This window comes from Cotesia glomerata, linkage group LG4, assembly GCF_020080835.1.
Source record: "Cotesia glomerata isolate CgM1 linkage group LG4, MPM_Cglom_v2.3, whole genome shotgun sequence".
NCBI classification, from domain to species: domain Eukaryota; kingdom Metazoa; phylum Arthropoda; class Insecta; order Hymenoptera; family Braconidae; genus Cotesia; species Cotesia glomerata.
The window spans coordinates 26,155,605-26,295,677 of NC_058161.1; the positions used below are offsets into that span (position 1 = coordinate 26,155,605).

The following is a 140,073-nucleotide window of genomic DNA, read 5'->3' on the forward strand; positions in this document are numbered from 1 at the left end:
TATGGCTTTGTCGCCATCAACGGTAACTTTGTATGGGATTTTGGACGCTACCGAGATTGTTCAAATCGGTCAAACTATTTAAAAGTTATAAGAAGTAAGAGGGTTACAAACATTTGCACACACACATATATATAAACAGCGACATCCTCGTAGGGATAGTCAGAACTGCGTCTTAGGAGTTCAAAACATATAGAGATCTGATGAACACTTTATTTTCAAAAGCCGGATTGAAACTAATAATATCCCAATTTTTCGAAAATCATTGATTTTTATAGAGGGAAGTTAAAAATAGAACATGAATAGACAACATAAAATAAAAATAATTAAAATAGTTGATGAATTTTTTGCTCATAAACTATTTCAACTATTTTAACTGAATAACAACACTTAACATCTGCTAAAACTGAAACAACAAACATATGCAATAAAATAAATAATAATCGATTAAACTCTAAAAATTGTTGATAATTGATATTTATTTAATTAATTATATATATTTATTTATTAATTGAAAAAAGTTACAATTTTAGTTAGTTTTACTCACAATTTCTTGTGAGTAAATAAAATAATTAATTCAACGAAATCTTGGAATAATTTTTATCTTTTTTTCTACGTTTCTGAATTGAGAAATACATTCTGCTAATTTTTAAGATTGAATGATTAGTAGTTAAATATTCACTAATCTAATCATAATTAAATTACTATTAAATTTTCTTGGGTTATCTTCAGAATAATTGATAATATACTGTCAGATTTACTCAACAGTCAGTAGAATGAGTAATGTCAGCAACAATCCAAAATGTAGCTTTTAGTTGATCGGATCTATTAATTACTGTTCGCACCAACAGTTGACATTAGCAAAGCTTCCGCAGTGGCCTCCTTTGTACCCACGTCGTTTGCACTCTGCGTTGCAGTTGGAAGTGTAATTAACTGCCCCCCAAACACAGCTTCCAATGAGCTTATCTGCTTGGACTGCATTTTGCGGCGAAGAAACTATCACCATGAATGACAAGCAGATTAATAGCAAAACTGTTTGGTAATTTTTAGCCATTTTAAAAAGAAACTATGTGTTTTTCTTTTCCTTGAGAATTGTTATTATAATTAATGCGTCAAAACACAAGCTTTAACTGATACTTGTGCTGTTGCTCCCGATATTTATACTCAAAGAGACAATGGCTTACAATAATAATCTCTTTGTTTTATTGTTGAGAATATTATAATAATACCGAGTAAATAAGGAAAGTTTGTATATCTGTAAGATAAATAAATCTTATCAAATCTTTAAATAAATTTATAACATTGTTTTTTATTTGCCAATTTTTCGTAGAAACCAGAGAGAGGAGGGGATTAGGTACAACTAGGTCTCTAAGAAGAGCCGAAGCTATATTAAAACTCTAATATGTTGAATATTTTATCCTCTTTTCGATCAAATCTACGTATGTCATACAATAATAATAATTATTAATACATTTTCTAAACTAATTAGATTTTAAGGAAAGAAATTTTAGAATCTTTGTTCTTCTGTAAATTATTGAAATTAAAAATACCGTGTAATTATAAGTAAAAATTCATTAATGGCTATGCATTGACATAAGTGTCAAAAAAAAAGTTAATCATAAAGTAATTTTTAATCTTTAATCAATGAAAAATTTGTCAACAAAGCATTAACAAAACCATATTAAATCTTGGTCACATATAATTTTAGCCTGGAAAAAACAATGAGTATAGAAGAGCTTAACAGCCGAGACCAGTGATTGCAGTTTCAATCGGCTTAGCGAAACGAATGGAAATTTTGAAAAAACGTTTTTAGAGATAATAGATAATTTAATAAACTATTTCACCACAAAGCATTTTTTTCAAAAATTTCATTCGTTTCGTGAAACCAATCGAAACTGCAATTGCTCTGCTGTTGGAAGTGCGACAGAGATAGTTCCGTTGAGCTCCGTGAGAGCAAAGCGAGAAAAAGATGGTCTCGCCTGTTAAGCTATTTGAAATTCAAATACACTAAATTTTGTATCATGTAATTGAATTATGAACGAACTTCCTAAGTTAAAATTTGTTTAACAAAACGGATGATGAATTTTTATTATAGAAAAATGATGTATGTATAATAACTACCATGACATCATGTTATAAGAAAAATAATTTTTATTGCTCCAAATAGTCTATAGGCGTAGCATTATCTTTTAGTATAATTCTGATGTCTATGAAAGATATGTTTTATCTAGCGTTTTTCAATTCACTGAATTAAAAAATCACTATAATTTTTATGAAAATCTGGACATTCAATTATTAAAATGCATTTGCTTAGAAAACTGCTCTTTTGTAATCTCTCAAGGTTGCTAAAAATTACTGAAATTAACTAACGATAAGCTGGTAAATATATTTTAAGCTTCTCGTTAAGAAAATTGAAAATTCTCAAAATTCTGGAAGTTATTGGTTTTACCGGTAAAACGGGGCCCATTTTTTTAAAATCGAATTTTCATGATATCGACGTTTTAAGGTCCTAGGAAGCTTCCTTGACGATTGGAATCGATTCGACCTGATATATTTTGAAAAATTCCTAAAAAACAAAAAAAAAAATTTGTCGAAATCATGTTTTTTTTTAAAATAACTTTTGAGCTGCTATAACAATCGTCTTCATAACCTGATCCGTTCTTAACCTTAAAAAATTACGTTGAATGCTGTTTGGCAGATCAGAATCGGTTCATCCGTTAGTAAGATATCGTAGTTGACAGATTAAAAAAAAAATGTTTTTTTCGACTTTTCAACCCTAGACTGGTCAACAAACGCGACCTAACGACTTTGATCAAGTGATGAGGGATTTGCCGCAATGCTTTTGGAGCGTACAGTGTTGTTAATGAGTCATACACGTTTGACAGGCAGAGACTAGAAGTGATTTCGGCAACGCTGCGGATAAAAAACTACTTACGACACTGGTCAAGCGATGCGGAAAGCCCCGCGAATTGCCAAAAATTTTTTTAAGAAATTTTTTTTCAGCAATTTAACGTTTTCGAAAATGTTTGAAAAAATTATTAATATATTTTAAAATGTTCAAGGAACAAAGTCAAATTTTTTTGAATAATTTTAGTAAATATTGAAGGTGTAATAAAAAAATTATAATTTTATGTAACTTCAACATTTTTTTTCGGATCGTTTAGTGAATAAGAAATAATCGTTTTTCGCTTAAAAAACTGCATCAATTGCTGCAAGCAATTTTAATTGTTAAAAATTCCAAAAAAGTATTTTTTTTTACACACGGAAAAAAATTAACTGTTGCTGCAACAGGAAAAAATCCTGTTACAGCAACAGGATTTTCCTGTAGCTGCAACAGGAGGCAGCCATGTTGTAGCAACAGGATAAAGTCCTGTTGCAGCAACAGGATTACTACTGTTATTACGACTTAATAGTAAAATATGGTTGGGTCATTCCATGTCAAATTGACCTACAGTTGGAATTGACCCTTTTTGATTTGGATAAATTTTGATCAGAAATTTTCTTTTATCATATAACGAACTTCTGCCAGACGAAAGAAAATTACAAAATTTTATTCAAAAGATATGCAAATTCAAAATTTCGCTATTTTTTCAGTTTTTTAATTTTGTTTTTGGAATATCTCGAACGTTATTATAGATACGGGAATGGCCTTATAAGTTTCAATAAAAAATGTTTGTTTTGTTACTGGCGAATGATAATTAACAAAATTTAAAAAATATAATTAAATTTAGACTTCCTACAACCTGTAGATATAAATTTTTTTATAGCAAGAATATCTATTTATTAGTTCGTTATTAACAATAATTAACTTTAAGTATTTATTTTATTTGCGTTAGTGTCCCAATAAATTTGAATTCGTAAATTTTATTTCGAAAAAATAAGAATAGCTTACTTTTTGGCGCTGCTAATTTTATTGTTTTTTTTTTTTTTTTTTGCATAAAATATATTCAATAATTTTTTGTATGGAACCTTAACAGATTATGAAATCGTAAGGTATCCTGTATGGAGTACCAACTACGATATTATAATCTATAAGCTTTTATTAAAAAATTTACACTTTGTTTTTGGTGTATGATAATTAACAAAGTTTTAAAAATATTACTATATTGAGGCTTTCCTATAAAAAATTCAAAGATACTTCCTAGAAGAATTATTACACATTTATGAATTATATTAATCAATAATCTATTATCAACATCACGTTTTATTTTCGTGTAATGTCTTACTTGTAATATCTTATGTGGAATATCTTATTCCTATTGTAAAAAACTACCGTCATCAAAGATTAATTTCTTTAATGATTAATTTTGAATGTTTTTGTATACTAATACAAAGTAACAAACACACTGTGTAAAATCATAAATTACATATGTCTAACACATTATGATAAGGAACAGAAGTATTAGACTGTAAGTTAATAAGCTAATTTAGAGCAGTTTATACTTGTGAAATGCATACATAAATATTGCAAACGTATATTTTTCAGATATATTTGAGTATTATTTAAAGACTAACAAACAGTTGATTGGATCGAATTTGTTGTCAGAGAGAGACACGTACGAAGACCACATCAGAGCGAAAATTTCAAATTTACTCCGACCACCGAAAACATCTAAGCCAAAAGGTAAGAAAATAATGCTTTTCATTTATAGAAAACTATTGGAATCTGAATATTAATCGGTATTTAGAAACAGAATACATATATTTAATTTGATCTTGTCTTTATCAACTGATAAACTAGTTCCTAAAGTACCACCGAAGCCTAAGGAATCTAGTAGCATTAGCTATGAAAGCTCTGTTGTCTCCGAGGACGAGAAGAATACAGAAGAAGAGACGCAAAAAGAAGATGCAGCAAAAGAAAGTAGTGTAGAGTAAAATTAAAGTTTATTTTGTACTTTCGTTTGTTTTTTCCTATTAAAAACCCACAGCTAAACTTGTGAATGGCCTAATAAGCACTATTAAAATAAAAATAAAATTTAATATGGATCATCCATTTCTTATATAGCTCTGAAATCCTTTTAATAGTTATTTGCAAATAAAAATATATGAAATTATCTGTATTAATGCATGGAATATTCCTGTAAAGGCCCACAGCTACAGTTGGGTATATCCAAATATATAACATTAAACCTGGAATAAAAATTTAGTATGGATAGTCCATTCGATCTCATAAAGTTTTAAGGTAAGGTAAAAGCCCCAATAGATGATCATGTACCAGTATATGATCACTCCATGTATTTGTATACCTATATTTATGAATATAGATATACAAATACATGGAGTGATCATATACTGGTACGTGATCATCTATTGGGGCTTTTACCTTACTTCTAATTGTTATTTACAGATAAAAATACTTTAAAATATTCTTATTTTTAAATCGGATATTCCTATAAAGGCCTACAGCTACATCCAAATATATCCAGATACATAACATTGGACATGAAATAAAAGTCCAATCTAAATAATCCATTTGACATCACATAGTTATAAGACAGTCTTAATTGTATTTTACAGATGACAAGACATAAAAGTGATTGTAATATAATACTGGTTTTTCATATAGAGGCCCACAACTACACCTAGGTATATCCAGTCGTATAACGATAGACTTGGCATAAAAATCCACTCGGGATAGTCCGATTGATATAAACAGACGTAAGATACTCTTAAAGTTAATTTACCGATAAAAACATATTAAACTAAAGTTATCATACAACTGGACACTCCACCAGAAAACACTTTGTATCATTATGCTATGTTATTGGATTTTCTAATAAAACCCACTTGCTCTAGTACAGCTTGGTAAATCCAGATAGAAATTCTCAAAGCATACAAATTCCATTAAAATCCAGATAGAAATTCTCGAGACATATAAATTCCATTAAACTTTCCGTTTTTTTTCCTTTGAAAATTTGTATAGATATGTATATGGATTTGCAGCGACAAAAGCACATTAGACCCCAATACAGTTATTTTTTATAAGAATCTATAGGATTATTTCAACAGGGAAGGTATCAATAATTACTCTGTGGGCTAGGAGTGGACCGCGGGGTTTATACTCGGTTTACTTCTCCTCTGATGAATTGTTCATAATTATTTAATTCGTAATAATTTAATAATTATTTCATTGAAATTGATTTATATTCGTTAGTTGCCGTTGAGATTCCTCAAGGGGATTTATACCCGAGGACTGCTCAAAGACCTTGTGGTGTTAGTTGTCGTGAGAATTTATTTTATTAATTTACTCGATTAATTATAAATAATTCTGAACATCTGGAAAATCAGTTTAGTTGCAACTATTTTGTTTAATAAAATAAAACCGAGAAATAAATTCTTCGAGAAAGTTCCTTTGTCTTCTCACGAATAATTAGGCAAGACCGACGCTTGCCTGATCCGTGGATCAGAATTATATAAATTATCAGAATTATATAAATATTCGGAAATTATTAAGAACAATTGAACTATTATTAATTGATATTATTTATTACAAGAAAGTATTATTCATTTAACATCATATTATGATGTATGATGAGAACTAATGTTCCCTTTCAACTTCCACTAACGAGTACTAACTTCGCTGCATCTGCTCCTATTTATCGTTTAATGTATGCTTTTAACTTGTTTTATAAAATTGATAACAGCCTTGACATCCACACGATAAATGATGTTGGCTCTCTTGCAAAACTTTGTTCCTCAATTGGACACTGACTTAGTGCATCCTATCTAATTGTTAATTACTATCAAATAATATATGATCAATTTATCAGATAAAGCATAGACTTACTACTATTAATTTTATATTTAAGCTTTACTATAATAAAACAATTGTTATAAATGTAATAAATCATTTTTATTATAATAATTATTATCTTTATTATATCCATTATTATTAAGTGTGAAAGTAAAACTTGGTTTATTGAATGAACTAATAAAGTAAAAAAAGTAAGTAAATTAAAAAAAATAATTTTAATACTGATAGTTATATTAAAAATAACAGGTACCTAACAATTGCAAATATTTTACAAAATAAAACATACAATCATTTAAAAAATGTACAAAAACAAAAGGTTTATAAAATTGATTCAAGCTTTTGTTCTAATGAAAATGATTTAAATATTGGGAGAAAATTATTATAAACTATTATAATTATTTCCAGCTTGCATTTTTCCGGATCAAAATTTTTGGCGAAAAAACAGCGAAAGGATGCATTTGTAAAATGGCATCTGCACTGATGACCAAAAATGTTGAAAAAAATTACTCTGGTACTGGGAAAAGAATAAAAGGCGTGGGAAAACTTAATTTTAGCGCAACAGAAACATTTAAGTGTATGGAAGGTATGAAAATGATTTTTATATAATTGTGTTTTTTAATGTATCGAATTATTTATTTATTTTTTTATTGCAGATGTAGTAAAAGAGAAACTTGGTAACTGTAAAGATTGCAAAAATTTTGCTGGAAAAGTTGGCCGGTAGTTATCAGGGCAAGGAGATCGAGAACAGGGTCGAAAACAAAGATCCTTATCTTTATAATCTATTTAATGTAATAATCCTTATCTTTATAATCTATTTAATATAATAATATTACAATAACATTATTATTAAAATAATTAATATTAATATAATTATAATTAATATAAAATTAATATTAAAATTAACATTAAAATTATTAATACATAATAATCCTTATAAAAATAATGAAGCAATAATAATAATAATTTCAAAGTGAAATATAAAGTGTAAGTGATTAATTATAATAATAACTGTTATTACAGCAATCAGCGATTGAAGGACAAACGATTCAAATCATAATTGGCGCAGAACAGCTTGAAATTAGTAGACCGATAGTAGAAAAAATATTTGGCGCATTACTGTTTGCCGTTAATGGGCCGATAGTTCAAATGATGTCTGGCCCATTGCTGGTTGCCATCAATGGCCCAATAGTTTAATGCCATTAATGGACTGTGGTTATCATGCCAACTGTAAGCCGTTTATTGGCCATAGAAAATTGCCATTACTGTGCCATTAATCGACATTCTTGGCCCAGCAATGGCCCAGTCTAGGGCCGATTTCCAAACTTTGTATGGGAAGGGCTTTACCAAACTTAGATTCTTCATGTTATTTCAACCGATTTGGCATGGTAGATTTTGAGAAATCTCAGAGAAAAATTGTTCACGAAAATTTATTTTTGTAATAACTTGTAAACAGATGTAACGATCAATTTAATAATTTAATCAGCTCTTAAACTCGAAAAATGACGTCGATTGCTGCAAGCCGCATGGAAATCGGTTCAAATAAATTGGAAATTTCTTTTAGTGCTAAAAAAAAAACTACGTCAAACGCCACCAACCTTGTAAAAATCGGTCAATTCGTTCATAAGTTATTCAATTTTTAAGAATTCCAAAAAAATGTTTCTTTAACTTTAGGCAATAAATAATCTTTTTGTACTAGAGAATCTACGTCCACTGCTACAAGTTCCATCAAAAATTATTGATTCGATACATTAAATACTCACAAGTAATTTAAAAGTAATTACTAATTACTATTAAATAAATGGGTATCGATAATTGGTACAATATTACGTTTTTAATTGGATCAGTTAATTTTGTCAAGCTGTCAGCAATTGGTGTGTCTGAATTTATTACTTCATCAGTTGTAGTAGGCAGTGCCGTCACAAAATTCATATTCTACCAAAATTATGAAAATTTTTTTATCGGATGATACCGACATCAACAGCTTATCTTCAAAATTTCAGGTCGATTTACCACACTGTTTCTAAGTAATTAATTTTTGAAATTATAATTTACCATATAATATTGATGTATTTATCTGTCGATAAAAAAATGTTCATTATTTTTATAAATTATCATGAATCTTGTGGGCATTAATTAATTTTTAGAATAAGAGGAAAAAACAGAAAATTTAATAGTAATTGAATAATAAAAAAATATTCATATAGAAATTTTTTTAATCTATAAGTGAATTTTTTTCAATTAATAATTTTTAATTAATTATTAATTTTTTTAATTCTGAAAAATAATTGTATGTAAGCTGGATTCCCAGATTCAGTCAAAAATTGAAATTCAAATTTTGCGCGCGAATTTTAAACCTTATTACCACGCCATCTGCTTTGTAAAATCCAACTGCGCCACCTATCAAATTTGAATACTTGTTATTTGTTTTCCTTTTAAGACTTAACCTATAACTGATTGTTTACCAAATTTAATAATTAAACATAATAAATAATAGAATAAATTTGAAATGGAAAAAAATACGTCGAAATCGCGAAAATGTAATTTAAAACAGCGTAAAGCAAGTGAAAGATTAGCGCGTGATTTGAACATTAAATCTTGTGAAAACCCGACAGAATACATCGCGATTTGCAACGCGGGCCTTGTTACCGAATTGAAATATGAATCCCTAGAGCTTGTCATTAATAAAATATCGACAAATAATTCGAATTACAAAATAGTAATGCCACGAGGTAAATCGTACTGTTTTATAAAATTCGAGGATTCGAGTGCCGCGAAAAATTTTTACGACAAATTAAACGGCGAATTCGAAGAAAATTTAAAGACAACTTTGTATTTAATTTTCTGCGAATCTATCCCTGATGATAATGAACTGGTTGGCGACCAGCTTCCTGGAGGCTTGAGATTAATCGAGGAATTCATTAGTCGAGAGCAAGAAGATCGATTGCTGCAATTGGTTGACTGGGACGAACACGAGCTTAATTCGGAACTAAAACATCGCAAGGTCAAACATTTTGGGTACGAGTTTTGCTACAAGACCAATCGGGTTGATCCGAACTCGCCGATAGAACCGATACCGGCGGATTTGGAATTTTTGTATGGATTGTTTGAGGAACATAGCTGCGGAAGATATAAGTATGATCAAATTACGATCAATAGGTATTTACCCGGACAAGGTAATTTTTTGTTTTAATTATTTCACTTCTTTTTGTATTATTCATTACAACTAATTATTTTTTTTTTCATTTTTCAGGTAAAATTGTCTGACATTTAAGCCTCGAAAAATATTACTTCATGATAGTAAAATTACTAGACATTTGACAACTTTTACGATTTGAATTTTTGAAATTAAAAAGGAAAAGGTGTTATTTTAATGAAAATGAAATTAGCAGATATCTGACAATTTTAAAAATTTTTTTTATTGGTAAAATTATTTGTAAAAAATTAAAATAATTTCACATCTCAAAGATTTAAAAAACTAAAAATGCAATTTATTAAAGATATTTTTTAGGCATGATTTAATTAATAAAAAAAAAAAAATAAAAAAATTGTCAAACGATTTCTGGTTTCAATATCAATTATTTTATGATACTGAAATTAACAAATTCTATAATAACTAATTATGAAAAAATTTCAATGAAAAAATTCCACGTCCAAAATTTAAAAAAAAAATTATAAGTGCAATTTTTTTTAAATATTTTTTTTTTACCATAATTGATTTGTTATAAAAATTTAGTTAGTTAGTATCATGTTTTTTTCTATGACACTGATCTTAACTGATACTTGATCATTTTTTGATTTTTTTAACAAATATCAAATTTTACAAAATTAAAAAAAAAACTATAAATGCAAATTTTTTAAATGATTTTGATGTAAAATCAAAAAATTATTCAAATATCATGATACTGAAATCAGATATTTACAAATTTTTAGAATATTTTATTTATAACAAATCAATTATGGTAAAAAACTAATCAATTATGGTGAAAACATTGTTTTTAAAAAACATTTTTAAAAATTTGTACTCATAATTTTTCTTTCATTTTTAGACGTGGAATTTTTTTATTAAAATTTTTTCATAATAATTTTGTTGTTATAGAAATCCAAAAAATTGATACATGTCTGTTAATTTCAATATCATTATTTTCTTACTACCTAGCAGTTTATTAATTTCTTGACCACAAGATAAGTCATTGCTGATGTAAAAAAAGACACCTGATTATTTTTTGGGTGAATTTAAAAAATATTTTCATGCTATTAAAAATTTGCATTATCAGTTTTTTAAGTTTTTGTCTACGGAATTTTTGTTTTTGATTTTTTCTTGTTATACTCCACTTGTTTTAATAACAACAAATTTACTTTGATCAAAATTATAATTTATAATTATTAAATAAATCGGTAAAAATCTTAGAAATTAATAACTTTATAATCAAAGAACTGCAAAATTAAAAAAAAAAAAACATGTTTATCAAAATAAAATAATTTAATTTTTGAGGTTTTGTGGAATGAACATTTTTTAATTTGAGTAATATAGTTGTTGGTACTCATTTAAAAATCATGTAAAATAGTTATTTCATCTCAAATAATTATTTTCACTCCGTTTATTATAATAATAATTATTATTTTTATTTATTTTTTTTTTTTGTGTCACAAGAATATTTTACAAGTCAGATATGCGTAAATATAATAACAATCTTTGTTATTATTGTATTTTGTTTTTCATAATTTGCTACATAAAAAGTATTTTTCAATGATAACTTGTTAAAAAGTTTCTAATTTCTGTTATTCCAAATTTTTTTTAGGTATTCCGCCGCATATTGATACTCACAGTCCATTCGAAGACACGATTCTATCCCTATCATGTGGAAGTGCCTGTGTGATGGATTTCAAACATGAAGACAAAAAAATACAAGTCCACTTACCAGCACGTTCATTATTAATTATGTCTGGAGAATCACGTTACGCTTGGACCCACGGAGTTTGTCCGAGACACCACGACGTTTTTGAACAAAAGCAAGGTGATAAAGTAACGACAACGACTCTTGAACGCGGGACACGAATTTCTTTTACGTTTAGAAAAATTCGCACCGGAGACTGCTCGTGCAATTACAACGATTATTGTGATTCAAAGAAATCTAAAAGGGAGATTCACCAATCAAAAGCCCCCTTACTTGAGTCATCTTACGTTCATCAAGTATATATACATTTATGTTTATTATATTCGTTTAGTTGTAAGATTATAAAAATTTTATTATGATAAATTTATTTCTCAACAGGTATATGACGAAATTTCGAGTCATTTTGATGAAACGAGACATAAACAGTGGCCTAATGTTGCAAAATTTATTGACTCGATTGATCCTGGGAGTATTCTTCTAGATGTTGGCTGTGGCAATGGAAAATATTTAACTCCAAAAACTGGATTATTAAAAGTAATTCAATATTTTTATCATTAAGGATTTTTACTTTTATTTAATAAGGGTTTTTCATTTGAAAACTTATTTTTTTAATTTACATGCTTACAATTATTTCAACATTTTATAGTAAGCTGTTGATTTTGCATTTATCTGGTATCAAGTCACTAAAAATAGAATTTTAAATTATTATAAATCGAAAAGTAAAGATATTAAAAATTTTTTTCAACATATTCTACTGGTGGAACTCTTTGGCAGATTAGAGATAAAGATCGCTTTTCAAAAAATTGAATTTCATGGAGATTTTTAGACTTCAAAAGTTTTCAAATGGAAATTTTGACTTTTAATCAACAATTTTTATTTTATGATGCGTTTAAAAAGTAAATCAATTTGAAAAACATAAATTTAAATATTTTGAAAAAAAAAAAAAAAAAAAAAAACATCATTAATCAATTTTTCGATTTTTTATGACCGAAATTAGGCAGAGCTTCACTTTTACATTATTTATTTATTACCAACAAAATTAATAATTTCTCAAAAATAAAATATTTTCGTGAAAATTTTCAACTCAAACATTTTTTTACTAAAAGTTTCTCAAAAATTTTTCATTGACGATATTAATGAATTCGAATGATTTTATAAATAATTGTCAATTTAGATTTTTATTAATTTAAAAGTTAGTCTTAGAAATTTAATATTTAATATTAAAAATTTGTTCTGTCAATGGAACCTAATTTTTATGTTCAAAAGTTCGGACATTATAGCACGTATTTTTTTTTTTAAAGTTTTCACTTTAAAAATAATTAAATTAGACAATTTATAATTTTCAGAAAAATTCGTTTTTATTTTTATAAAATTACTCATTTTTTTAATTCAACTTCCATCAACTACTGATTTTTAGTAAAGCAAAATCCTCGTCTGTGAAAAAATATTCGTTTCTTTTAAAATTAATATCAACTCCATATTTTTTGTATTATTAAAAAAAAATTTTTAATCTATAAACTAAAATGTTATAGTTATAAGGGGAAGGGGTTATATCTAGTTGCGAGCCCAAAAATACGCGTTTTTTAATAAATTTTTTCTGAAAAAACTTTTTATCCCACAAATATATAAAAAACATGTACATAAAGTAAATTTCTTACATTTAAATACCCCGTTGTCCGTTTTAAAAATATTATGTTGGATTGTTCTTGTAGACAATCTTCTGGAGGTCCTCCACAAAGAGATGTCCGACGGTGAGCGAGATATCTCTGATTTGGATTATATGGAATGGAAAATTTCAAAAAATTTATTTAGTAAATAGACAATATAACAAATAATTTATATCACAAACATGAAAATTTTTTATACTATAAAATGATAGATATTTATGAGTTAATTAAGAAAATCATCACTCATAATAAAAATCAACCACAAAATAGCGCTATGAGCCCGCATTAAAAAATCCATTAATTATCATCTATATTTTTTTGATCCTAAAAGAGACTGAAATTAATCTAAAATTTTTTTCAGATTGGCTGTGATCGAAGTAACGGACTTTTAAACATCTGCAGATCAAAATCATACCAAGTATTTCAATCAGACTGTCTGAAATTACCATTCAGATCAAACTCCTGCGACGCCGCAATTAGCATCGCGGTGATCCATCATTTATCAACAGCTGAGCGTCGTCGTGACGCCTTTCTTGAACTGATTAGAATTCTCAGGCCTATTGGCAGGTGTTTAATTTACGTGTGGGCTAAGGAGCAGCGACGTAATAAGCAAGATTCAGCTTATCTTAAATTAAATCCTGGGAAAATAAAAGAACACAAAAATGTACAATTGTTCGAAGATCTGGAGCTACCGGTTCACGATAACAGGACTAATTTCAGTCATAACGATGTCATGGTTCCCTGGAAAACTAAAAGTGGTAATGAATTTTTAAGGTATTATCACGTTTTTGATGAAACTGAATTCCGTGGTTTGTGCCTGAGCTTACAAGAAGTTTCTGTTGTTGATATTTATTATGACCAAGGTAATTGGTGCTGTATTTTAGAAAAAAAATCTTCATTAGTCTTAAGTTGATAAATATTCTATTAGTTTTTTTTTTTTTTTTTTTTTTAAATAATTTTTGTACATGTATTTTTGATGCGAGTGATACAAAATAATTATATTTTATTTCTATGAAAACTTAATAGTTTATTTGATGAATTTAATATATGCCTGTGAAATCAATTTTTTAAATTGATTAAAGGTTCATTCTGGTTCCGGCGCTCGAAAAAAACGCCAATATTCATGATTTTTTACACAGAAACTATTATAGATATTAAGATAAAATTTATCCCGTTCATTATATACACTCTTGAATGGTATAAAAAATATCTAAATTTATTTTTTTTTTAATATTTATATGAATAAACAACGGGTGAACGGAACTCTTCCAAAAGTTGGTATGTCGTTGATGTACGTGATAACTTGATAACGGATTATCTAAAAGACAAAAACCAAAATTATATACATTCAATATATAAGTATTTATTGCACCAGCTACGAAGATTAATATTTATTAATAAATAACAAAATGGTAAACTTTAAAAAAAAAACAAAAACTTAAAAATGAGGGTTTTTTTTCAGTTTTTAGTCGTAAAAAAATAGTAAAAATGAAAATTCTGATTTGATTTTAGCTGATGCAATAGCTACGACTATGTAGAATATATGGTTCAAATTTAATTAAGATCCGGTCAGTAGTTTTGAAAATATCATGTACGTAAACCAGAAAAACTTAATTCTGAGATAAATGCGTTTAAAGCTTTTTTAATTAAAAAAAAAAATCTTACCTAAAGTCAATTAGCAATGCAGAGACTATACAAAATCCCCTCAACTTTTTTAAAAATTTGGTTTTCTTTCGTAAATTTTCATTGTAAAATAATATAGTGATAGTGGTCTGATCACTAAGTAATTTTCACACAATGCTTTTAGATGAATCCCGGAAAAAATAGACCGGAAAAAATTTTAAAGATATGAAAAATTCATATTATTTCATTAAAATTATTATAAAATAAAAACTATAAATTTATTTTATAATTATTATTTTTTTTATTTTTATTTTATAATAATTTTAATGTAATAATATGAATTTTTCATAACTTGAAAATTTTTTCCGATTACCCTTTTAGATATGTACTTTTGAAAAATATGAAAAGAAAAAAATTTTTTTTTGAAAGTTACAAGCCAGAATGACCCCTTAAGAATTCATAGTAAATAATACCATGCATAATTAGATGTAAATATTTTTATAGATTTATTTAATTAAACTGAAATTAACAAATCTGACAATTTTAAAAATTTTTTTAAAAAATTTCGTCCCAAAGAAAAATTCCGGTATCTCTTACTGATTTCAGGATCATATTTGTTATATATTGCATTTTACAATAATCTCTAACTTTTTATATAGTTATTTATTATGTATAGAAATATATTGAGATTTGTGGGTGTATATAAGTATATAAATATAAATTTATGTACATATGTACCTTTATATGATAATATAAATTTATATACAAACGTGAATGGTAACAGATAATCGATAAATATATTGCAAAATGATGTATGGCCATATAAACGTAAACATAAGCTTTGTTCAGAAAAATAACAAAAAATTATGATACTTGAATTAGCAGAAATGTATTAATTTTTAGAATTTTCGACACAATTGATTTATTGGAAAAAATTCTATAGGTGGATATCAACTATAACCATAAGTGCGATTTTTTAATAATATTTTTTTAGTAGTAATTAATTTTTAAACAAAATAAAATAGATGACAAGTACTTATTTCAGTATCAAAAAAAATTATCTATTGTTTTTTATAAATAATCATTTTTATATTGATTGAAATTTGCTAAAAATGTATAAATTACACGTAAAATTAACTTTTTTAAAAAATAATTTTTTTATTACCAATTTATGTCAATAAATTGATGAAAATAAAATTTTCATTGAGTTAACTGAAAATAAAATTAAAAACTAATTTTGAGGTTTTCGCTTGGAATATTAATAAGAATTTTTTTTTTCAAACTTGAACTGTTACCAATTTAATTTTGTATTATTTTCAACCGTATATGATATTCAGTTTTAGCACCGGGAACTGTGATTATATTTTTGTGCATAAAATCTAAAGATACGATAGTAAAGAGCAAAAAAAAATTTATTCAAAATAATGATCAATTTCTGATTCTGATTTTGTATTATTAGTTTACATAAAATATTAATTCTTTTGTAGATCGAACGAATGCAATTGTATTGATATACTGTTAATAATTTTTTTTTTATTAGTAATTTTTTAGAAATTATTTGTAATTTTCTGAATTAAAAAAAATTCTATTAAGATTTAAAATCTTAGTTGAAAAAAGATAGTCACTTTTTGAAAAATATTCCAGAAACTTCTACATTAGAGATATTTCTAGAAGATTTTAGAAATGTTAAATATAATTTTAGAATGCTTGAAGTTTTTGTCAACTTAAAAAAAATTTTGTAAAGCTGTGTGATTTTATCGCGTATGTAGATGTTAAGTAAAATAACTCATTTTACTGATAAGCTTCAGAATCTTCTTGAAGTAAAAAATCTATAACTAGTTTTCAAATTTGTAATGAAATTTTTAGAATTTATGAAACATTTATTTATGTTATAGAGATATGTTATAGAGAGCTATATAGAACTCTTTATTAGAGTTAAAAAATACACATTTTCTTTTAACTTGACAAAGTTTGTTTCAGAAAGAAAAATTTTCAAACTGTCTCAATTATCAATGTAAATAAAAATTTTTTATGTAATTGTATATACATATTTACTGCACATTCTGTACATGCACACACAAAACTTCAGTTCAAATGAAATATTTTTAAATCTTACTAAATTTATTAAAGATTTTTTAAAAATCTTACTCAACGCAATAAATTAATAATTTTTTAAAAAATGTTTTTTGACTTAGAAATTTTGCTCGGTAAATTTATTTCAATAAAAAAATTTACTCTTTTTTGGAAAAGTTTGTATTCTGTGGTTGAAAAAAATTTTTTTGATCCTAAAGTCAAAAATAAATAATAGTTTAAAAAATTTAAAAACACTTTAATAGAGAACCCAATTAAATAGTAGAAAATAATTTTCAATAAATTTAATTGTATTGTGATCAGTCCTTGACAAGTATGTAAAGTTTTAATTTAATCCCAAGTTTTTAAGTGAAATTTAAAAAATTCTAACCTTGACAAGTGTTAGTTCAAGATTCAGTCAAATAAAAAGTACTTGAAAAAATTTCAAATTTTCCGAGAGTCAAAGGATAATATAGTATCTAATTATCTATATAATAAAGAGAATAAGGAAAATAGTGTCTTCTGCGTATTTATATAATAAAATTAATTTTTTAAATTAAATTTAGTATCATTGATAAGGTTTTGACTTGAATTTTTGTTTTTCAATGTTTCGTATGCTTTTCAGCAACAATTAATTTACTATAAAAAGTTTTTGAATTAATTCTAAATAAATTCGAATTTCGCGATAAACAAAATTTGTTTTTTTATTAGTAAGGAAAATTTTGTGACGAGCATATTATTATTTTCAGAAAAATTTGTGCCTTTTTACGGTTTTATATATTTACCGGTGATAGTAAATTTTTCATGTCAACTTTTTGGAGCAGTTTTGAATAGTTTGTTGGTTCTATAAATTTGTTCCGTCACATTTGTCCATTAAATTATTTGTAATTGATCCCGTGATAGCATTATTATTTTTCAAATTTATTTCAAAAGTATCCAAACTGTGTAGTATGATTAGAAAAGTTCATTTATTTATTTATTTAATCATGTCAAAGCAGTTGCCAAGCATGTGAAAAAAAAAATTGTCCCAAGCGTGACACAATAAAGGACATTTTTTGGACAATTTTGGGACATCACATAAATAATCGTAAATTTTAAAATAGTGCATTTTAAGTTTTTTTATTTTAAGTTTTTTTTTTAAGACTCAAAATAAGATAAAAGCCCCAATAGATGCTTATGTACCAGTACATGATCACTCTATATATTTGTATATCTATATTCATAAATATAGATATACAAATACATGGAGTGATCATATACTGGTACATGAGCATCTATTGAGGCTTTTCCTTACTTCTAAAATAATTTAATAATCAACGCATTTTATTTTCAACAATTTAGTTAAAATTTTGTCCTTAAAATCCTATGTGGAACATTTTTCCAATAATTTGAGAACAAATTTTGGATAATTTTAGAACATTTATTGGACAATTTTGGAGCATTTATAGGACAATTTTACAATGTTTTGAAAACAAATTTGGAACATATTTTGAACAATTTTGGAACTCTTATAGGACATTTTTGAAACGATTTTTAAATAATTTATGAGCCGGTCCCTATGATTGCAGCTTTTCATTTCTCTTCTAAACAAAGATGTTTTTCGAAAAAAAAAACGCTCTGCTACGTAATAGATTTTTTAATTATCTATTTTATATCACAGCGTTTTTTTTCGAAATTCTCTATTGTTTAAGAGAAAAACATAAAACTGCAATTAGCTTTATCATCACGAGTGCACATAAGATTTTAAGGACAAAATTTTGACTAAATTGTTTAAAATAAAACGCGTTAATTTAAAAATTATCTTAGAAATATTTCAAAAATCTTAAAAAAAAAAATACTTCAAGTTCACGAAAAAGTTCTTTAAATGAACTATTTAAAAATTTCCGATTATTTATGTGATGTCCCTCATTGTGTCATTGTCATCTTTGGATGTCCACGGTTGGGACAATTTTTTTTCACACGGGAAGTCAAAGAATCATGAAGCCAAAGTTTTTTTATTCATAATCCGTAAATCTCGGCAGTCACATAATGACTGCAGGTTGCTAGTTATAGTCAAATAAATAAAATTCAATAAATTTTGTTCAATAATTACTTTATTTACTTTAATCATTTGTCCATAAAAAAAAAAAAACATCTTGTATTTAGTTATAATTATCTAATACAAAAAAAAACTATTTAAAAAAATAAAGGAAAGAAAAAAAAGAAGAAAATAATTATTAATATTGAAGTACACAAATTATCTAAAGTTGAAAGAAAGTGAGAACAAGATAATATACGATCAACACCTCAGTAATTATTAATCAATAATAACCATTAATCATTAAGTATTAATCATCACTATTTATTAATATTATCAATAATTTCTCTATTATAAAAAAAAAGAAAAATACATACTTATTACATTTAAAATCTCCTGCCAAATAATTACTATTTCTTCTTTATTATTAACGTTTATTTATTTTTTTTGTCAATGTAATTATTATCATTAGTAATTACTTTTACTATCAATATGTTAAAATACAAATTGTTCACACAAAAAATTTATTTATTATCAGTCACTCATTATTCCATTCGTTCGTTTATCAATTAAATTTAAATCTTCGAGTAGAACAATATTAAATTTAAGATTTAGAACAGGGCAGGAAGATCATATCGTGACGAAAAAGTAGAGACAAAAAAAAATAATAATAATAAGTAATAAATAAATAATTAATCAATTTTAATTGTTAAAAATTACTTTTTTAATGAAACTCCAGATAAAAGTAATTTTGTATTGTTTATAAATAGCCTTAACAATTAAAATATAAATTAATTATTTATAAATTCAATAATAAAATTAATAATAATTATTACATTTAACGGAGAGGACCATTGAAGAGGATGAGGTTCCTACGTAAGTACTCTCAGGTAATTGGTATGTACACGTTTTCTTCATTTTAAAATATGAAGTAAAAAATAAATTAAATTTAGGAATAAAAGGTGCTTCACTTATTAGGATAATAATATAAGATGCTCTCAATTCTCTCAACTTGACAAAAATTTTAAAGTTTGTTTTTTAATTTAAAAAGAGACTTGATTTTATTATTTCTTCGTTAATTATTCTTTAAGTTAATTGTTAATTAATTATTATTCTTATTCATTATTATTCAAATAAATCATCAATCCACACGCTATTCATCATCATCCTCGGCATCATCCTCTTCCATGTCCTCCTCACTCTCGTGCTTAATCATCGCATTTGCAGGTGCCCCCATCATAACATCAGGACCATCCTTCATTTTCTTTTTGTACGCAGTCATTTCCTTTAATGAAAATTTTTGAATAGTTCGACAGTTAACGCATACATCAAAAAATTACTTGATTTTTTTTCTGTTTTTTAATATATATTTTTTTTGTTTGTTACACACACGCTCATTATAATAATAATATTTAAATTTAACTCATGTATTTAATAATTATTGTTAATATTATTAACTATTTATTACTAATGCTTTAATTACTAGTTATAATCATTATTCTTAACTGTTTATTATTATTATTATTATTCAAATACTAAACTTAATTTGTTTAAAAAATTTTATGGTAAAAATATAAATACATATACTAATATATGATTTTTAAATTTATGATTAAACAATGTTGGTGGTATTTATTTCGTCAAGCAAATTTATATAAAAATTTTTCCATTCATTAGTATATGCAAATATAAGTATATATTTATTTATATAAAAAAAATTATTACGTGGAAAAAAATGAAGAAAAAATTAATCATACAAAAGATACAATGAAAAAAAAGCAATTTTTTGTAAAAATAAAAAAAAAATTACTTAAAAAATTTTCATTTTTATAATTATTTTTTCTTCTTTTCTTCCTTTCTTAATCAATATTTTCAATCCTACATATTAATAATTAATGTATGATTAAACTTGTTTTTTTTTCTTTTTTCAATCCTTTTTTTCGTTTGTAATTATTCAATGTCTCAAAGTATTGTTATTATTATTATTATTTTAATTATTAATCATTAATTATTATTATAATTATCCCCGATGAGAATAGCGCATTTTCATTCATTTTTCTCTACTTCTCAGTGACTTATTAATCGAAATTCTGATCATAAAATTTCTCCCGGTCCGTTTGCCATTTTCTTCTTGTATGCAGTCGATTCCTTTAATGAAAAGTTACATTTTTTTCTCAATTATCACAACTAAACTACGCGTTATTAGTTTTGATTTTTATTCTTTAGTTAATCAATTATTTTTTTTTATTTTTCAAGATTAATACGATCTTATTTATTTATAAAAAAAATATATATTAAATTTTTTTTTGAATTTAATTTTCTAATTAACAATTACGGGTGTAATTGTTAATTTTACGCAAGTTTTTTAAAAAAATAAAAAATAAATTGTTTAAATAAAAAATAAAAACGTAACGCTTATTGAAATTTTGTTGAAAATTTTTTTTATAAATAAACCAATAAAATAATAATTTAATCAATTTTTTAAGATAAATCTGATAATTAATTTTTTTAATAAACTTTCATTCATTTATATTTATAGGTTAACATTTTCCAAGCCGCCATTTTGATGCGATCATTTCAAGTTTTAATTTTCGATTAAAAAAAAAATTATCTTTAAATTTTTAATTTATCATACGAAAATGTGTAATAGTAAAAAAAATTACTTCATTAATATTTAGCTCTAATTAAAACAAAGTTTAAAAAATAAATTATCAGATTATCTTTGAAAACAAAATACAAATTATCAATTTCTATTAAAATAAATTTTGTTCTCGACAAAATAAAAATTGATAATTTTATCTAAATTGTTTTATAATTGTGACCAATTATAAATTTATCGATCAAAATAAATGTTAATTAAAAAAAAAATAATCAATTTTTATTGATGTAATTAAAAGTAATCAAAACAAAAAATATAAAAAATGCTTACCCTTTCGTATCGAGCTTTGTCTTTCTCGGCCATAGCTTCGTACTTAGATTTGGTTTCAGGATCTGCGTCAGACCACTTTTTACCCAATTCCTTAGCGATATCACCGACACCGTACTCTGGATTGCGCATTTTTACATTTCCACGTTCATCGTGACAGAACCAAAAGAATGCCGACCTAAAAAAATTTTCAAAGAAAAAAGAAATTAGTCATAAAAAAAAAAATAAATTAAATTAAATTAAAAAAAAAATACATACAATGATCTTTTAGGTGCGTTAGGATCTTTCAGGTGCTTGCGTTTCTTTCCTCTTCCCTTAATGTTTTCACCTTTGGGTGGTGTGTAGTTTTGCATTTCTGCGTCGTATCTCTTTTTGTCTTTCTCAGCCATTTCTTGGAAACGTTTCTTTTCTTTATCAGACATTATCTTTAAAATGAAACAATTAAATAAATTTAATTATAAATCCAATAAAGATTGAAGTGTTATTAAAATTTCGTGGAATAATTAATTACCTTCCACCTATCGGCGCATTTTTTCGAAAACTCTTGGAAAACAATAGTTTCTTCAGGATGTTTTTTCTTGTGCTCCTGACGGCATGTTTGAACAAAAAATGCGTAGGCAGTCATTCGCCCCCTGGGTTTAGAATCCGTTTTTCCACGCGGCATTTTAGTTATTTGCGCGTTATTTTGTTGTAAATTATTTTGACCTGGCAGCTGCTGTATTTGATGCTATTTTTATAAAACAAACAAAAAAAAAAAAGTAAATAATTAAATTCATATATACTTCATTTAAGAATATCAACTGTTAAATATGACGCTTTAATTTTTACTCGGTTTTAATTTCACGTTATTTGATATACTGAAATAAAAACCATTTGATAAAATGTTTTTTGCAGATAAATCAATTTTATAAACATTAATTCTTATTATTTTATTTAAATTAATAATTAAATCAGATTCATCAGTGAAATAAAAAAATAAATAAAATAATAATGAAAAAATCCATAAATGTATATTTTGTAAAATGTATTACGTAGCAGGGAGGGTAAATGGATAGAGGGGAGATAGCGAGTGAGAGAGAAGAAAACGACGCGAATTGCGCGCGGGCACGACCCGGCTTTAACCAGAATCAATAGCGACGAAGAAGAGAGAGAGAAAGAGCTAGTCGTTTTATAACGGAACAAAATTTTTAAAATAATCAATTTTTTTTTTACAAAAATAAAATCCTTAAAATTTTCAATTTTTTGAAAAAAATTAAAAGGATATTTTTTCTTCACATAAACGCCAGGGGATAAGAAAAACAAAAAAAAATTTTTTGGGTTTGGGTGAAAGTAAAAAATGTTAAAAAAAAAAATGTGTAGCTGACCCGAGAGAGAAACCGGTATCTGAGGCCTGGTAGCAGCGCTTGGCTTTAAGGTACAGTACGTACCTATACCTATACCTAAGCGAAGTACCTATGGAGTAAAAAAATACCACGAGACCACGGAACTGAGAGAGACAAAGCTAACCCAGCGAATTTAATTCCTTCCATAAAATAAAATTCGCTCCTAATAATATTTATAATTAATAAATAGTAATAATAATAATGATTTTTGTTTGTTACTTTTGTTGGATTGAAACATACCGCGGGAATTTGATTTGAAGATATATGCTGTCCTTGCATCTGTTGATGAACATTATTAGCGTCCATAACAGCACCACTGGAATACCACCATTGTACACTACCAGCTGGTGGATTTGTTTGTGTATTGGTATTACCAGTAGGAGTATTACCTTGATTATTACTATTATTAGTATTAGCACCACCAGCGGATGTATTGCTACCAGCACCACCAGTTTGTCCAGTCATACGATAATCGTATCCTCCTCTCATACAATTAGCACCACCACTAGAATTATTAGGATTACCACTAGCACCACCACTATTTGATGATGTTGTCGATACCGTACTGTTTGATTGTCCGCCAGTAGCTGGATTTTGGAAACTGGCAGCCATTGTTTTGTATGAAAACAAGTGCTGAGTTCCAGCAGCGGTGCTCCTTACGATATCCTGATGATGCTGATTCAACTGTTGTGCAGCAGCAGCGGCAGCCTGCTGGTTCATCAAGTGCTGGTGTAATGTCTGTTGCTGTACCACAGCGGCAGCCTGTTGTTGCAATTGTTGCTGCTGCTCGGCATTTATCCCTGGCCACCAATTATTTGCTCCACCACCAGCATTTCCAGTACCACCATTGTCCTCACGATTCCCAGGGCTCGACGTACCCCAGCCACCAGCCGCTCCCGCGGCGACGCGGTGATGTTCCGACATGTTCCGCGCCCGTTCCCCAAATGGTATATTATTATTTTATTATTATTTATACCTAAAAATTTTTATATTAATCAGTAAATACCGTTCGAACGAAATACAAACTATCAATTTAGTCTCGACATCACCCAACTTTTATTTATTTCTTCTTTTTTAATTTATTTTATTTATTATTTTCTTCTCTTTCAGCAGTTTTTAGTTAAAATGGCAACGGTGAAGATTTTACAACACATCCACACAAGCGCACCCTCACGGTTTTAAAAGGTATAAACACACGCCCGTATTTAACAAGCGTCGTCGTCGTGGTCGTCGTCGTCGTCGTCTTCGTAGCAGTCGTCTACTCGTCCAACGAGACGCTAATCATTAAATTCACGCACTAGAATAAAAATATAATAATAGTAATAGTAGCAACAACAACAATAATAACAATATTAATTAAAAAAAAAAAAAAAAAATAAAAAAAAATAATAATAATAAAAAGTCGAAACTAACCAATTTTTTTCACAGCACGTTTTTTTTCTTTTATTATTTCTTCTAAATAAAATTAATCTGTAGGCGGGAAATGTGACACGAAGATATCTATATGGACATATATATATATATGTATATATGTGTATAGATGTATATATATATATATAAATAATAAATGGTTAAAGAAGAATAATAATAACGAAAAAATGTAAAAGTACTACACACACTTTAGGATGCGGTCTACTCGACGCTACACGTTCAACGGCTCAACGCTCGTTCCGGCCATTCCATGGCCAGACGGGTGGCGGGTACAGAGAGGGGGTGGCTCGCCCCTTCTTTATTTCTCTCTCTCTCTTCCGTTACTCGTGAATTTTTTCACCTCACTCCAATAATTATGAGAAAATTTTAAATAAATAATTTCTAATATATAATATTGTAAATTTTCGGTGGACGAAAAGAAGAAAATTTTAAAAGAAAATGGAAGTTTTTAGACGGAGAAGAAGTGCGCGCGCATTCCATCTCTTTTCGACGCGCATACGCAGCATTTTGTTGGCCAATGGATGAAAAGAATCAGATGGATTTTAAATAAGAGGGAGAGAGTCGAGGTGAAGGGGAAGAGGAAGAAATAACCGAGGAGACTGCGTGCGCAGTTGCCACGTTGAGCTTTCACTTGGACGTTCACAAAGAAAATGTTCGATCGTAAATGCTGATCGTTGGATACGAGCCGTTACGATCATGGCGGGAATGCTCGACGTTTGGCAACCTCGCATTTTATGGGTAATTGTATATGCGTATATATATTAAATATATAAATGTGTGAGTTTGTGCATATATATATATATATATATATGTATATAAATGTAAAGATGAATTTTTTTTTAGTTTCTTTTTTTTCTTATAATTTACAGATTTTTATTTCAGAGTTTAGAATTGAGATTTTAAGAGTTTTCGGAGATTTTTCCGGAAAGACGCCGTGGAAAATCGAGGCTTTGTTACTACAAGGGGGAGAGGGGTTGAAGGACGGAAAGAGAAGGGACGATTACGATAAACTGCCGTCGTGTTAGTAATATACGCTGAAATGGAGGGGAAAAAAGAGAGAAAGAGAAGAAAACCGGGTCCGGGTCAATAAGACGCGAGAGAGGCAGAAAGCGGACATTCCCAGGGACGAACTAAATATTTTATTTTTTTCAATTTTATGAATTTTTTTTTCATGGAAATTTATAAAATTTGTAAAAAGAATTTTCACATTTTTAAAAAAATTTCAATTAAAAAAAATGATGAAATTTTTTTTTCCAATTTTTATTTGAAAAAAAATTTTATAAAATTTTTTATTTTATTTTGATTAAGAAAAAAAAATTTTCAATTTTCATTCTACAATAGTTTAATTTAAGAGAAATTTTGTAAAAAAATACTCATTTTTTTTGTTGGAAATTAAAAAAAAATCATAGAAATAATGTTAAATTATTTTCTATAAATTTTAATAAATAAAAATATATTTTGGTAGAAGCAACAAAAAAAAAAGTAACATGTGGCGTTAGTAATAATTTACAAGGGTGGACTTCATAAAACAAAATAAAGGAACAAAAAAGGGGTCGTTGACATATTGCAATTTATGTCTGTAGGTTGCAGCCGGCGTTTACACGAAACATCAACTTTAACTTAAACTTGACTTTATTACTACCCTCGCCCCTATGCTAGCTAATTACATGCAACAAAAATCCTCACCAAATAGTGAAAAAAATATAATGAAAATCCTAAGAAATAATTGCAACCTAAGCTCAGGTACTCCAAGGACAAAGCCTTGTCTACTTTCAATGGCCAACTATTTATTTCTCAGGTAGTTTTCTGGGAATTAGCTATTTGAAAAAAATTTCAAAAATTTACCTAAATCTAAAATTACCTAATAAATAATATTTTGTTTAAACAATTTCAAAAACCACAGACCGGATGTTATTGCACCTGCACTATCGTTTTTTTTGTTGTTGAAATATCTCAAATATAACTTTCCCACGGTGTTTTCGGTGATCGCGTGCTGACGCTATTTTTTGCCGCCAAAATTTTTTTTTTTAAATATATATAAAAAAAATTCATTAAATTTTTTTTTTAATCTGCAAATAAATTTCAAATTTTGGCGCGTGAAATAGCGTCGCCCGCCATTTCAATCCCCACCATTTTCACAACAACAATAATAATGACAATAATGACAACAAAAACAAAAATTAACAAAATAAAATATTTAAAATTACTGAATAATTAATTCTAAATACCTGCACACTTTCACTTTTAATTGAAGTTAATACTTGCAAAATTTTTTGTGAAAAAAAAAAAAACGTCTTAACGCGGGAGCTGAATCGTAATTCTGTCGTTCTCACTCTTTACTTCCCTGGCAACCTCTTGTCCTCCCTCCACAACACTAATATACCCAGTCGTATAGAAATATATCTATATACCTTTTATATATATCTGTATATTTATATATATATGTATGAATGTAATATATAAAATAAATACAAAGAGTTAAAAAAAACGCCCGATATTTCACATAAAAAATCTACGAAAAAAAAAAATTATTAGCTGCCGCACAAAAATATTTTTAGCGGGAAAAATGTTTTTTAACAGAAATTTAGTAACAGCTTGTAATGGCGTTTGGAAAAAAAAAAAAAAATTAAAATCATTTAAAAACGAAGTAAAAATTTAAAAACTCACGATTTTTATAAAAATTTTATCGAAAAAGTAATTGTCATAATTTTAAAGACCATAAGTAGGCTTACGGGTTGTAATAAAGGCTAAAGCATATAGCCAGCCCAAGCAGCCTTGATAGCTGTTGGAATACACGTAATGGAGTCTAATGGACGCTTGAGCTACATGACAATTTGCTTATAAATCATTATTTTTAAAAATATTGATGAGTAAAACGATGAAAAATCATTATTAGAAAATGAATAAAAATTTGTATTACCTTGACAATAATTATTAATTGTTATTGATAATAATGTTAAATATGACATTATTATGCGGCAGCCATTTTTTATTTTATCAAGTAGCTTTTAGTAATATTTAAGAGTAAGATAAAACAGTATTTTTATATTTTTAATTGTTTTTAGGATGATCACCAAGGAGTTACACCAAGTAGTTTATTACTTTGTATATAAATAAGTATTGTAGTATGGCGTTTTCATCTTTGGAGTAAGTATGTTGGATGAGGAGAGGACGATAAAAATAATAGTATAATTAATGATTGACATAATGGTGAGTAGGATTTAAAATATATTGTTCAATATTATTGATAAATGTATATAAATATAAATGCGGACTCACCTGCAGAAGACGGCAGAAGAAATATGATTTTATAAATACGGGTGGAATATCGTTACACTGGACTTGTAGTTTAGTGTAGTGTGTAAATGGTGTATAGGGATAATGTTTAAGTATTAGGCACCAAACACGCCACACTTATGTATGCGACAATATACAATATCATATTATATACATATATTGTATTGAGTTTTTTTTAGGGTACAGTTTCTGTTGTTGAACGTTCACAGAATCATTTTCATTGGCGTGTTTAAGATAAGCCGCAAAAAATAAACCAATCAACGAGCGACGTTACAGAGACTCTATATTTTATATTGTTCCGAATCTTTTGTGGGATAAAACTTTTTTTGGGAGAATTCACCGGCAGAGACATCTAGGATGGATGCTTCAGGGAAGACATTTTGTGAGTATGGCTTTCACTGGGAAGTTTTAAATTTTTGCAAAAATAATCTATATAATTAAGAGAATGAGGAAATTTTTGTCTCCGGCGTATTTATATGGTAAAATAAGTTTTTTAAATTAAATTTAGTATCATTGGGAAGGTATTAATCTGAATTTGTGTCTTTTCAATGATTCATATGCTTTTCAGCAACAGTTACTTTATTATAAGTTTTCGGAGTAGTCGTAAATAGATTTGAATTTTGCGATAAACGTAAATTATTCATTTATTTATTTTGTCTTGTACATGTGAATATGGTCATTTGTCAAAAACTAATCATAATTAAGAGACTAAGGGCCAGTTTTTCAATCCAAGATAAAATTTTATCCAGGATAAAATTATTATTGCCAGTATATTTATATATATATAGATATATTTTATCATTGGATAAAATTTTATCTTGGATTGAAAGACTGGCCCTAAGAAAAATTTTGTAACGGGTAGAGTTTTATCGTAATTTGGATTTGGTATTTTTTCAGCAATAGTGATTTGTAGTTTAAATAATTGAGAGAGTAAAGAAAAATTTGTGACGAACATATTATTATTTTTAAAGGAATTCTTACAATTAAATTTGGTATAATCAGAAAATCTTGACAAGAATTTTTGCTTTTTTATAGTTTTATATATTTTTCAGTGATTGTCAATTTTTTATATTAAGTTTTTGGAGCAGTTTTGAATAGTTTGTTGGTTCTATAAATTTGTTTCGTCACTTTTGTCCATTAAATTATTTGTAATTAATCTTGTGATAGCTTTATTATTTTTAAAATTTATTTCAAAAGTACCCTATTTACGTAATTCGAAATATCAAAAAATCATTAAGCTGAAGTTTTCTTATTCATAATCCGTAAATCTCAGTAGTCGCATTGTGACTGCAGATTGCTAGTTGTTTTTGTTTTGAGTTTTAGGAAAAAAGAGCGGAAGATATTTCAGATATTTAATGAAGAAATGTCAACTGGGATAAATTTAAGAGTCCTATTAAGAAATAAATCAGGACTAAAAAAATATCAGAAGAAATTGAATTTATGGTTTTTGTTCAATTTTTTCAGAGTAATTTTCTTTATCTTTTATATACTAATTTATTTGGTGAAAGAAATTATATAAATCTTCAGATGTCTGTTAATTTTAGTGTCATAAATATATTATGTCTATAATTTATTTTATTGAAAATGTTATTGTGAAAATTAGATATTAGGCCAATCATGTATGACTGAAATTTTGACTATTTTTTTGTATAAATATTATTTTATTTGATTGTCTTTTCCGCTAATTTATAAAAAAATTGATTTTAATTGATAGTTGATTTTTTTGCTTCCAAAATGTTACACGTGCCATATTTTACAGCATTTTTGAAGTTATACTTCTTTTGGCGCGTTAGGCAAAAATGATGAGGGTAAATTTTTACGAGGCGCGCGCACACCGTCACGAAAAACCGACACCCTGAAGTTAACTACTCAAAATTTTAGTTTTTTAAAAAAACGTTACCAACAAAATAAAAATAAGTGCATCTACGTATGTTTGCGTAAGAACTGGCTACTGTATTCACGATATTTCATATAAATATATATTTTTAACTTCCCGCTAAGAAAATTGAAAATTTTTATTAATAAGAAGTTATTGATTTCGGTCCAATTTTTAAAAGTCGAGTTTTCATCGGATGTCCACGTTTTAAGGTCCCAGAAAGCCATTCTGATTATTCCCACCGAGGTGTCCAGCCGTGTGTGTGTGTCAATAAATTTTTGTCGTACGGTTTCTCAAAAACGAATCAACCGATTGAGTTCTACGACACGTCATTCGAAAGGGTCTGTCAAAACGTAGATCTGATTAGATTTAAGAGTTAATTTATCACGCCATTCCGAAGAAATTAAAAAAAAAATTTGAATTTTTATGTTTTTTAAAAATAACTTTAAAGCGTACGAAAAAATCATAATGAAACCACATATACATTTTTTTGCTTAAAAACTGCGTCCAATGCTTTTTTTAAAATGAAAATCGAACGACGCATTTAAAAGTTATAGTTGTTTAGAAATTCACAAAATTTTTTTTTTTCGGTATTTTTTTAAGATATTTTCCAGTTTCTTCAACCGATCAATAAAAACTTGTACATTTTCTTTTTGTGCTTTAAAAACTGCACCGAATGCTTTTTTAAAAAACAAAATCGAACGACGCATTCAAAAGTTACAATTGTTTAATAAATACATTTGGAGCTCGAGGTGATCAAAATGTGAAAAACTGCGCTTTGAGCTTGAAAATCTCAAATATTAATCATAAAACACATTTTAAGGTGCTTGAAATGCAAACTTAGTAGGAAGTTCTAGGGTTGGCCTGCACGGTCAACCGATTTCCAGATTTTTTTGATTATGGAGAAATAATTTTTTTATGATATTTAAATAAACTTTATTTAACTAGACAATGCGTTATAATAAAACTTTCAATGTATTAAATACCTTTTTTTCTATTATTAGTATCGTTTTTTCTACAAATGTAGTATATAACGCGATAGATAAAATATTTAGAAAGATTTTTATCTTGTTACGTCAAAGAAGTATAACTTCTAACGCGCGTACATAAGTACACACACACTTTTTTTATTTTGAGTCAATTTCATTAGTTACAAAAATTTTTATTAGTTTATTTTTTTTGTGGAATTTTTTTATTCAATCTCTGAAATTATTTGAATTTTTATTTAATTTTTTAATTTCCCGAGAAAAAATTTATAATGTGTGAAAATTCCATAACATGTTTTAGAAAAAAAAAAATCATTGTTAAATTACATGGATAAATTGAAAATAATTATTTATTGAAGTTTAAATAGTTCATTTATAGTAATTTTATGAACTACTTACTGAAATGTAAATTTTTTCAATTGATACAATTTGTAAAAATCAATTTTTAAGAAATAATAAAAAATAAACCACAAAATTGTTATCACTTCTCGTTTGTAATAAAATCTTCAATCAAAATTTTTTTCGGTTGAATTTTTCAGATTTTTTTCTCTTTTACAAATAAATTTAAATTAATAAAAAAATGTTTTTAATTACCATTTGATTCAATTTAAAAAAACGCGCGCTTTTTAAATATAGCGAAGATGGCGCCAGGTTCCGACAAGTGAATAAAAAAATTAACTATAAGACGCAATTTAACAATAATTAATCACCCAACGTGATTAAAATAAAATTAGTTATTAATTAAAAATGTATATCGCACAGAGGAACGATAAAGAACAGAGATAAAGAAAGACAACAATAACAAACGACGTTAAGCCGCATCTACACGCGGTGTAAATGTAAGTTTAAAAATGAACCTTTAGAATAAGTACAAACAATTACAAGTACAACGACAGACATAGACAAGCATTCTTGATCATAATACATAGTTGTGTAATTGTATATTTCTTTGGCCATTAAAAATAATTTAATATTAAAAATCACTCGAGATTTATCACTGTATCCGCAGAAGTAAAATTTGTTGTCTAGTGAAAAAAGATTGAAAAATTTCAACTGTAAAAATAATTCACACGTGTCAAAAATATTTTAGATCGTTCGTTAAAATTTTTTAGTTTGTTAACTCAAATTTGTGACAGAAAAATAATAAACAATGAACTAGTTGTTGACTTATTTTTATTTTCGGAGTAATTAATTTATTAAATTTGTTATTTCTTAACTGAGGTGAACAATTGATGACAGGTTAGAAGATACTGAAAACGACTAGATTAAGTAATTATAAGTGTTAATAAAAATGAACGGATTCAGTACCGGTGAAGAGGATTCGCGTGGTGCATCCGACCAAATTTGTTGTCTTGTTGACGAAGGGGAGAGATGTTCCAGGCCTGCAGGCAATGCTTCTTACAGCAAGCGGATTCAAAAGACTGTTACTCAGAGACGTCTCAAATTAAATTTAGATCATATGGTAAGACCTTCATTCTCATATTTATTTATTTATTTAATGAATTTAGTTTTAGCGCTTAGTTTATGTTATTTAATTTGATTAATGCGTATTTTAATTTTTTTGAGAAAGAGCTCGAATTCTAAACAGTTAATATGTTGCAAATTTACTTGCAGTTTAGTCAAATTTTAGATGTAACGTGATGCGGACATTTGACATTTTGAAGAAATTTTTTTTTTTTTCATTATATATAGTTAAGTTTTGATAACTTTTTTTTTATTGAAAAGAACAGATACCTCATTATTTTTTTTAACTTTATTAAAAATAAAGATCAGTACTTAAAAATTAATTTTAGAATATTCCATTCATATTATTTAAAAATTTCCAGCCATGTATTTTTTTTTTTAATTTCCTTAGTACTAATTTCTTTATTAAAAAATCGTCAGAAGTCGTCAGTGTCATTAAAAAAATGAGAAAATTTTTTTATTTTCAAGAAGAAAGATATCAGAAAAAATTTACAAGAATAAAACTGGAAGTTATTCAACAGATTTTTGTTGTTTTCGGAAAAATTTTCAAGTTTTATTTTCTTCAATCAATTCTGAATATATTAATATGGAAAATTGCTTTTTAAATTGAACTGATTCAAAATTTTCAATTTTAAATCAGTACATTTTTCTGTGTATTTTCTTTTAACTCGCAAAAAAGACTTAATTTTCTCGATGTTTATTTTCTTTTTATTTTTATTTATGATATTAAAATCAGCAGATGTTTTAAAATTTTTTGATTTACTTTATTAACTAAATAAGAACTGAAAAAATAATTTTAAAAAATTTCACTTACAAATATAAATAATGCTGTGAAGCAGGAAAGAATAGGAGTTACGGTAATTATTACGTGAAGCGTTTCACATTCACGTAACAGGATATTGGTAGGAAAGGATTGAGAAAAGAATGTGGAGAGGATCATCTTAAGGTAGTTGTAGCGTGATAGGCATTTCAACAGAAAATTATGAAATTTTTTTTATTGAAAGATAAATATATTAATAATTCACTACCAAAATTTCAGATCAATTGACCGCACCGTTTTTGAGTAATTAATTTTCGAAATTGTATCTTTTACACGTAGAGGTATAGAGATGGTGTTAGTATGAAATCTTCCATACCACCTCGAGTGGGCCAAAGATTTCATACTAACTTTATCATCTCTATACCGCTACGTGTAAAAGATGCAATTTCAAAAATTAATTACTCAAAAACGGTGCGGTCAATTGATCTGAAATTTTGGTAGTGAATTATTAATATATTTATCTTTCAATAAAAAAAATTTCATAATTTTCTGTTGAAATGCCTATCACGCTACAACTACCTTAATGTGAGTTTATAGAATATGCGAGAAAAAATTATTAGATAGCTCGGACTGGGATTCGAACCCAGAACCTTCCGAAGACTTTTGTAAGTCTTTTGTAATGATTTTTTTAATAAGAAGAATCCTTAAATTGTAAAATTTCTGCTAATTTCAGTGTCATTTTTATTTGACTTTGAAAAGTCACTTGAGTAACGTTTTTTAATTTTATAATTTCGAATATATAAAATGATTTAAATAGTTTTTCAAAAATCTTGAAAGTTTTATTAAAATTATTACAGTAAATTTATTAATTTAATTTTAAAATGCTCATAAACATTCCAAATATTTTGAGCTTGATAAAAATTAAAAAAAAAAATAAATTTTAAGAGCAGAACGTAATTAAAAAAAATTTATTCTTTATTTTTAGAATTTATGAGTAAATAATTTTTGAGATAAATTATTTCTTTTTTTGTACTAGAAATTTATTTAACGTTTCACTAAAAAATTAATCTGAGTTAAAAAAAAAATAACATTTTATGCAAAATTTTCATTATAGACCGTTACTTATTTATAAATTTTTAATTTACAGGCAAGACATATTTACATATGTGATTTTCATAAACAAGTGATACTGTGCGCGAGATCAAAACAACAGCAACAGAGACGAAGAAAAGACTCAGAAGAAGATTCCGGTGAAACTGATAATGATGTACCAGATGTTGATTTATTCCAATTACAAGTTGGCACTTTGAGAAGATACAAAAGACACTACAAAGTACAGACAAAACCTGGGTTGAACAAAGCACAACTTGCTGATGTAATTTTTTATTTTATTTTATTAGTTAAAAAATTCATAAATTTTTGGCTCTATACTTAGCAATAAATAATAAATGTTTTCTGTTACAGACCCTCATGAAACATTTCAAAACAATTCCAGTATCTGAAAAAGAAGTATCAAGTATATTTATTTACACCGTAAAAACTAACGCCAATAAACTAGACCAAAAAAACGGTGTTAGTAGTGATACAACGTAACCATTAATTTATTATTTTACCGCAATAACTATTAAAATTAATTTCCCTTAGAAGTAAAAAATTGATAAGCAAATATACTTAATAAATACTATTCAATTAATTATAATTTATATACTTTTTAAATTGTTAACATATTCATTCACACAAACAAAGTAATAATAAAAATAAGTCAAAAATACTTTGAGATTTTTTTATTGAAAATTAATATTACAATTATTGTTACTATTATAGAATGTCTTCTTGTTCGCTGTCAGTTAATACTAGAACAGAAAAAAAATTTTTTTATTTAAAACTTGTTAAATAATTTGATTTGAAAGAATTATTATGACTTATATTAAATCCACAGTCTTAATTTTGATTTAAATAAATTTTATTATTCATCTTTTGTATTTACTGTACCAATATGATTGTAGTACTTTTGTATACACAATTGAATTATGAAAAAAAATGTCATTTTCTTTTGATCAAAAATTTAATGTCATCGAATTGGAAATTTATTAGAAAAAAATTTCGGATCAGAAAAATATCTATTGTTCATAATGAATTTTGTTTATTTTTTTTATTGATTATCAATAAGTTGAAGTATGATTTATAAAAAAAAAATTAAATTTTTAATAAACGAAAAAAAATGTAACATAAACTTCAGTCATTTCATTCTTAAATAATTAATTTAATAAAATTATATAATTAATATTTTCGATCAATAAATTATAGATTGGAAACATTTATACAAATAAAAATATAGTTAAATTTACATTAATTTTGTATAGAAGTTGAAAAATAAATATTGTTGATTTTTATCGAATTTCAAAAAAAATTTAATCATCTATATTTATCATTTTTTTTATTATTCAGTATATATTAAATTATTTTTAATATTTTTATACTGATTTTTAATCAAAATTATTATTAAATGTTATCACATTTTTTTTTCTTCCACGAAAATCGACTGTTCTAAAAAAATTGATAGGCTCATTACAAGTCTAAACAAAATACAGTGATTTGACTATAAATTTACAAAATAAATTATAATTAATAATATTTATATAAATAATTTACCTATTTCGCCAAGAACTTTATTAACCTTAGTAACTTTTAAAGTTTCTATATCATTGGCACTAGTACCATCATCATCTTCGTCGTCAGAAGAACTAACCCACGAATTTTTGATACCTTCACCAACACTTGTACTCTGAAACATTAAAAATTTTAATTAATCTTCTATATAATTAAGAAAATAAGGAAAATTTGTTCTCCGGCGTATTTATATGATAAAATGAGTTTTTCAAATTAAATTTAGTATCATTAGGAAGGTCTTGACCTGAATTTGTGCCTTTTCAATGTTTCATATGCTTTTCAGCAACAGTTAATTTATTATAAGTTTTCGGAGCATAAATTATTTGTCTTGTACATGTGAATGTGGTTATTTGTCAAAAACTAATTATAATTAAGAGACTAATAAAAATTTTGTAACAAGTACAGCTTTATCGTAAATTGGTTTTAGTATTTTTTCAGTGATAATCATTTATGATTTTAATAATTGAGAGTAAGAAAAAATTTGGGTAATTATTTACAAGTGGAGTCCATTATTTCAATCTTCATTTTTTTTGAATGAAATTTCAATTTGATTTTATTGATATATTTTTTGATTGAAAAATACATAAAAAATGAATTAAAAAAAAAAAAAAAAAAAAGTTGATTATCACAATTTTAACAAATTTTCAAAAAAATTTATAAATTTTTTAGAAAATTGTTATTCAATTTTTTTTTTAAATTGTTCGTTTTTTTATGTACTTTTCAAAAAAATATATATTAAAAACATCAAAAAAAGACAACATACAAATTTTATCAAAAAACATAAGCCAAAATTTTTCCTAACTTTTGAAGACAAAAAAAACTATCGGAATCTTTATTTTTTTCTTTCACGACATTTTTTATCATAAATGCGCCGTAAGAAAAAAGCAGAATAAAAAAAAATAAAAAAATGTTAATTTTTCACCTAGATATGGCTAAAAATAGGGTGGACCCCACTTGTAAATAATTACCAAACTTTGTAATGAGCATATTATTATTTTGAAAAGAATTTTTATAGTTAAATTTGGTATCATCAAAAAGGTCTTGATAAGAATTAGTGCCTTCTCACGGTTTTATATATTCATCAGCGATAGTAAATTTTATATGTTAAGTTTTTGGAGCAGTTTTGAATAGTTTGATAGTTCTATAAATTTGTTCCGTCACATTTGTCCATTAAATTATTTGTGATTGATCCCGTGATAGCATTATTATTTTCAAAATTTATTTTAAAAGTACCCTAGTTATGTATAGTGTAATTCGAAATATCAAAAAATCATTAAGCTAAAGTATTCTTATTCATAATCTGTAAATTTCAGTAATCGCATCGTGACTGCAGGTTGCTAATTCTGAATCAATAAAAAAAATTATAAATTACCATTTTAGTTATTAATTCAGCAGATCCCAAGCCAACTTTGCGCACTTCATCACCAGACTCGTCCATCTCCACATCATTATCTTCATCATCATCATCATTATTATCATTTTCTTCATCATTGCAATCCATTTTTAGATTATTTTTTTGGGCCTCTTCCTCTTTAATTCTAGTGTTCCATTGGGACAATTTAATAGGCATCTTCTCTCTGAACATACTTATTTTATCAATAGATATCGCATCCTTAAATCTGTTAATTTTGCAAGGTTCCTTTTTGTACCTAAAAAATTTATCAAGTTAGAGTTATGAGAAGTTTATAAATTATGGTTTATACTCACTAATTATATTTATTAAAAAAGATTTTAATACCTCGTTTGTACGTCGAGAGTAACAGCATCACGAATCTGTTTTATAACATTTATAGCGTGGTTAGCTGCTATAGATTTTACAGAAGCTGAAACGTCTGTTGAGATTTTAGACAAAGATGATTTATCAGCAAATGACAAATTTACAAATTCATGATACGCATTTAAACCCATCGTTAGTTGCGTGACGCCCAATCTTTCTTCGATGTATGTCGGGTCCATTATTGTTTTTCCACTGGAATTAAAATTTAATTAATTATTGTGTTAGACTCAAGTATTTTTACGAATTAAAATACTTTTATATTATGTAATTCTTTTCTAAAGTTGAGAAAATTTTATTGTCAAAAATTATTAAAAAAAAATTTTTTTCATTCATAAATTTGTCTTTCCATTTTTTGGAGTTGTGAATTATTTGAAATTTATAGAAGAACAGCAGATAAAATCTTTATAATTAAAAGAAAAAAATTTTTTTTTAACTTCTCGTTAAGAAAATCGAAGATTTTCAAAAATCGGTAAGTTATTGTTTTCACCTCGTTTTGCAGAAATCGATTTTTCATCAAATCTCGACGTTTGAAGGTCATAGGAAGCTTCCTTGACTACTCTCGCGAGGTTGTCACTGTGTGTGTGCGTGTGCGTGTGTGCGAAAGTATGTGAACCGCTTATAACTTTTGAACGGCTGATTCGATTTTATCGCGGTTGGTGCCATTTGAAAAGGGCTTGGCCAAACTTAGATTTTGAGTATAATTTGGACCGATTCGGATCAGTAGATTTTGAGAAATCTTAAAAAAACTAAGAAAAAAAATTTTTTCAAATGTGGTTTTTTTTTTTATATCTTTTAAACAGCTCCACCGATCGATTCCAAAAACTAATCAGCTCTAGACAATAAAAAACCACGTCGATCGCCACCAAGCTGGTCGAAATTGGTTAATTCGTTCGAGAGATATCGTAAACGGAAGAAAACCGAAAAAAGTGTTTTTTCAAAATTACTCCGAAATTTTTAGTTCGATCAATTAAAACCTGAAAATTCTTTATGAGGCTGGTAAAACTGCGTCGAATGCCGCCAACCGCGTGAAAATCGGTTGAACCATTCAAAAGTTATTGCGGTTTGAAAATTCCAAAAGTAGTGTTCTATAAAACTTCTATTAGACTTTTGAGCTCGAAGAGCTCAAATGCATAGAAATACTATCTCTTTGAGCTCAGCGAGCTCAAAATATCACATAAATTATATTTTGAGCTCAAAAATCTCAAAAACGTCATAAATACAATTTTAAGCGCCCAGGTATGGAATTAGCGGGAAGTTGCAGAGATGGTCTTTCGGGTGAACCGTTTTACTAATTTTTTTAATTTATTTTTCTGAACAAATTAAAAACAGAAACAAAAAATATAAATTGTGAGTATTTAATATCTTTCTTTGTTAATGTTGAATTACCAAATTTTTCAACTTCTTATTATGAGGATTCATTTGTGATAGCTGCTTTATTTCGAAGGCGGAATTTGCATCCAGATGTTAAAAATGCAAAAAAACTTAAAAGTCATTAAAAAAAAATTTTTTTGATTATCTTTTGTAATTTAATTTTAAATAAATTCGAAGAGCTTTCCTTTATTTTAAATGTATTGTAATTATTATATGTAAGTGATTAGACAATTGATTCTATAATTTATTTGCAATACCGAATTATAGCCATTATTTTAGTTAAATATAAATATATTGTTCAATATTTAAATTATTTATGTTCAACTTACTATTTTATATCGTCAAATTTTTTGATAAATTTTTTTTTGATAATGTATTATAAATTAGATCATACTTTTTATAATTAACGTACTTATAGTTTAAGTTTAAATTGCTTATTACCTTAAGACTAACTATATTTATAAGTTTTTTTTTTTTATTTTTTGCCTAGATTTTATCTTAGCGTTTTTTTTTTTAATGAATGGAGAAATAAATTTTTTAAAAATAAAGGGAAAGTTTAAATTCATTGCTTTTTAAATTTACTTTATAAGAAAAAGAGCAAGATTTTTTTTCTTAATTTCACAAAATTTTTTTAAATTAAGTTTCTAATAATATTTTAATAAATAAGAATTATAATTAAATCCGTAACATTTTTAGAATAATCAGTTATAATTTTATCGATTTCTACGTAGAATAATTTTTAAAAAATAAAAATTATTTTCACAGAACATTTAAGTGAGATGAATATTTTTCTATTATCTTAATTGTCAGGAATGATTTTTGAAAGTTAATTAAATTTATTATTTTTTCAACTATTGATAACTAGCAACCTTGCAGTCACTATGTGACGGTCATGACTTGTGAACTATGAAAAATTAAAATTTTGCTTTATTAAATAATGAATTTTGTTAAATTGCACTGTACTTTCTTAAATATTGACGTTTTTAAAGATATAAGCTCATCCTGATGTTACACTCATCAAGAGCTTTCATTTAAGTATCCACATGCGTTTTGATATATTTTCGATATATATATATATATATATATATATATATATATATATATATATATATATATATATATATATATATATATATATATATATATATACATATAATATATATAAAATATATAAAAAATTGATGTGGGTACTCAAATAAAAGGTCTCGATGAGTGTAACATTGGGATGAGCTTATATCTTTAAAAATGTCAATATTTCACAAGATGAAAGGTCATTCCTTAATTATGTATCTAGAGATAGAGCATTTTCGAATGCAGCCTAAATATTTATCATAATAAATTGACTATCAGTGAGAATAAAATGAAAACGTGGAAAGGCACATTATTAATATTATTATTAGTATGATTATAAATATTTTTGAGAATTATAAATAGGAGCTTACTTTTCAAATGTTGAAAATGAAACACAAACAGGTTGATGAAACAATGTCAAAGGCAATGGATCCTTCTCAGCAAATGAATGTATAATGACATCATCTCCAGTTGAAGTTACATCAGGACGATGAAAATGTGATAAAGCAGCCAAGGTTGCTATACTAGCGCAATCAACCAAGTTACCATCGTGATTGATTACATTTATGTCGACTCTGATATTCCATACCTGTAAATAGAAAATTAAATTAAAAATTAAAAAATTATAAAGCATAAACAACAATTCTGAATATATATAAGATTCATAGACTGTACAAGAATTTTAAATATGGATAAAAAATTTTAATTTTCAGAAAATCGTAATGAAAGTATTTTGAATTCTACAAACTGATGTGTAATAAATAGAAAAATAGTTATTCTGATAAATAAAAAAAAATTACTAAAATTTTATGATAATAGAATTAACAGTCCAACATTTTTTTTATTTCTTAGACATAGCTTACTTTAAAATATTTGGAAAAAAAAATTCCGGAGGTGGAAATTGCAATAAACGATCTATCAATGCAAATTTTTTTGTATATAAATTCTGAGCTCTTTATTAATTAATTAATAAAACTAACAAATTATCAGATGTCTGTTAATTTCAAAATCACTAAATATTTTTTATGCTTCTAAAAATGATTCAAAGTTTATATAAAACCTTTCGTGTACTGATACTTATTTGTTTTTATAATTAACTGAAAATAATTACTTTCTTATCTGCGACAATGCACAAAGATTCCATGTCAAGGCACCTAGAGTCCTTGAAACATCTTTCTAGTTGCCTCGTTAAAGCTACACCGACTTCAGACTGTCTTCCAGCTTCAAAGTGCGCTGCTGCCAGCGGATTTAACTCAACATTTATGTACAACAATCCTTCATTTGGACGAGATAACTTTGGCTGCTGAATATCACAGGATACATTTGCTATAACCCTGATGAAAATTGATAAATATAATTAATAAACATTTATGGAATTAAATTACAAATATAACGAACAATACTTGTGAGAATAGCAGAGAATTTTTAGTTGAAAAAAAAAAAAAATATAATACAAAAATTCCTGAAAATTGTCAAATGTCTAATTTTAGTAAAAAAAAAAAAAAAAAAGATTTTTAACAATATTTTTTAATTGATTTAATTTAAAAAAAAAAAAAAAAAAAAATTGTCTGTTAAATAAAAACCTTTATTACCTTGTTTGTCCTAACGAAGCTAAACACGATCCCCAGCTAGATCCAAAGTGTAATTTTAATTTTCTTGCTTCGTTTAATTTTCTGCCATCAAGTCTCTAGAAAAATTAAATTAATTATTATAACAAAATGTAATAGAAATAAAATAAAAATAATAGCGTTGAATTAAAACTTACGATATTTTCGTCTAAGGCAGTATTTATAAATTTTTTCTCGCATTTTGTGATTAATACTTCCTTCATTGTTTATAATTATCGTAAATAATTCTGGATGTATAAAATTATAGTTGTTATTTATTTTGCTGCATAAACATAACCTTTAAAAACCCACGAGGACCATAAATATGACGGTTGTTTTCATGTTAAGGTTTCTTGAGAGAAATGATTTTTTTTTTTTTTGGTCAGTCTAAAATATATCTAGATAAATATACGCTCAAAAACATTGATTTAAATTTTTTCGCTGTAAAATTGAGAATTTTCTAAAAAAATATAAATAATTGTAAAATTTTCAACTTTAAATGTAACAGACATAAAATTTTTTTAATTTTAGGTAAATAATATCCCAAGCGGCACAAATTTTTTTTTGTTAGTTTTATTAAATTTAAGTTGACAATTATAAATTTCTGACTTCTTGTTAAATAAAATCTCCCAAAAAGTCAACATTTTTTTTTGTAACGCTTGGGTAAACAAAATTAAAAAAAAAAAAATTCAACGATTTTGAAATGATTCTGCGAGACATTGAATATTTTTTAAAAATTTTGTAACAAATAAATTATAGTAATCAAAATTTAGGAAAAAAAATTTCACATGAATAAAAATGATAAAAAATTAGAAATGTAATTTTTTAAAAATAATCTATTGGAAAAAATTTATTTCTTAAATGAAATTCAAATCAAGTCAATTATCTGCTAATTTCAGTGCCATGCTTTTGAAAATATTAATTTTTTTTACAAGCAAATAAATTAATTTCTTAAAAATTAAATGAGCATGTAGAAAAAATTTTAATAAATGAAACTGAGTACAATTTTTTGAAAATTTTATTTTTTGTCATATAGTCAAATTGTCTGATAATTTAATTATCATAATTAGAAAATAAAAAGATTATGTAAAATTGATGCTTTAAAAAATTATTTTCTAAAATTTTAAAAATCAATTTTTAGATAATCTATGATCTATACTATAAATCTACGTAGACAATTGTAAATCAGCCTTTCATCTTAAGTACTAGAGGCTATTCCACATTTTCTATAAATTTCATCATTTTTACAACAGCAAAAATTAAATACCCATTCATAATCTTGACATAAAATAACAATATATTTTAATTCAATAAAATATCAAAGGTAATTACTTTAATTCATTATAATTGGTATCAATCAATATTAAATACTTTAAAATTAATTTTAAACTTTAGTATTTTAGGTTAGAGATAGCCTAAATTTATTTCCTTATTCAGTTCAATAAGTATTAAATAATAAATAATGTCTGATTTGTTTGGAAACACCAATTTTGATGAACCAAAAACTCCCAAGTCAGGTGTGGACAATGAATTAAATGAATTTATAATGATGGAGAAACAAAAGGCTCAGTTAACAGCTCAGGTGATTTTCAACTTTTATTTCGTTTTTCCAAATAATACATTAAAATTTAATTATCTTAATTTCAGCTAACAATTATATAAATCAAAGAATTTCATACTAATTAATTCAAAATATTTCTACGTTAACTTTTTGTTTTACAATTTTATCGTTAATGCGAAAATTATTTAATATTTATCTACTGCTAGGAATTATTCATAAATTTAATTTAAAAAAATTCAGTAGATTGAATAAAATTTTGAATAATTCAAAGATTAAAAGACATCTAAAAATTCTCATGATTTTTTTTCTTGAATGCAAATGTTTGTGAAAAAAAATTTTATTAAATTTTACATAGAAAAATATTAAAGAATTATCATATAATTTTTAAAAAACATTTATCAGTAATTAATTTTTTAAATACAACAAAAAATGTCTAACGATTTCAAAATTATTTAAAATTTCAGCTTAGAATTTAAAAAAATTGCAAAATAATTTTGATATATGTTCAAGTGCAATTTTCTAATACTCAGCTTAAAAATTTTTTTTCAAATCATTAAACAACATTTAAAGCATTTATTAAAAATTTTTTTTTAAAGCTGACAGTACAGTGCGCGTCATTGATTCATACCGGTTAAAAATTTTATGCCAAGGGAGAAAAATCAAAATTTCATCTGTAAATAAAGAAATCAATAAAAGGAAAATCTTTATAAGCATCAATTTAAACAAAATTGAAAAAATAATGCACTGAAAATAAATATCTCAAAATATCAATCACAATTAAAATAGAAATTAAAAATATTAGAAATTAAATAATTACACACTTTATAAAATAAATAATAGTAAATTTATAACATTGAAAAAAACAGACAACAATAAAATTGGATAATTTAAAAATTTATCAAACATAAACATAGACATTGAATAAAATAAAATGAACTGAATTCAGAGAAGTCAGTAAAAAAACATTTGAATATTTATATTTATAAAAATATTGACAGTTATTAATATACGAATTCTTAAACAATAGACATCTATAAATATAGACTAGCAAATTTAGAAACCCGTAATTTTAGACATCTGTAAATTTTGATTTACATAAATTTATTAATTAAAATAAAAATACAATTAAATATATAATTGCTTGCAATTTACGAGCTAATAAAAAATTAAAACAAAACTTTTATGATGCTCGGGAGCACTAGACCACAACCCTTGGATGTTTACGGAGCCGGTTCTCCAGGAGATCACGGATCAGGCAGCGGCGGAATTCCCCACGCTTCAAACAATAACTTAGACAATTTTTTAATAGTGAGTGTCGGGTTTATCAGAGTTAGCTACTCATGGAGGTTTACGGAGTCGGTTTTTCTAGGAGGTTGCGGATTAAGCAGCGACGGAACTCCCCGCGATCCAAAAAATAACCTAGACATTTTTAAAATAGCGTGTTTATTTCTTCAGATTGACGTTATATATGTTCCCTAAAATTTTGCATTCTGTTATAATTTTATTTTTAATATTATTTTTTTTTAATATTTGATTACAATTTTTTCTTACGTCACTTGTTTTTGGCTGTCAACAAAGAATTTTATAAAATAAAGCAGAAACAGAAAAATAAAATAACCATTTAAAAAATTGACATGGGTATGAAGATTCAAAACTGTAAATAAATTTTTATATTTAATTAAAAAATATGTAGGTAATTTTTTGCAGTACAAAGAATTCATCCGCTGCCTGATCCGCAACTTCCTGCAGGACGATAAACCTCCATGAGTAGCTAATTCTGATAAACGCGACATTCACTATTTTAAAATTGCTTAGGTTATTTTTTGGAGCGCAGGGAATCTGGCCGTTGTCTAATCCGAGACCTCCTGGAGAACCGACTCCGTAAACCATTATGAGTAGCTAACTCTGATAAACACGACACTCGTTATTTAAGAATTGTCTAGGTTATTTTTTGGAGCGCGGAGAATTTCGCTTCTGCCTGATCCGCAACCTTCTGGAGAACCGACTCCGTAAGCATCCAAGGGTTGTAGTCGAGGGCTCTCGAGCATTATAGAAGTTTTGTTTTAATTTTTTATAACCTCATAAATTGCAAGCAATTATATATTTAATTGTATTTTTATTTTAATTTATGAATTTATAGAAATCAAAATTTACAGATGTCTAAAATTACGGGCTTCTAAATTTGCTAGTTTATATTTATAGATGTCTATAGTTTAAGAGTTCGCATGTTAATAACTGTCAATATTTTTATAAATATAAATATTCAAATGTCTTTTTACTGACTTGTCTGAATTCAGTTCATTTTATTTTATTCAATGTTTATATTTATATTTGATAAATTTTAAAATTATCCAATTATATTGTTGTTTTTTTTTTTTAATATTATAAATTTACTATTATTTATTTTGTAGAGTGTGTAATTATTTTAATTACTAATATTTTTAATTTCTATTTTAATTGTGATTGATATTTTGAGTTATTTATTTTCAGTGCATTATTTTTTCAATTTTATTTAAATTGATGCTTATAAAAATTTTTCTTTTATTGATTTCTTTATTTACAGATGTCGAAATTTTGATTTTTCTATTTTACCAAAAAATTTTTAACCGGTATGAATCAATGACGCGCAGTGTATTTTGCTAATCTGATTAATTTGAAAATTTCTCAATAACGTTAAATTCATATTTTAAAGCAATTATTCATTCGTTTGTAGGGTAAATGCACCAATTATTGACCGATTAAGGTTTTCTTTTTCTGTACTAAGCTATAAAAAATCTATTAACCTACTAAAAACAATTTGTAATAGATTTTATCAAAGTTAAATATTTAATCTATATATATATATATATATATATATATATATATATATATATATATATATATAGGAGACTTTCTATAGATATAGTCACTCATCACGATATCTCTGGAACTATAAGACCTAAAGACTTGAAATTTGGTAGGAATATTCCTTTCGCCGAGTAGAGGTCAGCTAAGAACGGATTTTACGAAATTCCACCCACAAGGGGGGTTGCGGGGGCGTTAACAATGAAAAATTTCCGTTTTTAAACTATAGCTCCTATCGACTCCAAATTTGGTAGGAATTTTCTGTAAGTGATGCATAAATCATTTATAAACGAATTTTACGATAGCTTACCTAACAGGGGATCGCGGGGGTGGGTGTTAACAATAAAAATTTTTAATTTCCAAGCTATAGCTCCCATAAACTTCAAATTTGGTAAGAATCTCTTGGTAAGAGTGGATTTTGTGACAACTTACTCCAAATATCGATTGAGCGAGTGGGTGTTGACAAAAAAAAATTTTGATTTTCAAAATATAGCTCCTACATACTCCAAATTAAGTAAGAGTCTTCTATATGTGATATAGAAATGATCTAAGAGCGGATTTTACAACGAATCACCTCCAATGAGGATCGAGGGAGTGAGTGTAGACAATAAAAAATCTTAATTTCCAAAATATAGCTTCTAAAAACTATAAATTTGGTAAGAATCTTTTATTTCTTATGAAGAGATCATCTCAAAATGGATTTTAATAAATTCTACTCCTAATAAGGGTTGCGGGGCTGGGTTGTAAAATCTAAAATTTTAATTTACAAATTATAACTCCTGCAGACTCCAAATTTGGTAGGAATCTTTGTGTATGATGTCAAGTTCAGCTAAGAATGGATTTTCTCGAATTCCAATCCAAAAAGGATTGCGGGTGCATTAACAATGAAAATCTCTTATTTTAAACAATAGTTTCTATGGTCTCAAACTTTTGTTAGAACCTTTTGTTTATAATATAGAAATCATCTCGAATAGGATCTTACGAAATTCCTTCCCTACATAGGAGTGCAGAAGTGATGATTGGCAAAAAATTTTTATTGTTCCTACAGATATAAAATTTGATAGAATCTCAAGAGAAACAGGAAATCACAGGGATGGCCTCCAAGGTCAACCGATTTAAATATTTTTCTTTCTTAATAATTATATTTTCTTACAACAATCGTCTCTTTGGCAGCGGCTAAAAAGTCATTATAACGTTTCTAAAATTTTACTTTACATGTAGCTATTCAGTCAACGGACTAAGAGATTAACATACATTATAGTTTTGCTGATCACTAACCGATGAATTGTTCTTATAACGGAGGAAATTTTAATTAACAGCAAAATTCGCTACACTTTGAGCTAGGCAGATTTCAACTTCACTTATAAGACCTACAATAACTTTAACTGAAACTTTCAATGCTCATTTCAAATTTTTTTCTTCGTGTCAATTATTATTCATTTTTGAAAGAATGCCACGGGAATGTTATATTAATTGCATATTAAAAGTAACAATAAATATTAGCTAGAATGATCACATGGATAAAAGGTAAATGCCAATTCGATGAAATTTGGAATCTCTGTATGTCAATACAATACTCCAATTAAATTTCAAGTTTAAATCTACAAAGTCAATTCTATAAACGCCCAGCGGAGCGGACGGGTAACAGCTAGTTAATAATAATTAATAACTATTTATAGTAAAAATTAACAAAATTATATTAATTTTGTTATTTGAATCTTGAAATACTAAAATCACCAATTATTGACCGAAGAAACCCAATAAATGACCGACCGTTCTCCAATTAATTGACCGCTGAAATAATTATAAGTAATTTTGTAAACTACATGTATGTAATTAAATTTATTCAATACTTTTGAAGTATTAACGACATCTTTAACAAAACTAAACTTACAATATAATTTTAAATCGTACTTTTTTATAAAATAATATAAATAATAGCAATAATTAACATAAAGTCACATTTCTTTAGGTCACAAATAATCACAAATTTATTTTGATGACGATAATTCTTCTGATTCACTTGAAATTTTTTTATTCTTCTTCTTTTTTTCAATTAAAGCTTAAGCTTATTTATTTAAAGCTTATTTATTTAAAAATATATTTTTTACTAGCTTGTAACTCTTTTTTTTTTTTTAATTGCTTAGCAATTTTTTCTTTTAACCCTTCAGGACATGGGTGTTTTTAGTGTCTCACTTGCACTGCAGCGACATCCATTATGTTAAATGTTGTTGCGTGAGAAAAATCTCATAACCCATGTCCTGAAGGGTTAATAATTCGTTTTTTGATATAACCGTTCACTAAAAAAATTAGAACAAAATAAAATTTAATAATCAAATAAGATTTTAAGTATTATTTTAATTATAAATATACATTTTATAATCATTATTTTTATATTTACAAAACATTGAATGACTAAAGTACTTTAAACACTTGACGGATTTAATTTTGAGGTTATGAAGTTTGTATTATAAATATACGGTCATTAATTGGATTGTGATAAAATCAGAGGGTCTAATAAATGACCGAATGAATTTTTTATTGGGTAATGGGCTTCTGACGGATCCAATAATTAACCGGTCTTAAAATAATATTAAAACTGATAATTTTACTGTATTTTTCCATAAAAGTTGGAATCTGATCTTTAATTAACATAATAAAACTAAAATATTTTATATTATGTCAATTAATATCACTAAATTAATAATGAAATGCACACTCACTCTTCAGTTGTATGCTAGTTATTTTTGACCGGTTTATGGCTGGTTGCGTTGTAAACAAACAAAATATTTTTTTTAAAGTTGTAATCACTGCGTAATAAATTGCGTAATTTTTTATTATGATGATTAAATGCCATATTTTTTTATTTTAATACTTTAAGAAAAAAAAAAACCCTGTAAAATATTAATTAATTAACTTTTTCATACGTCGGTCAACTAATTGGTGACCGGTCAACAACTGGTGCATTTACCCTACTGGTGAGAAAAATAAAATCGATAAAATTTGTAAATCGTTTAATTATAACAGAAACAACACTGTAAAAAAAAAAGAGTTTTAAAAATTTTTTCATTTCTTTCTTCGCAATTTTCAAAATCTTTTTTTTTTTTCAAATATAACATTTAAAATGATTAAAAAATTACCGGTCTGTTAGTTTCATATTAACAAATTGTAGTGTGATTTAGTTTTAATGATCACGAAATCGTGAATTGATAATTATTATTTATTTTAATACAATATTTGTCTAAAATTTTTTCTTGGCATATTTTAATAAATGTTTCTAGTTGAAAAATTAAATTTTCGAAAATTCGTAAAAATAAATGATATTTTAGTTATGACTAGAATGAAGAAAAAAATGAACAAGTATTTAAAACGTGACTTTTTTTTCATAATAGGGTAAGATTTATTAATATTTGATAGGCTAATTTGAATTGAATATTTTACAGATTCACGAATTCAATGATTTTTGCTGGGAAAAGTGTGTTGACAAGCCTGGAACAAAATTGGATGGCAAGACTGAAACCTGTTTAAATAATTGTGTCGACAGATTTATTGATGTATCTTTGTTAATCACCAATCGATTTGCACAGTTACTCCAGAAGTCTGCAGGTGGGATGTAATCATGTAATAAAAAAATATAAACATTTATTTGTATAAATAAATCACGAAATTTTCCCCTAAATAATTAATGTTTATAATTTTAAATAAATGTTAGTTTATAGAAAGGTTAAAGAAAAATATGTTATTGAATAAAATGATCTAAAATTAAATATTTGTATTATAATTTCTTTTTTCTGAAATAATTCTGCAAGTAGAATATTATAAGTAAGGTAACTAGTCCAATCCGTGACCGCCGACCATTGAATGACCGGTTTGAAGAAAAATGATTACAATAATTTTAAAATTTAACTGACAGCCAATACTCACTCGTATTCTCAGTCTCACATAATTCTTGTAATATTCAATTGCCACGTAATAAGTTAATGCGAGAAAGTGTTGTTAAAAACTATTAAAATAATGCAGAGGATTGGAGAATTTTCAGAAATATATCAAATTCATAAAAAAGTTTCTAAAAACGACAATTCAGGAAACTATGGGTTTTTATTGTGATAATAATTTTTGAAGTTTACTCTTTGAGAATCGATTTTCATATAAGGCCCCCAGTATGAAAAAAATAAGAGGAGTAAAATCTACTGAACAAATGACCTCGTTACGTTTTTGTGAGCAACCTATTCTAGTTAACAAGTGCTGTTCAGTGAACAGGCCCAGCCGCGATGAAGTCGCCCCTGGGGGACTCCCAATTTCACGAGCCGCACCTGTCAACCGCTAGTTCCCGCTTAAACTAACCGCCTGCGCAAAACTAAGCTTGACCGATCACGTCATGTCTCGAAGCTGTGATTGGCTGATCGCTCTGCAGACATGCGCAATAAGCCTTCTTCCCCAAGTCGACGAGGAAGAAGACGCATTATTATTATTATCTTTCGCATCCACGCTTTCGTTGCAACAAGTCGCTATTAGTATTTCTTTACTTTCGCTTTTTGTTAATAAACCGCATTTCGCTTATTTAATAATTTAATTTGCTTAAATTAATTGTTATTAATTCGCTTTAGTTTGTTACAGATAAATTGTGTTATTTGTGCAATTAATTCTCCGCTTTTCCAGTGCCGGCATTGTTTCAACCACGTGTGTCAACCGGCTTCGCTTTATCATTCACGCAGTGCTTTATTTATCCGCTTTTATTTAAGCAATCCGCTAACTTACATATTAAATATAACTTGTATTTAGTGAAAAAAATTTTATAGTGTTCATTTTAATAATAATTTTCGCGTTTTAATTGAGATATCCTGACAAAAACCTGATCCTCCGCTTTCCCGCATTTTACAAGTGCCTTTTTGGTCAACTTTTTTCAGCAGTCTCCGAAAGGGTGTAGTAAACTCATCCTACAAATCATAATTTTCCGGTCTTCTTTACAACTATCTGCATTTTATTCTCTTCATGACGAGTATAAGAAAACGATGTTAGAGACATAGTCGTTTATTTTTAATATCTGATTTAAGATCAGTTATATTCAACTCCTTCGGTTTTATATAATTTTAACTAAATATCAATAACTGATGGATACAATACGGATAAATTACCAAACGATGTAAAGTAATACTAACTTTTAAACGATTGTATTTCTTGGTATTGCATACTATACATCTAGGTTGCAATAAGACCTTTTAAAAAATGCCTACTGTCTTTTTATTTTATCATAATAAATCACAAACAGTATGTTGAGGCAAACATTGCATTCCACTGAATTTTTTTGAATCATTTTCAAAGAATCAAGTTGATATAGTTCATTTTAAAAATATTAGTAATCAGATTTTGTTTCCGCACTCTTAACGTGCATAGAAGTTTTATGATTATCATTCGGTATTATTGGCGGAATTGAAAACATAACAGTTGTAGACTACCAGAGCTTGTGACCGTCGTAACTAACAGCACCTCTACATCTAACCGAATGCACTTCGTATCCAAAGTGGACAGTGGTGCCAACTTTTTTTATCAGATGAAAACCTTAAAAAATATTAATTGTATTATTTATCAATATCATATATTTAAACAATAAAACACACAATTAAAACATGCAATAACAGTAATATGGTATAACAGTAAAATTATAATTGAGGTGTCATTCGATTCGAAATGGGATCTAAATGATTTTTGAAAAAAATGAAGTTCCGCTTGCAAAAATTGCAAAGGTTATTAAGAACTAACTGAAAAAAGGGGGTTTAGTTTTTTACAAATATCTTAAAAACTAATAAAGATTTTTAAAATTAAAAAAAAAATTCAAAAAAGGAGGAAATTTCCTAGAAGAAAGTCTGGACTCCCGGAACTGTAAGACCAATATTAATAATTTTCCCAGAGGGATGAAAATACGGCCGAAAATGGGTGCTCCGGCGTGTGTAAGCCATGTCTACTTTGAACACTTGATTAATAAAAATTATTTTAACATATTAAATATAAAATTCAAGAAATGAAAAAAATCAGGGGCTTACTGGATAGATAAATGAACAATAATCCGCCTGAAAAACTTTTTATCACAATTTTTCAATTAGTTATGCAATTGTTAATTAATAATTTTTTTTCTGCTTAAACATGTACATTGCAAGTTTGATAATTATTAAACTATAACTATTTGAGATTTTTTTGCTCTCTTGGAGCAATTCTTGGAAAGCTTCACAATATATATACTATATAGTATAATAGATCCCCGTTCAAAAAATTAAAAAATTTTTATTTTTAAATTTTTTATTAATAATTTTCGTTGCTGCAAAATTAAAAACTTAAATTAATCATCAAAAAAATTTATTTTTTCAAAATATTATAAATGATCCGTTTTTATGTTGTCAGCAGCTGCACGGAAATAACTTTTTTAAATTTTTATCTTTTATTGTTTAAAAAATTGTTACCCTGGCGGATTCGTGGTCACGGTAAAATGATCGTGAAACGACGGTGAATGTACCGTGAATTCACAGTGTCGACAAATGATTGTCGAATGACCGTCACTTGACTATCGAACGGCCGTCATTTCCCGGGAAAAAATAATCAGACCTGACCATGCCTGTTCACGTATGATCAGGCCTGAAATTAGACCTGATCATGCCTGTTCATATATAATCAGGCCTGAAATTAGACATGATCATGCCTGCTCATGTCTGAAGCGTCAAATACGCTCAGGCCTGATCAGGCCGGTTTAGTAATGTAAGGTAATATTTGATGATTAAAACGTGCGTGTAATCCTTATAGGTTCAGCTAATAATTGGCTACGAGTTTTTGCAATAATTTTTTAATTTTGTAAGCATTCTACACATGTTTTTACAGATGAATCATTTTCTCAGTTTGTTTTTAGGGTATTTTTTATAAGCGTTAAAGAAACATTTTATAGACCAGGAGTATGTTTTTTCTAACATCAATCACAGTTATTAATTTAAGCTTACTAAATGCTTTGTTAATTTAGCCAATGATTATTATATTATACTCTCATCGACGCTATGATTTTCTGTATTAGTAAGGTTGCTGTCAGGTTATTCAATTTCATGATATTTACAAACTCTTTAATATAGTTCTTATCATTAGAATCATTTGTTATAGAGTATCAACTAATTTATTTACAATGGTATCTAGCACTGCAGTTAAATAGTAATTCTTCTTTATTGCAGATTGTATAGGTGATTCATGAAATTTTTTGCTTTGGTAGGGTATATTAGACTTTAAACAGACGGTCAACTGTACGTTTATGTACGATGTCTTAGTTTCCTTGTTCGAAATGTGAGGTATTCGTTACCTATTCATAGGTGTAGACATCGATTAAAAATAAGTTAATTAATAATAGAAACTTGTTTTTAGAACCAAAATAGAAAAAAATTTTTTTACAAAATTTAGAAGTTGGAATTTATCACTGTAATGATTTCGCGCAATTGATGTTTTTCATTTTAATGTACATTTCTAAATCTGCTACTTGAAGCTGTAGAGCATAGTATTCTGATGGAACTGTAGCAGTTACAGCTACTTGTAACAAACTTACGAATGTATGCCTGATTAAATTTTGAAATAATGAACATAATAAAAAAATTAATATATTTAGATTGGACGAAGATAATTGATGATTCCGTAACAATGGAAAAAATCACAAAAAAAATAAATGATCTGGCCTATCATACCAGGAAAGCCGAGAATGAATCGGATTCTGATGAAGCCAAAACGATTGGTGGGTATTAATCAAATACTTTGAAAAATAAAATTTTTTCTTGATGAACTAAAAAAAATGTATATTAGGGTGGCTCAAAAAAACCGACTATTTTTTTTCGAGTCTCGAGTGAAAAAATGTTAGTTTTTGATGTTTTAAGAGCTCTTAAAAAAAATTTTTTTAAGAGGTCGCTCCAAATCTTTTTAAATTTCGAAAATCGTCAAAAGTCGAATTTTTTTTTTTAATTTTTTTTCTCGTTACGTCATAATTTTATAGACCAAAAAAAAATAAGTTCCTGAAAGTTTCAGTTCAAAATTTAAATTTTAAAAGGTCGCTCATAATTTTTTTTAAAATTTATTAGTGCATTACGTTAGATTTTTTTAAACGACCTTTTAATATTCAAATTAAAATTCCATGCATTTCTTTTTTTTTTTTTTTTATTTAGTACAATAATCGATAAAAATACAATACGTGATATACTAAAAATCAAGTACAATATAGAAAACATATTTTTTTTTAATTTAATTATTTTACAAAGAAAACGTATCATTATATTTAATTGTTTTTTCTCTGATTTTTAATACTTAGTAAATTTATCTGAACGTCTCGTTTCTTTGCCAAATTCCTACTATAGCCCCGAGAATTGATTTACAATTACTAAAAGACCTGGTTCAATTTAAAGAACAAAATCAAAAGTTAGGTTCAGCAGCACTAAAAAGTTTTTTTTGACATTTATAGTACATTTGTGACTATATAATTGAATTAGCATTTTTTGACTCCAAAATTAAAAAAAAAAAATTATTAGCGACCTTTCAAAATTCAAATTCTGATCTAAAACTTTGAGGAACTTATTTTTTTTTTGGTCTATAAAATTATGACGTAACGAGAAAAAAAATTGAAAAAAAAAAAAATTTTATTTTTGACGATTTTTGAAATTTAAAAAATTTGGAGCGACCTCTTAAAAAATTTTTTTTTGAACTGTTGTTTGGAGAAGGTTCTTAAAACATCAAAAACTAAAATTTTTCACTCGAGACTCACAAAAACAAAAAAGTTGGTTTTCTTGCGCCACCATAAAGTATATATTTACTTTAATAGAAAAAGGATTCCGAAAAATAATTTCGGAGAAAAATGACGATACGGAAGACGAAGACGATGAAAATGAAGACCAAAAAGCTTCAAAAGGAGATGAAAATTTGATGTGTTAATTATATATTTTTTTTTGTGATACTTTTGAAATTTAAACATAATAATAATCAGTTTGTAATACTATAATAAAATGTATATGTAGATATACAAATACGCAGTCGTGTCTTTGAATTAATTTTAAAAAGTAAATAACAAATTTTTATTACTAATAAAAAGGTTTAGAAAATGCAAAAGCATTGAATCTGCAAATCATAACTTATTTTCATGCGGTATATAGACTGCCATCTGTAGGACTTCCAGTAAAAAAATATCACGACATTTACTAGTACCGCCATCTCTTGACGCCAGCACTACTCTATTACAGTAACTGACATTCGAATTGTTTATAAAATTACGACCCAATGTATTTATTAAATTTCCTAACGAATTTTCGAGAAATTGTTTAAAAATAAATGCTAATTAACATTACAAATTGTATTTAGAAGTGCTAAAGAATTTGATTTTCACATTTTATAAACACGAATTTGAAATATTAATGAAATACTGATTTCATATCGATCGATAAGTAAATCTGTAATTTTTATTGCATAAAATTTACAAAATTAAATTCGTTAGCACATTATTATATTATTTTGAACATCCATGCAAATTTTTAGGTCATTATATTAAGGGCAACATATAAAAAAATTTGTTTAAAAAAATTCATCAAATTGTTGGTCATAAATCTGCACCCGTGTCCCCAGTACCAACAGGAGTAGAAATACACAATTTTTATGCGGATAATTGTGCTGGTAAGATTTTTATTGAGATTTGCTGTTCATAGTACTTTATCGCACCGATAAAAGATTAACTTGACTCAAATTAATTTTTTTATCAGTGAACAAAAATAACATATCCACAGGTTAATTAATTTTAAACATGATACAAAATGTAAGCATGCTTGACATGGATACATCATTTTTTTGTATCATGTTAACAATTAATTAAGCTGTTGATATGTTACTTTTTTAAAATATTTAATTATTGTATCTATTCTAGGTCAAAATAAGAATTCTATTATTGTTGCAATGATGGGTCTAGCTGTTCAAGAACATGCAACTTTAAAACAAATTAATTTAAAATTTTTAGAATCTGGATACACATACATAGAATGTGATAATATGCATTCTGTGATAGAGCGTGCTACTCGTGATCAAGCCATTTACGTCCCATCAGAATGGGTCAGACTGATTAGGCAAGCTAAAAAGACTGGCAAATAGTAGTATACTATAAATAGTATACAACGATCAAGATATTGTATCCACGTACAATTTTTTAATAGACTGTATGAATTTATTTTGTTTTAGATGATACCATCAAATTTACGTCATTCAGATAATTCAAAAGTTGAATGGAAAGGGGGTAAATGGTTTAAAGTTGAACGTGCGAATAAGAGGTATACTGCTTTATATTGATAAAATAGTTTTCAAATGTTGGCTACATTAATTTGTTTTGTTTTAGGTGTATTTCCATCAAAAAAGATTTTTGGGAACCATTCAAAACAGTAATTTTGAATAAATCATTTAAAAAAGACGTCGATCTTCATAATCTTTATGACTCTAAACTAGCAATATCCCGTTCAAAATACAATAATTTGATTCATTTTTGTACGTCAGACATAATTCCAAAAAAATACCATCGATATTACAAAAATCTGTGCTTTGGTGATGGTAAAAACTGATGAATTTGTTTTAAGATTAAAGTATTTTTTCAAAGTTGAGATTTACAAGCAATATATATTTATTATTTTTTACTTTCAGAAGTAGAAGATAATGATGATAATGGAGACGGCATCGGAGTAGTACCTAGCTAAATTGATATTTTTGTTTCTGTAATAAAATACAAATTCTCTTCAAATAAAATGAGTACAGGAGTCAATATTTTTATCAGTGTTATAACTTTTCTTTTTTTTTTTAAGGCTAATAATTAATTATGATTATAAAAAAATGATACGCCCTTATGGCTTTAGAATTTTTTTGTCTTAGAGCCATCAAAAGGGCGCATACAAAAAAAAATTTTTTATTCACTTTTCTTACAGATCTAAATGCTATAACCATTTTTAGGTTAGTTAGAGTGAAAAAAAATTTTTTTATACGCCGTTTTGGCTCTGCAGAGCCAGAAGGGCGCAGATGTTGAGATGTGCACTTCTGGCATTAGTAATGCGATGTAGTTGATGCGATATAGTTAAATAATGATTTAATAATAATAAGATGCATTATTTCTCATAAAAATCAACACGTTTGTAGGAAGGTGGACATAAGATGTTAATCAAAATACTATTTGTTAATTTGTTAATTTTGCGACGTTTCAGTCATATATTTGACCTTCAACAGACATCTAAAATTTAATTACAAACACGTTAAAATTATACATTTGTAAAAAGATTTTTACATGTAAAACATACTTACCTCAACACGCAGTACATAATAAACATCATATATAATGGACAATCGTTCTTATTTATACTTTAATTACATTTCAAATCAATATACTTGGTAAAATTATTAGTTTGAACAATTAAAAAAAATAATAAAAGTATTTTGTTTGTACTTACATATTAGGATTTAAAATACTTGAAAATTAGCCTAAAATTCAAGTCTGAATATTCTCTATACAGTACAAAAAATGTCATCGCAACAAATCGATTTTTGATTAAATTATAGCTGTTTGCAGAAAAATATTAGAAAAACGGTAGACCCTGAAGGCCATCCGTGCAACTTCCCGCTAATTCCATACCTAGGTGCATAAAACTGCACTAATGATGTTTTTGAGCTCTTCGAGCTCAAAAATACAATTTATGTGTTATTTTGAGCTCTTCGAGCTCAAAAGTCTGATAGAAGTATCATAGAACAATATTTTTTAAATTTTCAAACCGCACTAACTTTTGAATGAATCAACCGATTTTCACGCGATTGGCAGTATTTGACGTAATTTTTTTAGTTTCACGAAGAATCTTTAAGTTTGAATTGATAAAACTAGGAAATTTAGAGTAATTCCAAAAAAACACTTTTTTTGGTTTTCTTTCGTTCATGATATTTCTTGAACGAATTGACCAATTTTGACCGGCTTGACGGTGATCGACGTAATTTTTTCATGCTAATAGTTAATTAGTTTTTGAAATCGATCAGTGCAGCCGTTTCAAAGTTATTCCAAAAAATGTCGGAGTTATGTTAAAAAAACACTTGTTTCTAAATATTTTATCGAGGATATCTCTCGAACCAATCAACCGATTCCCACGTTTTCGGCAGCGATCGACGCGGTTTTTTAAGCTCTGAAATTATTTTATATCATCAAAAACGATCCGAGAAGAAATGACGAAGTTATGTCAAAAAAACAATTTTTTCGGTTTTCTTTCGTTCACGATATCTCTCGAACGAATCAACCGATTTTGACCAGATTAGCGACGATTGGCGTGGTTTTTTAAGCTTAAGGGCAGAGTAGTTGTTGATCGATAGAGCCGTTTAAAAGATATTCCAAAAAAACCACTTTCAAAAATGATTTTTTTCTTATTTTTTTTTAGATTTTTCAAAATTTCTCGAAATCTATTGGTCCGAATCGGTTCAAATTCTCAAGAAATCTAAGTTTGAGGGAACTCTTTAGAACGCCGTTTGGTACGTTCCGATCAGTTCAGTCGTTCAAAAGTTATAAGCGAGTCACATAGTCACACACACACATACACACACACACACACACACACACACACACACACACACACACACACACACACACACACACACACACACACACACACACACACACACACACTTACATACAGACATACAGACATAGTGAGAACCTCGCGGGGATAGTCAGGGAAGCTTCCTGTGACCTTCAAACGTCGAGATCTGATGAAAACTCGATTTTTGATAAACGGGGTGAAAACAATAACTTCCTGATTTTTTAAAATCTTCGATTTTCTTAGCGGGAAGTTAAAAATGTTTTTGAAAAATTCTTTATTTTTTTGTTATTGAATAAAAAAATTTGAAGAATATCTTTAGTGTTCGAGATCATATTTTCAAATTGAAAAAATCTACAATCATCATGTTGGTAGATTAGTCATAAATAAAATTTAAAAAATGGTAGTAATTTTAAGCCTCTCCCTAAACGATATAATCAAAAAATAAAAGTCTTAAATTTTAAATATTGAAATATTTTTAAATAAATACAATCAAAAATTATGATTATTCTAAAAAAGTAATAATCTTACTGATACCATGCACTTAATTACGCAGAAAATTGTTTTTAATTTCTAGGAATTATAAAAAATTAAGATTTATAATTAGCGAGTCATACAAAAATTTTATTGTTATTTCGTTACAAATAATAAGGAATATGAATTAAAAATTCAAAATACAAGTTTCAGATTGAAAAATCTAGTAAGACCTACTTACATTATTTTAATGTTATCTTATTATTATGAAGAAAGTTAAAAAAGTTTGGAAAATCCAAAAGTGTACAACTATAATGTTCATTTAATTATGAAATAATGATAAAATAAAAGAATGTGAAAAAACAATATATGAAGTAGCTAAAATAGGAAATAATGCGCAGATGCTTTTAGTGGAATAGATGTGCACAATATACATAGATATACAGTCCTTTGGTTTTTTTATATTATTAATTACAAATAAACGACACTGAGTTACCTAGACATTCGCATTCTGTGACCTACAATTCGTTCAAGGAATTAAAAAAAAAAATTGACAACTAATAGAATTTTTCGCTAGTTACAGTGTTTTCAGGGTTTCATACATGACGAACAGAAAAAATTTTTTCAACTATTTCGATTTTTTTTTCGTTTCTATTCCCTTAATAAATTTTTGAAAAATATGGAATTAATCTCAATTAAATTATCTTTACAATAGTATGCAACATATTTTGATTCCTTGAACTAACAAGGCTATGATGTAAAGTATCCTCTGATATCAGTGAACACATGACTTCAATATGACGTCATTTATAAGTCATAGGAATGTCACAATATTTTACGTAAATATGACGTAAAATTGACCTGTCTTGTGATCCAATTATGATGTAAAAATATATGATATATTTTTGACATCATACTGATGTAAGTTTATTACTTCTCCATGATGTAACGGAAATGACTTAGATATTACGTACAACTGACATAATATATAAACTATAATATTACGTAACATTAATGCCATCATTGTATGTCATAACGACATAAGTTTAACATCATGCGTTTACATCAGTGACAAGTCACGGTCTTACGTAATACCGATACCATCTGTGAGTCATTATTTAACATCAATAATTTGTCACAATTGTACATAATACTGACGTAATTTGAAAGTCATTTTCTAAATCAGTGACAAACGATTATTTTCCATAATATTGATAAAATTTGGGGATGTATTTTTAATATTATCGATTGATCAAAATTTATCAAATATAAAACTTCTTCAACAAGATGTCTAATTTACAATTAATCGCTAAATATTAATGAAAATTGGTTTAAAATTTAGTAAGAATCAGGAAGAGGTAAACAGCTGATTTAAGCTGGTACCTTGCAAATTTAAGTCCGCTCTTAATAACAAAAATTTATAATTTATAATATTAATGAATATATCTAACATATTAGCAAATAACATACAAAATATTTTTCATTTACGTTTTTAAGAAAAACATACAAATTAAATACATGTGGGATATAAACTTTTATATCTTTGCTTGTATGTTTCCATACACTGCAGAAAAAATCTTGACTCAAAGGTAAATTTCTTTGGACTAAGAATATATTAGAGATGACTGAACATTTCGTGAATGAAGTCAAAATTTCTTGACACTAAAACACTTCTTGCTCCAATATAACTTCGGCCTCCGTCAAAATTTTCTTGATGCAAGAAATACTTTTTTTTCGTTGCATATGTTTCTCACTTATATTTTTTCCATGAATTTAGGTACTTTTATCCATTGTAAAAATATTTTCGACTTCATTCAGTATAAATGATTTGGTGTGAAACTGATAACAAAATACCGAGTTCAATTTATGTGGCATGAACTCTAAATTTTTAAACCGTCAAGCGAGTAAACATATAATTTCTTATGATTTCGCGTCAAGAAATTAAATGTCAGTCATTTAAATATTGGACTATTACTTGAAAAATAATTTTCTGACATTAGTGCTGCTACTTATGAAACATTGTATTTGAAATAATTCAAACAGTTCCATGATTGTTATTGACGAGACTAATAGTATTTTACACAGTAAAAAATTTTGCGTCATTGCGTCAAAAACTTTAGTGTTAAAAATTTTGTGTTAAATATTTAACTTTTAAGTGTAAATTTAACATTTATTGTGTTAAATCAACATAAAAAATGTTAAATATTTAAGATATAAACTTTTAACACAAAATTTTTGACACAATGACGCAAAATTTTTTTACTGTGTACATCAAGTTTCATAATGTTGTTAGTAAGGTAAAAGCCCCAATAGATGATCACGTACCAGTATATGATCACTCCATGTATTTGTATATCTATATTCACAAATATAGGTATACAAATACATGGAGTGATCATATATTGGTACATGATCATATATTGGGGCTTTTACCTTATGTTAAATTAAAGAAATTCAAATTTCGATAAAAATTGAAATTAAAAATAAAAAGAAATATAGAAAAAAATTGTATACTTAAAAGAGTTGAAATTAAAAAAAAAAATCTAAATTTTGTAAATTGAAATTTTGAAGAAGAAAAATCCAAATGAAAAATACTAAATTTTCGGAAAAAATTAAATAAAAAAAAAATTCGAGTCTTGAGAAATCAATCAATATTAAAAAATATTCAAATGACACGGATACATCGTTTACTCTGAAAAAATTTCACTCTGTGAAAGTTCTCTGTGTCCGCAGAGAGTCTAAAGTTCTCTGTGTCCGCTTTTAGACGAAAATTTTTGAAAGTGTAAGATTCAATCAATTCTTATGAAAATTTATAAATTGCCTATTCATTACCACAAGTTTCACTAGAGAGCCTTTTATAAGAGTTTTTACAAAGTTTTATAGAACTTTATAAAATTTCATGAGTTTAATGAAATTTTATAAAATTGTATAAATTATTAGACTTGAATTTTATACAATTCCAGCTCTTAAAATCCATTTAATCTCAGAAAAAATTATGAAATAAGCATTTTTCGTCATGTAAGGCTTATCACATAAGTTATTTACTTCGTGACATGAACCGTTACTTGGACAAGTGAGCAGCGTTCCAGACTTCGATACGTGAGGACCCAAGTTCGAGCCCAGCATATTTCAGGATTTTTTCATCAAGTATCAACATATAACTAGTGTTTCAAACTTTGTAATAAGTCCACAACACTATAATTAATTTCATAATTGCCATCTTTTTATTTTTGAGAAATTTTTTTAAAAATATTTTTTCTGAGGTACAATTCTTACATCACTTACATCACTTTTACGTCATAATGACATCATTATCATAATATAGACATCACAGGTATGTCATATTGACGTCATAAATGTCATTGAGACATAATACTGACGTCATGACTACGTCATATTTTTACGTCAGAATCTTACGTCAAGAAGTGTGAAATAATGAGTCATATATGACTCATTCGTGACTTGTATCTTACGTAAATCCTGACATAGCCCAATGTCATTTTGACGTCACATTGACGTAAACGTGTTTACTGGGATGCTTCCCATCATGAGTCGTGCAAAATTGATTTTTCTGTACAATTCTGATAATGAGTTTTTATGAATTTTTGAAAAAAGCAATAGAATAACCACAAGTACAAGCAACTTTGTTACAAAAATCTTACCGAGTTCTAAAATTATTAAAAAATTTTAGTCAAAACTAATAACAAAATTAGTTTATGAAATTCAAGGATTCATAAAAAATAAAAAAAAAAAAATTACACAATTAATCATGAAATATAATGATCATACAAATTATTATTGTATTAAAAATTCAGTGCATACTCAAGTAAGACCACCAATCTTTTTCATAACCTTCATAGACATGATTGACCAGCACTTTTCTTCTGTTTTCGCAGTAATAAGATTTGTTCATAACTTTCTGCTTTATTTCACTAAGATCTTCATTTTTAAGGTCCTGCTCCAAAAACTGAGACAGAGATTCAGTAGCTTGTTCTAGATCCTGCTGATTATCTTCAAAGATGTTAAACTGGTTGTTTTTGACAATATAATACGCAAACGCGTAAGTATACATGAGAATAGTTCTGCATCGACAGAGAGTATCAACAGCATTCCTTAAAAACAAGACCTCGGCCCAAGTCAAATTAGTTATTCTCTGCATTTCAAACATTTTTTCCTTAACAGCATCATACAAATTGCTTTCAAACTTAAGGGAGTTTGCATGATTCATGAACCGCTCAGAATAATGAAGATATTTACGTAACGCCGATTTATTTTCTTTTTTAGAACCCTCACGATTTTCACCGTCTTCATTTTCGAAACGATTGCACTTACAATAATGGTCAGTAGTATTATTTAAGCACATCCAACAGAAATTAAACGCACATTTTGAGCAGTGTATAAAATTGCATCCGCCATTTTTCTCAATAGGCGTCGTGCAGTTAGGGCAATCTTTAGTGTTCAGTCCAATCCATGCAGATGTTGCTGAATCTTCCTCAAATATGATCATCCATTTCTTCAGTAACTCACAATTTATTGGTTCGTGCCACTTGCTAGTACACTTGTAACAAAACGTATACCCGCAACTACATTTTACCAATTTAAAATCGGAGTATTGAACTTTTATCGCGTTAGTACACCCTGGACTCGGGCACCATTTTAACAATCTATTAAACTGGACGAAACTATTAGTAATCAGATACTCGTACTTAACTTTAACATCAGATTTTTTAATCAATCCCATTACAGTTTCATCATCAACAAGTATATCGCATTTATGAGCCGGACATCTAATTTTTTGGCACTCACCTTCTTCCAATATTTTAGTGGTCAAGTACTCATTCCAGCAGTCTTCGCAGAATCGATGCCCACATTCAAGTCCAGTCATCATATTTCGTGCCAATGGCATGAAGCAAATGGCGCAGTCTTCTTTTATATCGGCAGCTGTTAACTCTCCGACCGTTTCGGGTAACGAAGATTGTCTCGCTGGGTCAACCACCTGCGCATCCTTGAACAGCTGACTGCGGTCTTCACTGTAAAACTTGTCCAAAAATTTTTCCCGATCCCATTTGAAGTGTTGGAGCAAAATTCGCGTGGTTGTCGCCGGTATTTCTACTATCGCACCTATTGACTTTATTGATTCGAGCATGTCTTTCACTATTTTATCAGTACTCAATACTTCGTAAGGATAATTGTTGTCACTGTCCTTGTCCGGGTTTGTCTCTATTTTTTCCATCTCAACCTGGTCACCATCCTCGTCCTCGTACTCCAAACAAACATCAAAGTCTTCACAATAATCGTCGTCACTTTCCATGGTGATTTATAATAACAAATTCAACTTGCTGGTAATGAATTAAACCGGAATAAAAATTTACTACACTTATTATATTTTAGTACCACTGATTTTAATTTTAATTTTTAATGTTAGTAAATTATTTTTAATAAACGTGTTATTAAATTCAAATATTTGAAATAAAAATTCACCTTATAGGTTTTAGGTTATCGATGTACTGTGAATATAACTATATATACACTGCTTGTTGTTTATACACCCTGATAGCCACATTGGTGTACGTTACGAAAATTAACTTGTATCGGTATCTCCGGCTTCTATGATGCCACCAGCGGCTACTTTCCTTGCTTCTCAGTGTCGCTACACATGTAATTCGTGGTACCGACTTCGCAGCGCGCATTGCGCATGTCCAAAGTAGAAAATATAAATTAGTTTTTTCACAAAATATTAGATATTGCTAAATTTTATCAAATTTCTATTCATAAACAATCACTTTGTTTTAGCGATAAAAACTTTTTTTTTTTTTTTTTTTTAAGTAATTATAAAACTAGTTTCTCATCATTTTGCTCGAAGATGCATTTTTGATATCGATTTTAGTCAGTTTTATTATTCATCAGAAATTTGAATTAATAATGATTCAGGTTTAGGAGAAGGCCCGGGTGACTTGATGTCCTCAAGAGCTTCAAGTTTTTTCTCTAAAGCTGGTATTGAATCTAAAATAATTAAATATTATTTAATGATTATGTCCTTATACTGAAATACATAGTTTTATTTTTTAAATAATACAAAAAATTCTTACGAGAAATGTCAACAATTATGGCATTGTAACACTTCCAATCACATAAAGGCTCTTTTACCGTATCTCTCCACTCAATTACATATACAGTTTTTGGATCGTGGTTTTCATCCAAAAAATTATTAACATCGAAATCTTTTATATGACGTATGACTATGCCAGATGTCATTTTCTTATCATCTTCTCCTCCTATCCACTTCACCAAGGCCCACCATCTATCACTAAGAAATCAAATTTTTTAATTGATTAATTTTATCCATAAATTTACGGATTGAAAAACAATCAAATTAAATTTCTATAAGAGAAAAATAATCTTCTCTATAATTTAAGATATAATTTCAATAGTAAAATTAACAAACATCTGACAGTGAATATAATTTTTCTTAGAAAACAAATTATTTATAAAAAAGTTTTTAAAAATTTTTAAAAACTTTTTATTTTTTTACACACATTTTTTTTAATATTTTGTAACCATATTTATTTATTAAATAAAATTAAAAAATTATCAGAATTTTAATAGCCCAGCGGTATATATAGTTATTTAATAGAATATAAAATAAATAATAATAATTGTTAAAATTATAAAAAATATTTCAAGCAACGTTTTAAGGTTATCATATGAAATTTTAACTGATATTTATTGTTTTTAGCTAATTTATCATTACTAAAAGACATTTATACTGTCATTACATAGTAAATATTTTTATTTATTCATATTTGTCCTATAAAATCTTATAAATGTATTAAAAATAGCTGGCGTAGTCTTGTATAGTTATGATATACGATCATCACTGTTAAGTATCACGATACATAAAAATGCAAAATAATTAATTTTACCTTCTCTTAGTAGTCATTGTTTGCAAAATTAATATTATCGAGAGAAATCAGAACCTATCAATTTTTTTATGCAGCTTAATCTTAGAATCATGTAGCAATGTAGACTGAAGACGCTAAATGAAACGTCTGTTAGATGCCGGAACCCGCCATGTTGACTTTCAATTTGGCGGTAAGTTAACACAATGTACACATAAAATTGTAATTTAATAATTTTATAAAAAATTACCTGATGGTATTGGAAAGTTGCCGAGCTTCATCAATGCATGTATTCTGATTATCATTGAAAGTTGTTTCTAAATTCACGTTCATTTCTCCTTCAACATAATTATTCGAGTCATCATCACTATCCGCGAAGTCATCTGATAGTTCTGTATCACTGTCCTCGAGGGTATCAGATTCACAGTACTCTTCACTTGAATCGTATACCTATGAAAGAAAAAGTAAATCTTAATCATACCTTAATAAGCTTGATAAGTATTTGAAAAAAAAAAAAAAATTATTACGAAAATTCCTTGAGGCACGGAAAAATTGCTAGTATCACAAACGCTTTCTGGATCAGAATCAAGGATGGCTGAGGGAGATGTTGATCTTGGATTCTCAACGAAACTTGATGCTTTATGTGAACCACTAGGATAAGACTAGAAAAATTCCAGATGAATAAAATTACTGGCCAGTTTTTTAATTCGGAATAAAATTCTTTACAAATATTAAAAAATATCAACATAATTTTTATATATAAACATATTGGCAATAATCATTTAATTTTAGATCAAATTTTATATCGGATTAAAAAATTAACTTTTCAAAAAATATATTAAACAAGTAATAATTAGTTAATTAAACAAATAATTTTAAACAAATAAAAGAAAAAAAAAGTAATAACCGAGTCGAAATATCAAGCGTGATTCCAACTTCTCGAGCGTTTCAAGCGTAACTCCAACGTCGCGAGCGTCTCAAACGTAACTCCAACGTCTCGAGCGTTTCAAACGTAACTCCAACGTCTCGAGCGTCACAAACGTAACTCCAACGTCTCGGATGTTGCAAATGTAAAAATAATGTTTTAAAAGCATGACAAAAATAAATTTTATTTCTTAAACGGTAAAAACGTAAATTAAACGTATGATTTTCAATACAGTGAAAATTCACAATGGTTTTGAAACTCCAAAAATTTAATAGGGACAGAAAAAACGATTCACTTTTATCAAGTAAATAATTCTCCTTGAACTTCTTTTCATGATCGAGGTAAATTGCACGCCTCATAAGCAAAGCGATGAAGTAGTACTCTATTTTCGACATGTCGAAAAAAATAAACAGTTTTTTCGAAAATGATATTGATTTTTTTTTAATTATATCGCACTTATAGGATAATATGAGTGCATTTATATCAAGTCAAATAATATGTCCAGCACATAAAATATATTTCAATAACAATTATTTTGTTTAATATATTAAATAATAACATTAAAAATAATTTTTTCTGGACGTCGGTGTGTCTGTGTTTATCAATCCGTGTATCTGACAAGGAAATTGCTCGAAAAAATGATCCTGCAGAAATAATTTTTTTTTTATCATGTAAAGTAAAACACTAAGGATTTACTCAATTAATATGAGCATTAAGTTTACTGTCATTTAATTATTATTTATAAAAAAACTAACATACAACTGCGTATTTGTATATCTATATCTACATTTTATTATAGTATAGCAGTTTTCTGTTTTTTATTATTTTTTTTTTCTTAATGACATAAAATTTAACTGTCACTTTAGAATTTTTTAATTTTTTTTAACCAACAAATTTGTTTTAAAAAATTGAATTTTTAATTTTTTTTTAATTTCTCCATGTCATTTTTTTTCTAACTTCTTTTGTAATGAATTAATTGTTATAATAATTGTTAAAATGATCAAATATCTGCTAAATTAATTTTCATTTTATTTTAATCAATTTTATTGTGAAAAATGAGATTATAAGGCGTGTACTTTTGCATTTTCTAAACCTTTTTATTAGTAATAAAAATTTGTTATTTACTTTTTAAAATTAATTCAAAGACACGACTGCGTATTTGTATATCTACATATACATTTTATTATAGTATTACAAACTGATTATTATTATGTTTAAATTTCAAAAGTATCACAAAAAAAAATATATAATTAACACATCAAATTTTCATCTCCTTTTGAAGCTTTTTGGTCTTCATTTTCATCGTCTTCGTCTTCCGTATCGTCATTTTTCTCCGAAATTATTTTTCGGAATCCTTTTTCTATTAAAGTAAATATATACTTTATGGTGGCGCAAGAAAACCAACTTTTTTGTTTTTGTGAGTCTCGAGTGAAAAATTTTAGTTTTTGATGTTTTAAGAACCTTCTCCAAACAACAGTTCAAAAAAAAATTTTTTAAGAGGTCGCTCCAAATTTTTTAAATTTCAAAAATCGTCAAAAATTGAATTTTTTTTTTTTTCAATTTTTTTTCTCGTTACGTCATAATTTTATAGACCAAAAAAAAAAATAAGTTCCTCAAAGTTTTAGATCAGAATTTGAATTTTGAAAGGTCGCTAATAATTTTTTTTTTTTAATTTTGGAGTCAAAAAATGCTAATTCAATTATATAGTCACAAATGTACTATAAATGTCAAAAAAAACTTTTTAGTGCTGCTGAACCTAACTTTTGATTTTGTTCTTTAAATTGAACCAGGTTTTTAGTAATTGTAAATCAATTCTCGGGGCTATAGTAGGAATTTGGCAAAGAAACGAGACGTTCAGATAAATTTACTAAGTATTAAAAATCAGAGAAAAAACAATTAAATATAATGATTCGTTTTTCTTGTAAAATAATTAAATTAAAAAAAAAAATATGTTTTCTATATTGTACTTGATTTTTAGTATATCACGTATTGTATTTTTATCGATTATTGTACTAAATAAAAAAAAAAAAAAAAAAGAAATGCATGGAATTTTAATTTGAATATTAAAAGGTCGTTTAAAAAAATCTAACGTAATGCACTAATAAATTTAAAAAAAATTATGAGCGACCTTTTAAAATTTAAATTTTGAACTGAAACTTTCAGGAACTTATTTTTTTTTGGTCTATAAAATTATGACGTAACGAGAAAAAAAATTAAAAAAAAAAAATTCGACTTTTGACGATTTTCGAAATTTAAAAAGATTTGGAGCGACCTCTTAAAAAAATTTTTTTTAAGAGCTCTTAAAACATCAAAAACTAACATTTTTTCATTCGAGACTCGAAAAAAATAGTCGGTTTTTTTGAGCCACCCTAATATACATTTTTTTTAGTTCATCAAGAAAAAATTTTATTTTTCAAAGTATTTGATTAATACCCACCAATCGTTTTGGCTTCATCAGAATCCGATTCATTCTCGGCTTTCCTGGCATAATAGGCCAGATCATTTATTTTTTTTTGTGATTTTTTCCATTGTTACGGAATCATCAATTGTCTTCGTCCAATCTAAATATGTTAATTTTTTTATTATGTTCATTATTTCAAAATTTAATCAGGCATACATTCGTAAGTTTGTTACAAGTAGCTGTAACTGCTACAGTTCCATCAGAATACTATGCTCTACAGCTTCAAGTAGCAGATTTAGAAATGTACATTAAAATGAAAAACATCAATTGCGCGAAATCATTACGGTGATAAATTCCAACTTCTAAATTTTGTAAAAAAATTTTTTTCTATTTTGGTTCTAAAAACAAGTTTCTATTATTAATTAACTTATTTTTAATTGATGTCTACACCTATGAATAGGTAACGAATACCTCACATTTTGAACAAGGAAACTAAGACATCGTACATAAACGTACAGTTGACCGTCTGTTTAAAGTCTAATATACCCTACCAAAGCAAAAAATTTCATGAATCACCTATACAATCTACAATAAAGAAGAATTACTATTTAACTGCAGTGCTAGATACCATTGTAAATAAATTAGTTGATACTCTATAACAAATGATTCTAATGATAAGAACTATATTAAAGAGTTTGTAAATATCATGAAATTGAATAACCTGACAGCAACCTTACTAATACAGGAAATCATAGCGTCGATGAGAGTATAATATAATAATCATTGGCTAAATTAACAAAGCATTTAGTAAGCTTAAATTAATAACTGTGATTGATGTTAGAAAAAACATACTCCTGGTCTATGAAATGTTTCTTTAACGCTCATAAAAAATACCCTAAAAACAAACTGAGAAAATGATTCATCTGTAAAAACATGTGTAGAATGCTTACAAAATTAAAAAATTATTGCAAAAACTCGTAGCCAATTATTAGCTGAACCTATAAGGATTACACGCACGTTTTGATCATCAAATATTACCTTACATTACTAAACTATAATGTTGGTAAATTATTTTAAACAATTCTAGACCTCAGAGATGAAAAAAATATATGACATGTTATGGTGGTACTGATGAATCATCGCATTTTTATATTCATTCGGTTTCAGAGCATTGAAAATTCAAGTATGCTTTGTGACCTCGAGAAATTATCAATAGGGTCTCATAGATTGATTTTAAAATTTTTCCGGTAGAATCTGATTTTATAATTTACTCCAAAAGATTGTAATAAAGTAGTGCATACACTACTCGCTTCTAACAAAATCTAAATTTTTTATTTAATTGAATCACGAGTAGAAATAAAATATCCCTACTGCAGTATACGGTTAATAGTAATAGCATACCTATCAAGTTAATTCAATAAAAAAGATCTGAAACCAGAAAAATATCAAGAAACATCTAGAAGATTCTGATACTTTATCAAAAATCGTGAAATAACAAAGAAAATCTCACTTTCTATTACGAAATGTAAGATGTAAAAATTAATGTAAGATAAGCGTATAGTAATTGCTATTAACCAATAAGTTCCTGTGACATTAAACAAATCTATATATATATAAGAGATTTCCACCTATATATTGACTCATCACGATATCTCTGAAACCATAAAGCGTAGAGACTTGAAATTTGGTAGGAATATTTCTTTCGCCGTGTAAAGGTCAGCTAAGAACGGATTTTACGAAATTCCACCTACAAGGGGGTTGCGGGGGCGTTGACAATGGAAAATTCCCATTTTTAAACTATAGCTCCTATTGACTCCAAATTTGGCAGGAATCTCCTATATGTGATGTAGAAATGATCTAAGAGCGGATTTTATGACAATCTACTCCCAATATGGATTGCGGGGGTGGGCGTTAACAATGAAAATTAAAAATTTCCGAGCTATAGCTCCTAGAGAATCCTAATTTTGTATGAATTTTTTGTTAGTGATGTAAAAATAATTTATAAACGAATTTAACGATATCCTACTCCACAAGGGGTTGCGGGGGTGGGTGTTAATAATGAAAATTTTAAATTTCAGAGCTGTAGCTCCTATAGGCTCCAAATTTGGTAAGAATCTGCTCTATGTGATGTATAAATGATTCAAGAGTGGATTTAATGACAGCCTACTCCCAATACGGATTGTGGGGGTGGGTATTAACAATGACAATTTTTAATTTTCAAGCTATAGCTCCTACAGACTCCAATTAAGTAGGAATTTTCTCTAAGAGATGTAGAAATAATATACGAACGAATTTTAAGATACCTCACAGGAGTTTGCGGGGGTGGATGTTAACAATTAAAATTTTTAATTTCCAAGTTATAGCTCTTATAGACTCCAAATTTGGTCAGAATCTTCTATGTGATGTAGAAATAATCTAAGAGCGGATTTTACGAAGAATCACCCCCAATAAGGATTGCGGGGGTGGGTGTTGACAAAAAAAAATCTTAATTTCCAAAACATAGCTTCTAAAAGGCGTAAATTTGGTAGGAATCTTTTATTTGTCATGTAGAGATCATCTCAAAACGGATTTCAATAAATTCTACTTCCGACAGGGATTGCGGGGGTGGGTGTTAGAATTTCAAATTTCCATTTCCAAACTGTAACTTCTACAAACTTGAAATTAGGTAGGAATCTTTCATTTGTCATGAGATCATCTCAAAACGGATCCCAAAAAATTCTACTTCCGATAGGGATTGCGGGGGTGGGTGTCAAAATCTAAAATTTTAATTTCCAAACTGTAACTCCTGCAGATTCTAAATTTGGTAGGAATCTTCGTGTACGATGTCAAGTTCAGCTGAGAATGGATTTTCTCGAATTCTAACCCCAAAAGGGATGGTGGGGGCGTTAACAATGAAAATTTCTCATTTCCAATCGATAGTTTTTATAGACTCGAAGTTTTGTTGAAATCTTTTATTTATAATGTAGAAATTATCTCGAATAGGATCTTACGAAATTCCTCCCCCACATAGAAGTGCGGGAGTAATAATTGTCAAAAAATTCATATTCTTTAAATACAGTTCCTACAAATATAAAATTTGATAGAATCTGAAGAGAAACAGGCAAATACCGGGATGGCCTCCAAGGTCAACGGATTTAAATATTTTTCTTTCTTAATAGTGATATTTTCTTACAACAATCGTCTCTTTGGCAGCGGCAAAAAAGTCGACTAAGAATTTTACATACATTTTTTTTGCTGATCACATAACCGATGAATTGTTCTTATTACGGGATCGCGAAAATGTAACAGATTAAAAGCATTGCATTTTCTAAACACATGAGATATAGGAAAAAAATTTGGCTACTCATTTTAAGAAAATTCGTAAAAAACAAGTACAAATAATTTTCTATGTATAATTGATGTTACGGAAGAAATTTTAATTAACAGCGAAATTCGTCACAATTTAAGCTAGGCAGATTTCAACTTCACTTATGAGACCTGCAATTACTTTAACTAAAACTTACAATGCTCATTTAAAATTTTTTTTCTTCGTGTCAATTAATATTCATTTTTGGAAGAAAGCCACGGGAATGTTATAGTGATTGCACATTGAAAGTTACAATGAATTTTAGCTAGAATAATCATGTGGACACAATATACAGACCAATTTGATGGAATTTGGAATCTGTGCAAGTCAAAACAATCTTCCAATTAAATTTCAAATCTAGATCTAAAAATACAATTCTATAAAGCGCCCAGCGGAGCGGGCGGGTAACAGCTAGTATTAAATAAAAGAGTTTATATAAGAAAGTATGCTTCTTACTTAAGAGTCCTTTAAATAATTTAGGATTAATTTTTGACCGACCAGCTGAATATCGTCCACGAGCAGAGAAGTTTTTTATTTCAGTGCTGTAAACTTCATTAATTGTTTCCGATACAATTTTAGTCCAATCGTTTCCAGCCTCTTCTTGAATATTCAAAAAAACATCTTTGGCCAGGTAAAAACCAGACTTTTGTGGTAATTCAACCTAAAATTGTCATTTAAATATTAATAGTCTCGTATATTTTACGTTTTAAAATTATTCAAGCATACGTTTACCTTATTTACTCCATTTTTTAAGTAATCCCGTGAAATCTATAATGTAAAGAAATAAATATTAATTAATATTCTAACGGATCAGTAATTTGATTTAAGAAATAATTTTAATCATAGATATTAAAAACTTCACGAATTTAGATGTTAAAACAGTTGTAGTTTTTAGAATAAGTGATAATAACACGAAGCTGAGCAAGAAATCGGTGCATTTTTAATCATTAACATTTTTACTCAATTCACGAAGTTATAATTAGTAACACAACTGTAAATTTTCTCATCACAGACAGAATCAAGTTAATGAATAAAAAATGTAAAAATATCTGAGAGCAAATAAAAATATTTTTATACATTTTTTCAAGTCACTATAAAATTAATACTAGTAACTAATTTTAGAAAATATTCTTTTGTATACTTATCTATTTTATTAAACAAAAAATTGAAAATTTTTAAACATAGAACTTAACCATAAATCCTTTCGTTTCTGGAATCAACGCAGAAAGTAAGTTTGTCATCTCAGGTGCTACTTTTGAATTAGAACAGGTTTTCAAAGAATCACTATTTTGTACATCAGTTAAAGTTTTATTACGATCTTTCAATTCGTATTGCTTGGTGTTTATGGGTATATTTTGAGTGTAAATAGATTCATCAATCTTTTTCATTTCAATCACTTGACAGTCGGGTCTTGGTTTCGCAGTAGATGGAAATTCATAATATTGCTGATCAGTATGATCATTCGGACCAGTGTTTAAATCAAATGAAGTACTAGTCCCCACGTAAATGCAATTATTATTTGCTGGTAGTGGAGGATACTCAGGTTGAAAAATTTGTGTTAGATTAGGATATGATGTGATATAAGTAGAAGTACCGTTGACCTGATTATTACATTCATTTACATGTGAAAAAATTTTACTGAGAATGGGCTTTTGGTTTAAAATTTTTGCTTCAATCGTTTTTTTGTTAGATTTTTTAATACCATCTTGTAATTTTGCACTTTCTTTTAACTGATTTTTTCTATCTATGGCATCAGCAGTAAATACTTTATCAAATTTTCAAGTGATTTCCCCCTTGGCATTTACAATAATATTGTTCAAAATTTTTTCATCATCTAAAAATAAAGAAAAATTCATCAAAATATAACAAATTATGAAACTAAAATAAATAAACAATTAAATTCATGAGATTTATCGGCTCTAAAACTCGCGTTTTTTCAAGATCTTATAAGTAATTATCAAAGCAAAATCTGTAAATTCATCATCTCTCACTAGCTATATAACAAGTAAGTGTGACCTGTAAGTGTGTATAATATTATTTACACTTTTTAAAAAATACGCATAGGATTTTTTCGAAATCACGTACAAACATTCGTTATTTATGAGAAAAACCATTTTTTTTTTTTTTTTTAATTTAATATCATTTACACAGATACAAAAAAAATATTAATCTAGCGTATTTTCAAAAACAAATGAGAAAAATTAAAAATCAAAAAATGTGTATGTAAATTTGATAGAGATTAATAATAACTGAAAATATTGGAATTAATAAAATAAGAAAAATCTACACCAAGATTTCGGATTATATAAATAAGTAATTTATTAATTTTTGCTCAAATAATTATTTTCAATTTCAAAGACTATTAAGAATTTAAGTATTTTGAGTATTTTAAGTATTTTGAGTATTTTATTTTAAGTATTTTAAGTATTTTGAGTATTTTAAGTATTTTGAGAATTATAAGAATCTAAGATTTGAATTGAATTGAATTGAATTTAATTAAAGAACTTAAGAAATAAGAATATATGTTCTAGTTTTAACGTATTAACTAACTAAATTGAAGTTTATATGTCAATAAGAGAGTTAACTATGTATTTTTATACTAAGTTCATTTCTAGGCCGTCAGGCTGAAATAAATAAATAAATAAAAAAAAATTATTTTCAATTTTCACACTCTTATTTGTAAAGTAAAATTACTTACAATCAATAGCCAGGACTTTCAATTTTGATTTCGAAGGTTTTTTGTTTGATAGTTTTTCCAAACTACTGTTCCTTCCGCGTCTACTTTACGGCATTCCTTTGGTAATTTAGTTAAAAGCACAACATCCGTTTGTGCAGTGTCAATCCACCATATTAATGCGTGCTTGGCCTTTCAAACTTTATTTAATTTACTCATTGTTGAAGTTTTTTTTTCTGCAATAGAAATTTAACTAATTTTAATTGTATCATACAATATTTTATGTATTTAATCAATATAATTTACTCAATCTCTAATTATGATTTTCTCAGATAAAAATGATATTAATCTGATGTTTTTATTTAAACTATCTTTTGTTATTTTTTTCTTCAATTTTCAATATTAATGATTAATTTGACTTGAACTATATTCATAGTATTGAATTAACTACAACGATAAACATGAATCACGGAAATATAAATGTAATAAATATAAATAATAATAATAATAATAATAATAATAATAATAATAATAATAATAACAATGAAGATGAGGATGATGGAGATTTGATCGGTGATCAGCCATTGTATGCTGGAGCATCTATAAATGTAAGAGAAAACATGCTTTTAATTTTAATACTGTTGATTAATCATAATCTCCCAATGACTTGCGTTGAAGATATTATTAGTCATACAATTACACTGTCCTGGTGAAGACTTGGTAAAGAACAGCTTGTATAAATTTAAAAAGTTCTTCAGTTTAGAACAAGATGATGAGGTGATAAATAAACACTTTTATTGTACAACATGTGAGCGGGAATTGGAATCAATTGATGATAACTGTCCATCTTGCCAAAATACGGAAAATTCCTATTTTATTACTATGCCTATCTTCAAACAGTTACAAGAGATGTTTAATCGAGATACATTTTTTGAATTATTACAGCATCGTTTTCAGAGGGTTGTGAACAATAACGTGATAGCGGACATTTACGACGGATCAATTTATAAATATTGGTTTAATAATGGATTTTTGCGAGAACCAACTAATATTTCTTTTAGCTGGTACACTGATGGTATCCCTGTATTTAAATCATCTAAAATTAGTATGACACTTTTTTTTTTAACAATTAATGAATTACCATTCCAAGTTAGAAAATTAAGAGAAAATACTCTGTTACTGGGATTATGGTTTGGCAAAACAAAGCCGAATCCGAATCTCTTTATGAGCAAGTTTGAAAACCAATTAAATGAGCTAGCCGAAGGCGTTAATATAAGAATACCGAATCGTCTGGAACCTATTAGAGTTCGAGGTATTTTAATTGCGGGTACAGCTGATACTCCAGCAAAATCTGACTTTCTGAACTTTAAAAAATTCAACGGTATGTTCGGATGCATGACATGTTGTATAGAAGGAGTGAGTATTGATACAGAAAATGGATTAACTCATGTATATCCATATGAAGAAGAAGTTATTATGAGAACATCAGCAAATTGTATCAATTGGGCTCAAACAGCAACTGAAGAAAATCCTATTTTTGGAGTCAAAGGTCCCACTGCTCTTGCTAATTACATGTCGGACTTCGTTGGAGGATTAGCAATCGACAGGATGCATAGTGTGGATGGAGGTATAATCAATAAAGTTTAAATTCTTTTATTTGACTGTAAATATCGTGATGAAGGGTTTTCATTGTATCAAATGATTGATCAAATGGTTGATGCACGTTTATTGGCGATAAAACCAACCAAATTTATTCATCGAATGACTCGCTCTATTGCTGAAATAGTTCATTGGAAAGCATCAGAACTTAGGATATGGGCATTCTATTATTCACTGCCTGTATTACAAGGAATTTTAAGACAAGATTTATTCGAGAACTACAAACTCTTAATAACTGCATGTGCGATCCTCAGTTTTGATAATATAACAACAGAATTGATTGATGCTGCAGAGAAATTCTTGAATAAATTTACAAAAGATTTCCAAAACTTGTATGGACTCCGATTTTGTTCAATCAACTTACATCAAGCGCGTCATTTACCGGCTTGTGTACGAAGACTTGGACCCTTATGGTCTAATTTATGCTTCGAGTACGAAAACATAAATGGTTTAACTCTAAAAGCGATCCACGGAACTAACCACATTGACTCACAAGTGGCGAAATCTCATGTAAGAAACATTCGAAAAATAAGGTACACCGAAAGACTGCCGGATGGAGACATTTTGGATTTTGGTCTGAGTAAAAAAATGCAAGTTAAAATAATTGAAGAAATTGGACCAAATTCTTATAGCGTTGGAACATATTCATATTTTGATGAAATACCACCTAATTTATTAGCAATGTTGAACAACGAAAATATGGGCAATTTTACAAAAATCTTTAAATATTTCAGAATGTTACGAAACAAGAAATTTTATGTGTCTAATTTGTATCCACAAGAATTACAAACGCGATCAGACGGAATTAAGTATTCAATCAATAGCGAGTCATACTTGGGGTTGATTGAGTTTTTCATAAAATTGCAATTTTGCAATTGTAGGTGGGAAATGTGTGGATGTCACGCAGTACACTTTGCAATGATACAACAGGTCATCACAGAGCAATTATTTGATGTAAGTGTTGACGATGTTACATTCAACACTCTCGGTTATTTACATAAATGTTCAGCTACAGGAAGATTCTCCCTAGTTCCAATTATAAATATTGATACTGTGTGCATTGTTATGAATTTTGAAGAGGAAACATACTTTGGTTTACCTCTTAATAGCTACGAGTTGGAATAAATAATTTATTTTTTTTATTGTGTATTTTTACAAAAAAACATTCACGTTTCATGATATTAATTTTTATACGTAATCAAAATGACTAAACTTTAGCATAAAAATACGCTGGTACTCTAAAATCTTTCAGAATTTTACTATATATCAGAGAACAATGAAGCTATACAAAATACTTTTTCATGTAATAAACTTGTTAAATAAGAAGATTGATGGTTGAAGTTTTCACTTGAAATAACCGAATGAAGTAAACAATTTTTAAAACCAGAAATTTTTTTTAAAGAGATTTATCATCTTGAATAAAACAGAAAAATTATTAAATTAAATTGAATTTACTTGAGTTGAGATGTTTTGGCTCAACAATTTTTCAGTTTGATTTAAAAGAACCAATTTCATAAGAATAATTTTTTGTGTTGAAAATTTCCTTCTAATTAATGAATTTTTTTTGTTGATTAACAAACTGAGTAAAAATATTATAAAAATTGTATTGTTATTACTTTTACAAACTTTTTTTTTCAGTAAGTAAATCGTTTTTCACGAAATTAAACTTTGTTTTTTTATTTATCTTTTGACGTATGGTATTATAATTTTCTATGTTTTGAGCCAGTTCATCGAGTAACCGCATGCAGTAGAATTAAAAAATTAATATATGGGTGATTCTCTGTAAGGATATTTTTTGCTGTCCCAGGCATTTTTTTATTAGAAAAATTGTTATTTTGTTACTAAAAAAAATTTATTACGAAAGTAAAAAAACATTTCTATTTGGAGCATTGAAAACTAAAATGAAATAAATTTTGGTTTTTTTGTTATAAATTCGTAAACCACCGAAAAAAAAGTTTGGTCCATAATGTTTATAAACTTAATTAGTTAACTAACAATCTTCTTCAATAAAAAGTACCGAAAATTAACTTGTTTCATTAAATTCATTAAATCAAAGTTTGTCCCAGACATTTTAAGATCAGTCCCCTGCCAGAAGTTCAAAGTAAAAAAAAAAATCCAGCGTGTTATTTTACCTTTTGTAAGGTTTATAAGGATCTAACTAGCGTTGAGTTAATATAACAATAGGGCTGTTAGTGCTTTATCGGCATTTTATTTAGTGTCAAAGCACCGTTTGACCTGGAAATGTATCTGGGCCACTTCAAAACTCAGTCCCCTGGCAACTATTTTTATTTATAATTTATTTATAAAATTGGATCCATAAGTCTTATTATTATTCTAATTAATGTAAACATTCATTGAGAACTTGAAAAGTTGAATGCATTGAAATAGTTTGCTTGATTTTTCTCAATTTGATAAAAAAAAAACAAAAAAAACAGTCCCCTGGCAAGCAGTCTTCTGTTATGTTATATGGCAAAAGATACACAAATATCGAAAAAGCAAAAATTAATTTGGCTGTTTATTTATTATGATTAAGCTGATAGTTTTGTAGCCCTTGTTAATTTTTTTTTCTAATAAAATCAAAAATAATTTGGTCAAACAATTTTGTACGAATTTAAGACGTTCTTATAGAAAATCACCCATATGCATGTAAGTATAATTTATTCATTAATTTTAGTTAAACTACGAGTAAAAATTTTTCTACTAAAAAAAAATAGCTGATCTTGCTTTACTCGCAAAAATTGCATTTCAAAATGTGATAGATTATTTTTATACGTTAAGTACTTGCGCAATGATTCTTAAAAATTAGTAATTATGAAAACTTAACTATATTTACCATATTATTTTGTGTTAAATTATTATCATAAAACAGCAATATTTTAATGACAGTCATCAGTGCCAATCAATGTTATTTGGGAATAATTTAAGGACCAACAAATTTCCATAGGCATGTTTCCATTTTCTATCCTGAAAAAAAAAGTTCAAGTTATTTCCTTTCAATACTAATAATTACTTTAAGAAATAAACATACACATTTTCTGAAGAAAACATTTCCTGAGGATTTTTGATGTTCTTCGTAAATTTTTTAACAATGTTGAATTCTTCGCAAATTCTTATCGTTAAGTAACAGTCATGAGGATTCAACTCATATATATTTTGAGTATTAAAAAATTTTGATATATTACTATTTATATAAACTGATGCTCGAATTGGTGGTTCGTAGCCTTCGGGTCTGTCAACCTTTGATCCAACTTCAACAGTTTCGCAGGTCTTGCTTTCACCATTGCCGTATAACTAAAGTAATTTACTGAGTTCAAATCTTGGTTTCTTCAAAAATTTGACTTTGCTAATGTAAACGTCATCAAGCGAGTAGATACCTTGGCGTCTAAGTTGAAGCACATAGTCAGAACGGATTGTATTCGTCATACAGCAGTTGGTGTTCATCTACTGGATTTTTGTCACAAGCCTGAAGAATTTTTCTGACTTTTTGAGCAACTTCAGCTCTTGATCCTAATTCGAGAAACTGTCTGGCGAGCGAAGCAGTGGTTTTAAAATTCTTTAGTTTGAAGAATAAATTAACAGCTGTTCTTAGGGTCGAAATTTGATGGACGCTGAAGATTGTAGTGGGTGAAGTACGCAGTCATCTCGCAAACTCGTTTTTGCTCGGTGAGTGTTAATTTAGGAGCATTTTTACGCTCTCTCTCCATTTTCAGATTAAGAATGTACTCATGGTAAATTTGTATCAGTTGCTGAGCTTCAGCAATGTCCTGTCTGGTGTCAACATCCAACAAAGGAATGCTCAGAAGGATAGGTTGCAATTTTTCAATAGATTCTATGAATTTACCGTCGGTTGTCAGCTGGTAGCAAACTTGCAAGCGTTAGACCAACTCCGTCAATTGAAGGTCAACAGCAAGGAGCTCAGTTTTAGGCGTAGTGATCTTCCAGTTACGCAGCGGGAATCCATTTAGTGAAGGAATATTCGACAGACTAGTTCTGGATCTCGCGAAAGTGTTGAGGAAGTGAGCTTGATAAGCTTGAAACTCAGTAACACCAACTTGGTCATGAAAAAGACGGCAAGCAGTTTCGGAGGACCCGGCGAGGATGTTGTCTACGGCCAGCTGAGAATTGTTCACCTAGTGATGAGACGGTGGAACTCCCTTCGTAAGAGTTGCAAAGTATCCGTCATCAGCAACAGCGATGTTGGTCTCCAATTTCGGAGATAAATCGACGTCCTCAACTTTCCATTCAGCACCACCTTCTTTACCGTTTTCTCCACTTTCACCATTCTCAACACCCCAGCAAGATTTTTGATCTAAAGTTCTAGCGGCTTCGAGAGTGACTTCGATGTTTCCGCACTCCAAAGCAAGTCCAAAACGAGTTTTTTCGTATTTTACAAAGTAAAGAGCCATTTCTGGGTAGCTTTTTTGTTATAAGTACGCTATAATGGATTGTCCAACTAAATTAGCAGTTCTTACCATATGCAAAACTTCCTCATACTTTCTATTAATCAAAACAAGCTTGAGTTTATACTCAGTAAGGTCGATTCACAAGATTTTAGGTCTACATTTTCGGTCAACAGTAGAATTGGTTACCCTTGACTCACGTTGCATAAATCGGCAAGTCCAGCGTTCGGATTATTTTGTGGTCGCGAGAGTTAATCGCGTATATAGTATAGTTTCTCGTCGTGTAAATAAAAACTCCCGAGTCGTCTCAGGCTCCGGACTTGACTCTCGTGTTCTCAGAAATCAAGCAGAGAGATTCCAATTTACGATTGAAGATATTTAAAATATAATTTAATAGTAAGGCGACGTGTGACATGTCATTTGACCATATTACGTATCGATATTTGGAGATTCTAATCTCTGCGAGCTGGCGTTTCTGCTGAACGTCGAATAGTATGACCTGGGCTGAGTCACGAAACAATAGCATGCCAGTTCCAGCGTAGAATATTTCGTCACAGTTGGAAATCTGGACGTTTTTCATAACTTCGTTTTTAAGATTTGTAATCACCAACGAGTATCTTCGATCTAGAACAGCAAAACGGTTTCTCGCCACCCAGATAGCAGTGACACCAGAAGCTCTCTCAGTCTCGGGATCAGAACTAAAGTCTCCATCCTTGGGAGTCATGTACAAGTCATACGTGCTGTTCTCAATGTTGGAAGGAACTCTGGTACAAATTAAAACAACATTTTCAGCCTGGCTGTACGACATGCTGAAAGCTGAAGTTTTTCCTCTTCCACGAAGCTACATTACTGCAGTATCTTTCACAATTGTGAAGTTCAATTCCCTCAGTTACCTCTCCTTGATGTAGTACAAAAGATTTCCATGAACAGCGTAAGCTGGCCGCTCTCTCTCTCAAGCTTGAAGATTATCATACCCGAGTCAAAACCAGCTGCGAAGAGATTAAGCGTTGGATGGGCTGCGAGTAACCAAAACCTCTCGTGTACTCTGCGGAATGTCTGGAGACAACATCTCTTAGCTATATCTCAGACTCGGATGCTCTTGTCTTCGGAGTTGGACAGAATCAAGTCTTGACGCGAGTGGAATAGTTTTAATAAAATTTGATGTATTACTATTTATGGGTCATTCCACCAAATAAGAACATTTCGACGGGGCGACCCTCGCGGATTATGTTTAAAATTTATGGATGTGTTCTCTATAATAAGAAATAAATTCCTTACAAGTTTCAGCCCTTAATATGCAGCGGTTCTGGAGTTATGATTTTCTGAAATTTTGAAAAAAAAATTTTTTTTAACTTTTTTATTAATTTTTCTGATCAGGAAAACTTTTTTATTTAAATCCACGAAAAATCTTATCTTGTGGGAAAAATTCTCAGCTTTTGAATGAAAATATCCATTTTTCATAATCACATCAGAAGACCCTTTAAAATCCAATTAAAGTGGAAAAATTGATTTTTCTCGATGTGCAGTGCAAGGTACATCCAATTTGACTTTTTTTTCTGAAAGATCAGAGTTTTTTACACAAAATATATGGTTTTTACGATGTGCATATTTTTTGTTCAATCACAATTGAATTAAGCGTTATATCCGCTAATTGTTATACGATTATTCGGGATAGTAAAATAATTTTCTGTTAAATATTTAAAATTTCAAACTGCTCGTTAAAAAATTGAGTTTATACGATGCAGATGGCACTCACAACTACGATTTCATTTTCTTATTTACACAGAAAAAAAAATATTGTTAAAATGACTATCCAACGTATCCTCAAATGACGTTTCCTTAAAATAACGATCCGGATTGCTGATTTAAGGATTCATTTGTTTGACTTAAGCATACAGAGTATAGCTCTTGTCAATATATGTAGTTTCGTCAAAACAGACAACTGTTTTGTTAACGTGAGGATCTGTATAGTTGAATTAACTAAATGTAACGCTAAAATAATGATATGGATCGTCATTTTGATGATCCGCTGTATAGCTGAATTGGCTATTTATTTATTTATTTATTTATTTCTTATATTAAGACCCAACAGCTCAATGCCATTAACAGGGTCACTTTATACAAAGCTTAGATACAGAATAGCGGCTATGTTTTACAAGTTATCATATATTTATATTTATATACTCTAAATTATAATACAATAGAAAAATAGTTAGTTTTTATTGCCATACACTTGTATATTACTTATTATACTACAAAATATATTTGGTAATACAAAACATTTCATAAAAAAAAAAAAAAAAAAAACCTGATAAATTCTTAATTAGTAATAATTATCGCTGCGTTGTGATACCAGTATGGATGCAAGAGAGCTCATGCATAACCGTTGATTATAACCTAATAAATCTAATAAGCAATCATTGCTACATAATAGGCGGTTACAAATATTTGTAAGTCTGTACAATGGTGTGGCTTGAGTCCAATTAGTTTTGACTACAGATACTTTAAATAATTGCGTGAATCTAGTATTACCTGTGGGAACAAAAAAGGGTAGTAGAGCTAAAAATTGAGAGCAATCTGTATCATTTCGACATAGGTTCTTCAACCAGAGAATCGAGGCACAGATCTATAGGCTATACAGCGTATATCTCTAAAAAAATGACTATACGGCGTATAGTCAGAATAACGATACGTATCCTTATTCTAACGATATTTTTTTCTCCGTGTGGGATGTAATTTTCCAAAATTTGCGAGAAATACTGATTGGATTATGGAAACTCAGCCAATTTAAAAAAATTTATTGAATAAATTAGTTTGTAATAATCCAAGGGAATCGTGCTTCTTCAGAAGTTGTAATAGATGTCCAAACAATGAAGAAATCATTAATTACTTTCATGCATCGTTTAAAGAATCTGATGTAAATGAAATCGAATTTAAAATGTGGACATCAACCGATCGATGTACCATTGTAAACGTTATTTCAGATTCCGATGACTTTATGATACCTTAGCGACGCAACTTGAGAAACTTTTAAAACATGATTTTATAGTGAAAATACAAAGTCGGTTTTTCTCTAATGCGAAATTAAATTTGAAGAGTGGCGAATTAGCGGTAGTTTTCGACTTTGCAGAAAACTGCGTTTGTTGTGCAGGAAGCTGCCCAAGGCTATCATTGGAATAATGACCAAGCTACTATATTTCCAATGGTCGTTTACTAAAACGAAAATGATACTATTAAGCATGTAGGCTTAGTTGGTATCTCAGATTGCCTTAAACATGACACAGTTTTGATTTATTTATTTCAAGAACAATTGATTTCTTTTTTAAGAGAAAAATTTGCTGTTATTGAAAGGATTTTTTACTTCTCAGATGGAGCACCTCAGCAATTTAAAAATCAAAAAACATTTACTAATTTATGTTATCATTATTCTGACTTTAGAATCATCGCTGAGTGGCATTTTTTTGCGACTGCCCATGGCAAAGGACCATGCGACAGGCTTGCAGGTTCAGTAAAACGACATGCTGCTAGAGCTTCATTACAAATGGAAAATAAAAAACATATACTGACACCACAAGATTTTCATTCCTAGGCAATCATAAATTTAAACAGGCGTTGATTTTACTTTTATAACGAATGATGATTATTTAGACAAAAAAAATGTGTTAAACGTACGATATTCTTCATCAAAAACGGTAAAGGGTACACAGGCATTACACAGTTTTACCGATAAATGACGAAATTGGATATGATTTTATTAAAACTGTATCAACATCTGAAAAAAGTTCAAAAATAAAAATATTTTAATTATAAAGATTTTACGTTTAATTTAATTGTGATTGAACAAAAAATATGCACATCGTGAAAACCATATATTTTGTGTAAAAAACTCTGATCATTCAGAAAAAAAAGTCAAATTGGATGTACCTTGCAGCGCACACCGAGAAAAATCAATTTTTCCACTTTAATTGGATTTTAAAGGGTCTTCTGATGTGTTTATAATAAAATTGATATTTTCATTCAAAAGCTGAGAATTTTTCCCGCAAGATAAGATCTTTCATGGATTTTAATAAAAAAGTTTTCCTCATCAGAAAAATTAATAAAAAAGTTAAAAAAAATTTTTTTTTTTAAATTTCAAAAAATCATAACTCCTGAACCGCTGCATATTGAGGGCTGAAACTTGTGGGGAATTTATTTCTTATTATAGAGAACACCTCCATAAATTTTGACCATAATCCGCGAGGGTCGCCCCGTAAAAATGTTCTTATATGGTGGAATGACCCTTATATAACTTCACCAGATTCGCTGGTCTTGCTTTCACCATCGCCATATAACTCAAGTAATTTACTGAGTTCAAATCTTGGATTCTTTAAAAATTTGAGTTTGCTAATGTTAACGTCATCAAGCGAGTAAATGCCTTGGCAAGCTTTTTCAATTTCTTTGGCATTAGGTAATAACATGCTAACAACATCTTTAAGGTCACTTTTTGTAATGTCGTCTGTCATTGTGGACACCATTTTGCGTCTGATATTCCTGACCTGAGAATGTTGAGCGTAACATGTTTTTCTCCGGCTGAGTTGACCTTTGTTGGTAAATCCTCTATGTAACACTCCATAGATAACCGTCAGTTATTTTTGTATCAACATTAGCGTCCAAAATTTTTTGTCGGCAAAGCTGTAACATTAAATTAGATGAATTAAAAATTTCATATGTATAAATTATATTTATTAACCTATTTAGTTCTGAGTTATAATTGATATTAAAAACTGCGTTACATTTTGCCTTGTATAATGATTTATTATTAATTTTTTTAGTTGTAATAAATAAAAAAAGAAAAAAAAATGAAATTTTTTCTTTGAATAATTGAAATTTATAAAAATGTTACCAAAGTTTAGTTTCAATAGTCTTTTTTAGAATTAACATAAAATTTCTTTTTTTTAATTAATTATTATAAGAATAAATCTTTGGAGTACAAGTATTTTAAGGGCCAATTTTTCAATCCAGGATAAAATTTTATCCAATGATAAAATATACCTATATATTTCATATCTATAAATATACTGGCAATAATAATTTTATCATGGATAAAATTTTATCTTTGATTGAAAAACTAGCTCTAAGTAGAGAAATAAAAAATCCGAACAAAAACAGTTTCACTGTAATAAAGTCGCGCCAAGTCCACGTTCATAAGACTATTAGGAAAAAAAAATTTTTTTTTTTCTTTACAAAAAGATACAAAATAAAAAAATTAAAAAATCTAAGTAACCGATATGATTGTTTATGATTTTCGGAAATTAAAAAAAATTTTATTGTAAATTTAAAAATAAAAAAAAAATTTTAGAACGTATTTAGTGTGCGTGGTTGCAAAATATTTTACTTTTAATGAAATTCGTAAAATCTATTTACTAGGACTTTAAAAAAATTGAAATACACAATGACGCACACCAAGTACGTTCTAAAAATTTTTTTTTAATTTTTAAATTTACAATAAAATTTTTTTTAATTTCCGAAAATCATAAACAATCATATCGGTTACTTAGATTTTTTAATTTTTTTATTTTGTATCTTTTTGTAAAGAAAAAAAAATTTTTTTTTCCTAATAGTCTTATGAACGTGGACTTGGCGCGACTTTTTTACAGTGAAACTGTTTTTGTTCGGATTTTAGTATTTTTTGTAATTATAATGAAAATTTACAATTGATAACAACTTAAATCTCGTGTTGACTGCATTTTTTACTGCAAACTATCCCCTTGAAGCTACAGTTTATGTAGATGTAATTCCAGTGCACCCTGGCGGCCATAGATGCAAGCTACGAATCACTTTTTTTTACTGTAGTTGCGTGTCTATAGGAAGGATTCCCATGTAGAAAAATATTATATTGCAATATAATCTGAATATAATAATTTGCGCATATAATGGAATATAATCAGATTATATTGTAATATAATTAGATTATATTGCAATATAATGCATTATAATGTAAACTGAAAAGCTTTAAATTCTGGAGTTTAGATAATTTTGCTGTAAATAATCTAAATTTTATTAAGAATAATTATTAATACACTTAATTACTGCATAACATTTTTATTCGATTTAACTTACAGGTCAATAAATATTTACAATACGTTTTTGTCAAAATTAGCTTTGTAAACTTAAATTTTTTAGCAAACAAACATAATTTTTTACTTTTAAAATTTTTCCTCCGATGTCATCAAGTTGAACCGCTACTAAACGAAACGTCTCTCGAATTTCTGTGATGTAATCTAATTGAGTTTTCTTTTCGTCAGTTATGGTCACTATAATAGAGTCTATAGAGCAGGGAATCAATTCTCGTACAATTGCAAATGAAAAATTTCTAAAAGATATAAAAAATTGAATTATACCAAAACATTGATTGTTATTCCATGAAATACAAGAGTTGCACCTTTTTTTTTCTCTGAGATAATTTTCCGAACTATAAATTTTGGAATCAATTGTTGCTCTGGCATGAATTGTAAATACTTCCCGCTCTAGAATGTCAACGTCTATCAAAGTTTCGTTATGTATCGCTAACAGTACTGGTCTCGTAACTAATTTATTACTTAATGAGTTCGTCATAATAATTTTACCTTTGTCTATATTTTTTTCACGGTTAAATTTTGATTTCAAGTTATTCTTTGCATTAAATAATTCCATTGTATTCGCAATTTCTAGATTTATTTTATTGGGACCGTGTATGCACTTCAAAATTTCTCTATTCCCATCTTCAAATGAAAACGCTGACCAGCCTGGTATTGGACCCCATAATCTGACGAAACGTGATAAATGAATAAGTTGGTGAACAATAAAAGTGCATTTATTCAGTCCATATAGTCTTTCAAATCCTGTGCAAAACTTCTGAATAAGTTCTTCAGCTACATCAATTTCTTCTGTCTTGATCTGTTTTGTAAAAATTGCCGTTGCCTTAACGAGAAGAAGAAAGTTTTCGTAGTATTTTTCAATTAATTTTCCTCGAAGTCAAATCAGGAAATAAAGTAAACAAAGATTCAAAATTTCAGAGCTCTTGTAAAAAGACTTATACTTCAGGTTTCTTGGTACTCTGTGGATGTTATCAGGAACACGGATGTCATTTATTTCCCGGTTTAATATTTTTAAACATCCCTTTTCAAAAAACGTCGGTGACCAGATTTGAATCAGTGATTTAAATACGCCAATGAGCCCGTGCATATACTCAGGAACGAAACCAATAGAGAGATCAAAATATGGTATTAACCCAGCGATGGAAACTCCTTTGATACCTCTCATATGCTCACGATTTTCATTAAAAGCAGTTTCAGCACATCGGATAATGCTAGCATCTGTACGAGGAGGGTATTCTTTTAAAAAAGTAAATGAGTGATTGTGACCAGATCCAATAGCACAAGTTTGTCCTGGATGTTCACAGTATGGGCAGCTGAAAGCGCCGTTATAAAGCATTATTTCCATCACAGCAGCTCGAGCAGGAGCATCTAAACATGCTATTGGAGCTATAGCGATGCTGTGGTGATTCCCTTCTTGAGGATGGTTCCATGAAAAACCCTTGTCAAATAAATTTTGAAGAGTAGATACAAATGGTGTCAAAAACGAAGTCGTTTTTGGCTTTTGGTGATAGCTGTAGTATAAACCAGCTGTTATTTGAAAGGACCGGCGGAGTTTTACGTTAATATTTAATATTTGAAGTTGAACAGGCCACAATTGACCATTAGAACTATTTGATACTGGAGCACCGTCGAGATTCCACATTAAAAAAAGATCGTATTTTTTCATATTGGCCAGTCTAGTAATTTTTTTTATCTGTTCTCCATCCATGATATCTGTTAATAAGTCATCTTGGTCTCTTCTCATTTCTTCATTTTTATCTATTAACGAATACAAATTTCTTCGCTCAAAACAATCTTTTAAGGTTGGAATTATATCATATTCGACGAAAACATCTACTCTTGAAGTTCGTTGACAATCTTCACACATAGAATCATCTTGATGAGTATGAAACTCACCTCTATAATGCCCACATCCTGCACAGATTACATGTTTGTGAATCGCAGTGTCAAAGGAAGGTATCTCAGACTTCAAAAATTTTTTAAATTGATATTTATTTCTAGGGACATTATTTGGTTGAGGTAAAATATTGTGGAGCAATTGTAAAATTTCTTCTGTTGCTTTTTTAGTCAGTGAGTTCGTCAGTGAGCATTCTAGAATTTTAAAAATGAAATTACCACAATTGATTGGTGAATTGTTGTACAGGGGCTTTCTGACCACGCCGTATCATCTTCATCTTCACTTTCATTCTTAGAAGAATCATCATCATCATCATCATGAGAAGCAGTATTGTTTGAGGAATATGAATGCAAACCAATATTTTCTTCACAATTATTATTATTCGAATCATTTAAATTATTTTCTTCAATAATCTCACTCAAAAATTTGTAACTTGTGTCTGAAATATTTTTGTTTAATGTCAGTTATTTCTTCTTTCCTCTTTTGTACTCGATTTTTTGTTCTTCGAGGAATTTTATGCTATGTAAATAAATAAAAATAAATTATTGCATTCAAATCACCAAGTACAGTAAATATTTCTTACATTATCTGGATCAGTGAGATATTTATAGTATCGTTTACTCATTTTTACTATTTATTATTATTATTATGGATTATAGTCTAAGTTATTAAAGGATAAATTTATAACACATAAATATATAATACTATCGTCGATTAAAAACAAACGATAGTTAATAAAAACAATAGTCATTTATTATAGTAATCTGCGAGTATACAAAACTAAACAACTAACCAACCTATACTCTGAATTTACATTTACATAATTGAAAATGCAATATTTAATATCAGAAGATGATGTCCGTTTTTACATACGAGAATTGAAATCAATCGTCCAAGAGAGTGAAGCGATCATAACGGTAGGATCTAAAGTGTTATTCTATCATCCTGAAAATGTGAGTCAAAGAAAACAAAAATTATTAAACGGAATAGTTATAAAAATGTCTCGTGAGTACTCTTACATATTAATAAATTATTTTTTTTTTATTTTTTTTATTTTACTGTTAATAAACTAGATTTAATGACATTTTGTCTTATATTCAAGATAGTTGTTAAGTTATTTAAATAATAAATTAATATTCTAGGATCAGAAAAATTACTTCAAAATGAATTGGATAAAATTGTGTTACAAAGAGAAAAAGTTCAAGGAAAATCTGACAAAAGTACTCCTGATAAATTAAGGCAAAAAAAAAAAGTACAACCAGCAGAAAAAGGGAAAAAAATTAATCAGAAAGTAAGTATTATTTGACCTTAATTTACATGATTATTTTTCAACTCTTGCTTATTTTACGTAGGATCCGCAAAAAGAAGCCCAACGTGTCAACAGCTATCGAACTATGGACTATCTTCAAAAAAATAAACCGCACTGGAGATTTAATCTACCATTCACTCAAGAATATAATGAAGAATCTCAAAAAGCAAATAACGTAATATTTTATTTTATTTTTATTTGTAATTATCTTAAAGAGAATTAACTTTCAGGAACAAAAGGCGTTTAACAAACAAAAATTAGAATTGCACAAATTTTTGGTTAACGATTTAAAGCCAATGTTAACTGACGCAATATTTAAAACAAATAATATAATAGATTTCCTCGGTTTTTCTCCTGTTACCTCTTCAAACACAAATAATGCGATTAACTCACAAGAGCTTTCAATTGAACATCCTACTGATCTACAGCAACATCATCCATTCCAGTTTCCGAATCCTTTTTCTAACTCTTTGGAATGTCTCACTTCTGATGATAATAATAATTCATTAGAGAATTGTCAACGACAAATTTCACCAGCTTCAGCAGTACACCAGAGTAGAGTTTTAGCTCTACGTGGTAATTTGTATTTAATTTTATCATAATGTTTTTTATTAAATAAAAAAATTTTCAGACACACGTCAACAGAATTCCGAATATCATCGAAATCCACCATCGACCTCATTTTATCATAATGATTCATCCATGTTAAGCCGCCCTAAACCGAAAATTATTAACACTCAAAACTTATCTAACCAATTGCAAAACCTCTATCCTGTACAGAAAGTAAAAACTAATTATAATAATAATCAAAATCCACCGACTAAAAATGTTCAACAATTACCAATCCCTTCACTGTGCCAGAGTCAGATTCGTACTTTTCCAAGTATTTTTTTTATCAATAGTTTATACATTTGACATACTTAACCTAATTAATTTCCAGCAATGTACTCTGATGATTTACCACCTGGATCAATGAGTAAATCTACAGAACAATCTCCAACATATCAACATAACTTGTCTTCAGCTTATTTTTCTCATCGTCAACCTTACAAACCAAATCAAGAATATTATAACCAACCAATGTCGCACAAAAATGGATCATCATCAGTGAATGATCGTTATGATTTACCCCAATATCGTCAACAATCAACAGTACGTGAATACGCAGCTATCGCCGACCCTGAATTTGATGAGATCCCATCAGAATTACTCCGAAATGATCGCTCCGCATACGAAAAGTACCAATTATCACCATCGCTTATTGATCACTCTTCCTCAACAAACATACGTTCAAAGAGAGATGTTGATTCTGAAAATTTATGTTTTGATGAGTCTCATGTACAAAATCGTTCATCACGGGCTATGTCTACTGTGAGTCGTTCACCGATTTCGCCACTTCAAGATAAACGTCGCAAACGTAAGAACAATATTTATTTTCAAATATATAATAAACAACTAATAAATTGATTAAATTCAATTCAATGAAAGGCTTACGTATAACGAGCTCAATGTCGTCTGATGATGGAGAACGAAAAATTGAGAAAATTTCACAGGAATCGGCAAGGAATGGTTCTCGCAAACCTACTTCTAAGAAAATGACGCCATCGGACACTCAATTGACATTGCGCTATCCTGACGACGAATCAGCTGGCACTTCGGAATTAATACCTCAGAGGGGTATCTATGTTAACACTCAAGGTTTAAAAAATTTAAAAGGCTCGACCAGCGATTTGAGAAGCTTTGCCAGAGGACTGTTAACATTAATTTTCACTGACGAGGCAATGAAAACTTGCACCCTGTCTAACTCTATTAGAGGGAAAAAAAAAGAAAAGGGTCAAAGTGGCGAAACCCATTCTTATTTAGATCAGAATGGATCGAAAGTTTTGCTGGGTAAAACAATAATAGTTTCAAAATAATAATTTTTACTCTACAGCACAGTTTGAAGAAAAAATTTTATTGTATAGTATTTCATTTAATCAATCAATTTCTTTTTATTTTCAGAATACTTAGATATTTATAGAAAGGAGCAGGGATGGAAGAAGTTGGATGAACAAACCATCAAACAAAGCCTTCGCAACAAACTAGTTGCTAGCAGAGAATAGGAGATTTGAGTCTAAAATTTGTATGAGGAAAGTTATTTTTTTCGTTGATTTCAATTCATATTAACAATACTTATTCATTCAATTTTCATTTATATTTACTGTTAAAAATGTCATAATTATTATAATAAAATAATTTTTAAAAACCTTAAATCTTAATCATTAAATATTAATAGCATTACTTCTTCTAGCTACTTTTAACCACTTATTTAAAGTTTAAAATTTTAAATTGGACTGAGTTTGCACCACATCAGGTACAATTAAGTTTGTTTAATCGTTTAATTATACTTCCAGCCTCGTTATCATGTACAAACTGTAAATATTCAGAGACTGACAACAAATTTTTATTTTTCTTTTATTCAAGAAGTGAAAAATAAATTTTTACTTATTGTTTTTCATAGAAGATTGTTTGTCACAGAACGTAGTAAAACTTGAAATTTTTCTAACCATCTCATCATTTTCCGTGTGAGATCCAAGCTCACTCCTGCGTCTGCTATTTTAAATGTCGATGAATTCTGCGCACTGTGGGCAGTGAAACTCTCATCAACACACCACACTCTAAAAGAAAATTTTGTATCCACAGGTTAAGCGTTTCCGCCGAGACAGCATTTTCATTTTAAATATTTTTAATAAAAATACTACAAAAAGTAGTATATAATAGATAGATAGATAGATAGATAGAAAAATTTATTTGATCCTAGAGTTCTAAGCTCCTTCAGGACCATCAACAATACATAAATTTTATCATTTACATGTATACATTTGATACAGTGTTTTTAATACAATTTAAATATTTGATATTAAATTATTAAAAGTAAGAACATATTAATTCTTAAAATAATAACATATTAACAGAGAAATAATAACATTAACATTTATTGTAAGAAGAAGTCATAGCAAGCCTGTTGAAATTGTTCGAAATTGTCAATTAATGTAATTTCGGCCGGTAACGAGTTCCAAACTTTTATACCATGAATTAGGAAAGAGTTTTCATAAATTGCACAATTACTTTTGGCAGACGTAGATAATCATTCCTGACGTCACCTCTCCTTAGCACAATCGGCAGAAATTCTAAATTCGATTTAAATAATTGACAGTAATTTAACTTAATTTCTTTGTAAAATAAACAAGCTATGAAATAATCTCTTCTAACATCAAGTTTTAACCAGCCTAATTTTTTATAATACGGAGTAGTGTGCTCAAATCTCGAAATTTTAAAAATATATCTTATACATGAGTTTATTTTACGCTGCAATCTATGCTGTAATTTGCCTGAGATGTTTGTATAAGCAGCACAGCAGTAATCGAAGATGGGAAAAATCAAGGTCGTAACCAATTTTATGCGTAACTGTTCATTAAAAATTTCATTATTAATTTTTAGTTGCGCTAGCGTTTTCATCGCACGAATACATACGCTTACAACTTGATTCTCCCACGATAGAGTATTATCAATTATCAAACCCAAGTATTTAACTGATTGTACATATGGAATCACATGATTACTGACAATTATATTTTGGGCACTTTTACAAAAATTACTGCTAACTCTCTGCCTACTTCCTAGTATAATAGCACTAGTTTTTGTAGCATTCAATTTCAAGCAATTTAAATTGCACCAATCAACAATTTTTTCTATCTCATTATTCAACATAGCAACATATTCATTAATTTGCGATGGGCAACATGAAGCATATATAATTAGATCGTCTGCATAAAATAAATATTTACATTTTAACCGTTTCGCAAGATCAGAAATATATAAAGAAAAGAGTAAGGGTCCAAGCACACTACCCTGAGGTACGCCATTTATAATATCCTTCCAAGATGACTCATGACCATTGAAATAGACCGACTGTCTTCTTTGAGTTAAGTAAGAGTTAATCCAATCTATTGATGAATCAGAGAAGTTCATAAATTGTAATTTATGCAATAACCTTTTGTGGTTTACCGAGTCAAACGCTTTACTTAAATCAAAGAGTACAGCTATGGTTATATTAGATTCATTCATCGCTAGTCGTACATCATCACAAAATTTTATTACCGCAGTCTGAGTGTTTAAACCTTCTCGAAAGCCGGTCTGATATTTATCCAAATAATCATTGTCATTAATGTATCTCACAATTTGATCATGCACACACCGTTCTAATGCTTTTGACAAATTAGATAATAATGATATAGGTCGATAATCAGTACAATCAGAGGCATTAGGTTTCTTTGGAATGGGTATGATATGTGACAACTTCCATTCTATCGGAAACACTCCCGTAGACAAAGACTTATTAAATAATTCTGTAATTAGCGGCAGTAGGAATGACAATGTACATTTATATGATTTAATTGAAAACTTATCAGGTCCTACTGAATTCGACGTTATACGCATTATCGATTTTTAACAGTAAATGTATTCAGTTCTGAAAAATTAAATACATTGTTATTTCTACGAATCAATACAATATCTTGGACACCAACATCAGGTCCGTCACGACAGCTAGATGACTGTATAAAATAATCATTCAAAACATTCAAATCTATTCGCATTGCCACTTGAGTATTTTTTTTTTGTTTTACTAAGCCTGGTTTTCTTAAATCATTCCACATATCCCGAGAGTTTTTCGCACTGTGTAACTGCTGATCAAAGTACCTTTTCTTTTCTTCACTTATTCTCTTTTTCACTAAACGTCTGACACCTACATATTCCTTGTATGCGTAACCAGTTCTCTTGTAAATTCGGTAGAGTTTGTCACGACGACCCTGGAGTTCTTTGACTTGATCTGTAAACCACGGTGCCGGTGGGCGACGTGGGAAAATAGTTTTCTCTGGTGCTACGGTGTCAATAATTGAACCTAGGTGTTCGTGTAGATATTTATTCATCTCATTCACAGTCTCCAAGGATCGCATAGTATCAACATCAATGTTTTCACATAAGTCCTGTAATAAGTCGTCGTTGATCGCATTCCAATTTCTATACGAAAAACTGTTCAATTGCTGTCGACCAACCTTATAATTATATGTCAAGGATATCAAATCGTGGTTCGACAGAAATGGCTTCGAAGACTGCTCAGAGACCAAGACTTTTTCATAATCATCGACAATGCAGACATCTATCCATGAATCACAATTTTCTAAGTGATGAGTTGTATGATACTGAATAATTTTTAAATTGAAGTCTTCACAGAGGCATCGAAGTTGATCCCCATAGAAATTTTTTTTACTTAGGTCCGAATTGAAGTCACCCAGAATGATAATATTTCTATAAGATGCCGTAATAGCCTCAAGCTCATCTTCCAGATCATCAAGATGTCCAATATTTGGAGGTTTATACACAACACCAATCACAACCTTATCTCTCGACGTACCTGATATTTCAACGAATATATACTCTGGATGTTTGTCTTCCATGTTAGCTGAAGATGACACAAGTCTGGACACTAAGTCATTCCTAATATAGAGAGCAACTCCGCCACCACTTCGTAGATGCCGATCATGACGGTATATCGTGAATAATGGCAGAGAAACAAGATTATCAGATATCAAATGATTAAGCCACGTCTCCGAGACTGCAATTACATCATATTTATGTGTTCTGAAATATTGTTTAAACAACTCCAAGTGTTGCTCATTTCTGAGTGACTGGGCGTTAATGTGACATAATTTTAAGCTATTATTAAGATGCCGCTGTGGTGAGTTCTGATACGTTGCGGAAGAAGAAGAGTCAGGATTGCTGCTTGTTGATGATGAAGAAGGAGCTGCAAATTGCTAATTAGTTAGATCCTCTAGAGGGCCTAATCCTGTTGATGGCAAAAGCTTGATTGGCAGTTTATCATCTGTGTATCTAACATTTACAGACGAATAAGAAATCCAAATATTTTTTGGCGGATTATTCGGATATCTTTTACGAACGTCTTGGCGAAGTTTATAAAGAGACGACGGATGTCGTCGATGCATGTAGATTATTGCTCCTGGAGATTCAGCATTTGGTAATAAATCACCTACTTTAACAGAGTTACCTTTAATGTTACTCATAAGACTGTCAACATGCTTTTGATTATTAAATTTTACCCGAATATTGCGACTACCCCGACCATGACGACCAAGACGTTCAACTTTAACAATTTCTTTCTCCGTCACAGACACCTCCAGTTTCCTTGTTAACTCGATTACAACATCAGTTAATTTCTCGCCGACCGATTCAGGGATGCCACCCAAAGTGATCTCATCAGCTAACAACTGCGATTCTAATTGCAATGTTCTAAGCTCAAGATTGCTATCAACAATACTCTGAGCTGCAGCTTTTACTTCCGCAATGAGACCACTATCTATATCTGGTCTATTCTTCACCTTTTCTACTTTTGAAATCCGTTCTTCTGATGACTTTACATTTTTCTTCATTCCATCATAGTCTGTAACCAATTTGTCAACTGTCGCCTGCATTGTATCTATTTTTTTTGTGAAAACATCTATCTTCGATTCAATATTATCAATTTTATCAATTTTAGCTAGCTTGGCATTTATCTGCATTAATACACTTGAAGTGTCAACAGGGCACACTGGGCATTGCTCAGCAATTTTTCCAGTGGCGCGCGCTTTATTCTGTAAACTGCAGCGCGTCTTGACACAGGAGTCGTGAAAATAGTGTCTACACGGAGCGCCAGTTTGCACAAGTGCAGCTGGATCAGTAATAGTCTTCATACAGAGCGCACAGCTGGTAGTCATTGTAGTAGTCGCTAGATGGCAGCAGATACGAACTTCCGAAATTCACGAATTGTATATTTTATAGAAAAATATCTCTAACCTCACCAATAATGTCAAATTAATTTATATAATATAAAATGAAAGGAGGCGAGTGATATGACAATTATTATCACAAAACGTTGCCCGATTTTTTAAACTACGACTAGGAATAAAATTTAACTTGTAGCCGGAAATTTAAATGCAGATATGACAATAAAAATGAGACTGTAACTAAATCACGTCCGCACTGTATTTATGTGTATACTTAATGTTAACTTTATAAACTCAAAAAACTATTTTCGGTCTACATTATAATGAATTATATTGCAATATAATCTGATTATATTCCATTATATGCGCAAATTATTATATTCAGATTATATTCCAATATAATATTTTTCTACATGGGTTACTACACATATTCATTTTATCTAGTCTGTGGCGCTGATATTCCCCATCGAAAAAAAGTCAGGATCGAAATTTCTGGGCTTACTATAGTTTGTGCTGATAAAATTTAATAATTTTAAGTGAATTAAGTGTTATAATTGATTATAATTAATTAATATCAGTAAAATAAAGTATAAATTACTTTTATAATATATCATTTTGGAAAAAGGAGAACCATATAATTAAATAAAATTTTGCAACCTCGAAATACCGTTCTGCTTACAGTAAACACAGTCGGTAGTCTGGCGCTCCGTTTACAACGGGATTTTTGAACGGAACTTGGCGCCAGATTCTACCGAATCTGTGGATAAACAGTTTTTTTCAGGTTAACTCAGAACATGAAATATATACAAAATAATCAACTGAAAATTTATTAATCACTTACCATCATGTTCATAAAATATTTTAAATTGAAATTTATCATTTTAATCATTAATTAATAAACATTTCGTTTAAATATTTGTTCTTCTTTTGACAACAATTATCAGGCCTGTTAGCCTGTCAGCTGATTACGTTCGATTCGACGGAACCGATACTACAATGTACACAAATGATTCTGATACAATCGATTAGTCGAAAAGCCGATAAGTCGAATACAACGAGTAGTTTCGATTTCGACATCCCAAAATCCCATATCCCATAATAAATCCCAAAATAAAATAGAGATGAAATGTATGTGGATCAAACTATTCATGACGTGATTGATCGAATATATCATAAGCATGAAAATACATGTATAGTCTATAGTCAAGCGTGCGCAAATTTGAATTCTAGTTTAAAGAAATTTGGAATCACCTGACTTAATTTTTAAGCTTCTATAAATAAAACCGTTGTTATTGTTTTCAATTTTTTTTTTTTATAGGGTGAATTAATTTTAAGAAGTAAAGAACAAATTTTTATTACAAAAAAAAAAGGTTTAGAAAATGCAAAAGTACACGCCTTATAATCTCATTTTTCACAATAAAATTGATTAAAATAAAATGAAAATTAATTTAGCAGATATTTGATAATTTTAACAATTTTTATAACAATTAACTCATTACAAAAGAAGTAAGAAAAAAAATGACATGTAGAAATTAAAAAAAAATAAAAAATTCAATTTTTTAAAACAAATTTGTTGGTTAAAAAAAATTAAAAAATTCTAAAATGACAGCTAAATTTTATGTCATTAAGAAAAAAAAATAATAAAAAACAGAAAACTGCTATAATTTAGTGGCTGCATAACTTTTAGGTGAAGAAAAAAAATACTATAATAAAATGTAGATATAGATATACAAATACGCGGTTGTATGTTAGTTTTTTTATAAATAATAATTAAACGACAGTAAACTTAACGCTCATATTAATTGAGAAAATCCGTAGTGTTTTACTTTACATGATAAAAAAAAAAATTATTCCTGCAGGATTATTTTTTCGAGCAATTTCCTTGTCACATACACGGATTGATAAACACAGACACACAGACGTCCAGAAAAAATTATTTTTAATGTTATTATTTAATATATTAAACAAAATAATTGTTATTGAAATATATTTTATGAGCCTGACATATCGCGTTCCAGATGCCATAAGGGCGTATACCAGCAAAAGGTCCCGGTGAAAAGCCATAAGGGCGTATAAAAAATTTTTTTTCGGGAATTAACGCATTTTTGTATGAAACGTGCAGAAATGCAAAAAAAATTTATACGCCCTTATGGCATCTGTAACGCGATATTATTTGACTTTATATAAATGCACTCATATTATCCTATGAGTGTGATATAGTTAAAAAAAATCAAAATCAGTTTCGAAAAAACTGTTTACTTTTTTTGACATGTCGAAAATAGAGTACTACCTCAACGCTTTGCTTATAAGGCGTGCAATTTACTTCGATCATGAAAAGAAGTTCGAGGAGAATTATTCACTTGATAAAAGTGAATCGTTTTTTCTGTCCCTATTAAATTTTTGGAGTTTCAAAACCATTGTGAATTTTCACTGTATTGAAAATCATACGTTTAGTTTACGCTTTTACCGTTTAAGAAATAAAATTTATTTTTGTCATGCTTTTAAAACATTATTTTTACATTTGCAACATCCGAGACGTTGGAGTTACTTTTGTGACGCTCGAGACGTTGGAGTTACGTTTGAAACGCTCGAGACGTTGGAGTTACGTTTGAGACGCTCGAGAAGTTGGAGTTACGCTTGAAACGCTCGAGAAGTTGGAGTTACGCTTGTGACGCTCGAGACGTTGGAGTTACGTTTGAAACGCTCGAGAAGTTGGAATCACGCTTGATATTTCGACTCGGGATTATTTGAAATTGGTCGGTTACATTCAATAATTCGATTTGATTGTTTTTCTTATTTGTCAATCCTTTATTTTTGATAAACTTCAAGATTAAAATAAGTGAATGTAAATAAAATTATTCATTGAACTAATTTTGTAGTCAAAAAGAAGGTGGTATGCCCTATCAAATAATTACTACTAAGTTTCGTTTGTAATCAACTTGCATTATTAGAGAGCATCGGTTAATCGTTTAGTTCCACGGTCCATAATAATATAATACTCCAGCATTTAAAGATGATATTTAGAATTTTTTGAACTTTGTTTAATTAGTTGTATCATTTTTTTAATTAAAAATTTTTAAAATCTCTAATAATTAATGAAAATATAAAAGTATTATTGGTGAGTATTTCCGTGCGATTACAATAATTGGCTTTTCACGTAGTTCAAGAAAGAATATATCTTTAACAGATCCTCGACTCTTCAAATCAATGACCTTCGGTGTTAGTCTATCAAAATCAAGATATTTTAGATGTTCAAAATTCTTTAATTTGTAAATTAACAATTGTCCTAAAAATTAGAATAATATGATAATAATTGATGACAAATAAAAAGAAAAAGTTAGATTCAGATAAGAAATACCTTTTTTCGTAATCAAGTATAAATTGTTTAAATGGAATTTAATGATAGTAATTTCCGTAACTCCGTCTGGATAAGCGGCTTTCGTCTCCAATAATTTCAAGCGCGAAAATTCATCCAGGAAAAAATTTTTAGCTACACCAGTAAGAAGCTCCGAAACTAAAAATTAAATTCATTTTTTAGCCGAAATATTTAAATTGTAAGGTAAAAATAGGTTCATACGAAACTTCATAATGAGCTTCACATCAATATTAAACATATAAATTTTGATCTAACCATTATTTTTATTTATCGCAACGGGAAGTGCCGTATAAATAAATATTAAATTACTATAGAACATATCAATTTTTCCAAATATTTTTCTGGTGTACGCTTTATCGCTTACATCAATGGTGAGTGGAAACTTGTCAACCTCTGAAAAATCTATTACGGTGACTCGCATATGTGCCCGCACTTGATAAGCTATTATCATCTGTAATATATACATTGTTAATATATATCAGAAGTATTTATTTTTAATGTATAGAGAACTTACTACTTTGTTGATCACGACCATGTCTTCAAATCGAAAAAACCGCTCAGTAATTCGTTGAGCTAAATAATCGTCGATGTATAATAATAGCTCATTATTTATTTTGCGATTAATTGCATCGTATTGGCACTTCACAAATACCAACTGCGAAGTTCCAAAATTTTCGAATCCAAAGTAAATATCATTTGATCCACGACTAAAAATTAAAAAACATTGTAAGCTAGTATGCATATGGAATACTGTCGGTTTCGAGTGTTGAGTATTTTAGTGATTGTCGAATTATTAATTATTACATCATTTTTAGGTGGTATTTAAACTACATACCATATAATTGTATCGCATTCATTGTAGTACTCCAATAATTCAGGAGTCCTCATGAATATTTTTTCGTTAAGATCAAAAATAAGCACTTCGTCGTTCGATTTTATTATCAGAATTAGTTTATTTTCCGCTGTAATGAAAATGTATTTTTTATGAGGCACTATAAGAATAAATAATCGGAAAGGTGTATACTTTAAGAAAGTTCGAGTGAAGTTGTAGGATGAAAAAATATTGTATCGAAAAGAAAAAAAAAAATTATTAAAAACAAAAAAACATTTTATTGAAAAAAATATTTTATTTAAGAAAAAGATAATTTTTAAAAAATTTCTCACATTCTTGTCTCAGATTATTTAGTTTTAATTTCAGAAATTAACTCTGTAATGAATTAAAACTCGAGAATAAGCAGAACATTTTCCTTACGAGCTTACTTAAGGTTAACTTAACTCTTCACTGTTTTCAAATGAATACACTTAAATTCGTTCAAGAAATTCTGTCTCGAAAATTAAGATACTCGACAATGTTAATTCAAGAAAGTGCTAACTTGTTTCAAGAATGTCTTGGTCCAAGAAAATTATCTACTTTTTAGATTGGAAATTGTACAGAAAAAGAAATTAATTTGAATTAAGAGAAAAATTCTTGAATCAAGAAAATAATTCTGAAAAGTTTCAGTGTCTTGAATCAAGACGAAAAATTATTGAATCAAGTAAAAATTAATTAAACCAAGAAAAATTTCTTAGTTTAACAATTTTTCTACTCAAATCAAGAAGATCAAGTTCTTCAAAATTATTTACTTGATTCAAGTTAATTTTTTTTTCTGTGTGAAATTTTCTCTGGATAAGAAAATAATTTTCTTAAATTTCATCTTCGACTCGAAATTTTCTAGTATAAAGCCCATATATTCTGTGTTCTAATTAATTTTATTTGGTTTCAATAGATATACCAAACACTAGTTGACCTCAGTTTTTAGTTAATTATAATTAAGAACTTCGAATTATACATCCATCTGCAATACGAAGCCAGTTTCTAAAATTTAGAAGCTAATAAATAAAAACTCTGTCTCGATACGTCAATTTTTTCGTAGGTGTTATCATGACAAAATATTAATTTATTTAAACAAGATTTTTTTTTTTTAAAAGCTATACAGAATGATTTTTTAGAAAAGATAAGATGGATTGTTTAGTGTTTTCTTGATACACGTTCATCTACACGGAGAAAAATTAATTATACTACCTACTATACAAAAATAATAACTCCTACTATCTAAAATGGTAATAAAATTAATTAGTAACAAAATAATAGGTGGTATCATTGACAATTGTAATAGTTACTATTAATAATGGTAACGATTACTATCGAAAATAATAATTGTAATTATTATAAATGTTTTGGCGGGTGATTTTAACATTAATATATTAAGTGATGAAGATGTATCCAACGATTTTTTGTCCAATTTTTTGAATAGCGGTTATATTCCCTATTTTAACAATATAACTAGACCTAGTATTTCCGTAGATGGTGGTTCCTGTATGGACAATTTCTTTATCAAATCTAATTTAAATAATATAAACTCGTTCACGTATACTAGTGCTTTTACAGACCACTACACATTATTTGTTTCAATTAGAATAGACAAAAGAGTAAATAAACCATTATTTTTACCTTGTATTAATTATGATAAACTAAGTAATCTAAGTGATCAGATAAAATGGAACCTGTTGACACTAGAAAATAATCCGGATGTTGCAATAAATAAATTAATTTTAATTATACAAGATCTTGTAAAAGAGTCGTATAGTGTTCCAAATAAGAAAACTAGAACTAAATTTAGTCCTAGGAAGGACTGGATCACAACGGGCATAATAACCTCGTGTAAAAGGAAAGAAATACTTTATCTAACTTGGAAAAAGAATAAAAATCGTATAATTCTTAAAGTAGAGTATAATAACTATTGTAAAGTTTTGAATAGAGTTATCAAACTTGCAAAACAAAATTACTTAAAAAATCAAGTGAATAATTACAAAAATGACAGTACAAAACTATGGAACTTTATTAAACGTGAATTAGGAAAAAATAGTGATAAAAAAGATAATATTGAATTCATTTTAAATGATGATTACAAAATAATTGATAAGAGAGAGATCTCTGATCATTTGTCGATTATTTTAGTGATATTGGATATAAACTAGCCTCAGATATTGACAAAAATATCAAATATGAAAAAAAAACTTTTGAGCCTAATCAATTCAGTATTTTTCTCAAACCTACTTCGATTGAGGAAATTGGGAAAACTATTAAGAAATTGAAATTAAAATCTGGGGGAATAGATGGTATAAATAGCAAAGTATTAAAATGTTTATCAAATAAAATTAGTATACCTCTGGAACATATTTTTAATGTATGTATGAATGAAGGCATATGGCCTAAAGCTTTAAAAACTGCTGAAATAATACCTTTGCATAAAGCAGGTGACAAAGTTTTAGTTTCTTACTATAGACCAATTCCTCTTATATCTAATATTGCTAAAGTAATGGAAAAAATTGTGTATTCGAGATTGTTAGACTTTGTAAACAAACACAAGTTAATTTCGGATAGACAGTATGGTTTTGTAAAGAACCGTGGTACAAAAGAGGCTATCTCTTTTGTTACTGAATATATATGCAATAATCTAGACATAAGTTGCCCAACTGTGATAGCTTTTCTCGACCTGACAAAGGCATTTGATACTGTTAACCGTGCAATTTTACTAGTCAAACTTGAAGCATATGGAATTAGAGGTGTTGTACTGGATCTGCTGAGAAATTACCTAAATGACAGAACTCAAACTGTAAAAGTGAATAACATATCAAGTAAGGAAAGATATGTAAAAGTGGGTGTCCCTCAGGGCACGATTTTAGGACCACTTTTATTTATTCTTTATATTAATGACATATTCAAAGTGGCTCCATGAAACTCACTAGTCTCATATGCTGACGATACTGCTGTCTTATGCTCTGCTAAAAGTTAGTCGGATGTTCAGTCTTTAATTACTACTTGGCTAAATGATATTAACTTGTGGATGTGTGCCAATCAATTATCTCTAAATATAGATAAGAGCTCGTTTATTACTTTTGGATGTTATGTTGATAGTGTCCCAACTGAATTTAAATTATATCTAGTCAATAAGGAGCTAAAAAGAGTTCAATCCTACAAATACCTGGGATTGATCATTGATAGTAGACTAAAATGGGACTATCATACCAAAAATTTATTAACTAAGTTAAAATTTTTTACATATGTTTTCTATAAACTTAGTTTATTTATGAATAGAAGGACTTTAAAAATAATTTACCATGCAATGATTGAAAGTATTATTAACTACGGATTAATTGCCTGGGGTGGTGCTTATAGTACCACTAGAAATTCTATAGTATCAACTCAAAATAGACTGATTCAAAAAATTATTATAGATGAAAATTGTAATGTTCTAAATATACAAAAAACTTTCATTGTGAACTCACTCATCTTCTATTTCAATGATTGCAGGCACAAACTTTCAAATACTTTTTTCAATACTAGAAATAAGTCAATCTCACTTCCTAAAATTAATAAAAACATCACAAGTCAAAGTGCAAAATACACGGCCTTTAAATATTTTAATTTATTTATTTATTACCGAACGAATTGAAATATTTTGCCGCAACAACCAAATTACTGAAAATAAGTCTAATTCGATGGATAAAGCAATGTGACTTGTGATTTTTCTCTAAACTACTATTATAAATTAATTATATATGTAAACTAGCTTTCTTGATTTGTATTTTATTTTATACCAGTCCTATGAACAGATGTTATGCATCTCTATAGGACAGATATGTCATTTATTATATTATATTATATATTGATTATCTGTAATATTTTCTGGTTTAATAAATAATAAAAAAATTATAACTGTTACAATCAAAGATGGTAACTGTAACCATCTCAGATTGTAAAAATTCTGAAAGAAAAAATAATATCAATTTAATTAAATCCTTCATTTACATCCATATTTTAGCTAATGTACATTTTTTTCTTTGAAATATTAAAATATTTTAAATTCTCTTCAAAATTTTTTTTTGAAAATTTGATTTTTTTGATTCAAAATTTCTTTTTTGAAATTTTAATTTTTTTTTTTAATTTGAATTTTATTGAAAATTTTGATTTTTTTGGAAATTCCAAATTCTTTTTGAAAAATTTGGCGTTGGAAATTGTTTTAGACAAGTAAAAATTTATTTTTTTAATATATTAATTTTTTAATATTTTAAATTAATAAATTAATTTTTTTAATATTTTTTACTAGCTTAAGTAGTAGTTATTATTATTACTGATGGTAACTGCAACCATCAGGTTATATTAGGAATTACGATTTTGATAATAGTAGTAACTAATTAAAATAATAACAGTTATTATTACTGATTACCATCATAATAGTAGTAGTTACCATCAGGATGGTAAATACTACAATTTAGATAGTTTACTTAATTATTTAAATAATATTTACTACTATCGAATTCAGTTAATAGATTTTAACATAACTAGATAATAAACTCTACTATAAAATTTTCTCCGTGTATATTATGTTAAATGCAATATGGCTTTGATGGTGACAATTTTAATACCACAAAATTACTTGGACATGCGATGTATTGAGAGTAGAGAACTACCTCAAACGCGTTCGTATTACGAGACATGCAAAAGTAGTGATAATACATACCAGGCCGCCAAATCTTTATGTGAAATACGTCTGATATATCGTTGAAGATAATTTCATTAAAATATGAAGTCAATTCTAGAGGATTTTCTATCGATTCATTACTATCAACATCAATCAGAAAAATACGTACGGGTTCTGAAAGTGATGCAATGGCTATGTATTTATCTGAAAACAAAAAACAAAAACAATAATAATCATGAATCATGATCATACACAAATATTTTGCTTACTTTACCTACTGAATCAATAACAGCATCATTTCCACTTTCCCAATTCAAAAATTGAACTTCCGGTATCTTACAGTTAATTTGACAATGATCACTTTTATATACTTTGCGCCATTCAATGAAAGATATGAATAATTCCTTAAACTCATCAGCATCCAACTGATCATAAGAATCACAACTCATTGATGGGTATTTCAATTTAATCAATTGATACCTCCATGGTTTTACTTCCGTGCTTGAGCAAACTAATTGACGCCAAATTTTGCATTCATTTTCTATAAATGCTTTCCAATCTGAATTGACTAAACGTAATTTCATTAATTTTACTGGGTCCATACAACTAAAAATTTGCAGTAGAAGATGATTAGGGATATAAATATAAATCCCTTCCATTATTTTAGAGTTTTTTTTCTTAATTATAATCGTATTAAGAATATTATAAAATAATCGACAGTTTGATACGATCAAAAGTCATTGACACCTTTATTTGTTAATCATTTGCTTATCATATAAGTGTTTGATAATTAGTTATCAGAATATTCGATCATTTATTATTGGCAGATATATTTAACAATTTGTCAATATGACAATTCAATGATTGGATGGTCTTATCAATGGAAATTTGACTTTTATTAAAAAATTTTTCTGTAAAATATCCCATCAAAGATACCCTTAATTTTGACATTGGAAGTTGCAAATCGAAAATTTCCATTTTCAATTTAAATATATCAAAAAAAAATCTGAAAAACGGTTGACCTGCAGGTCATTCCTGGAACTTCCCGCTATGTACAAAAGGCTCGAGAAATCACCTATTCCGAAGTTTTAAACTCTTCGAACTCAAAAATACAACTTTGATTCTTTTTCATTGAGCTTGAAATTCTGGTGGTGGTTGAGAACATACTTTTTTGAAAATTTTTAATTGCGATATCTTTCGAACGACTCAATCGTTTTTGATGGGACTTGCAGCATTCGACAAAGTTTTTCAAGCAGAAAAAGATTATTCATTACCTACCAAACGATTCAACGTAAAATTTTAAAGTTATGTTGGTAAAACACTTTTTAAAAATTTTTTAAAAATAAATATTCTCAAACCAATTGATCGATTTTGATGCGATTTGCAGCAGTCGACGCAGCTTTTAAAGCGCAAAAAAATTACTTCTTACTCGCTAAACGATCCGAGAAGAAATTTTGAAGTTATATAAGAAAAACGATTTTTTCCAAATTTTTCGATAACGATTTCTCTTGAACGAATGAACCGATTTTGATGCAGTTTGCGATAATCAATGTTGTTTTTTGTGGTTAACAGCTGATTCGTTTTTAGAATTGATCAATACATTAGTTTAAAAGTTATCTCAAAAAAACAGTTTTTGGACAATTTTATTTTAAGATATATTTTTAAGAAACGTCGGGATCTGATGAAAACTCAATTTTCGAAAATCGGGATGAAAACAATAGCTTTCCGATTTTTTTGAAAATCATTGATTTTCTTAGCGGGAATTTATAATTATTTTTCAACTTTAGAATTTTTAACTTCCCGCTAAGAAAATCGAAGATTTTCAAAAATTGGGAAGTTATTGGTTTTACCTCGTTTTTCGAAAATCGAGTTTTCATCAGATCTCGACGTTTTGAGGTCCTAGGAAGCTTCCCTGAATGTTTTCGCAATGATGTCCGTGTGACTGTATGTGTGTGTGTGTGTGTGTGTGTGTGTGTGTGTGTGTGTAACCCTTTTATAACTTTTGAACGGCTTCACCGATTTCATCGCGGTTGGTGCCATTCGAAAGGGTTTGACCAAACATAGATTTTGAATACACTTTGGACCGATCCGGACCAGTAGATTTTGAGAAATCTCAAAAAAACTACAAAAAAAAATTTTTTGAAGTATGGTTTTTTTGGAATTACTTTTAAATGGCTTTACCGATCAATTTCAAAATCTATTCAGCTCTTAAGATCAAAAAACCACGTCGATCACTGCACGCCCGATCAAAGTCGGTTGATTCGTTCGTGAGTTATCATTGTCGAAAGAAAACCGAAAAAAGTGTTTTTTCGGAGTTACCTCGAAATTCCTGGCTCGATCGATTTAAACTTGAAAATTCTTCATGGAGCTTTAAAAACGGTCTGATCATTTTTTTCCGGGTTCATTAGAATTGTCAGACAAGCTTTACTTAAATTCAATAAAAACGTTATTAATTAATTAGAGTAATTCTTTTAAGCAGTCAAAAAATAGTGTTATAATAAATAAATTTTTCCACTCAGAAATCCTGAAGTTCCTGCTGTATCTTATGATAATAAAAAAGCCACCATGCATCGTTCAAGAAATAAAATTACTCCTCCTCAACCCCACAATTTACAAGAGTATTCTACATATTTGATTTCTGAAATATGCAAAAAAATGTTGACTTATAATCATGGAAAATTTTCGTCATCAAGTATACCATCAAAAGATGGTCTTTCAGTAGCCTTATACGACGTAGATTTTATAAATACATTATTAAAAAATGCTGAAAAGGGGAGTGTTGAATTTTTGATAGATGGAACGTTTAACATAACTCCACGAAAAATTGAAACCCGTCAACTTCTGGTCATTCAAATTTACAAGGGTAACCATGTAAGCTCTTAAAATATTTTCATTATATTTCTACATTTTAAATTACTATAAAGTTAAGTCTTTCCAACTTCAAGTGAGATGCGTTCCAAATTTCTGAAATGGAAATTGTACAAGTATCCTTTTCTAACTTCTCGCTTTTAAACTTAATAATTTTTAGAAGTAGAATTTTATTGATTTCGGTCCGATTTCGAGAATGCAAGTTCTCATCAGATCTCAACGTTTTGTCTAGAAAGCCATTCCGACTATTCCTGGCTGGGCGTCTGGCCGTATGTGTATGGATTTATGCAACTAAAATTTTGTTGTACGGTATCTTTAAAACTAATTAACCGATTTTTATAAGCGAGTCGACGTTCGAAACTCTTTATTGAAGTTTAGATTTCATTAAATTTTGAGATCAATTGTTGTAGCCATTTGAAAGATATTTAAAAAATAAAAACAAAAAAAAAATTAGAAAGACGATTGACTTTAAAAAGGCCATCCCTGCAACTTCCCGCTAAGTCCATACCTAACGCTTTAAATTCTGCTGATTTTATTTTCGAGCTCTTCGAGCTCAAAAGTCTGATGAGACTGAGGTACAATACTATTTTTGGAATTATCAAACTACGATAACTTTTGATAAGATAAAAATTTCAATTAACTTTTTTCTAAATAACCTTAAAAACATTTGACTAATCAATTTAAAACATTAAAAACACTTTTTTAACTTCCCGCTAAGAAAATTGGAAATTTTAAAAAATCGGGAATTATTGGTTTTACCCCATTTTTCAAAAATCGAGTTTCCATCAGATGTCGACGTTTTGAGGCCCTAGGAGGCTTCCCTGACTATTCCCGCGATGATGTGTATATGCCTGTATGTGTATGTGCGTGTGTGTGCGCGCGCGCGTGTATGTGTGTGTATGTAACCCTCTCATAATTTTTAAACTGATTTACCGATCGATTTCAAAAACTAATCAGCTCTTAACATCAAAAAACCACGTCGATTGCTGCTGAGCCGGTTAAAATCAGTTGATTCGTTCGTGAGTTATCGTCGTCGAAAAAATTCGGAAAAAGTAAATTTTTTAAATTATCAAAAATTTTTGTTATGATCAATTTGTGTTTAAAAGTAAATCATAGGATTAGAAAAACTGCGTCGAATGCTGCCAAGTTGATCTGAAATAACTCACATATTTTTGAGCTTCACGAGCTCAAGAAAATTTAATGCTTTACAAGTAAGGTCTATTTGTAAATTTTCGTTAGACAAACCCTTTTCTACCAAACGGCCTTCGCTACCAAATTGTTGGACCGGGTTCGAGTCCGACATACATCAATGAATATTTTCAATAGTATTTAAGTGTATTATACTGTTTAGCCCAAAAAATACAGAACACGAGTTCATTCACAAACAGTTTACCTCGACAGTTAAAAAAAAAAAAAATTATATTGGTTTATAAACAGTAGTCGTTCATGACCATAGTAGTTAATGCGAGTATAAATAATATCACGGGCTCCAAATTTCTCAATTTTCTTTGTTATCCTGAACAATATTTGAAGTATATTATTTATATTATTAATAATAAAAAATAATCAATTTTTTTTGGCCCAGTCTAATATCTATGCACAGACTATGCGTCACCCTCAAAAGTAATTTTTGGAAAGTGAGAGATTATTTCTTTTCTCCCTATAGTAAAAAGGATTATGGGGTTGAAGTTAAAATATGAAGAAGTCCCGAGTCGAAATTTTTTTTCGCTTAAAACCCATTTTAACCTGGGATAGTCTAATTCAGGGTGAAACAGAATGAAATAGGTTTTAAGAAATAAGGAACTGCATTGATACTAAACCCCGTTTCACTCTGGTAACGTCAACTTAAGTCCGTTTTCAGACGAGTTAGGTTGAAGAAGGTTCTTAATAAAACTCTGTTTCACTCTTTTAGCGCCTAGCTGGGATTGCATGATGTATACGATTTTTTGTTTCTCAGACGAAAAAGTGTCAGGCAGGGTTTTATTAAAACCTATTTCAACCTAGTTCAACCTTAATAGCCTAAACTGGTTATATTCATAGTAAAAAAAAAGAAAAAATTATCATTTAACTGTTGGTTACTTCATGTTATTATTTGCATGACTGTTAAGGTAACGATAACTATTAGTAATGTTAATTTATAATTATACAAGAATAATGATATCGAAATGAAGACAGAAGAAACGACGAAGAAAACACAAATTTCCGTTGAAAAAAACTCAGCTTTACTGGGATTCGAAATCGAGACCTCACGATTACGGAGCAAGACTGGATCCCCTCTGCTACTCGAAGACTAGTCATACAGTAGAAATATTTGTTTCCATTTAAGCTACAACTGACAAAATTAAAATTAACTCATGTGATTAAATATTATTATTATTTCTTATGTCATGGTAAATATTACTGGGATTATTATTATTAATTTTACAACGTTGCTTACAAAGTGCTTAAAAAATTTCATCGCGAAAATTGCCTAAATTTTTAACTTCCCGCTAAGAAAATTGAAAATTTTCAAAAGTTGGGAAGTTATTGGTTTTACCCCGTTTTTCGAAAATCAAGTTTCAACGGATGTTGACGTTTTGAGGTCCTAGGAAGCTTCCCCGATTGTTTCCGGGATGGTGTCCGTTTGTCTGTATGTATGTATGTATGTATGTATGTAAGTATGCATGTAAGTATGTATGTGTGTGTATGTGTGTATCGCGATTGGCGTCATTCAAAAGGGCTTGACTAAACTTAGATTTTGAATATAATTGGGACCGATTCGAACCGGTAGATCTTGAGAAATTTAAAAAAAACTACAAAAAAAAATTTTTTCAAATGTGTTTTTTTTTTAATAACTTTGAAACGGCTTCACCGATCGATTTCAAAAACTATTCAGCTTTTAACATTAAAAAATCACGTTGATCGCCGCCAACCCGGTCAAAATCGGTTAATTCGTTCGTGAGTTATCGTTGTCGAAAGAAAACCGAAAAAAATGTTTTTTCGGAATTACTTCGAAATTTTTCGTTTAATCAATTTAAACTCAAAGATCCTTTATGGGGCTTCAAAAGCTGCGACACAAAAATTATATTTTTGAGCTCTTCGAGTTCAAAATGTGAAAAACTGTGCTATTTGTTCATTCTTTAAATTTTTAATTTGGCAAACTATTCTTTTTAGCAATTAGGTCAAATTTTTAAGTAGAAAAACTTGATCTTTCGTATATTTTTAAATTATTCTTGCACAAACCATAATTTTTTATTTAAAGCACGAAAAGTATATACACATGAATAGTTAAATAGTTAAAATATCTGAAAATTATTTCGAAAAAATTCTGGAAGAAATTATTTTTGAAATTTTTATAAGGTATAATTTTGTAACATATCGTTCGATTTTGATTTTTAAAACAGTATTCAAAGTAGTTTTTAGAGTAGTAATGAAAAAAAAATCTGTATATACGGGTTTATGTTGAAAGGTTAAAGAAGCCCGGTAATTATTTTCGAAAAATATCAAAAAAAATTTTTTGTGAATTTTCAACCAGCTGTAACTTTTGGACGCGTCGATCGATTTTAATTTTTCAAATGGTTTTCAACACAGTTTTTAAAGCGAAAAAAGTGGATGTCCGGGCAAATATCGTTTGGTTAAGAAATTTAAATGTTATGTCGAAAAAATACTGAGAAAAAAAATTTTGTGAATTTTTAAACAAATATAATTTTTGAACGCGTCGTTCGATTTTAATTTTTAAAAAAGCATTCGACGTAGTTTATTAAGCATAAAAAATTTATAAATGGTTTTGTTGTGATTTTTTCGCACGTTTTACTGTAATACATTTTCAAAATATTGATAATAATTTTTATTACTCTTATTTATTTTGAAAAATGTATAAAGTTTTAATCTCTGTTTCACCCTAGGAAGCCTACGCGATAAAATTCTCATTAAACCCCAGCTCACTCTTCTACGACCTGAATTTAGACGAATAAAGTTTAAACAGAGTTTTAAAATTTGAACTAAACCCCAACTCAATACTCCTCACCCTGATGCAAGACGAGTTAGGTTGAAACAGAATCTTAAAATTTAAACTAAACCCCAACTCACTATTCCTCACCCTGATATAAGACGAGTTAGGTTGAAAAAGGTTCTTAAATTAGAGCGGCATATGTCTACATCAAAGAAATCAGGCTCTACTAGGTTGAACTGGGGTTTTAAAATTTTGACTCGGGATATCTAAGCGCTTAAAATTGCACTTATGACGTTTTTAAGCTCTTCGAGCTGAAAAATATAATTGATGTGTTCTTTTTAGCTCTCCGAGCTCAAAGAATTAGCTGTTTTAAGCTTTTGAGCTCTTTGAGCTCAAAAGTATGATAGAAGTTTAATAAAACACGATAATTTAATCTTCAAACTGCAATTATGTTTGAATGAATACCCATACAGGAAGCCCCAGAGTTAAACGACGGGGCCATCTCTAGGACATTATTGGGAAGCCCATCTTGGCAAACCTATATTGTCCCATGCCCGGGCCATAACTGGGCAATCAGCCTTGGCCATTCCAATGATTACCCAGGCTTGGGCCAAGACTGAATAACTTAGCCTTGGCCAAGCCTAGAGTCACCCTAACCTCGGCCGTTGGATGGTAACCCTAACATGGGCCAAGACTGAATGACCTAACCTTGGCCAATGAATGGTAACCCTAACTTGGGCCAAGATTGTGTAACCTAACCTCGGCCGTTGAATAGTAACCCTAACATGGGCCAAGACTGAATAACCTAGCCTTGGTCAAGCCTAGAGTCACCCTAACTTGGGCCAGGACTGGGCAATCTAGCCTTGGTCAACCCAATGATTACCGGAGCTTGTACTAGAACTGGGTCCCCCAGCCATGGCTATTCAATGGCGATCCAGACTTGGGCCAGGACTGAGCAACCTAGCTTTGGCCGACTCAATGATTACCCAAGCGTTAGCCAAGACTGGGATGCCTAGCCTTGGCCGTTGAATGGCAACCCAGACTTGAGCCAGAATTGGGCAACCTAACTTTGGCCATTCAATGGGAAATCCAAATTTAATTAATCATTAAGTAATAGAATTTGGAACAGTAAATATTTATTACTTAACGAATATTTCATAGCAAATGCTAAAATTGAAAATTTATTATTTCAACAAAACAATTGTATATCGTCAAAATTGATACGGTCTTAAAAAAAAAATTAAAATATTATAATATGATATTAAAAATATTAAAATATTATAATATGATATTAAAAATATTAAAATATTATAATATGATATTAAAAATATTAAAATATTATAATATGATATTAAAAATATTAAAATATTATAATATGATATTAAAAATATTAAAATATTATAATATGATATTAAAAATATTAAAATATTATAATATGATATAAAAAATATACAAAACGATTTAAAAAGTTTAAAGTTAATGTAAGAACTTGACTTTTGCTTTTTTTTTTAAATTAATAAACATTTGTAAAAAATAGATAATTTTCATCAAAACACGATGTTAAATAACATAAATTATATAAATAATAAACCGTCACACTGTGACCATATAGATTTAGCTTATATGAATGGTGAGATGTACGTTAACTTATCGGTCGTACGGCATAGGTGTTAGTGTTCGGTCTGGCAAGCGCGCGGCTCGGGTTCGAATCTCGGTTAGGGTAAATGTAATTTCACTTTATTTCTATAATTAGCGAAAGTTAGGTCTAAATTAAGAGTTAAGTCGTCTAAACTTGCGTTAGTACTACATCAAAATTGAAATAAATTATTGACAATTAAAAAGTTCCTTTTTTTTTTTTAATTTCAACAAACAACTACTCATTTTAAACAAAATAATTTAACCGTTTTGTAGAATTTTACTATTTTATTTCAGAGAATTCAATTTATTCGAAATTGGGTTCTTAATACTAATTTGGTTTCACATTAAACAATTAAATTCTAAATATATTTTGTAATCTACTTCTTTTAGTAAATTCTATAGTGGTGAATAAGCCTGGGCTTGCTTTGGCTTAAAAACTTGGGCCAGTCTTGGTTAACAATCTTGGGCCAGTCTAGGCAACCAAGCTTGGCACCCTGTTATCACTCCAGACTTCTACCAAGGCTGGGCCAAAGTGGGTTTACAAGCATGGGCCCGAGATAGACAGCATTGTGCCAAGCATGGCCCATATCTGGCCCCGTCGTATTGTCCTGTATGGGTAAACCGATTTTCATGCAATTGGCAGCATTCGACGCAGTTTTTCAATTTCTATACTCTCTAAACATAAATTAGTGAAAATTCACTGGAATAAGTGAATATTCACTTATTTCAGTGAATTTTCACTAATTCATGTTTAGAAATATACTTTAATATACTTTCAAACACAAATTGATTAGACTGGAAATTCCGGTGTAATTCGAAAAAATCACTTTTTTCGCTTTTTTATTGTCAACGACAACTCACGAACGAATCAACCAATTTTGACCGGCTTGGCAGTGATCGATGTGGTTTTTTAATGTTAAGAGCTCATTAGTTTTTGGAATTGATCGGTAAAGCCGTTTTAAAGTTATTTAAAAAAACCACATTAAAAAAAATTGTTTTTCGTATTTTTTTTTTAGATTTATCAATATCTACCGCTCCGAATTGGTCCAAATTGTATTAAAAATCTAAGTTCGGTCAAGCCCTTTTGAATGGTGCCAACCACGACCAAATCGATCGAGCCATTCAAGAGTTATAAGAGGTTTACATGCATCCATACATACATACACACACAAATATATATATACATACATACATATATACATACATACATACATACATACATACATACGCTCGGGGCAGAAGAGATACTGCTACCGGGCGCGTCTCCCCGAGCGGATGGGAGAACGCTCGCTGTCCTTGGATGACACTTAATCTCTTAGTTGATGAGGTACAGCGGGTAGGAGCCAAGCAAAATAACCAAACAAAATACGCTCCCGTGGACAAAACTCCCCTTTAATGGGTTGGTCGCACTAACTGACCTAACAAGACGATCGTTCTCTGCTGTGACCCACTGGGAGTGACCGGAACCTGTATCGTAGTTTCCGACGATGCAGGCCACGGCTGATGTGAGCTTGCTCTACCGAGGTGTAAGTTGCAGCAGTGGATCAGGAGCCAGCCACTTCGGGCCTTGATCAGGAAGTACGCAGTGAGTGTTAGAGATCGGAATCTTCACCGCTCCGAGCGAGTCTAGTCCGTCCGTGTATCCCGGGACTGGCTAAGTGTCGGCTAGGCCTCAGGGAACTGGGGTAGGAGTACTATCTCCGAGGGTACACCCGTTCTTAGTTATGGCAACCCGCTCCACTCCGTACGATGCGCTGGTAAATTAAAAAGTATGAGTAATTCAAAGGAAACAAACAAAAGTGGAAACGGGCTACATGCCCAACAAGCAGCGATTGACGCAAGCGCTGAAATGAAGCGTTCGCAAGCGCTCAAACGCCTTGAAAAGCTGATCAGTGAGTTGAATGATTTCGTTCAACCAAAGGTCAACATTCACAAAGAGATTAAATCCAAGATGACTGGTGTAACTAACGCCCTTCAAAGGTTTGAGAAGCTGGACGAGGAGTGGCGCTCATCATTGCAGCGCATATCCCATGCTACACCGGAGAAAGACTGTCAGGCTATCGACGTGACTGACGAAGCAATGGACACCGGAGCTGAAGGTGACGGTGAATCAGTCGCGGAAGACAAAAGTGAAGCCAGCAACAAGTCAGGTAAGAGAAAAATCGACCTTCTCCTGACCCAACAATCAGCCAAGCCATGAAGAAAAAGGATTTGAAGAAAAGCCCTCCACAAGGAGCGGCAGGGCGAAGCGACGAACAGGAAAAAGCGTCAGTCTGGCAAAAAGTTCAGTCCAAGCAAGAGCTAAAGCGACAGAAGAAAGAGATGCTCTCAAAACAGACGTCAAAGGAGCCCCGACCTGAACCCAAGCGAAAGAAACCGCGGAAATGGATCAGACCGGATGCCCTCATCATTCGGCTGACAGAGAAAGCAAAGTACGCCGAGATCCTGCGTCGAATAAAACAGGACGTCCCTGACGACCAGGTCCGCAGTACGGTAGAGAAGATCCATAAGACCAATGCTGGAGATATGCTGATAACTCTTTCGAGGAAGAGCACCGACAAAGGCCAAACATTGAGAAAGACCATTGCAGACATTCTGAAAGAAGACGCAAAAGTAATCTGCAAAGGACCACAGGAGGTAATTGAGATCCGAGACGTCGATGAAGAAACAACTAAGGATCACATCCAGGGTGCCCTACAGGAGGAAGCTGGAGATGGCTGTGAGATACCACTAGAGGCAATCAAGATCCGTAAGGCCTATAGAGGTACTCAAATTGCCACAGTAATTCTACCAGCAGCAACAGCACAGAAACTACTGGATGGAAGTAGCAAAATCCGGATTGGTTGGGTTAATTGCCGAATAAGGACAACGAAGAGACCTATTCAATGCTTTAAATGCTGGCATTTCGGACATCATGGATCCCAGTGCAAAAGCAAGGTGGACCGGTCGAAGCTTTGCATCAGGTGCGGACAAGAAGGGCACAAGATTGCTGATTGTAATAATCCCGCCAAATGTGCATTATGTACTGAGATTGAAAGTGCAGAGAATGTTGCCCACCATGCTGGTACCCATAAGTGCCCGTTATTTCAGGATGCACTCCAGAAGTTGACGAACAAACAAGCATGAGGATACTGCAGCTCAACCTCAACCATTGTGAGGCAGCGCATGACCTGCTCATGCAATCCGTGCGAGAACTAGAGCTTGACTTGGTACTGATAGCAGAGCCATATAAACACCTGAGTACCCAACCCTGGGAATCTGACAGCACATCCAAAGCTGTCATCTGGTCATGTGGCAAGCTCCCTTTCCAAAATGCAGTCGACAACAGCAATGCCGGCTTTGTAGCAGTATCAGTAGAGGGCATCCGCTTCTATAGCTGTTACGCACCACCTAGCCTCTCTACTGTCGAATTCACCGCATTCCTGGATCGACTTACCGAGGACGCGAAGCATTACCACCCAGTGGCAATAGCTGGGGACTTCAACGCCTGGGCAGTAGACTGGGGTAGCAAGAATACAAACGCGCGAGGAAAGGAATTACTAGAAGCCTTTTTCTACATTAGATGTAGTACTGCTCAACAATGGTGACACACCAACCTACACCAAAGGAGACACAAGTTCTATTGTAGATCTCACTTTCGTCAGTGGCAGCCTCACCAGAGGTAATATCAACTGGAAGGTGATGGATACCTACACAGCCAGCGACCACAACGCGATTCTCTGGGAAATATTAAACGCCCAGAGCCCGAGAAGACCTAAAAAGCAACTTAACACCATTGGTTGGAAGGTAAAAACTCTTGACCCAAGGGCATTGTTAGTAGCTCTCAATAGTGACCAGATTATCGCGGGCTGCGCAGAAGAGAAGACCAAGGACCTGATGAAAAGAGTGACCCAGGCGTGTGACGCCAGTATGTCTCGTAGACGTGGCATAAACACAAGACCTTCCGTTCACTGGTGGAACGACCACATCAGCGCCCTTCGTAAAGAGTGTCATCAGAAGAGAAGAATATCTCAGCGTGGCTACCGACGACCTAACTCTGTGGAGCTGGTCGCAGAGTACAAAAAAGCCCGTCGATCCCTGAACAAAGCCATCAAAGATAGCAAAAGAAAATGCTGGAAGGAGCTCATCAACGAGGTGGACAGAGATCTGTGGGTAGGCCGTATAAGGTGGTCATGACCCATCTTCAAAAGCCGCTAATGCCATCACCCACGTGTCCTCAACTCCTACAGAAGATCGTAAACGCGTTGTTCCCCGAACAAAGCAAGTTTAACTACCTATTAGCGCAGAATGAAATGGATGACATTCCATCTGTCATAGAGGGAGAACTGATGGAGGCTTGTAATCGTGTAGGGAATAATAAAGCGCCGGGATTGGACGGGGTCCCCAATATTGCTTTAAAAACAACTATAAAAGCAGTGCCATCATTGTTCCTGGACGTCTACGACACATGCCTCAAGGAAGGGATTTTCCCTCGGAAGTGGAAGCAGCAACGACTAGTACTACTTCCAAAAGGGAAAAAGCCACCAGAAGAACCGTCATCTTATCGACCACTTTGTATGTTAGACACGACAGGTAAGATACTTGAGCGTATAATCCACCAAAGAATAGAAGCAGTTGTCGATCCACTCCTGGCAGACAACCAGTATGGTTTTCGGAAAGGACGATCAACCCTGGACGCAATCAACTTGGTTGTTGCAACGGCCAAGGAGGCAATCGAAGGGATCAGATGGAAGGGTGGAGCGAAGAAGTACTGCCTGGTGGCCACTCTGGACATCAAAAATGCCTTCAACTCCGCCAACTGGGACTGCATTATGCAAGCCTTGGAAGAGAAAAACGTACCAGGATACCTACGTAGGATAGTGGCTAGCTACTTCACGGAAAGAATCCTGAGATACGACACGAACAATGGTCCAAAAGAGTATGATATTACCGGAGGTGTACCCCAGGGTTCTGTTCTGGGTCCACTTCTGTGGAATGTCATGTATGATGGCCTGCTGAGACTGACTCTTCCAAGAAGTGTCAAGCTTGTTGCATATGCAGACGATGTAGCTGTCGTAATCGTTGCGAAACACCTAGATGAGATAAACCACATGTTCGGTATCACCTTTGAGAAAGTTAACCGGTGGATGGATTCAATGAATCTACAACTGGCTAAACAGAAGACTGAGGCTGTGCTTATTACCAGCAGAAAAGTGATAGAGACCATAAAACTGAAAGTCGGAGAACAAGAAATCACATCACAACCATATATCCGATATCTGGGAGTGATGCTTGATGCCCGACTCAACTTTAAGCAGCAAGTCGAACACGTGAGTGCAAAAGCATCAGCAGTGGTAGCTAGCTTAGCACGACTGATGCCAAACGTCGGAGGCCCAAAGCAGAGCAGAAGACTACTATTATCATCTGTAGTCACATCAGTGCTCACTTACGGAATATCTATATGGGCGGACGCACTAGAAAAGCAAGAATCATGGAGAAAGGCTGGACCAGTCTACCGTCTGAGTGCCTTAAGAGTAGCAAGTGCCTTCCGCACAATATCTATGGAAGCAGTGTGTGTCATCTCCGGAACTTTGCCTCTCAGAGTCTTAGCTGAGGAAAGACGGATCCTTTACCAACGAAAGAAGTCGACCACACTAAGCGCTGAGGAGCTTGGAACAGAAGAGCGGCAGAGGAGCATAAGTAGATGGCAACTACAGTGGGATGCCACAGTGAAGGGTAGGTGGACGCATCGTCTCATACCAAGGATCAACGTTTGGCTGAACCGGAGTCACGGTGAGGTCAACTATTATCTTACACAGATGTTATCAGGTCACGGCTGTTTCCAGGCGTATCTCCACCGCTTCAAGCATGATGATTCCCCGGAGTGCCCGTCCTGCTCAGGAGTCAATGAAGATGCAGAGCACGCTAGTTATCACGGAAAGAACTGAGATACGACACGAACAATGGTCCAAAAGAGTATGATATTACCGGAGGAGAAGCCCCGGTGGTTCTGTTCTGGGTCCACTTCTGTGGAATGTCGCGGCAAGTGATGGCCTGCTGAGAACTGACTCCTTCCAAGAACTGTCAAGCTTGTTGCATATGCAGACGATGTAGCTGTCGTAATCGTTGTGGATGATTGCCTGTGATTGAGCCCGACTCCACTTAAAGCAACAAGTCCAACACGTGAGGGCAAAAGCAGCAGCAGCGGTGGCTAGCTTAGCACGACTGATGCCAAGCATTTTGTCGGAGAGCCCAAAGCAGGAACGAAGACTACTATTATCATCTGTGAGTCCATCGGTGCTCACTTACGGAATATCTGTATGGGCGGACGCACTAGAAAAGCAAGAATCATGGAGAAAGAGCTGGACCAGTCTACCGTCTGAGTGCCTTAAGAGTAGCAAGTGCCTTCCACCAAATATCTATGGAAGCAGTGGTGTGTTTGGCATCTCCGGAACTTTGCCTCTCAGGAGTCTTGAAGCTGAGGAAAAGACGGATCCTTTACCAACGAAAGAAGCTTCGACCACACTAAGCGCTGAGGAAGCTTGGAACAGAAGAGCGGCAGAGGAGCATAAGTAGATGGCAACTACAGTGTGGGATGCCACAGTGAAGGGTAGGTGGACGCATCAGTCTCATACCAAGGATCAACGTTTGGCTGAACCGGAGTCACGGTGAGGTCAACTATTATCTTACACAGATGTTATCAGGACACGGCTGTTTCCGGGCGTATCTCCACCGCTTCAAAGCATGATGATTCCCCCGAGTGCCCGTCCTGCTCAGGAGAGTCAATGAAGTGATGCGCAGAGCACGTTTTCTTTGAGTGCCCACGTTTTTACCCACAGCAGCGAGATGAGCTGGAGAATATCTTGGAAGAGGAAAATCCAACCAGAGACAATAGTAGCAGCAATGCTGTCATCCAGGAAGTCTGTCTGGAACGCTACCAACACGTTTGCAGCAGAAGTCCTCAAAGACTTGCGTTCCACCCGGAAAGAAAAAGAGCAAAATAGCAGAAGATAGAAGGAAGGTAAGTTGAACACCTTAGCCACCAGAAGGAAGTTTATGGTGCAGTAGCTAGATCCTCTCCCTTCACGAAGTAATGCCTGACGGCGGTTTCCATGAGGGATTAGAGGAAAGAAGGAAAAGGGGTTTAGGGTTTAGTGGGTAGGGGCGTTAGTGTCGAGTTTTAGTATGACGCTGCGTCGAGTCGCCACATATCCAGGCCAAACAGCTATGCCTAGAATCCGTAAAAAGGATTCCCCCCCCTAAAAAAAAAAAAAAACACACACACACACACACACACACACACACACAGACATACAGACACCATCGAGGAAATAGTCAGGGAAGCTTCCTAGCATATCAGCTTCATAACATATCAACAAATGATATCAAACTCAATAACATATCAACAAAAAAAAATACATACATACATACATACATACATACATACACACTGATAAAAAATTTAACTTGACTCAAGAGCAAAAATCTTGAACCAAGAACACCAATTTGAAGAAAATGAATTTCTTGAGATAAGAGAAAAAATTCTTGAGTCAAGATATAATTCTTGGTTCAAGAAAATATATCTTGACTCAAGAATTTAGGATATATCCTAGAATATATGCATGTGTTATTTCCTTTGATTATGAACCAGACTATAGATCTAACGACAGACTAGACTATAGATGGTGTAATTTTGAACTGGAGTTTAATACAGTCGACTCTCTCAAAATGACCACTCTCAAAGTGTCCGTTCCCCTATTTTCACTTTTAGATCTTTCCCCCACCAATAAGCAAAAATGAATTTTTTCGCTCTCTCTGAAAATGTCCGCCAAAATTTTCTCACCACGCTCTCTCAAAATGTCCCCATACAAACTACTAATTAAAAGTAGAAAAATTTAAGACCTTATAAATAATCAATACATATTTTAAATAATTAACACATATATAATATGAATTAGTATAAATATAAAAGATTTCTTGGATAATTAAGTGCAAATGAAATTTTATTTCTATGCTTACACATAAAGAATAAGTACAGTCTGTTAGTAAAAATACAAAATTCCATTTTATAAACTAAAACTGAGAAAAAAATATGTTAATGATTTAAAAAAAAGAGAAAAGAGAAAAGTGATGAACAGTTATCTTGTGATGAAAGAGGGATAGGGTGCTCACGCAGATCCTTAAAAAAATTTTCATCATGAATATTTTCTATTTGATGTAAAATATCAGGGTTGGAAATATCTTCAGTACCTGGAACTAAATTTTAAATGATTAAAACAATCAAAATTAAGAATGTAGTTAGTGTGATGAAAAGTATTCTGTTAGAATTTTTTAATTAATGAACCAGCATTTTTCCAGCCCTTACCGTCATCATCTGTTGTAATCCAGTTCTGGGTTGCTTCCAGAGAAATATTTTCAAAACCATCAATTTTTTGTAAATTTAAATACATCTCTTGACTTGTTCGATGTAACCCGTAAAAAGCAGATTCTACCGTCTCAGCTCCCACGTTGTTAAAATCCAAATTAGTTAAACTGACAAATTCTTCCTCAGTTTGAGTTGCAGCATCTTTGTACTCTGTTATCAACAGTTTTTTCCAACATTTATAAATAGTTGTTTCACTAACGTCATTCCATGCAGTGCTTATCCACGATATTACATCTCTAACCGTTAAAGTTTTCAAATGTGCAGGAAGACTTATTTTATTTTCTTGAGCTTTTATTATTGATAATAATAATTGAGCTTTGTAATGTCTTTTTAGAGTTTCTAATATTCCTTGATCTAAGGGTTGAATCAAAGACGTCACGTTAGCCGGTAAAAATGTAATTTCAATGTCTCCAACTTTTAAAAATGTATGTGCTTTACAGTTGTCTACAATCAGGAGAGCTTTTAATGGAAGATTTCGTTCAAGTAAGAACGCACGTACTCGAGGAACAAATTCAGTTTTAAACCATTCTTCAAAGAGCTCTGAGTCCATCCAAGCATTTTTTTGAGATTTATAATACACACCTAAACTACTAGCAGATACATTTTTCAATGCACGTGGCTTAGCAGATTTACCAATTACAACTAATGGTAATTTTAACGAGCCATCAGCATTACAGCAAGCTCCAACTGTATAACGTTCCTTACTAATTTTATATCCTGAAGCATGATCTTCTTTGTGAGATACAAACGTTTTTAATGGTAGAGATTTAAAAACCAAAGGTGTTTCATCAAAATTAAAAATTTGTGCTTTGGTCAACTGTCTTATCTTGATGTCTTAAGCGAAAGTTTTCCTATAGTTTTCTGCTGCATCTACATCAGCAGATAATTTTTCCCCAGCGATTCTCATAGATCTAATTTTCATTCTAGATTTCCATTTATCAAGCCAACCTTCACTCACTTTGAATGATTCATTGCCACCTAATTGTTTATTCAAATCCAATGCTTTTTGTTTAATCATTGGACCAGAAACAGGTACGCCGTTTGATCGACACTGACAAAACCACAAGTAAACTGCTTCATCTAAGGCTTCATTTGATAATTTAATTTTTTTGCGTTCTTGAGTATTTTCTTTGTTACACATCTCTTCAATTTTAACTCTTTCTTTTTTCCATCTGCGCAAAGTACGATCACTTATTTTATATTCATCGATAACTGTATTTTCCGGAACCAAATCTAATTTTTTCAAGATGCTTAATTTTTCTTTATATGAGTAATTTTTTTTACTATTAAAACTACCCTTTTCAGCTTGTTTTATAAATTTTTTAGACCAAGGCTGTTCTAAATTAGAACTAGATGAACTAGTATCTGTAGTATCTACAGAGACACTTTTAGAGTACTTTCGTCTCTTCGAATTAGTTATTGAGTCTTCCATTATTTATCTATTAAAATAAAATAAATGTGTCAATAATAATACCACCAATAATATAGTCTTAAATAATATTAAAACAAATGAGTATAAAAAGAAAACTTACGCAGTATTATATTTTAAAAGACTTTTCCATTTGAATTTTAAAGTTATATTATGTTAAATCACATGTATATTCCTTTACGTATTGTTTATGATTATTATTATCGTTTTAGAATACTTAATTTTTTAGAAATCGCTTAGTTAAATAAAATTTATTAATACAATTCTCGATATATGAACGTTTATAATTATTTATTAACATAAACAGAGTCACATAAAAGTAAACGGTTTAATCTCAGTTTACAAACGTATAGTAAAAACACGCTAATAGTCATTAAAATGACCGAAGCCGAGTGGCGGACACTTTGGGAGAGTTGTCGACTAAGTTTAAAAATGCGAAAAAAGTCAACGACGATGGTATGGTAGAGGGGGAACTGCCATTTTTAGAAATATATTCCCCTACAGCCCCAACAGCGGACATTTTCAGAGAGTTGACTGTACTTACTGGTGTAATTTTGGACTGGAGTGTAATTTTCTACACAAAAATTTTTACATTTTACACATTGACGAAAAATTTTTTACTGTGCAGTAATTTTTATCGTCATTGTGCATCATAATAAATTTTTTTTCACATCTAAGATTTCTTTTTCTAAATTTTTAAGTTCTCACTTTATAAATAAATGATTAAAAAAAAAAAAAAAATCGGGAAGTCATTGGTTCCATGCCAGTTTTCGAAAATCAAGTTCTTATCTGATCTCCACATTTTTAATTTCCTAGGAAGTAGCTCTTAATATTCCTACGAGGATTTTTATCAGCGTGTGTGTGTGTGTTTTTTTTTTGTTTTTTTTGTTTTAAGGGGGGGGGATCCTTTTTACGGATTCTAGGCATAGTTGTTTGGCCTGGATATGTGGCGACTCGACGCAGTGTCATACTAAAACTCGATGCTAGCGCCCCTACCCACTAAACCCTAAACCCCTTTTCCTCTTTCCCCTAATTCCTCATGGAAACCGCCGTTAGGCATTACTTCGTCAGGGGAGGATCTAGCTACTGCTCTTTCTTCTGGTAGCTAAGGTGTTATTTTACCTTTCTTCTAGTTGTTGTCATTTGCTCTTCTCCTTTCGATGGAGCGCAAGTCTATGAGGACTTCTGTTGCAAATGTGCTGATGGCGTTCCAGGAGGCTCTTGATGACAACATTGCTTCTACTATTGTCTCTGGTTGGATTTTCTTCTTTAGGATCATCTCCAGCTCATCTCGCTGTGGGTAAAATCGTGGGCACTCAAAGAAAACGTGCTCCGCGTCTTCATTGATTCCTGGGCAGGACGGGCACTCCGGTGAATCATCATGCTTGAAGCGGTGAAGATACGTCCGAAAACATCCATGTCCTGACAACAACTGCGTCAGATAGTAATTGACCTCGCCATGACTTCGGTTTAGCCAAACGTCGATCTTCGGTATGAGACGGTGTGTCCATCTCCCTGTTGTCGCGGTGTCCCACTGCGATTGCCATCGTGCGATGCTGTTCTGCCGTTATTTAGCTCTGAGTTCCTCGGCACTTAGTGTGGTTGTCCTCTTTCGTTGGTAAAGGTTCCGTCTTTCCTCAGCTAGAACTCTGAGCGGCAAAGTTCCGGAAATGACACACACTGCTTCCTCTGATATTGTTCGAAAGGCGCTGGCTACTCTTAGCGCGCTCAGTCGGTAAACTGGACATGCTTTCCTCCATGATTCTTGGATCTCAAGTGCGTCGGCCCAAATGGATATACCATATGAGAGGACCGATGTAACTACTGATGATAGCAATGACCTCCTTGTCTGCTTCGGGCCACCGATGTTGGGCATCAATCATACTAGGTTAGCTACTACTGCTGATGCTTTGGCGGTCACGTGTTCAACTTGTTGTTTGAAGTTAAGTCGGGCATCGAGCATCACTCCCAGATATCGAATGAATGGTTGGGATGTGATTTCTTGGTCTCCGACGTTTAGATTGATCGTTTCCACCACTTTTCTGATAGTGATAAGTACAGCCTCGGTCTTCTGTTTAGCCAGTTGTAGATTTACTGTGTCCATCCACTGGTTAATTCGCTCAAAGGTGATAGCAAACATATGTTTTATCTCATCAAGATGCTTGGCGACGATTACTACGGCTACATCGTCCGCGTACGCTACCAGTTTGACATTTCTTGGTAGTTTCAGTCTCAGCAATCCGTTGTACATGACATTCCAGAGAAGTGGACCGAGAACAGAACCCTGCGGTACACCTCCAGTAACATCATACTCCTTTGGACCATTCTTCGTGTCATATCTCAGGACTCTATCTGTGAAGTAGCTAGCGACTATCCTTCGTAGGTATCCTGGTACGTTCATCTCTTGAAGGGCTTGCATGATGCAATCCCAGTTGGCGGAGTTGAAGGCATTTTTTATGTCTAAAGTTGCCACCAGGCAATATTTCTTCGTTCCCCCCTTCCATCTGGTACCGGCGATTGTATGTATGTATGTATGTATGTGTGTATGTATGTATGTATGTATGTATGTATGTATGTATGTATGTATGTATGTTTTTTTTTTCCAGGAGGGGGGAATCCTTTTTACGGATTCCAGGCATAGATGTTTCGCCTGGATATGTGAGACTCGACGCAGTGTCATGCAAATACTCGACACTAGCGCCCATACTCACTAAACCCTAAACCTCTTTTCTTCTATCCTCTTATCCCCTATGGAAACCGCCGTGTAGGCATTACATCGCAGGGGGAGGAATTAGCTGCCGCTCTTCCTTCTTGTGGCTAAGGTGTTGTTTCTACGTTCCTTCTAAATTCTGACTTTGAATCTTTTTCTCTCAATGGAACGCAGTTCGGTAAGAACTTCTGTGGCGAAAGTGCTTGTGGCGTTCCAGGCAGCTTCACTCGACAACATTGCTTCTACTAACGTCTCTGGTTGGACTTTCTTGTTCAAACAATTCTCTAACTCATCTCGCTGAGGGTCAAAACGTTGGCACACAAAGAAAACGTGCTCTGCATCTTCAGCAACTCCTGGGCAGGACGGGCACTCCAGAGAGTTTCCGTGCTTGAAGCGGTGTAGATACTCTCGGAAGCACCCATGTCCTGACAACAACTGCGTCAGGTAATAGTTGACTTGACCGTGGCTCCGGTTCATCCAAACGTCGATCTTTGGTATAAGACGATAAGTCCATCTACCTTTTCCTGCGGTATCCCACTGCAATTGCCATTGTACGATGCTGTGATATCGTTCTTCTGTTCTGAGTTCTTCGTGGCTAAGTGTGGTTGACCTTTTCCGTTGGTATAGGTTTCGTCTTTCTTCAGCTAGGACTCTGAGGGGCAGAGTTCCAGAAATGACGCACACTGCTTCCTCAGATATTGTTCGGAAGGCGCAGGCTACTCTTAAGGCACTCAGACGGTATACTGGTCCAGCTTTTCTCCATGCTTCTTGTAATTCTAATGCGTCAGCCCAAATGGATATTCCGTACGTGAGCACTGATGTGACCACAGATGATAATAATAGTCTTCTGCTCTGCTTTGGACCTCCGACGTTCGGCATTAGTCGTGATAGACTAGCTACCACTGCTGATGCTTTAGTACTCACATGTTCGACTTGTTGTTTAAAGTTCAGACGGGCATCGAGCATCACTCCCAGGTATCGGATGAATGGTTGTGATGTAATTTCATGTTCTCCGATTTCTAATTTGATTGTTTCTACTGCTTTCCTGCTAGTGATAAGCACTGCTTCAGTTTTATGCTTGGCCAGCTCCAAATTCATCATATTCATCCATAGGTTGATGCGGCCGAATGTAATGTCAAAGGCCAGATTTATCTCTTCCAGATGTTTCGCGACTATCACTACAGCTACATCATCGGCATATGCAACTAACTTGACCTCTGATGGCAACGAGATTCTCAGGAGTCCATCGTACATGATGTTCCACAGGAGTGGTCCAAGAACTGAGCCTTGTGGTACTCCTCCAGTGATATCGTACTCCTTCGGACCGTTTTTCGTGTCATACTTCAGGACCCTATTCGAAAAGTAGCTTGCTACCATTCGAAGCAGGTATTCTGGTACTTTTTTGTCTTCGAGAGCTCGCATAATGCAGTCCCAGTTGGCGGAGTTAAAAGCATTCTTGATGTCCAAAGCAGCTGCCAAACAATACTTTTTCGTACCACCATTCCATCTCTTCCCGGCGATTGCCTCCTTGGCTGTATTGACGACCAGGTTGATTGCATCAAGGGTTGCTCGTCCTTTCCGGAATCCATACTGGTTGTCTGATAAGAGTGGATCAACAACAGCTTCTATCCTTTGATGAATTATACGCTCTAGTATCTTGCCCGCCGTATCTAACATACAGAGTGGGCGGTAAGATGATGGCTCATCCGGTGGCTTTTTTCCCTTTGGAAGTAGTACTAATCTTTGCTGTTTCCATCTTCCAGGAAAGATCCCTTCTTTGATGCACGAATCGTAGGTCTCTAAGAATAATGCTGGCGCTGCTTTAATAGCTGTTTTTAATGCAATGTTCGGGATTCCATCCAATCCAGGCGCCTTATTATTCCCTACACATTTACATGTCTCCATAAGTTCCTCCTCTGTGACAGGTGGAATGTCTTCGTGGTTGAGCTGCGGTGATGAATAGGCGAACTTACGTTGCCTCGGGAACAGCGTGGAAACAATCCTCTCTAGGAGCTGCGGGCATGTGGGTGACGGCATTGGCTGGCATTTTAGGTTGGTCATGACCACCTTGTACGGCCTACCCCATGGATCTTTCTCTACCTCTTCTACGAGCTCCTTCCAGCAGCGTCTTTTACTCTCTTTGATGGCTTTATTCAATCCTCGACGGGCCTTTTTGTAATCTGTCAATAACACTGCAGAGTTAGGTCGTCGATAGCCCCGCTGGGATAATCTTCTTCTTCTAAGACACTCTTTACGAAGGGTACTGATGGTGTCGTTCCACCAGTGGACCGCCGGTCATTGATTCATGTCCTGTTTTCGAGGCATAGTGGCGTCGCAGGCCTGGGAGACTCTTCTCATTAGTTCCTTCGTCTTCTGTTCAGCACTGCAAGTGGTGATCGGGTCGTTGTCTAACGCCACGACAAAGACATCTGGGTCAAAAGATTTAACTTTCCATCCAACTGCGTTGGTCTGTCTGGTTGCTCTTCGTGGATTCTGGCCAGTCGATACTTCCCAAAGTATTGAACTGTGGTCGCTGGCAGTGTAGATGTTCATAACCACCCAGGAATAGCCATAATTTATAGCTAAATTTGTCATTAAAGACAAATTTGGGAACTGTGGAAATAAAGGATAAAGGGGGGAGGAGGGACCGTACTCAGTAGGAATTTTTCGGTAACCGAAAAAAATAATTCAGACAGCCCAGACCGGGACTCGAACCCGGATCATTTGGTTACGCGCCAAAGGCTCTACCAGTTAAGCTATCCGAGACATTGTCCGTAACTACCATTCCGTCACCTAATAAGACCTACCGAGTAATAAACACCACCGTCCATCTTACGGTAAAGAGCCATAATTTATAGCTAAATTTGTCATTAAAGACAAATTTGGGAACTGGGGAAATAAAGGATAAAGGGGGGAGGAGGGACCGTACTCAGTAGGAATTTTTCGGTAACCGAAAAAAATAATTCAGACAGCCCAGACCGGGACTCGAACCCGGATCATTTGGTTACGCGCCAAAGCTCCCTTTCAATAGACTACTGCTGACGAACGTTAGGTCGACAATTGAACTTGCCTCTCCTTTGGTGTATGTTAGGTGCATCGCCGGTATTGAGGAGGACTACGTCCAGTGTAGCCATTGCTTTCAGTAGTACTTTTCCACGTGGATTAGTGAGCTTGCTGCCCCAGTCCACCGCCTAAGAGTTGAAGTCTCCAGCTATTGCCACGGGAAAATATTGGCTTGCATCTTCGACTAATCGATCAAGAAACTCTAAAAATTGTTCCATAGAGAAACTAGGCGGCGCATAACAGCTGTAAAAATGGATCCCATCTACACACGCAGCTACAAAACCAGCCTCTCGATTATTGACGACACTCTGAAAAGGAAGTTTGCCACAGGACCAGATGACAGCTTTGAGGGTGCTGTCCGTTTCCCATGGTTGGGTACTAAGGTGTTTATATGGTTCTGCAATTAGCACTAAATCTAGCTCTAGTTCGCGCGTGGTCTGAACAAGCAGGTCATGCGCGGCCTCACAGTGGTTGAGGTTGAGCTGCAATATCTTCATGTTCTTTTGTTTGTTATCTTCTGAAGCGCCTCCTGGAATATCGGACACCTATTAGTGCCGGCATAGTGGGCGAGGTCTTTTGCTTCTGGATTTTCCGCGCAAATTGCACATTTAGCTGGATTTTTACATTCAGCGATCTTGTGTCCTTCTTGACCGCATTTGATGCAGTGATTAGACCTGTTTATTTCATTTTTGCACTGTGATCCAAAGTGCCCGAAGTGCCAACATTTAAAACATTGGATCGGTCTCGTCGTCGTTCTTATTCGACAGTTAACCCAACCAATTCGGATCTTGCCGTTTCCGTCCAGTAATTTTCGCGCTGTGGTCGCTGGTAGTGTGACTGTTACCATCTGCGTACCTCTAAAGGCCTTACGGATCTTTATTGCCTCTAGCGGTATTTCACAGGCTTCTCCGACTTCTGTTTTCAAGGCGACCTGGATGTCTTCCTTCGTCGTCGTGTCGTCGATGTCTCGGATCTTGATGGTCTCCTGTGGCCCTTTACAGATCACTTTAGCTTCTGCTTGAAGGATGCCCGCAATAGTTTTCTGTAAGGCTTGGCCTTTGTCGGTGCTCTCTCTCGATAGCGTAATCAGCATGTCTCCGGCATTGGTCCTGTGGATTTTTTCGACCGTATTGCGGACCTGGTTTTCTGGGACGTCTTGTTTGATACGATGTAGTATCTCGGCATACTTGGGCTTATCAGCTGGGCGGATGATTAGCGCGTCAGGTCTGATCCATTTGCGCGGTTTTTTCCGCTTAGGCTCTGGCCGAGATTTGTTCACCGAGATTTGTTTTGGTAACCGCTCTCTCGCTTGCTCCTTCTTCTCTTTCTTGGATTGGACCTTCTGCTATTCAGTCACCTCTTTTTTTCCGGCGTTCTGCACTGCCGTGTTTTTCGGAGGGCTTGGTTTCAGGTCCTTTTTCTTCACAACTTGGCAGATCGTTGGGTCGGGAGAAGATCGATCTTTTCTCTTAGTTGACTTGCTGCTAGTTCTGCTTCTGTCTTCCGCGATTGATTCACCGTCACCTTCGGCTCCAGTGTCCATTGCTTCTTCATTCACGACAGTTGCTTGAGTGCTTCTCTCCGGTGTAGTGCGAGAAGTGCGTCGTACTGTTAAACGCCATTCTTCATCAAGTTTCTTGAATCTCTGGAGGGCATTGGCTACGCTGGTCGTCTTGGTCTTAATCTCCTTGTGGATATTGACCTTAGATTGGATGAAGTCATTTAGCTCACTGGTCAGCTTTTCAAGGCGTTCCAACGCTTGCGACCGCTTCATTTCAGCGCTTGCTTCAATCGCTGCTTGTTGGGCATGAGGCCCGTTTTCACTATTGTTGTTTTCCTGAATTTTACTCATACTTTTAAATTCACCAGCGCATCGTACGGAGTGGAGCGGGTTGTCATAACTAGGAACGGGTGTACCCTCGGAGATAGTACTCCTACCCCAGTTCCCTGAGGCCTAGCCGACACTTAGCCAGTCCCGGAATACACGGACGGACTAGACTCGCTCGGAGCGGTGAAGATTCCGATCTCTAACACTCACTGCGTACTTCCTGATCAAGGCCCGAAGTGGCTGGCTCCTGATCCACTGCTGCAACTTACACCTCGGCAGAGCAAGCTCACATCAGCCATGGCCTGCATCGTCGGAAACTACGACACGAGGTTCCGGTCACTCCCAGTGGGTCACAGCAGGGAACGATCGTCTTGTTAGGTCAGTTAGTGTGACCAACCCATTAAAGGGGAGTTTTGTCCACGGGAACGTATTTTATTTGGTTCCTACTCTCTGTACCAGGTACAGCGAGCGTTCTCCCATCCGCTACGGGGAGACGCGCTTGATAGCAGTTTCTCCTCTGCCCCAAGTGTGTGTGTGTGTGTGTGTGTGTGTGTGTGTGTGTGTGTGTGTGTGAGTGTAAACCTCTCATAACTTTTGAGCGACTCCACTGATTTGAACGACATTCGCGTAATTCGATAAGGTTCAGCGAAACTTAGACTTCCTCATAAATTTAAAATAACTTTTTTCTTTTAATTTAAGTACATGGTACTGTATTCGGTACGTTTCCGATGAAGTTCTGAGTCGGAAATGACCTGGGGAATATGTTGGAATTAGATTCGACCAGCAATATTTATTCAAGGTACCTGGCAGCTAATTAGGTTCAATTCCGGTGGTAACTTATAGCGGAAACGACCTGGTGAATGTATCTTAGTTAAATCCACGCCGGAATATTCAATTTAAGTAAATGTCAGCTTATTAAGTTCGTTCCCGTAGATAACCTCCTGGTGAAGATGACCTGGTGAGTGTGTCTGAGTGAAATCCGCGCCGGAATATTCAATTTAAGTACACGCTACTGTATTCGGTACGTTTTCGATGGTGTTCTGAGTCGGTAAGGGCCTAGGGAACATGTTGGAGTCAAGTTCAACCCGCAATATTTATTCAAGGTACCTGGCAGCTAATTAGGTTCAATTCCGGTGGTAACTTATAGCGGAAACGACCTGGTGAATGTATCTTAGTTAAATCCACGCCGGAATATTCAATTTAAGTAAATGTCAGCTTATTAAGAACGTTCCTGGTAGTAGCCTATGGCGGAAATGACCTGGTCAATGTGTCTTAGTTAAATTCGGTCCGGAATATTTAATTTAAGTACATGGCAGATAATTCGATACGTTCCCGGCGGTAACCTTCGGCAAAACGGATCTTGAGTGGGTGCTCGAAACAAATTCAACCCGCAATATTTATTTGGAGTATACTTGGCAGCTTATTAGGTACGTTACACGAGGTAACCTACTGCGAAAAGAACCTGGAGAACGTGTTGGATTTAAACCCATTCCGGAATATTCAATTTAAGTACACGGTACTGTATTCGGTACGTTCCCGATGGAGTTCTGAGTCGAAAATGACCTGATGAATGTGTCTGAGCTAAATCTACGCCGGAATATTTAATTTAAGTACATGGCAGCTTATTTGGTACGTTCCCGGTGGTAACCTACGGCGGAAAGGACTTGGAGACTGCATTGGATTCAAATCCACTCCGGGATACTTATTATAAGTACTTTATAGTGTATTTAGTATATTTCCGGAGGTAGCCTACAATAGGAAAGACCTGGTGAGTGAGTTGAATTTAAATCCACCCCTTAATTTTCATTTAAAGTACTTGGCAGCTTATTATGTACGTTCCCAGTAGTAACCTACGGCGAAAAAGACCTGGGGAATCTGTTGGATTTAAATCTACTCCAGAATATATATTTTACGTACATGGGTAATGTATCCGGTACGTTTCCGGTGATAACTTTTGGTGGAAATGACCTAGTGAAGGTATTCGAGTTAGATCCACGCTGGAATATTTAATTTAAGTACATGGTATCTTATTTGGTATGTTCTCGGTGGCAACCTTCGGCGGTAAGGACCTGGAGAGTGTGTTTGGTTCAAACCTACTCCGGAATATTTAATTTAAGTTCATCGTAGCTTATTAGGTACGTTCCAGGTGGTAACCTACGGCAAAAAGGACCTGAGGAATGTGTTAGATTTAAACCCACTACGGAATATTTAATTTAAGTACACGTTTCTATATTCGGTATGTTTCCGGTGCAGTTCTGCAGCGAAAAAGACCTCGGGAATGTATTGAAATTAAATTTGATCTCCAATATTTATTGAGAGTACTTGGCAGCTCATTAGGTACGTTCCAGGTGGTAACCTACGGCGAAAAGGACCTGGGAAATGCGTTTGACTTAAACCTACTCTGGAATGTTCATTTTAAGTATACGGTACTGTATTTGGTACGTTTCCGGTGGAGTTCTGCGGCGGAAAGGACCTTGGGAATGTGTTGGAATCAAATTTGACCCACAATATGTATTTATGCTACTTGGCAGTTTATTTGGTACGTTCCCGGTGGTGATTCAGGGTATAAAGAACTCGGGTATGCAGCCATAATAGTGTGAGCTATGTCTAGGACTTTCTTCTCAATTGAATTATTATCGTTATCTTTATCTCCAATGATGTTTGATAACAGTAATTTTAACGATTTCGGAACATATTTTTCTGCTTGTTTTATTAAATCTTCTCCACTGGGATAAATGTCTGGTTCATAGGGAGTCATCCTGATATCATCGCGAATAATATTAGCAGCCATCTCGATGATTTCACTTCGTTTTTCTTCATCTGCTTTTGGAACACTTGTAACAGGGTAAAATTACCCTGAATCGATAAGTCGCCAGAGATCGATAACTGTTCGACGCAGCACTGGTGCGTCTCGATCTTCGGGCCTAAAGAGAGAGTAGGAGGGGGTAATTGGGGGTTATTATAGAGGAGCCGTGTAATGCATCAGGGAGAAGTAGTGTAACCGCCAGAGAGTGTGCCACAGAAATCAAGAGGGACCGATCCCCGGAGTAGTTACATGTCGACAGAAGTCAACAACATCTAGGACTTCAATCTCGAGTAATGAGTTAGATCGTCGTTATTCATCAAGGTATCAATAATTACTCTGTGGGCTAGGAGTGGACCGCGGGGTGTATACTCGGTTTACTTCTCCTCTGATTCATTGTTCATTAATTATTAATTCTTAATAATTCAGTAATTATTTGATTGTAATTGTTTGATTCGTTAGTTGGTGTTGAGCGTCCCTCAAGGGGATTTTTACCCGAGGACTACTCAAGGACCTTGTGGTGTAAATTGTCGTGAGAATTTATTTTATAAAAATAATTTACTCGATTAATTATTAATAATTTTGAATATCTAAAAATCGGTTTTAGTTACCTATATTTTATTTAATAAAATAAAACCCGAATAATGAATTTTTCGAGAAAATTTCATTGTCTTCTCACGGACCAGTCAAGCGTCGGTTGAATTGTACAACGCAGTAAATACGTACCCAGGGTCAAACTTTACTACGCACTATCCGGGAAAAAATGATCAGACCTGATTAGACATGAACAGGCATGAGTCTTCAGGCCTGATCAGACATGAGAAATGACCATGCTTGATCAGGCATGAATTGACCTGATCAGGCCTTATCAGACATGGTTAGGTCTGAAAGCCCATTGTTACTTTTAATTAATTATTTTTCTTAATTTTATGGATATAGTACTTGATAGAGCCATACGCAATTCTCTATAATGAATTAAAATTAAAAAAAAAAATGATTACATATAATTGCACGGCCGTAACACCAGCAGTCACCCATCTAACTACTAACCACACTCAATGCTGCTTAACTTTTGTGATATCCGTGCGCCTTGAAGTTCCCGCTTGCTGTGCTGCTATCTTATGTGACAACAATTCTATGAAGTACATAACGTATTAAATAAGTTTATCATCAATATAATATAAAAATTGATTTTATAATATATTTTGATAGTCATAATTTATTTATTTAATCGAATCTCATTATAACATCACATTTATTCAAATATTAAAATAAGTAATGATTTTAATATTAGGCAGGAGCAGAGCAGACCAAAACATCCCATAGGAAATGTAACAAATTTTTTATTTCAAAATTATTTAAACGTAATGATAAAAATAATTTTGCACATTTTGTGATGTCTAAAAAAATTTTTTTCATCAAAGAAAAAATTTTTATCACATCTCTGACCATGCAAGTCTGATCAGATCTACTCGGAAAATAATGATCAGACCTGACCATGTCTGTTCATGTATGATCAGGCCTGAAATTAGACCTGCTCATGCCTATTCATGTATGATCAAGCCTGAAATTAGACATAGTCATGCCTGTCCATGCCTGTTCAATATAATTTTTCAATAACATACAGCATAAGAATAGGACTAAGTAATTAAAAATCCATTGCTTTTATTTTTACACAAAAATATCATTTTAAGGAATTTTAAACGAAAATTTGTCTAACAGTATAAATATACAATTTAACAATAACATTCAGTATAAGGATAGGACAGAGTTGAAAAAAAATCATCATTTTCAACTCGTGAAGAAATTCATTTAATGTTAATATAGTATTTAAATTTTGTTAAATACAAAGAAATAAGAGTTTCTTAATTAATTTTTAATTATTGATGTGAAAATTTTAAAACTATTTAATTTTTAACTTCCTGCTAAGAAAATTGAAAATTTTCAAAAATCGGGAAGTTATTGGTTCTACCCCATTTTGCAAAAATTGAGTTTTCATCAGATCTCGATGTTTTAAGGTCACAGGAAGCTTCCCTGACTATTTCCGCGATGGTGTCCATGCGGCTGTGTGTGTGTGTGTGTGTGTGTGTGTGTGTGTGTGTGTGTGTGTGTAAACCTCTTATAACTTTTGAATGGCTTGGCCGATCGGATCGAAATAGGTGGCGATCCAAAGAGTATCATTGCCATTAAACGGCTCTACCGATCAATTCCAAAAACTAATCCGCTCTTAAGCTTAAAAAAGTTGGATTTTCAAGCAACACACAGAGGGCGCAAAGAATACTATTTCTGGCAATCTATAGCTTAGTTAATTTACCTTGCACTAGTATCGAAAAGTAACTTTTCTTTCTCTGCAAAAAGAATCTTAGCGACAGTTGAATCTTGTAAATGTAAACAACTTCAACATATACGTGCGTTTAATCTATCGCTATTTAATATCGTGTGACATGATTCTTGTGCATTTAAATAAAATAAACAATAATTGAACATTCTTGACTGTTCTCTCAAATCCAACTTCCGCAATTGATATGACAAAAAATTATGTTCGATACTTTATGCTCAAAGGTAGGGACCCTGACAAACTTGAAGTGAAGGCACACGTTTGAAGCTATGGATACATTATCATCAAGACCTCGTACTATATACGGACTCGCTATGCTCGTCCGGATAAATAACTCGGTCTTGATAATAATGCGCCTATAGCCTCAAACTTGTGACGTCACTTCAAGCCGTTAAAATCCCTCCCTTTGCGGATATGTATCGAAAATAACTATTTTCACATAACTTCGACATTTCTTTTTGGATCGTTTTTGATGAAATGAAATAATTATTAGAGTTTAAAAAACCACGTCGATTGCCTTCAAGAACGTGAAAATCGGTTGATTGGTTTGTGAGTTGTCGTTTTCGAAAAAATTCGGAAAAAGTGAATTTTTCCAATTTCTCTAAAATTTTCGGATTGATCAGTTTGTGTTCAAAAGTATATCACAGAATTTGGAAAACTGCGTGGAATACTGCTACTCGCGTGAAAATCGATTTATTCATTCAGAAATTATTGCAGTTTGCAAATTCAAAAAATACTGTTTTACTAAATTAGAATTTTTTCAGCCTATTGGTCACAAGTGACTAGTGAATCTTAACTCAAGCCCATAGATGCCCATAGATGCTTATAGATGCCCATATTCAAGTTCGATGGATTTTCATCGAAGTAACGTAGAAGAGAGGAAACTCTCGACATATAGGGAAGATGGAGTGTCCATCTATGGGCTTGAATTAAGATTCACTAGTCACTTGTGACCAATAGGCTGAAAAAATTCTAATTTGTATACACAATCGGTCAATGAAAAAATAACTCTGTTTTATTAAACTTCTATCAAACTTTTGAGCTCGAAGAGCTCAAAAGCTAAGAACAGCTAACTCTATGATTTTGGAGAGCTCAAAATGACATTTAAATTATATTTTTAAGCTCGAAGAGCTCAAAAACGTCATAAGTGCAATTTTAAGCGTTTAGATATGGAATTAGCGGGAAGTTGCAGGGATGGCCTTTAGGGTCAACCGTTTTCCAGATTTTTTTCTTTGAATAAAAATATAATTCACTGAAAAAGTTTGGAGTTATTTCTCAGCGATTGAATTGGAGTAGGTGCGCGCACGTGCTGCGCATGCGCAATACAACTTTTGACGCCAAGCAATATCGCGGATCAATAAAAACATTACCTTGCGGAGAAAATTAATTAACTTTTAAATAATTAAAGATTTATAGCACGTAGGAGTCTACTGATTGACTTGTTTTATCCAGTAGTCTTAACTATATACTACTACGAAGGATTTACTCATCTAAGTACTGCAGTTGATCATATATTTGCTTAAAACCACAATTTTGACCGTTTTGTTACAAAAAAATATACTCGTAATGAACTTTTTTGTTGGATTTTTTAGGATGTCGTAGTTTTAGCATATTTGGATTATTCTGTGAAAGAAATTTCTTCATAGCGATTTTCACCAAGTAAGGTCTTTATTTTGCCTTTTCTCAACTGGACTATTAGTGTAACACATGCATGACTACTCTGCACACACACACACACACACACACACACACACACACACACACACACACACACACACACACACACACACACACACACACACACACACACACACACACACACACACACACACACACACACACACACACACACACACACACACACGTATAGACTCCATCGTATACGTACGATTTGATTTGAAATTCTGAAGGTAATAAAAAAAATTATCTCATTAGGTTAAGTTTTTGCCGGCGTATTTGTGTCGGATCCACATATATAAACATCCGTACAGGCTCTGAAATTGTTTTTTAATCTATTTTTTTACGCTAAATAAAATAATAGTCTTTTAAAAATATCAAATTCAAATGAGTTTTTTTTCTTGACATACGTGTATTTATATTATTCTATTAGTGCAACATGAATAAAATGGAGACATCTTTACTTCGGAAAATTGCTTGATTTTGATAAGGTGAGAGTAGAGCACTATGCGCTTCGCGCTATGAGGTGTGCAAAATTTCGATTGTTTTTTGTGTACGACCTAAAACATATATTCGAAAAGTATTCTGTAATCCATTTTTGCTTATTTTTTCTCGATTTTTAGTCCATGTTTTGTGCTGATCTGTGTAGATGAAGATTTGGGCTTAGTTCGAGTACCGAAAGGTTAAGATATACTTGATAATAATATCTGGACTTATGGCAAGCCTACTTTATATACATATAATCATTGAAAAAAATCTTTTTAGTAGATTTCATAGAAATCTAACTATTGCATTTGTCCTCATGACGGAACTTTCGAAAAATTCTGCTATTTCCTGACTCAGTTCGTCAAGTAGTTCAGAAATTATACAGATTGGTAGATTACAATCTAGTTTGGTTTTGAGAACACAGTTGATGACAATTG

The 140,073-nt window shown here is 30.6% G+C and overlaps 10 protein-coding genes and 3 long non-coding RNA genes across 17 annotated transcripts; 7 read left to right on the forward strand and 6 right to left on the reverse strand.

Moving 5' to 3' along the window:
* Window positions 1-6,853: 6,853 nt before the first annotated feature.
* Window positions 6,854-8,814, forward strand: LOC123262533. Its single transcript, XR_006508968.1, has 4 exons — window positions 6,854-6,942; window positions 7,157-7,334; window positions 7,405-7,539; window positions 7,772-8,814. It is a non-coding gene; the product is annotated as an uncharacterized LOC123262533 (long non-coding RNA).
* Window positions 8,815-9,038: 224 nt separating this feature from the next.
* LOC123262437 (alkylated DNA repair protein alkB homolog 8) lies at window positions 9,039-15,143 on the forward strand. The gene is made up of 4 exons (XM_044724646.1): window positions 9,039-9,924; window positions 11,551-11,942; window positions 12,025-12,180; window positions 13,675-15,143. Exons 1-4 carry the CDS (start codon window positions 9,258-9,260, stop codon window positions 14,224-14,226), a joined length of 1,767 nt encoding a protein of 588 aa, XP_044580581.1. The 5' UTR covers window positions 9,039-9,257; the 3' UTR covers window positions 14,227-15,143.
* A 4,433-nt stretch (window positions 15,144-19,576) lies between these two features.
* On the reverse strand, window positions 19,577-24,886 carry LOC123262453 (high mobility group protein DSP1). 2 transcript variants are annotated; one of them, XM_044724669.1, is made up of 6 exons: window positions 24,745-24,886; window positions 23,572-24,628; window positions 22,461-22,676; window positions 22,208-22,374; window positions 21,953-22,127; window positions 19,577-20,308 (listed from the first exon to the last, which is right to left on the reverse strand). In XM_044724669.1, exons 2-6 carry the CDS (start codon window positions 24,253-24,255, stop codon window positions 20,177-20,179), a joined length of 1,374 nt encoding a protein of 457 aa, XP_044580604.1. In that variant the 5' UTR covers window positions 24,256-24,628; window positions 24,745-24,886; the 3' UTR covers window positions 19,577-20,176. The 2 variants fall into 2 exon arrangements, with proteins under 2 accessions (XP_044580604.1, XP_044580605.1); XM_044724670.1 differs by lacking the exon at window positions 19,577-20,308 and adding an exon at window positions 20,887-21,171.
* A 226-nt stretch (window positions 24,887-25,112) lies between these two features.
* On the forward strand, window positions 25,113-25,974 carry LOC123262537. The gene is made up of 2 exons (XR_006508972.1): window positions 25,113-25,500; window positions 25,645-25,974. It is a non-coding gene; the product is annotated as an uncharacterized LOC123262537 (long non-coding RNA).
* Window positions 25,975-27,796: 1,822 nt separating this feature from the next.
* Window positions 27,797-34,881, forward strand: LOC123262501 (histone deacetylase complex subunit SAP30 homolog). Of its 3 annotated transcripts, XM_044724747.1 has the most exons (5): window positions 27,797-27,976; window positions 28,229-28,441; window positions 32,161-32,383; window positions 34,293-34,520; window positions 34,610-34,881. In XM_044724747.1, the coding sequence occupies exons 3-5, from the start codon at window positions 32,213-32,215 to the stop codon at window positions 34,736-34,738; spliced, it is 528 nt and encodes a 175-aa protein (XP_044580682.1). In that variant the 5' UTR covers window positions 27,797-27,976; window positions 28,229-28,441; window positions 32,161-32,212; the 3' UTR covers window positions 34,739-34,881. The 3 variants fall into 3 exon arrangements, with proteins under 3 accessions (XP_044580682.1, XP_044580681.1, XP_044580683.1); XM_044724746.1 differs by lacking the exons at window positions 27,797-27,976; window positions 28,229-28,441 and adding an exon at window positions 31,609-31,760 and having other exon boundaries at window positions 32,143-32,383; XM_044724748.1 differs by lacking the exons at window positions 27,797-27,976; window positions 28,229-28,441 and adding an exon at window positions 31,609-31,760.
* Window positions 34,882-34,914: 33 nt separating this feature from the next.
* LOC123262460 (exosome complex component rrp45) lies at window positions 34,915-42,028 on the reverse strand. Its single transcript, XM_044724681.1, has 8 exons — window positions 41,800-42,028; window positions 41,627-41,721; window positions 41,146-41,368; window positions 40,406-40,623; window positions 37,554-37,784; window positions 37,188-37,464; window positions 35,798-35,930; window positions 34,915-34,998 (listed from the first exon to the last, which is right to left on the reverse strand). Exons 1-8 carry the CDS (start codon window positions 41,863-41,865, stop codon window positions 34,964-34,966), a joined length of 1,278 nt encoding a protein of 425 aa, XP_044580616.1. The 5' UTR covers window positions 41,866-42,028; the 3' UTR covers window positions 34,915-34,963.
* An 883-nt stretch (window positions 42,029-42,911) lies between these two features.
* On the forward strand, window positions 42,912-49,775 carry LOC123262514 (mitochondrial import inner membrane translocase subunit Tim8). 2 transcript variants are annotated; one of them, XM_044724764.1, is made up of 3 exons: window positions 42,912-42,965; window positions 43,045-43,223; window positions 49,490-49,775. In XM_044724764.1, the coding sequence occupies exons 2-3, from the start codon at window positions 43,104-43,106 to the stop codon at window positions 49,661-49,663; spliced, it is 294 nt and encodes a 97-aa protein (XP_044580699.1). In that variant the 5' UTR covers window positions 42,912-42,965; window positions 43,045-43,103; the 3' UTR covers window positions 49,664-49,775. The 2 variants fall into 2 exon arrangements, with proteins under 2 accessions (XP_044580699.1, XP_044580700.1); XM_044724765.1 differs by having other exon boundaries at window positions 42,934-42,965; window positions 43,037-43,223.
* A 6,497-nt stretch (window positions 49,776-56,272) lies between these two features.
* LOC123262547 lies at window positions 56,273-56,801 on the forward strand. The gene is made up of 3 exons (XR_006508984.1): window positions 56,273-56,359; window positions 56,425-56,633; window positions 56,724-56,801. It is a non-coding gene; the product is annotated as an uncharacterized LOC123262547 (long non-coding RNA).
* A 5,690-nt stretch (window positions 56,802-62,491) lies between these two features.
* LOC123262448 (E3 ubiquitin-protein ligase ariadne-1-like) lies at window positions 62,492-64,699 on the reverse strand. Its single transcript, XM_044724660.1, has one exon. It carries the CDS (start codon window positions 64,422-64,424, stop codon window positions 62,925-62,927), a length of 1,500 nt encoding a protein of 499 aa, XP_044580595.1. The 5' UTR covers window positions 64,425-64,699; the 3' UTR covers window positions 62,492-62,924.
* Window positions 64,700-66,258: 1,559 nt separating this feature from the next.
* LOC123264023 lies at window positions 66,259-67,332 on the reverse strand. Its single transcript, XM_044727067.1, has 3 exons — window positions 67,183-67,332; window positions 66,540-66,674; window positions 66,259-66,462 (listed from the first exon to the last, which is right to left on the reverse strand). Exons 1-3 carry the CDS (start codon window positions 67,330-67,332, stop codon window positions 66,259-66,261), a joined length of 489 nt encoding a protein of 162 aa, XP_044583002.1.
* Window positions 67,333-80,290: 12,958 nt separating this feature from the next.
* LOC123262435 (coatomer subunit alpha-like) lies at window positions 80,291-82,247 on the reverse strand. Its single transcript, XM_044724643.1, is given in 3 exon segments — window positions 80,291-80,625; window positions 80,627-81,589; window positions 81,591-82,247. Coding segments are annotated over 3 exon segments (1,824 nt in total). The 5' UTR covers window positions 82,226-82,247; the 3' UTR covers window positions 80,291-80,399.
* Window positions 82,248-90,760: 8,513 nt separating this feature from the next.
* LOC123264024 lies at window positions 90,761-92,841 on the forward strand. Its single transcript, XM_044727069.1, has 4 exons — window positions 90,761-91,315; window positions 91,371-92,156; window positions 92,228-92,629; window positions 92,741-92,841. Exons 2-4 carry the CDS (start codon window positions 91,682-91,684, stop codon window positions 92,839-92,841), a joined length of 978 nt encoding a protein of 325 aa, XP_044583004.1. The 5' UTR covers window positions 90,761-91,315; window positions 91,371-91,681.
* A 7,599-nt stretch (window positions 92,842-100,440) lies between these two features.
* On the reverse strand, window positions 100,441-107,342 carry LOC123262452. Its single transcript, XM_044724668.1, has 7 exons — window positions 106,736-107,342; window positions 106,501-106,665; window positions 101,772-101,898; window positions 101,451-101,643; window positions 101,192-101,387; window positions 100,919-101,074; window positions 100,441-100,846 (listed from the first exon to the last, which is right to left on the reverse strand). Exons 1-7 carry the CDS (start codon window positions 107,118-107,120, stop codon window positions 100,653-100,655), a joined length of 1,416 nt encoding a protein of 471 aa, XP_044580603.1. The 5' UTR covers window positions 107,121-107,342; the 3' UTR covers window positions 100,441-100,652.
* Between the last annotated feature and the right edge of the window lie 32,731 nt (window positions 107,343-140,073).

Coding starts and splice junctions, on each gene's coding strand:
- LOC123262453 (XM_044724669.1), bottom strand. CDS start 24,255: ATGTCGGAACATCACCGCGTCGCCGCGGGAGCGGCTGGTGGCTGGGGT. Junction 22,677..23,571: donor CTTCAAATCAAATTCCCGCG/GTATGTTTCAAT, acceptor TTATAAAAATAG/CATCAAATACAGCAGCTGCC. Junction 22,375..22,460: donor AATGCGCCGATAGGTGGAAG/GTAATTAATTAT, acceptor TTCATTTTAAAG/ATAATGTCTGATAAAGAAAA.
- LOC123262437 (XM_044724646.1), top strand. CDS start 9,258: ATGGAAAAAAATACGTCGAAATCGCGAAAATGTAATTTAAAACAGCGT. Junction 11,943..12,024: donor AGTCATCTTACGTTCATCAA/GTATATATACAT, acceptor ATTTCTCAACAG/GTATATGACGAAATTTCGAG. Junction 12,181..13,674: donor CAAAAACTGGATTATTAAAA/GTAATTCAATAT, acceptor AATTTTTTTCAG/ATTGGCTGTGATCGAAGTAA.
- LOC123262460 (XM_044724681.1), bottom strand. CDS start 41,865: ATGAAGGAAGTATTAATCACAAAATGCGAGAAAAAATTTATAAATACT. Junction 37,785..40,405: donor TCATTTTCAACATTTGAAAA/GTAAGCTCCTAT, acceptor TTTTAATTCCAG/TGGAAAAACAATAATGGACC. Junction 35,931..37,187: donor CTGAATTAATAACTAAAATG/GTAATTTATAAT, acceptor TTAATGTTTCAG/AGTACAAGTGTTGGTGAAGG.
- LOC123264023 (XM_044727067.1), bottom strand. CDS start 67,332: ATGTCGAAAATAGAGTACTACTTCATCGCTTTGCTTATGAGGCGTGCA. Junction 66,675..67,182: donor TTTGGAGTTTCAAAACCATT/GTGAATTTTCAC, acceptor GAATTTTTCTAG/TCTTATCCTAGTGGTTCACA. Junction 66,463..66,539: donor CCGTGCCTCAAGGAATTTTC/GTAATAATTTTT, acceptor TTTCTTTCATAG/GTATACGATTCAAGTGAAGA.
- LOC123262501 (XM_044724747.1), top strand. CDS start 32,213: ATGAACGGATTCAGTACCGGTGAAGAGGATTCGCGTGGTGCATCCGAC. Junction 32,384..34,292: donor AATTAAATTTAGATCATATG/GTAAGACCTTCA, acceptor TTTAATTTACAG/GCAAGACATATTTACATATG. Junction 34,521..34,609: donor ACAAAGCACAACTTGCTGAT/GTAATTTTTTAT, acceptor TTTCTGTTACAG/ACCCTCATGAAACATTTCAA.
- LOC123262452 (XM_044724668.1), bottom strand. CDS start 107,120: ATGGAAGGGATTTATATTTATATCCCTAATCATCTTCTACTGCAAATT. Junction 101,388..101,450: donor TGGTCGTGATCAACAAAGTA/GTAAGTTCTCTA, acceptor TATATATTACAG/ATGATAATAGCTTATCAAGT. Junction 100,847..100,918: donor ATACTTGATTACGAAAAAAG/GTATTTCTTATC, acceptor TCTAATTTTTAG/GACAATTGTTAATTTACAAA.
- LOC123262514 (XM_044724764.1), top strand. CDS start 43,104: ATGTCTGATTTGTTTGGAAACACCAATTTTGATGAACCAAAAACTCCC. Junction 43,224..49,489: donor AGGCTCAGTTAACAGCTCAG/GTGATTTTCAAC, acceptor AATATTTTACAG/ATTCACGAATTCAATGATTT.
- LOC123264024 (XM_044727069.1), top strand. CDS start 91,682: ATGTACTCTGATGATTTACCACCTGGATCAATGAGTAAATCTACAGAA. Junction 92,157..92,227: donor TCAAGATAAACGTCGCAAAC/GTAAGAACAATA, acceptor ATTCAATGAAAG/GCTTACGTATAACGAGCTCA. Junction 92,630..92,740: donor TGGATCGAAAGTTTTGCTGG/GTAAAACAATAA, acceptor TTTTATTTTCAG/AATACTTAGATATTTATAGA.
- LOC123262448 (XM_044724660.1), bottom strand. CDS start 64,424: ATGGAAAGTGACGACGATTATTGTGAAGACTTTGATGTTTGTTTGGAG.